This window comes from Struthio camelus, chromosome 1 (genome assembly GCF_040807025.1).
Source record: "Struthio camelus isolate bStrCam1 chromosome 1, bStrCam1.hap1, whole genome shotgun sequence".
Taxonomy (NCBI): Eukaryota; Metazoa; Chordata; class Aves; order Struthioniformes; family Struthionidae; genus Struthio; species Struthio camelus.
The window spans coordinates 171,926,332-172,070,510 of record NC_090942.1 but is presented as its reverse complement, the minus strand read 5'-3'; the positions used below and the strand labels follow the sequence as shown (position 1 = coordinate 172,070,510).

Here is a 144,179-nt window from a genome sequence, read left to right as displayed (position 1 = left end):
TGGTTCTGTTGTTACTATTTTAATTAATTTACCCCTCTTGTTTTCATTTGTTTTTCCAAGTCGATAGGCTATCCAAAAGGGTTCTATAAATGCATTTTCTTGGTATCATAACTTCATTTTGGAAAAAGAAGTCTTTCCTCAAGTCCTATTCTTTCCTATTAATATGTTCAGTGTTCAATTGTTTCTCATTTATCAGAATCCCAGTAATCCTCTTCCTGACTGTCATGCTTTTGCTTTGTTTTGTATCCTCATTCTAATTAGTCTTTTTTATTTCCTCTGTTTCTTCCAAGTTTCTCATTCTTTTTATAGGTGACATAGATTGCTCTTCCCAGTAAAACTGCCTAAGAAAACTTGCCAGTAACACCTGTCAGGTGTCTGTGTGTAACTCTACATAGCTATACTTAGAAATATGTACTCAGGTACTCTGTCTTCACTCTTGTAAGCTGTCATACTGATTTCAAACTGTATATGCGTGTAAAGCATTATGGACTCAACCCAAGGACTTAAAATACTTAGGGAAAGTTTACCTATTGTAAAGCAATGTAAGACACTCTCCCTGTAATGATAATACAGCAGGAGCTCATTGATTCTTGCTGGTACTGTGGAGACCCTTTAACAATGAGAAAAGTGTTTAAAAAAGGTAGGTGAGTAAACTCCTCAAGAAATCAGCTGTGTCTTTATTAATCCACATTTGTTAATTTACAATACATTAAGCTAAATCTTTGCAGAGAATCAGGGTGAGACTGCAAAAAAAAAAAGGGGGGGGTGTATCTGATTTTGAAGTCAAAGAAATAGATATGATTTGCTGTTCAGTGAAACAGATTTAGTAAAGTTAAAAGTGCTAAATACACTTGGTTTAGAGTAGTGTTTTTGTTAAGCATACATATAATACTATCATGAAGTGAAGTGCTTAGGCTTAAATGATAGAGAACTAGGGAGAAAAAAGGGTAAAGGAATTTATTGACGGTGCACAACTAAATCATTTGAGAGGAATTTTTGCTCCGTAGTTTTAGGGTGTTTCATCTTTCATTTAAGTATTCATAATGAAGAGAAAATATGAAAGCAGACACAGAGTGGACAAAAGGCTTACTGAGATAAAAGAATAATTTTTAGCTGCAGATTAACTTTTTAATTTTATGCAGATGAACATCAGTAAGGGAATCCTAAATTGCCCTAAATACAATAAAGGATTTATAACCCATTTTCAACCCAGAAAAACAACCACATAGCGTATTTGTAATCCTCTCTATATTTGTTGCTTTTTATCTTCTGCTTCAAACAAAAGGCAATAGAGGAAAACATTTCAAAATTAGAAAAGTTTTCATGCTGCTTTTGAAGGAAACGCGAGGTACTCAACAATTAGTACACACGGTTCTTCACTCAGGAAAAAAAAAAATGTTGCCTGCAGTGCTACAGATGCTTTTAGAGTAAATACCTAACGGCAGGCAAGAATAGCAACATTTGCCAAAGGTCCCAGCTGCTTTTTCAATTCCCAGTAAATTATATGATCTTCTCCTGAATCTACACATTTGTTATTATGAAAGTATTATCCCTCTATTAGAAACGCAGAGTGACTCCATCCTGATAACGCTATCCCATCCGTAGCAGGTGAGGCTCATACTACCCATCTGTGTTATGCCACATGGGCCAATACTGATCCGTTATGCACCTGCCAATAGTAATGGCAGAGATTAATTTGATCTCAAGTGTAGTTTAAGAGTGTTTCATGATAATGAGGGAAGAAACTGAGAAACTTGAGATTTCTTGCCTAAATTCAAAGTAGAATTTTAAAAATTGCTTTAGTATACGATTTGATAATATTTTGTCTGATGTTAGTAATTCCTCATCCTTCCAAAAACAGTAAGATGTTAATGTAAATTATTTGTCAAGCTCATGTAAAACGACTAGGAAATTTGTGAGAACAGTTTCTGGAATTCTGGTTCATTGTAAATAAATATGCAAATATGTATATTATAAAGCTATACATATGTTTATAGAATTGTAAACCAGATGAATTAAAAATATTAGTTTTAATTATTTGTAATTGCATAAGATATGAATATTAGCACAAACAGCTGTGGCTGCTTTTTCTGTAGTAGACATGCATTATATGTATATATTTTTATAGGATATACTTTTAGTAGAAAACTTTTTCTTGAAATAGTTTTAATGTTAAATTGCATGTATTATTATTGACCTGAAAGAACTCAATATTTTAGTGGATGACTGGAGATAAACTAGGCTGAAATAAAGCAGATCTTACTAATAATTTGTTTTAATATTAGTAATAACAATATATTTTATCATATATTCCCATTACATCTTGTAGATTGGTTAAAAAATCGGTATATTAGGTTGCTAATAAACAGTGGAAGGGTGAATACATACTTTATAGCCCAACTGTGAAGCTATCATTAATGATCAAACAATCATAACTGTGTTGAGGTACTTAAGGAAAGTGGAGATTCAAAGTTGAGTCACAGTAAGTAAGTTGTCATGAGTAAATATGCATGGTATAAATTTCTCCTTTTCTAGGCAAAACAAAAAATACGTATCACTAAAATTATTTCATTTGCATCAGATAAAAAGATATGCATAGGATTCTTTGTAATATTCAAAATAATTACAGATTTATCCAATAGTTTTGTGAGGGGCAAATATGACTAATTTGAGAACATAGGCATTTAAAGGACATGTTTTTTGTGTTTCCTTTAAGACTGTTTCAAAGGAATTGCAAACATCATTATACTTAAATAGAGAACTTGCATGTTTTATGGCGTCTGGTGGATGTTATTTAAGGACTTTAATAGTCTTAGAAACACTCCTAAAATATTTTTGTTTGAATTATACAGGTCAGTGAAGAAAATATCATTTAAAAATTATTACCAATGATTTTTAATTTGAAATAACAACTGATAGGACTTTTGTTCCTAGTCAAGGCCATTCAACATTTTTTATTTATTACTTTATTAGAGAAAAATATGGTTTCCATCCAGTACGGTACCAACTATCTTTTAAAAGGAGCAGTGTGATTTCAACTGAATTTCAAAATTCTGATTTCCAATTTCCTGCATCCAACTTTTGCCTTTCCTCGTTTGTTGCATAGCTGCCAACCTGTGGAGGGATCAGTAAATAAAAGGGGAAGTCTCACCCTCCTCAATTTAGCCAGGTGCTTAGAGCTCTTACATTGTAAGAGGAACTGTTGGTCCAGACCTTTTTAGACTGAGGAAGACTTCAGTCTAGACTTCTGACTTTCTAAATTAATTACCATGATAATTACCAGCACTTATGCAATGGTGGGCCTACTGCTTTTCTCTGTGCTGTAAATGAAACCTAATGTTATCTGAGTAACTTGAGCATGCTTAACTAACTAGGCTGTTCTGGAGGTTCAGGCAGGCTATCAATGCCTCGGTACTGACTTTTACCAAATAACGGCAGCCACGTTAAAGGCATTCAGGGAATCCAAAACTAGACATGCAAACAGATTTTATATACTGTCAGAATTTGCTTGTAATTAATATGGAGGTCACAGTCACTCTCTAGAGCGTGAACATCACAATCTCTATAACTTTTTGGTGGCGTTCTAAAGTCAGAATCTAGATGTCCTTGTCTACTTCCCTTATAAAAAAAAAACCTTCATTTTTCTTTTTTTCTTTTTTCTTTTTTCTTTTTGTTTTGGTGGAATGGTAATTGCAGTAAAAATCCCAGGCAACAGAGACTGTGGATAGGTCAGATACTTTCTGAGGTTAAAAACATTCTTTATTCACCAGTATTCATGTGCCTGTGAGTGCATTTCTCACTGCATTTCTAAACATAATATATTTAGTTTAATGCAGAGCTTTAGGGAAAAAAATATGAACAAAGGAAAATAAGAAAATGATATATTAAAAAGTGGTGGCTTGAAAAGTTGCGATGGGATAAAAGGTGAAAGAAAGCCTTCAAGGAAAAGCATTTATGAGTGGACTGGGTGGCAACAGGAGAGTTTAAACAAGTGCTGCTACTTATATCACTGATCAGAAATTGTACTCTTCAGGAAAATTCAGATTCCTAGAAAAGAATCAGATAATTTCTTTGGGCTAAATGTCCCCCCCTCCCCCATCTTCCTCTTCATTCTCTGTAAAGGAGACAGAATATAAACTTGAATGTGACTGCCACATCCCTCGTGTGCTTTGATCGTGGAAAAGGCATTGTCTGCCAAAGAGACTTGATGTTGAAAGTCCAGGCCCAGGCTTTCTACAGTAAGACGAGATGTATTCTCCTCTGTCAAGTGAACAACAGAAGGAGTTTTGTGTAAGGCCACATAAGCATAAAAATGGCAGATGCCTTTACTTTCAGCAGCTTTAAGTGATCAGCCTGAAAAAAGTATTCATCAGCAAACATACAATACAGACTTCTAGATGTCAAAAAGAGATGGTCAGAATGATCAGTGCGCTCTGTGTTTCTTCAAACAGCAGCACTGTCTCTTTTCGCTGTGAAATCTGTTCTGTTTCTCAGTGTAGTGAGACTTATCTCGCTGCTTTCAATTACAGAAAAATAAACCTGTTGGTTATAGCAAGTATTTTACAACTGTTGACTTAAAAATATAAAATGTAAATCAATAGCATATAAAAAAGTAATAACTAGGGAAGCAATATACTAAGACTATTTATACATTGCTGTTTGATAGTATTAGTTCAATTTATAGAACTGGAAAGAGTTAAAGACTTTAAACAAAATAGGTAAACTTTATCCCTGCTATTTTTTCCACTGGAGTTAATGGAATTTAATAGAAAAACAAGATGATCAAAAAGGATGAATATTTTTTAGTTTAACTTTTGAGCATCTGACTTAAGAAGAAAAAAAGTGGCTGAGTTTATGGCTGCCACTTTTCAGTCTTAATAAAAAAAATCATGAACAAACTACTGAAACTTTGGTCTTTGGATATACTGAATTTTACTCTGAATTCCCTGAGTCAGCCCTCTGCAGTTAAAGTGTTGTGCTTTGTTTTCCTCAAAAAACGGTTGTTAAATAGACTAGCAGCTATACTTCACAGGTTTATGCTTTTATTTTGTCATACTGACTTAAGATAAATCTCAGAGTAAATTATGGTAGCACTAGCTAAAGCAGGATAAAATGTTTTAGTTTGCTTGTTTATTTGTTTGGCCCAGTAGGTAGAAATTCAGGGCTTTACATAGATTAATTAAAATGTGACTTTTCTCATTCTTTGGCACTGAAGTCATTTGTCATGGAACAGCCCAAATTAATACTCTTAAACTCTCTTGATCTCCAGAAGAGGTAGTCAGGTCAAAACTGTCAATTTGACATGGTCCAAAACTGTGCTAGGGACTGCTTTATCAATTTAAAAGCATAGTTAATTGAGTTCCACTAGGCAGGAACCTCCTTGTCACTCTTTTGATTTATTGCCTACAGAAGTAGTCCTACAGTACAAGCCAGCCTGATTTTTAGATGTAGAGCTTAGACTTTTAAAGGTTAGCAGAAGAAGCAGCAGGCTGGAAATAAAAGCTGAACTTAAGCATAAGAAAGGAAGTTAAATACCCCAAAGATACTACTAATAAATATGCTGCAACTTCAAACTGAAAGAGGGAATGCTTTTCCTAAATATTTTGTATATTGGCAGCAAAAGTTAGGTACCTCATGTTGCATTAATTAAAATAAGTCAGGAAAAAAAAAAAAAGTAGAGAAAAGTTTAGTTTATCTTTCTTTTTCCTATTTAGTCGGGATCATTGCATCCTTCACCTACATCATTTTCAGATATATGGGAATTATATTAGAGATAGTCTATGTTGTTTTCTTTGGAAATGTTCATTTTAGTGAAAGACCAGATGTAAAATATTTGTCTAGAAAAGCTTGAAACATTTATTTGAAAATTATGCTACATACACGATGGGCACTGTGGGTCAGATGTTCTATTCTCCCACTGTCCTTTACAGAACAGTCTCTCTGTTGCATTACATTTACCATGGTGCATTACACTTCAATTTTAAAGTAGGAACATGGAAATTAAACATCCCACAAAACCTCAAGACAGCATGTTAATGGGGATTAGGTTATTTTTTCAACTAAAATTATTTCTTCTAGTCTCCTCTAGTTCAGATTTGTTACCATTTTCTTCCTGTTTGAGAAAATCTAAATTGTTCTGCTACACTAAACGCTGTACATATATATGCTGATTAAGCATAATTCACCATTGGCTTCTGTCTTTAGAAATCACTGATTTGTGTGAAACGGAAATGTAAATTTTCATCATGTTGATTTGATAGCATTTTATGTTTCCTCTGTAGCCTCTATGCATTGAACTGAATGACTGCACAGAGATCACCTGTGTATTGAATTTGTAATCAACTTTTATGACAAGGAGTTTCAGATTTAAAATAAAAGTGATCAACCTGGTTATGTCAAGAGAGTCAGTGAACCTAACTGATGAAGAGTGGTTTCTAAGAGTCTATAGTTACCCCAGAGTGTGATGATTCTATAATCAAATCAGGCGTAGAGATGAAAATAAATTTAGGAAATAAATTGTGGAGACTAGCCCTATACATTACAATTCTGTTGTTAAAATGTGTCTTGCTTTAAAGTTCTTATATTTCCAATATCTATGATATGTCAGGAAAGAATAACCAATAATTTTGTATTTTCTTTTAAGGGACATTTTGATCAGTATATTTTAAGAAAATTTGCAATGCTGAAATAATAATTAGGAAGCCATAATCTTGCACACAAATATGCACTAGATTTTCCCCAAAAAATCTGTAAGTGAAACTCGTTTAAAAAACAGTTTTGATAGATTTCTTTTAATCAAATTAAAATTAATAAGAGTTAATCAATCCAAGGAAACTGAGCCATTGCCAACGTTCTTATTGCCCTTTAAAGAAGAGACGGAAAAATTGAAATCATTAAACAATAGTGACATATAAAGGCTAGAAAGACAAAGCTGTCTTATGGTATCTTACTTTAACTAGAACTTCATATTAAAGTTAATTTAAAGATTTGCTTTAAAAGGTGATGGAAAAGCTAGCTATTCATTAGGAATCCATACACTGAGTATTAGATAAAGAAACATGTTCTGTTACTGCTTTGCTGGTGGTAGCATCATGAACAATAATAATATAGGACTTTTGCAATGGGATTGGGTAATGTACATAACTGAGATAAATTCCAATATCAAAATAAAGAACTTGTCTCAAAAACAGAGTCCTGGGTAGGAGAGAAAGATTTTTATCAAATAGTTTATTTGCCTTAAGTTACACCTTAGTTTAGCTTAGTTTACTTTTGCCTTTTATGCACTTCTCTAAAATGTTTATTAAAGACGACACTGAAAAGCAGTCTATATAATGGAACACTTAAAATATAAACAATAATCTGGTTGTAGACAAATCATAGAAATAACTTCTTTATGCTTCTACCTCTGGTACTGTGATTATACAATTATATTTCTTATTAAGTCCTTAACTATCCTTTAAGCATAGGGAATAGCATACTTCACAAGAATGTCATTTGTTTGTTTTTATTAAAGCAGTTAATATGAGTGACAGAGAAGTTACATGGCTCCCTAAAGTAGTCATAAAGAAAAAGTGTCAAATTTGGAACTAGAAGTCACAAAACTATAAAATCATACAGTAATTCAGGTCGGAAGGAACCAGATTAGAGGCCATCTGGTTTAACTCCTTGCTCAAAGCATGGCTAATTTACTTCAGGTACAGTTATAACATTATCTCCATGTCAAAAAAATGAAAGTGGAATTCATCCATCCAGCACCAGTGTCTATATCTGAGCTAGTCATCCTTAGATCCTCAGGTCTATCAGCAAAGGATAGAGATATTGTGAGAATGCTGTAATTTTGGGAATGCTAGAATTTAATCTTCATGTAGTTGTCTTAAGTGAGCTAGAAGAATCATAGTATTAAATGTCTGTTTTTTCCATTGACTATAAGGATGAACAGATCAGATGTGATCACCTACGGTGTGGACATCAGAAGCTCAGTAAGATGGACCCCCTCTGAGTGAAGGAAATTTGTTCCAGGCTGCTTGGCCCTAACTGACTGTTGAAAGTAAACCATTTACCATTCAGAGCAAATTGGTAGTTTCTGCAGAAATGCTACAAAGATTTAAGTACTTTAGTTTCGAGATAAAATACGGGAGTTCTCAGCTTGCCATCTTGATGCAGGGTAGTAGTTTCATTTTTCTGTGTTATCCTCAGTAGTTCATATTCAAAAAGGTATGTAAATAATTTGCATGCTGCCTGGCCAGAATAGTTCAGTGTGAGACTGCTATTTTCGTATTACCATGCCAATGCACCAGCAATACCTTCTGAGTACTTGAACCAAGTTGCCAAAACTACAGGTATAACCAGGCTACAGCTCCCCACTCCACCACTGTTTCTCAGTTTCAGGCTGTTTAGAGCTGCACACAGATACTTTTCTGATTGTAGTACCTTCTTCAACTTCCTATTTGAGAATTTTGGTCAGTGATGGACCTCTTCCCCCGGAAAGTCCTTTTTCAAGTCCTTTATATATATTCACCCAAAATAACCTCAACTGCTCATAGCGTTGACAAATATTTTTCTTCCCTGTGTACCACTTCAGTTGGAGCCTGTTTTCTGCTCAGCTTTGATGTTTTGCCTTCCTTCTACTTACTGTTCTGTTCCTAGCATACAGCTGCTTCCTTCTTGCAGATAGAAATTATGACTTCTTTCCAATACCCACACTGACCTTAGCCTTCTCAATCTACTATTTCTACTATGTAAAATTACCTATAGCTGTAGGTGAATGCTTTGAAATAATAAAATTCACTGGACGCTTAGTTAGTATACTTGGAGCCCTTCCCATTCACCTTTCATTCTTGCTTTTATTAGATGAATATTTTAAATTCCTAGTGAGTTTAGAGATCTTTCTCAGAAAATTGAATCTGAGAAGAATTTACAAAATATTAAAAATACGCTGTTCCTGTCAGTTTCAAAACTGTAACTAAAGTAAACACATAAGTAAAACTATTCCACATTCATCCTTTAGTCAGACTGACAGTTTTACTACTGATAGCCCTAAGTGCGATGTGGCATTTAACAACGTGCAACAGGAATTTGGTGCTGCCGAGACCCCATGCTACAAGATATATAGCGTGGTGCCTCGGGCCAGCACAGCAACACTCCCACCTTACTAGGTGACACTCTTGATGGTGGCTGCAGGGACACAGTGTTGCAGATTGCTGGATGATCTTTCTCATGTTTACAGCTTTCTAGTTATCCAGAGCTCAAGCTGGCTGTAGGCAGCTTACAGCATCCCCTGTGTGCTCTTGGTGCCGGTGCCTGAGCGGGATCATGGTATTTAGAGTGCCTTTAGATTTGCTTTAGCAGTTACAGAAGGGACTGAACTCAACAAATCTCTCTGTAGTCACAGAAATGATACAAGGATAAATCCCTCCATGCCATTTATATCCAAGGGACATGTTAAAGTAGATGTGTTATGCTCGCAATCAGAATGGAATCATTTTCTATCCATTTTCCATAGTTGTAAAGTCTCATGCAAGATCAAAGGTGTTAAATGATGATGCAAAGCCAGGGCAGGGCGGTACAGACACTGATTTGTCTGCCTTCAGTCACATTAGCTCTTCAGGAATCTGGAATCTGCTGTTATCTGAGTGCAAAATAGGAATCTGTTGGTAATCAATGGCATTAACATCAAATTGGAGTAACTTCCATGCTACAGAATTAGACTGTCTTTTGACACTTCTAATGGTTAGCCTCAGTGATGAACTTTCCTACAAGAATGTGACTTTAAAGATACTTTTGAAGTAACTTTGGTTACCTATAAAATGTCAAACATTCCTAATTCTACCAATAGACTATTTCACCCCTGATGAGGTCAAAGCACTTCTTAAGTATATTACTGAAAACAATAAAATCTTAACAACATAGCTGCCTCATCAACATTCATTTAATATCAGCAGTAATTTTCAGCCCCTAGACTATAAACAGATTATTAAAGAAATATTACATAATACCCTAAATGTCCTAACTAGCACTAGGTGTTTCAAAAAACCTGCAGAGGAGTAATGTGAAAAAATAATAGCATTTGCATTTCCAGACAGTAGGTGATAACAAGGATATTTACACCCATCTGAATCTTCATTACTTTTAGATCATTGTTCCTGTTAAAAGCCCAGGGAGAGAAAAGAGATGGTTACAGTTAAGGAAGCATTGTTGTAGGAGTGGAAATAAATTGCTAACTGGAACCCGTCTGCAAATTTTACTTTGTGAACAGCTAAGCAATTTTCTCTTGCTACAGGACCATGAGCAATGAATGATGTGACAGTTAACATTGGATGCTTGCTCTGACCTCAGCTAGAAGAGCATTCTCCATTTTGAAAGGCTTGACTTCACATCCAGCAGGTGCTATTTATTACCTCTAAGGAAGATAGAAGAACTCAGATGCAATATCTAGAGGGCTAGAGAAGGTTGCTGGCTTCCTGAATGTTAACAGATTTGTAGCTTTTTCAACCAAATAAAAGTTATCAAATCTGCTGATGCAGATGTACCTATTAAAAAACCAACTTACCTGCACTGTGAAAATTAGCAGAATACTTTAGTTGATATCCTGTTTGCATTTTACTGTACATTCTGTCCTATTATATCCTCATTTTTCTTCATTATATATATACATATATATATGTACTGTGACTTTCTCTACTTTACATGCATAGTAATTTTCTTTTTCTTTTCTTTATTTGCAAAGGAGTCTTTAAAATATGCAACCTAATGTAGATTTGATCTAGCTTAGAGTTCTGGAATCCTGGGTTTCTAGGTCTTGAAAATAAACACATAGATATGCAAAAGTGGCATACCTTACTAGACATGGAAGTTAGTTTGACAATATATTAAAATGATTGCATAAGTACTATTCATAATGTGTGGTAATGAGATAGCACCCGGAAACACAGGTAGTGTATGGAAAACCTGAAGTTAATGCTTTAGTTAAGCTGTGATGACTCAGGGCTATTTCCTCATAGTATTTCCTTATCTCTCAAATATGTGAGAATATATACAACCAAAGGTTATGGACTTATGTAGTAGTATCATGTCAATTAAATAAGTAATTTTGGCAAGCAAAATTATTCCAGTTAGGATAATTTTATACATTTTTAAAACTACAAAATCTTTGCAGTTGCTTTAGTAAATAGGTAGAATTACTCCAAGATCTAACTCAATGAACTGACTAAAAGCTAAAACAATTCTCCTGCTTTCCTGCAGACAGAAGTTTAGCCGTTTTCCCTTATCCAACAGAAAGCATACATTTCTTTCCTTTCTTCCTTGATCCTTTTTTCCTTTCTGTTTCTAATATGTACAAGGTAACATCAACTCTCTGGTCCATTTTCTCTATGTTAGGATGTCTACAAGGATGTCCCTTCTCAAAAATCACAGTCACTAGCTCCACCAATCTTGCTCTCATGCAGATCACAAACCCTTCACCCATTCAGCAAGAACTTAGGGCAATGGGATGAGATGTCTTGTAAGAATTTAAGAGATTTGCTAGGATTGTTATGTTTTTGCAAGGAAGAAGGAAACTGGAGAGAATGTACTTTATGTAGCTGGTCTGATCACTATGTACAGCCGTGTAATTGTTCACAGGACTTCCGTGGAAGGATCTTCTTGTCAAAAGAACAGTATTCATTATCTACAGGTGTAGAACAGAGGTTTCTACAGAATTAGGGCTGATGAGGAAATATTTATTATTCTGCTAACAGGAATAATTTGTACATCCCAATCTTAAGAAAACTTAGCTGATCTTTGACATTTTCATTTCTAAACAGCATCAAATCTCACATTTAAAATTCTAGAATTATCGTAGAATCATATGCTAAACATTGAATTGTTATTTCCTTCTTTATCCTGTCAACCAGTTTGAAATCCGTAATCATCCTAATTTTAACTTCTAGTTAGAAAAATTGCAATGAAAACTAAACTAAATCATTGCTTATAAATTGTATATTTTTTGTATAAAATGCAAATGAAGTATTTGTTTCTATTTTATGAATTATACAGAGCTCAAACAGGCAAAATGTTGAACATTTTTATAACCTGCTTAGAGCTATTATACTTAATTTTCAGATTTATAAAAGATGAGATCTATTTTGCTGCTGAGAACAATTAGAGTTTTATGAATTTTCACATCTGTTGGTTTATCAGAACTAACCTTCAACTAAAGATTTTAAAGGTATCACTAGAAAAATTATTTTCTTCAGGTATTATAGTGAGCCTATACCTGAAGAAAATAAATAGTCATTGAGACAGTAAATAATAGATAAATATCCGCTCCCTGGACCTGATCTGAAGAATTAGGTCATGTATTGCAAACATAAAATGATGAGGACTATCCATTCTCCCCAATCACAGAAGTATCAAAAACCTTACATTCTGATTATCAACTGTTTTTTTTATCTTTATTTCTTGTCTATTTAAACACTTTTTCTTTTATAAATTATTAAAAATATATATTTAGATTGTATACTCATTTGTTTGTTTTTTTTTTTTTGTCTTTCCTGTTTGAGAGTACTTGAAATACTGAGGTTGCTACTGAAAACAAACAATGAATAATAATCCAGGTTACTTAATGAATGACGTCAATTAAGAGCACAAGATAGCAGAGTAATATCATTGGCTATTATTAAAACAAAAACCAAAAAAAAACCCAAAAACCCTCTGATGTTCAAGAAAACTGTGTATAATCCATTTGAGAAAGTGATCACATTTACTAGCGTATTTTTAATTTCAAGCGTCCTGTTAGGTGCTTATTAAAAGGGAATCATTGAATATTATTTTTTATTATATAGGTGTACTTTCTGGTACTTGATTATTTGAGCCTATTGGCTAATCCCAATTATTATCCTGCATCAGTGACTACTTTTGCTAACCTTTTAACTGCTGGGATGATCAAGGGCTAACCAGAATTATCAAGGTCTTACTTTCATATAAAATATAGGGACAGTTGGAAAATAGGTACTAGTTGTTGCTGTTCATGAGTACTGTTGCTGCTTCCTCCCACACACTTGCAACTAAGCATTTCTGCATCATTGCACACATATATGTGTATGTGAAATACACATATGTATACACATAGAGTGCATACAGATGCATATACAGACAGGTTTATTAATTAGAAAACTATTGTCAGGAGGCAGCTGGACCAGGGCTACTCAATGAGAATGAGTCAGGCTGATGATAGTGACGGACACCATTGACTGCTACAGAGTGGATGAGGTGATGAATCAGGCCCAGAGTCCATCCGGAGAGATGAGCATTAGTTGGACAGCGCAGCAGGAAACAACGCTGGGCCCCGGTATATCTACATCATAGCCTGGGCAAGGAAAGGGTGCTCAGACCTAAGCTTAAATGCAGCACCGGCGCTCACAAGCAGAAGGCATATTGCTGGAAGTCAGTGGGTGATCAAGGCATTTAAGGCCTCTGAGTACACTCAGAGCCCTGACAAGGGTTCTCTTAAATAAAGTAAATTAGTAAAGTAAATAAGCAAACTGTGTGGACAATGTTTTTTCTGCCTTCCCCTCCCCTTCCCTGCCCTGGAGTGAATGCAACAGTCGTCTGACTTGCTGGTGATTCATTGCTGCATGAGAGTAAGGAATCTTTAAGTGTATTGGAGGTTTGCACTTCTATAAGGTGCTCAGGTTGTAAGCCAATTAACAATATTCTTACACTTGAAAATAAGTAAACTATTGGCATGTGGCATGTAAGTCTTTTGCCACAGATTTGCCAGTATGAATTTTTCCTAGGTTTGACTGACAGCACAAGAAGGAAGTGAAGTTCATCACTTCATCATTTGAGAACGTCAAAGGTGCTCTCCAAAGGATTTACTGTTTATCTGTACAGATGAACATGTTCTCTCAATTTCCATTCTGTGTGTGTGTGTGTGTATTTTCCACAAGCATGTGCTGAACTAATGACTATGCCTGTCTGATTTGAGCACAGCATTCTCATTTTACCAAAGAATAGATGTTGTATGTTCTGACATGTCGGAGAGGCTTTGAGTAAAATGGAACCTTTATGTTATTCAAGGTATGGGGATTGTGCAAGTTAATCATGAAAACACCACCATCTGTTGTGCATAATTCTCTACTTTTATTGTCCAAATCAGGGAAGGAGAAAGGAAAGGAATAGTAACTTGGATACTGTAAATGATAAAACCTTACTTCCAGAGGTTTTGTAATTGGAGGAAAAAATTACTCTAAGCTTTAACTTGGAATTGCTTTTGTATTGCAGAATTAAAATCAAACAAGCTGTGCTAGGAATGCATGTACTAATGAATGCCAGAGCCTGAAGTTATTCTGTGCCCAATAATGCAGTATAAGACCTTCTACATGCACTTTTTTTTTTTCTCCTTGATGTTTAATAATATTCCATGTGCCAGCAGCTAAGTAAAATTTACAAGATTCCTGATTTCTGAGGTTCTGTCTGTTCTTTAGAGGTCAGGAATCCTGCAATTTTCACTGTGCTCATCAAACAAAAAGCAGAACACTTCTGAAAAGAACAGCAGGGGAGGGAGGCAGGAAGCAAAGATCAAAATGTAGCAGCAGGAAAGCAAGTGAAAACAGCAGGGAGAACTGGGTGACTAAAAGCACCAGTGAATAAGAGAAGAAAGCAGAGCTCATACAATCTATTTAAAGGGAGCAGCTAGTCTAATACTTGCATATTTGTCCAGAGCATTTTGTATATATTTTTCTGTTCCGAGTTCTCAGAGGCTCTGTTAGTGTCCCCAGATGTGAAAGTACGCTTTTTACAGCTTAAAAGATGTTCAGAGTAAACACTTTATCCTATTTTTTATGTCTGAATGCATTTTTGGGTACTGAAGGAAACTTGTGAAAAAACACATACACTGTGATTGTCATGGTAATACTTGCTAACACGCTTTCTGAACAACCCAGTGACACTTCAGCAGTTTAAGGCAAGCTTTCAAGAGACAAAAAACGTGGAACTACCTAATGCATTTTAGCAATCATTATCAGAGTGAAATTTCCCTTTTAAGGATCTGATTCGATATATGAACTCAGATAAGCAGGGAGATTTCTAAATAACTGACATAATGTTATAAGTCTTAGACGAAAAGGTGCAGCATTGGCATGGCAACTTACAGAAGCGACAGAATACATGAGCATACAAAATATGTACAAAGAATACATAAGTATACAAAACAGTCATGCATGAGTATCTCATTAATGATTATTCTTGATCTTGCCATTATCAGTGCTTTTTATTCATCTCATACTTTAAATTAATGTAGCTCTTGTCATACTTTTTTTCATATTTGGCCTTCTGGCCAGGAGCAAATAAAAGATGGCTTTGAACAGATAAAAAAATCAAAAGGAGAATATGTTTATGTTCACTAATTTTGAAAATAAAAATAATAACTTGAATTTTATTTTCATTCTTCTGTACAGTGTGATTATAAGTGAAATAGTTGATCTTATCTGAATCTAAATTACCTTTTAATAACATTCTAAATATACCTGAAAGAAAAACTAGTCAATGTTAAAATTATACCTTATTATATGCATGAAACTACTTTGTCAAGAAATAAAATATTTCCAATTCTTTTCCATTGTTTACTTGTTCTCATCTACCTCACCCTTTTTTTCTCTCAATTTGGCCACCTGCTTATCTAGTGTATATGCATATATTAGTATATATCTAGCTAAAAAAACAGTTCGATTGTGAAGTATCCAAAAACAGAAAAGAGAAGCATTCCAATTTAGTTGTTAGATAACCTCTTAGTTTCATGTAAGAAAAAGAATCTTCTTTGACAAAAAAGGAGAGAATATTGAGAATGGCAAGGAGTCGTCCTGAAGTGGGAAGGGAGAAAACTGTGCGTTGATTGCCAAGTCCTGGCATTTTTCTAGAAAGTGAACAGTTCAGTAGCATGCCACTCAAGAAAGGATCTATTTTTGAGAACGGAGGGATGGGTTCATAAGACCCTTCCCTGGAAGCTCCTTCAGCAGCACTGCTGCTACAGCAAAAGAACTCCCTCACCCTAGACAGAAAATTTCCAAGACTGAGACACTATCTGCTGCTGAGAAATATCCTAATGTTCTACAGTGGTGGATGAACGAATGCAAAAATTATAAAAGAGCCTCTTAGCTATGATCACCATTTTTTAGGTGTAAGAAACAAAAGGAGAGAAACTATCAAAATGCCCTTTCTCATTTCCTAATCTTTTTTTCAGTGCCAAATGCACTAACTTTCCTGCTGTTGGAGCTGAGGAGACTGAATAAAATAAATCTATTCTTGAATACCGGATGTAATGGATAATATCAAGAAAAATGTTTTGTTTCAGGGCATGTATATCTTAAAACTTGAACAAAAAAGTAAGGGAGGAAACAGAGAAGATGAAGGGCAATAGGATTCAGTTAAGTACATAATGAAAGTTAATTTACAGAAAATTACTAGCTACCTAATCAAACTCTCAAACCATAAATGTTACGGAGAATTGACATTTAATAGCCACATGTCTAACAGATATCACAGGAAAAATCTTTAGATGAGTGTTTGCCCTGAATAAGTTCTGGGCATTAGGCAGCCAAAAATTCAGGAAATTGTGTGATGGATGTGGGGACAGACAACCGGGTTTGAGGGAAGCCTGTGCTTAGAATAATCAAAATGAGATTACTAGAAAAGCAGGGAATAAGAGCATTGAGAAACTGGATCTCCAAGATTAAATACTGTGCTGAGGTACTGGAAAATTTGTTAACAGATCAAGGGGAAGAAGGCAGTTGCAACAGACATTTCTGACAGCCACAGCATACGTGAAATCTGAAAGAAATGCAAACACACACAACACTTATCCAACAGAGAAAAGGCCTGAAAAGCAGAGAAGTTATTGCTCTAGACAGTAAGATTGGATGGGAAAAGAAACTGAGAGATGAAGGACTCAGGTAAAGCTTCCTCGGGGAATTTAAAAGCTGCGCAACTGTTTCCTGTGCTGGAGATGAGAACAGAATGTGTCACTCCAAAACCTTCACAGCTTCATCAACATCAATCATTTTAACATTTGTTGAATTTTAATACAAAACCATTTCAGAGAAACTGGCATAATTTCTGGACATTTCCAAGTACTGTACCAGAAAAATAGTTCATTTCTATCTCTGTGGAACCCATAAATGAAATCTAAGGGTTTCATACAATAGTTGGGGGAATGTTGCCACAGGCATTCAGCAGAAAAATGTATCCAATGGGAATTATAGATGCAAAACCCTCGACTTCCTTTTTAGGGGTTCAGATCAGGCTTAAAAACAAGCTGTTCATTATCTTCTGAACTTGTTTATTTCACAGTAAACAATTATTATTGTCTACTGTGTAAGGAAGCTTTGTATAATTCCATAATTATGTTTTAGTTAATTATTTAAGATTGTATCTTGATGTTTTGGCACGTTTGTGTTATAGTATCATACTGTCTGGTATCCATCAACATTGGATACATAAAAATATACCTTTAAAGTAGGTCTGTTATCTGTGAATACAAAAATTATAATTTTTTTTTTCTGAGTTCTAGAAATATATATTTTTGTAAGTTTCCTACCAAAACAAATGAAAGTTTGTCCAAAGCCCAGGAGTTTAAATATCAAAATATTACATTTTTATTGATGTATAATTATTTCAGTTTTTAAAAACAATTAATTTTGTAGGCATTTTAGGTTGACGTAGCTGTCCAGGGCAGGAACCTTGGAGATACATTCCCCATAGCCCCCCACCCCGCCCGGTCAAAAAAACCCCAAAAAGGGTATGAAACATTCAGAGCAGGCAGGCAACTCTCTTAGACAACCCCCTCTGAAAGAGATCCTGAGAAAAAAGCCAGAGTCGAAATTTTCTCCTTGGTAAGCTGGTAGAGGGTGATCTCTCCGCTCTAGGTGGTAGCATAAGAGGAGAGGTTTAGTGGGAGTGGGAACGCCATCTCCTACTGCTGTGCCAAGTGTGCCCAAACTCTGCTGATGCCAAGGAAGTAGAATAGGAGTGGTCCCGCTCCTGTGGCTGACCATTGCCACCCGTTCTGGATGGCATGGTGTTTGGACTGCAGAAAATGCCTGAGTTTGCCTGAGTCTGCTCCCCAAGCAGCATCTCCTGCATCTGCTGTTATGACTCCAGAGACAGAATATTGGACTAGATGTATCACTTTTCTGACCCAGCTGGGCATTTCTTCTGAACTCAAATCAAGCAAAAGTCTGTATTCTGTCACCAGCTGGTTTACCTTATAAAAGCATTTTATGGCAGTGAAGTAACTGTGTTTGTCTGCAGGTTTTCACTTTCAGTATTCTGTCTTACTATTTCTACTATTCCTAGATAAATATTTTAACCTCTCTAGTCCAGCGAGGCATAACCAAGAGTGACAGAGTTTGGTGCATAAATCTGAGTGTAGAAAATGAATCATGATCCTAGGCATACATAGAAATCACAAACACTGTGACTTCAACCTTGACAGTACATTAATCAAGTAATAAAAAGTCTCTCGCTCCAGTTGGACAGATAGAATCAAACCACAGGAATCTAATTCACTTATATGATCCATGTATGTTCTTTTTTTTTTTTTTAACAGCAAGAAGAAGGAATATAAGGAGTCAGTATTTTCAAACTAATATAGTAGGTGGAGAGCCCTGAAGGAACATAAATGGACATTTCAACAGTGTTCAGGTCATTTGGATAATTTCGTAACATCACCATACAGAAATATCCCCCAAATGTTTTCTAAAATTATATATTCTATATATATTCTTAAAATATATGTTAAAAGGTATGCATATGTCTACAATAGATACTCAGACCTAGTTGGGTTCCATCTTTGCCAAATTTTGAACAGAGTGCATTGTGAAATTTATTGCAGAGCCACTTTTGTCAGGCACAGTGAGCCAGCTGAAGGTGTAGGTAATAAAGATATGTTAATATGCTATTGTATTGACCCAGTAAACTGCACTGAGCTCAGTGTAGTTATTACACTTCCAAACCTGAAATGAAAAATCAATACATCTTTGCTTTAAATGATGGGGATTCACTGATATATGAGCCATCTTCCAACTTGGATATTTCTGCCTAGTGAATTCTTTTGAGACATAACCAAGCCCTTTTTAACCTGGATATTTCTAAATTGTCATTAATAATGAAGAGTTGCAGCACTGGTTCTATGCCATTTATCGAAGGCTATTACAGTGCTTCTTTTCATTGATTCAGATTACTAGAGAAGATACATTCAAGAGACTTCATACATTACTTGACAGGGAAAGGAAAAAGAAATCCTATCAGTGGACAGAGTTGCAGTTGAATTTAATGAAACCACATTTAATTCCCTTCCAATTATTTGCAAGATCACATTATGCAGAAATCTGGCTATAAGTCGCTTGTGAGGAAAAAATATTTTGCCCCAAATCAGACAATACAATAAACTACATAGAAGCCAGCTTTAGCATGCTTCTACCTAGTGTGATAAAACCTATGAATAAAGACAGTGATGTTTGCTATACCTCCACCTCGGCTCAGTTTCTGCCTAACTTGGTATTTGTCCATATACTGATTTTTTTTAACTTTTACTCATTATTAGTCTGAATGGCTTAGTTATAGAGAGCCTAGATAATTATGTTACTACAGGAAAAAGTGCTTGGATAGTAATTCCATATGAACTTCAATAGAAAAAAAACATGCCCTACCATTTGAGATTCATATTACAGAGCACCTTCTGTTTTAATTTGGTACATTTTTAAAGAAATGGATTTGTCAAGATATAGTCCAGTTTTAGGAAGCAAATTGGATCACCTGCGTTGCCACTGGCAGCATTGGTTCTGTAGCCTAAACTTTAGTGACTGGCTGTTTCTGCAACATTATTCCCTTTTTCAGGCATTTACACCTTTTACTTTGAGTTCAAACCCAAAGAAGTAAAGGTAATGGAATATTTCTGTTATCTTTAGTATATATTGTATCAAAACCAGTGCTTGCTCTTCATAGTCTACTCTTTCTTCTTACACAGTATTAGTCTTGTATCTATGTTCTATTTTACTTCCTTTGGAAAAACTCAACTTCATGAGGGTATTTTTTACAACATTTTGTCTTTTTCACATATATTTCCACACCATTTTCACCTGTATTTCCACATCAATGACTCATTTCAGTATTGACCTTTGAAAAATACTACATTACTTCACAATCCTATTGTCACTTCCTTTTGTTGTTGTTGTTGTTGTTGTTGTTTTTATTTTTGAAGTATTGCAGTTTCTGTGTTCAGATGAATAACCATAATACGTTTATTTCACAAGAACTCTGTTAAATAACAAAATAACACTAAATTGCAATTGATGGGGATAATATTTTCTAGCTGATTCTTTGGGGGAGGGAAGAGATTTTTTTAAAGTAGAAAATATTTAATTTTTTTTTTTTATAAGTGTTAAAAGCTAGTGCTCACTTCATATATATTTATGCATTTTTTTCAAATATTCATAATTTTAGTCATCTGTTTGAAAAGTACAAATTGATTTTTTTTTTTTAAATGTAGGAAAATGAAACAGTGAAAAGTCTTAGGTTACCGATATTGGCATGCTTAGATCTTACCCAGAAAGCATTGCTTTCATATATTCTGAAAGCTAGGGAAAATTAGCCTGAATATGTAATATAGAAATTAAAACAAAACAAAACCTTAATTCTTTTAGTTGGTGCTGGCATGGACGCTGTAGACAATGATTCAGTCTTTATTTGGCCACAAGATAAATACAGCATTTTCCTATCTATCTCCTGCATATTCACACCGTAAAGTTATATTAGTAAACATTTCCAACTCTGTCTAGGATTCAATCTATATTTTTAAATAAGATGAGTTGCCTATGTAAGGAACATTATTATTCATTCCTAAAATATCTTTTTTTATTGTTCATTCATAAATTATTATATTCATATTGAAATATTCTGAGGATGGCAAAAGATAGGATTTTCAGAAGAAATGTATTCCTACAGTTCTGGAATCATAGCTGGCCAGCAGAATTTGCCTGTCATCTGTCAAGCAAGGAGATAGATAGAAGAAGAAGAAAGTAGGTAGACAGGAAAATAAGAAAAGATACAAAGAATTTACATATCATTTGCGGCAGAGGTGAAAGACTGGAAAACATCCAGCTCTTGCTTATGTCAAAGTTTGCTAATAATTATTAAGTTACAGTATGTACATCTGATACTTAGAAAACTTTGGCAATGAATGAAAATATTCACTAGAGACAAAATCATATTTGAGCAGTTTAAAAACAATCCAAAGCTATGTTTATTTCAGTAGAATTAGAACTTTAAAGTATATTGGAAAAAAATTTGAGGAGAATTTTATGATTTAACATTTTTATGATACTGGAAAAAGACAAATCTATTTCATACAGGCGTTTCAAATAATTTTTCATATTTTACAAGAGTAGCAGTCGTAGTAACACCACAAAAATCATAAAAAGGTCTGAAAAGGACCCCAGGAATTCATTTACTGTCTTCCTCTGTATGGAGGCAAAACCATGTACACCTACGTCATCCAGTACAGATGCTTGTCTAGCCTGTTTTTAAAGACTGCCAGTGACAGAGATTTGACAGTTTCTGAAGTAACGTAATTCAATGCTTCGTTATCTTTCCTGCAGGAAAAATTCATTTATGTCTTACAATATTTTAAATTATTGTTCTTTATCCTGTCTACTATAGGCATGGAGAGCAGATTACTCCCTTCCTCTGTGCAGCAGGCTTTTACATAGTCATCTTTTCTACATCCCTCTAGAGTTTTCATTTCTCTAAGCCAAATATCCACAATTCCTTAAGCTTTCTTGTAGATCATGTTTTCTAGACCTCTGACCATTTTCTTTGCTCTCCCTGAGTTCTTTCCAATTGGCCTATATCCTTCTTCAATTCTGTGTCCCAAAATGAAACATATAACTGCAGCTGATGACTTACCAGTTGCCAAGTGAAATGGAAAAATTAGTTCATTTTGTTTCAAACAATACATCTATTATACACCCCAGTATATTTTCTTTTTTCACTACAGTGTGAAAAACATTCAGCTTATGATTCATTGTAACTCTTCATTCCCTTTCTCAGTTCTTCTGCTTACCCAGTAATTCTACATCTTGTATTTCTTCAGCCAACTATCACTAGGCATAAAAAATTTGTATTTTGCCTCAGCGAATTTAATCTTTTTAGAATATTTTTTGGGGTAGTCAATATCTATCTGACTTAACCCTCTCATCCAAAGTGCTTGCAAATCTCCAGCGGACATTAGCACCAAAATCAATGAGATTATTATCTTCTCATACAAATTATTACTATTGAATGCTATGAGGGGTGCAACTTTCCACATATATCCAGTTCCACATTTTTGTTGCCTGCTTATGGTACTTTCATGTGAAAGAGCAATGAAAGCCATCTGGGAGGGGATTCATTTGGCCAAGTAGACACTTCTAAAATGTAGACTTCTAGAGTGAATTCATCTTATTTAGATACAAGATCTTGATTCAGTCGACTGAACACGAACACCTAGTGCCATGTGAGATGCCAGAAAAATCTTCATCACTCTGACAGAATTTAAGATTAAGAGCTACACATTTCTGGGGTGCCAGTCCCACGGTGGGTACTCCACAATACTCAGAATGACAATAGATACAAATTGTTAAGCAACCGTATTAAATGTAGAGTAGCTACATCTGAGCTAGTTGCATAGACTTTGTTGGTAGTCAATAAAAAAGAAATATACAGTTTTAGGGTGTAATTAAGATGACCAGGATTGATAATTAACATAGTAGACACAGTAGATTATTTGAAACATCCACATAAGTCTGATAGCTATTGCGAAATATAAGCAAAAAGCACATTCTCTTCTGGAATGATAGTTGAACACCAAGCAAGATACCTTAGAGTATTGTCAAGGCACTAGACATCCAATTTAATCAAAAATCTGCATATTTGACATCTTAGGGTGGAGGATATCAGTTTTAAATTTAAACTGCTAGAATCAAGTGTCTAAAATGTAGCTGATATTTAAGCTCCCGTTATTATAAATGAAGTCTAGAGAGTTATTCATGTTGCCTTTAAATAGAAACCTAACTTTAGTCAGCTGAATGATTTCATTCAGACTCCATTGATTGCATTAACTAGATCACCATTAACCAAAATCAGAATTTAGGCACCTGACCCTGAATGTAACCTTATGTATAGGTGTCCTGAAGCAGATAGGTCTGGTGCACTCATTGAAGAGGAGATACCTGTTGAACTCACTTAATTATAACTGGAAATACGTATTTAAAAAGGTCGGATGACTAGTATCCTAAAAGTGCTATGTTTAGTGACTTAAGGGGAGTATAGGGTGCCTAGTTTAGATATAGATGTGTACATTGTAGATTTCTGAGTTCAGGCGTGATGAGTCCTATTCCTCTAACGGAAAGAAAGTGTGCCCTTACTAGTCTGACTGTAAACTAGACTTTAGGAGATGTAGTTTTAAATCTGACTCAGCTACAGAGTTTCTCTGTTGACAAATACTCATAACATTTTGAGTATGTTACAGTGCTGTAGGCTCAAGTCCTAAAAACAGTATAGTAATATTGCTATGGCACTGTCTCTAGGCTGATTAATCATATCCTGAGGCTTTTTTAAGCCTTTCTATGATCTCTGTCATTATGTCCATTATGTCATTAGACATCCTGTCTGTATGCGAAGGGGATGGCAAAGCTTCCTCTGCTTTTTATTTCATATTTTTGATTCTTTCAGATAAAGGGCTATCACTTCTTGTGCATCTGTAAAATTTATACTAGTATATCTTCAGTTTCAGTATAGTCTTCTATAGCAAGATAAAAATAGAGGATGTTTGTTTGTTTTTTTTGTTTTGTTTTTTTTGGTTTTTTTTGCATTTTCAAATCCCATACTGACATTTGAATAGCAAGGTAATATTGATATAAAGGGAGCAAAGCTTTCATAAAGCTAAGAACTAAACCTAAAGGATAATGCATCACCAGTGTTAATGCAGAAGTCCTAAACAATGTTTTGTTCAAAATATTTTGAACATATTCAATGATCATACTTGATCATTGAAGCAAAGACTTCATGTTGAGAAAACTGAAGAGAAGAACTTTACAGAAAAAAATTCGTCCCCTGTTCATGCAGATCTAAGGAGAAATGAAGGTTCTCTGAAGTTTTCATTTCACCAAATTTAATGTTTCACATTTGACTCATTGGCAATGCTCTGTCAACCTCTTCTCAGAGAACTGCCTTAATTATCTAAAACAGTAAAGCCTAAAGAACCTTGATATTCCATAGGGACAATATACCAACTGAGTTTTCCTCAGCAAATACCAATTTCCACACCTCTTACTGAACAATTTATAAGGAGTCAATGAAAACAGATTACACATCCTGTCTTAATGGATGGACATACTTTATCCTGTTTAACAGTTTTATCACGGGGACAAGGAAAAGGATAGCTTTGGGAAGCAGTCCTGCCTTAGGTACAAAACTTTAGGCACTACCTTAGCATAGCACAAAAGCACAAATTGATTGATTCCCTGATTATCACTTGTAGCTATGCCCCTGAAGAATTAAATTCTGAGGATAAATCTGCAATAATGTGAATCCTAACCTAAAGGCTTGACTTATCATCATCAAAAGGTAAGTCCCGGGTCTAGAACTGCTAACTTATTTCTGATTCTCTCCAGTTCCTCAAAGATCAGCCCACATTACTGGGGCGTTAATGTAGCGTGACTACAGAAAAAGAGGGCTGACATTTTTTTCAGATCCAGTCAATTTATAGAATGAGCGAGTAAGGTCAGTGCTTATTCAAAATGGGCATTTCGCTGCAGCAAGCTGTTATAATGGATCTGAACCTATAAGTGAGAGAGAAAGAGAGAGAGAGACGAAAGGAAGGAGGGAAGGAAAGAAAAAGAATGAAACATGCACAAAAGAGAACAAGAAAGAAGGAAAGAAAGAAGGAAAGAAAGAAGAAGGAAGAAAGAAGGAAAGAAAAATAAAGTCAGACAAAAGATCAGTAGCACTAGATCTAAAGGATTTATTTGGGAATTTCTTTTTCAGTATCCTTTTTACTGCAACATTAACTTCCCAATAATATTATAAAAATGTCTACCTCTTTTCACTTTGAGCTTTGCTACCACCTTTCCATATTTTGTAAAAGAAAAAAGAAGTAAATGTATAAAGGTTTTGTTGACATGGAGTTGGGATGATGTTTCGGAGTCAGTGGTGCAGGTCGTTCCAAGTGAATGCTCTATATCATTCTATCATGTACGTACTAAAAATTGTAAGGAGAATGGTTTAAGTATTTATTCTTTACTCTTTGTGTGTTTTAAAAGTAATTATACTTTATCCACAAGTTACCTACAAAATATTCTTTGAGTCTGAGTAGGAGCAAAGCAAAGGGCAAACTGGCAATCTGAGGGAAAAAGAAAAGCAAAAAAAAAAGTTGTTCAAAAGTCTCTTTAAATCAGTACAGGCTGGATCCAATACAACTATATAACTTCAATATAATTGAAGCAGAATTCAGCTGAAATTTAGATGCCTTAGTCTGAACTGTGATCCAAATGTCCCTGTGGCCTTAAACTCTGAGGCATCTTAACTCTTCAAGGTGAGATACGGGCTTATTTAACTTGGAAGCTTTGTAGGCTTTTAAAATGTCATTATTTATTTTAACTTCAGATCGCTGAGTATAGTCAAAAGAAAGAATTGTGGATATTTAGGGTAATACTTAACTATTTTAGATAGACACCTTATCATAGGATGAGTTATGGAATATAAAGTGACATTTTTCTCTTCCTTAGCTCTAAAGGGAGACTAAGAGGAGTATCTCCAATGTAGATATTTGTATCTAAAGTTAGCTCAAAGGAATTGCTAGGCCACTCTCAATTGTCTTTGAAAGGACATGGTGACCAGGAGGACTGGAAGATATCAAATATCACTCCAGTCTTCAAAAAGGACAAGGAGGACCTACAGAAACTACAGGCCTGTCAGCCTCACCTCCATCCCAGGAAAGGTGATGGAACAGCTCATCCTGAAGGTCATCACTAAGCATCTGGAGGACAAGAAGGTGATCAGGAGTAGTCAGCATGGATTCACCACAGGGAAATCATGCTTGACCAACCTGATAGCCTTCTATGATAGGATGACTGGCTGGGTAGATGAGGGCAGAGCAGTGGATGTTGTCTACCTGGACTTCAGCAAGGCTTTTGATATTGTCTCCCATCACATCCTCATAGCTAAGTTCAGGAGGTGCAGGATGGATGAGAGAACAGTGAGGTGGACAGAAAACTGACTGACTCGCAGAGCTCAACGTGTTGTGATCAGTGGCACAGAGTCTAGTTGGAGACGTGTAGCTATCTGTGTCCCCCAGGGGTCAATATTAGGTCCAGTCTTGTTCAACGTATTCATCCCTGACCTGGATGAAGGGACAGAGTGCCTCCTCAGCAAGTTTGCTGCTGATATAGAACTGAGAGGGGTGGCTGATAACACCAGAGGGCTGTGCTGCCATTCAGAAGGACCTCAACAGGTTGGAGAGATGGGCAGAGAGGAACCTCAGGAAGTTCCACAAAGGCAAGTGCAAGAGCCCTGCACCTCGGGAGGAATAACCCCATGCACCAGGACGGGCTGGGGGGCTGACCTGCTGGAAAGCAGCTCTGCGGAGAAGGACCTGGGAGCACTGGTGGACAACAAGTTAACCGTGAGCCAGCAATGTGCCCTTATGGCCAAGAAGGCCAAGGGTGTCCTGAGTTGTGCTGGGAAGAGTGTTGCCAGCAGGTGGAGGGAGGTCTTTTTCCTCTCCCTCTACTCAGCTCTGTTGGAGCCACACCTGGAGTACTGTGTCCAGTTCCGGGCTCCCCAGTACAAGGGAGACATGGCACTACTGGAGAAAGTCCAGCAGAAGGCTACGAAAATGATGAAGGGATTGGAGCATCTCTCCTAGGAGGAAAGGCTGAGAGAGCTGGGATTTTTTAATCTAGAAAAAGAGAAGGTTCAAGGTGATCTCATCACTGTGTATAAATTTCTGAAGGGAGGATGTAAAGAATCAGAGCCAGACTCTTCTCATCGAGGAATGCTGCCAGTGAGGCAACATCTGGATACAGTCCTGTTAAGCCCGCTCTACATTAACCTGCTTAAGCAGGGGGGTTGGGCTAGAGATCTCTTCCCACCTCAACCATTTTGTGATTCTGTGCATGTTAAAAACTTCCCCAGCCCGAGCAAATTCACATACAGCTCACCTTTTACCTTACATTCTTGACGATCTCAATTCAAAATGCCTTAGCCTTAAGTACAGCAAGTTCTATCTTCCTTTTAAGACAGTTTTGATGCACAGTTTATAGAATAGTTTGGCAGTGATACAATTTACCAAAAATATGTTAGAAGCAGGTTCAAGTCCCTCTTCATCTACAAACTCATTTCCTTAAATTTTCTTTTGAACACACTGTAAGCAAGGAAAAGTAGGAGAAATTTAGTTCTCTACCTCTCCTGTTGTGCCACACAGCAACAAAAATTCAAGATTTTGTTGTTCCAGGAGGGGCTGGAAAGTGACTGTGGCAAAGAGGATGATTCTAGGGAAAGAAAGAGCTATAGATTCCACCTCAAATTCAGGAGCAAATTTAGAATTTTAATTCTAAATGAAAAATGTGTTTTTCTGATATTTTTCAACCTAACATGAATAAGATAAAGTGCTATATAAGTAATATTAGCAGTCTATCTGCAGTCTTAACTCATACCTTCCCCTGATTTTTGCTTCCTTTTATTCTGAGCACTTTTTCTTCTTTTTCTATATTTAATGCCCAGTACAGCTCACATTCCCCTTTTCCCTTCTCTTATCTATTGTTTTCTTTCTATTTATCTTTCCCACTTCAGTATTTTTTCTTCTTTTGTCTTTTTATGTTTCCTTTTCAGCACTCTATATTCAAGCTCTTTTCTTCCCTTGTGCTATTTCTTTCATTCTCATTTCACGTCTCTAGTTTTTTTTTTTGTTCTTTTTTGTGAGCTTAGTTTTGTGAGTAACTTGGCTTATGAGAACACTGTACTTTTTTGACTGTTTATCTACCTCACATTGATAACTTTTGAATCTATTGGCTCATTAATCAAAGCTGACAGAAGGGTACATCTCTTACAGATATGATGTTCTCCATAGATTTGAAAAAGGCGGCAGCTGGCTGGAGGGCAGAGATCCAAATTAATGTCCCTACTGAATGAAAGGCAGGCATAAGCGAGCTCAGTTTTGAGAAGAAACAGCTATCAGGCCCATCAGCTCCTGTGTTGCTGCCAGCCAGGGCCACACATGTTGCCACTTGCCCAGCCAAACAGGTAAGACATGCAGGCGGGAGGCAGCCGGGGACTCCAGGGAGGGGAGGACATTTCTAAAGGAAACTGGCCTTCTTCAGTTTCAATGCTCAACTTTTATTTTCTCCTTTTCCTCCCACACCATTAAAGTTAAGCTAAGTCAAATGCTTAGACTCTGCAAGAAGCTGTTGCAGTGCTCAAGTCCTTGGACTCACCCCGGTATACATAATAACTCTGACGCACATGAACAGTTCGGGAGACAGACCTCCGTTCCCCTTTGTAGAAAACGGACTTTGCACTGATACTGATTAAGCAAAGCAGATAGTTAGAGCTGCGGCTGCCAAATTAATCTTTTCGGGGGGAATAATGGTTCTAGTTTATTGCGTTAAAGAAGCCGAGAAACTAGGCAAGTTTCTAAAATCAGAAACCTTTGAATTTCTGTATTTTTACTGTACCAGAAACAAGAATTAATCCTGATTAAGATCTCAGTATCTTACTCCAATTTAAGGAGTAATTAATAATCTTATTTGTTCCAACCAGTGGAACAAACAAATAAACCACCTAACTGATTCCAGTTAGAAACCTGGGATTCTGAAGTCCTCTGTTGCAGCAGCTGAAGTACAGCAGGAGAGAATCTATGCACAAGGCACGCTGCACAGTGTACAGGGGAAGATAAATGTTTCTAAGAGACTATTCAGATAAAACACATGCTGTACAGGGAGCCACCAAGAACTAGCCAGTAAGAACCCCACAACACTGTTTATAAATTAAAAAATTTATGAATTCAGTAAAAGTAATTAAAAAAAAAAATAACACTGCAAGAAGGGACTTGCACTCCATTCTCTGCAGAAAACAGCAGAAACACATACAGCCTGCTCTCTCTCACACTTTCTCTTTCCCTCACTGACTTTGTGAAACTTATGATTCTTTTTCCCTAAGAGTATTTCTTTAAAAAGAAAGATGGAGAGTTCCCCACATTTCTTTGTTACAGCTTAATCAATAGCTTAGAGGTTATAGACTCTTGCAGAAAGTTAAGAATTTGATGTTTAATCCATGCATACTGGAGAAAGCCTAGAATTCAGATCCCTTCTTCTAGGCCGAATGCCATAGCTATAAACTGAATGCTAGAAGTGGATATAAATTGCTTTTCTTCAAGTTACTGCATTTTAAAAGGGCTGCATATTTTTGAGACCCCCATGTCAGTTTAGTCAGTACATGATCCCATCGGTATACACAAGGTGTACAGAGTGGGATCTCTCATTAGGTTTTACAACAGGTTTATGCAATATTTCATTTACTTTCTGGGTCATTTCAGGGCTCAGCTGACACCCAGACAACTTTATCTGGATAAACATGAGAGAAGAACCAGAGAACAACAGATTAGCAGGGGAAGACCTAGTAAGTTTATAACATTTCAAGGGTAACTGACTGCTGGATGTCAGTGTTTTTCTCTTTTTCTTGGAGAGGTGACAAATAGACTAAAAAGGGCTTACAGTTCTGAATTTGAGAAGAGAATATAATGAAAATTGCCTGTGTTTTGGAGGCATCTAGAGCCTTTAGTGGCCTTACTCTTTCTTATCAAGTTTCTCCGAAAAAATATGACTGTATTTGCAAACTCTTTATCATCTAAGCAAGGACTTCTAGATCTAGAAAGACAGATAAGAATCCAGTTGTCAAATGGAAAGGAGAACAGATTCTAAAATGGAAGAGAATGGAAGAGATTAGGAAGAGAAGGAAATATGTAACACATCAATCAGTGAACTACAGAAATGGTTTCTCAGTTGGATATCTGTTCATGCTTGCCTTTATAATTCTGAGTCCTTTCTCCTAATTTACTGCTGGTCCTATTCTCCCTTCCCTATTCTGCCGTGATCAACCCTGCTCCTCATTGATTCTGTCCTGTTCTGTGCTACCCTAAACTCCACGGTACTACAACTGTCCGCAAGACTACATTAACTTAATATACTTCTCAGCCACTGTAGCCACCATAGCTATCACCTCCTACAGTTCTGAAAGAAAGATTTATGTTTTAAGTTTGTACTTATGATGTTCCATCTGATTCTAGGACAGTCACTGCCAAAAAGTTCTTATTCATAATGAGACTGCTGAGAATGTCATGAGTGAGAACTGTTTTAAATTACTTTTTATTTAACTGGGAAGCCCCAAATCCTTCCCTTAAGTATTTTCTCTACTTATGTTTCATTTATTTACTCTAAGATCTGAATAAACTCTTTTTTTTTTTTACTTGTCATAAGTTAATCTTATCTAGATCATGTCTTACATATATATACATTTTAATTTTACACAATTTTTTGCAAGCTCTAGTGGATGGAAACATTCAAGCTGGTGAAACACTTTAGATATCTGCTTTACTAGATTAGAAACAGACAGCCATCTGATGTTTGCCTAAAAAAATCATAGGAAGTAATTTGTAAATAAGACTACTTGTTCAAATTCTAAGGTAAACAGATATATGTAATTTAACTGCAATTTTGTTACAAACTCAGAAAATTCATTGAATATAGATTCTATATTTAAACCTTAATCTGAGTAAAAAGGAATACTTCAGTATAGCTTATTGCTTTTTTTCCTCCAGCTAAACAAAGTTCTCATTTTTCCTCCAGCAACAGACAGCTCTTCCCCCAGTAATTTACATGCTTACAGTTCATAGCTGTAAAATGTGCATTCCTGGATTCTTTCAAAACTTTTTTTTTTTTTTGAGAAGATCATTTTCCTCTTTTTAGATCAAAAGAACAGGAAACAATTTATTCAATTTCAAAAAAAAAATCTTTCTGCTGGAGCATAAGTAAAGATTGAATTAGAAGCCATGAAGTAACAGCATTATTCAATTGCTGTTATTGTAATCACCCTGTTTACACACTGAACTGAGTTACCTTTTCTGCAGTATCTTTGCATAACTCCATCAAAACAGCCACAGCTGAAATTAGTTTCACCAAAGAGTCAGATACCAGCCAAAATGCCTTTAAATGCTCTTTGCTACTGTTGTTGAGCTGGTGGTAACAGTAATAGGAAAAAATTACACCACAGTTTAGCTAGAAGTGCACATGCCACTGCAGCAAGTGCAGGAGACATTGAGAGCTGAGACATTCCTCTTCTCAGTACTGAGACAACAGGGGAATTGAGAGCAAAGATCATTGTGTGATGATCTCACTATGACCATAATTTAGTTTTTTTGTTTTGCGTGTGCCTGAAAGAGAATACTTATGCCTGAGAAACAACATCATGTAGAGGGCGATGGAATGATTTTTGAATACAATATCCCATTCAAGTACTGTCTTTTTTTCTTAAAACTGTAATCTCAAAATCAAAAAGTTAAATGTAGGCTAATTGACATTACCATTAAGTGAATTCCTACAGAAATGGCATTCTATCATTTGACAGAGAATATAAGAAACTTATTTATACTTTTTCTAAGCTTAGGAATTTGTCATATACCTTTTCACTTGCTTAATAGATATGTTTTATATTAAAATATCCAGACTATAAAAGTGATTTTCTTTTAACTAAGTCACACCAGGAAATAAACTACCAAAAGCACCCTTTCTCCAATTGCATACATATTTTTGCAGAAACCTATTGCAATCCAGCCTTTGGTTTGCAGTGATGTGGCAACTTTACTTGCTTTAATCTCTCATCTTCTCGTTCTCTCTCATGACTTATTCTTTTCTGAATTGTGAGGTTTTATAATATTATTATATAAATCTTGCCTTATCCTCCAAAGCAGCAGCAGTTCTCAACAGAGAAGTCAGGTGATACTGTTGAGTTCTGACACAGATTTGAGACCTGATTTTGAGGAGAATACCTTTTAACCAAGAAATCTGATTGCCATGAACAGGGTCATCAAAAAGTCTCTTGACTTCTTGCATCTCTCATGCTTGATTTTAAAAAGTATAGAACAGCTCTGCATAAAGATTGTGTTAGTAGTGCCTATCTTGGGGGAAAAAAAAAACCTGCTCTGAGCTCTTTAGTGTGTTGTGTAACGCCAGCTTTTTCAGTCGTCACACGTAGCCAGCAGGGAAATGAGTAATAAAGCTCAAAGAGCCTGTTGAGTAGTTCCTCCCATATGGCTGACTAACTCTCTGTTGATTTTGGCTCAGTCCAACTATACACTTGCTTAGGCGAAACATAGTCCTCCACTCCTGAAGCGCAAAGGCTAGCAAATGCATCTTACTACACTGAAACTGTTCTTGAGACCAAAAGCCATGTTTCAGGCAATGCTCAGACATTTACCACACCTAAAATGAAGGAGAGAATGGTTATCATGTGAAAGTAGTTCTTCCGTCTTGCTCAGCTGTTTGTCTTTCATCATTTGACTCATCCTTAAGCAGCTGAACAGTTTGAGATAAAGCTAAATAATTCTTGCCATTTGATTTAGGATGATTCCTCCTCTATTCCTTATTAGAGCTGTTGCTTGACAGGGCAACAAGCAACTTAAATACTCCCTTAATTCATTCCGAAGCACGTTAGCCTCAGAGGCATTTATCTGAATTGGGTGAGGTGGGCTAAAGTTTCTTTCCCCTTTACAAATCAGAGAAAAGCTATGATGTTTTTTCCAGGGTAGTCTATCCACTTAAGAGATTTTTTAAAAAGATGAATATGCCAAATTCACCTGGGGGCTTCAGCCAAAACAGGTAATTACTATCTCATAAAAATCTGCTTTTAGGGTCTTAATTTTAATTTACCTTTAACAATTATTAAACAATCCATTAAAAACAGTACTGTGGAAAAAGAACAAAAGTCTAATGAAACTCTTCTTGGTTTTCTTTAAGTTACCACTGGAGTTGTAATGATATCCTCAGAGAACATAATTATTTAGGATTTTTATGTTAAAGGATGTTCTGAACAGGCAGGATTGTTAAGAATTTGCATTAATTAACATCAGTCTTTTAATATTTTTAATATATGACTTTGGAGAAGAGTGGAAGGTCAATTTAAGGCCAGGACTTGGTAGCTACACTAACTCATTTCTTTTGACAACTGGGACGTGAGTGGCTTTCCAAAAGACAAAAGTGTCTGTAAACAGGTCATCAGAAGCTTTTCAAGCTGGAATTTTCAAGCTTAAAATTTACATCATGTCAAACTGTAACAACACTGTGGTATAATGCGAGATAATGACTATCACAGAGTTGTTACAAGCAAGGTTAGCTCTATTTAATTGTTATAAAGGTCAATAATAAAGCCAGTAGAGCTACTGCTCCCGTATCATGAAATGTATGTATTTGAATATGAAGCTTTCAAATAATTTTCCAATATTTTTTCTTAGAGGATTCCAGTAATTCTTAATAGAACTGAAATTTAATACAGTAATGACAAGAAATGGGTAGGGCTTTGAATCAGGTACTTGACTCAGGAGGAAAAAGAGGGAGATAATCAGAGATGAATGTTGTAGAAAGCAGAAAAGAAAATGAAATTGTGCAACTAAAAGAAGATACATTTCTCATCTACTGGGAAAGAATAAACAGCATTATTGATAGAATAGCATTTTCCTTTTTCTTGGCAAAACCTCTTAAGACAACTCTGCAGTTAGGATTTTACAATTCAAATGCTGCCTCTGCTATCAAATATTACACTTTGACTTTCTAATTCTCTAAGGACTTATTTCATTTTACTATTTAAAAAAAAAGAAAAAAAAAGAAAAAAAAAAGAAAGAAAGGCTGCATCTTTCTTCACCTTAACAGTGGTGGTAAACACTTTCCTGTCACAGACTGATGCTGCTAAGGGCTGAGGCTGCAAATCACAAATTCCTGTGGTTCATCTCACTTCTCTTGGACACTCATTTTTAAGTGGAATGGGATATTCCTTCTAGGTGTTTTTTTTTTTTTTTAACTGTCTACTGAGGGAGCCCAGACACCTATATCAAAATAATTTCTGAATTGCAATGGAAAGATGTGGTGAATCTTTTTTGTAATGCCCTGTAATGTTTTTCAGAACTGTAACAGAGAGATACCCCTTCATTCTCATTTTCTTTAATAAATATTACTTTGGAAATTAACAAGGATGGCTAGCTTTTTTATTCCTTTTTTCCCCCCTTTTCAGTAAAGCACTGAAACTGCATACAGGAAAAAAAAAAATTCTTATCCCTTCTAACACTAAAAGCAAACAAAAAATTATTAGAAAATATGATTACCAAAAATATGAATCTAAGAGTTCATACATTTGAATAAATAACAATAAACGTGGTTTAAATCGGTACCCTTTACATAAGATAACCCATCAAGCAGTAGAGATGCAAAAAGGAGAACAGTTTGTAGTTATGGTGGGGGATACAAAAAAAAAAAAAAAAGACTTCTAGTGGAGTGAAACTTTGCATGAGACCATGAACACCATCGAAGAAACAGGTTCCAGTGAGAAAATATATAGAATCTGACCAATTATGTTTAACATATTCTACATATCACTATCATTTACTCATAAACAATTATTTTCCATCTTGTATTTCATATTCCTATGAGTTTTGCTCAATAAAAGAAATTGTTTTATTTTCCTAAAAGATTAAGTGCCAGAAAAATGTAAAGATATTATATAATAGTTACTTCAAAAAATGCAATTACTACTTTGACTACTTTATGAAAGAAACTTAACATCCCGTTCCTCTCAGCCCTTCCCCTCTCCCCAAAAGCTGCAACACAGCTTATCCTTTAGAAAGTGCATCTTGAAATACCAGGCGCTAAGTAGAGATACCCTGAAATATATTTCTGAAATGTGAGAATTCCTTCACATTTCAGAAATTTGTGACAGGCAGCTTAGATAAAAGCAATCATATCATACTTTAACCTTTGATCTTTCTTTGGTAATGGAATGTTTTTTCTTTATGGCTTATCTATAAATGAGACTTGTACTGACCACAGTACATCATGTCTGTCTTATTAGTGTGAGTTAATAGTAGCCGGAGGACTCCTTTTGTTCTCAGCTCTGCTGTTTATTCATTTTACCCAGAGGTCAGTAGCTGCTCAAACCATCACAAACTGAGGAAAACATGTTCACATTTTCTTTTGAACCAGCTGCTGATTCTGAGACAAACGGCCCTACATGAAACTCCTTATAACAGAAGAGCTGTAAAAATACAATTTGCAAGGATATGTTAGAGGAATAAGGCAGGGGACAGTTTGACAGAATTATTTTGTAAGATTTATATTATAAATGGATATTGTTCAAAAAAGAAAAGGTATTTTATCTAGAAATGGAATAACAATAATATGAAGCAAGGCTTGTCTGATTGATTTAGTTCCAGGCAGAGTGAAATTATTGAATGAGTTCTCTGATTTTTCGAAAGGACCAAGTTTAAGCTAATTTATTTTTATTGCAAATGGAAGAATAGGTGAAAGTATTATTTTTTATTGTTTTGGCTTAGAGTTCTGGGAAAATTCTGAACTGATAAACTTGTCTTTAGAAATGTAAATATTGATGGAGAATAATTGAATAGGTTACTTTTCTATTGAAGCAAAATAATTGAAAATTCTATCCCTTTCTTCAGTTACACGCAGACTGAATTTAAATAGTAGGAAAAAATATCTTTGCAAAAAGAAACTGCATGACAAGGTTATATGAATAGGTAAATCTCTTTTTTTTCACCATAAAACAAAAGGAGGAAATTTTAAAACTAATCCTTTACTGTAAAATTCACACCATGACTCTAGGTCACATACATAGCAATGAATGCACTACTTTCTGCTCGCTTAAGGGTCAGGCTCTGTAGCAGTGGGGCAAAACTCCCAAGTTTTGGAATATCACCTGTACCAGGACTTCAGCTTTTGGTTTTCAAATGGGGATAAAGGTCAGAGATGGATCCACAAAAGGATCTATGCCTCTGAGGTGGGACTCAGGTGAAAATTAGGTCTAAAACACCGTACTCTGATGGCACTTCTGCTAACCAGGTCCTGAAGACAGGCATGATCCTCCCTGTGCGTGCTTCTTCACACCTCACAGCTAAGCAGCCAGTAGAAGGGCACCTCCTTTCTAAATGCCTGAGCCCTGGTGGTGTCTGACTATCATTAGCCCTCCCTGTAAGACCCTAGAGGAGCTTGCTTAAAATATGCTAGTACAGCAGTTTGATCAGGACTGCTGTAGGAGGATGTCCTGTCAGCAGCAATCATTACTTTCCAGGGCTCTGATACAGTCAAATTATGCAACAGCATGATAACTGTTTTCCATTCCCCTGAAGTCTCTTGTCTCAAACAATTTGCCTGTATTTAAGAGATGGATTTATAAAATAGCCAGAAGAGAATAATTCTTTTCCTAAAGCTCATCATTGATCGTCTCTTTTTGCCCTGAAACGTGATTCTACACTTTTTTATGAGATTACTTTGATTGATTGATAATGTATCCCATTGGTGAAAAGAAAATTGACACTCCATGGATTCTAAACATCTTTCTATTCAAAAATATTGTTTTATTGAACTCTGAACAGTTAGTGGAAACAGTTAGTGGAAGCTCCATTTTTAGTAGAATAACACTTAAAGAATTTCAGTGATGTGTGTATATAAGTATATATGCATACTATATATTAACTCTCTCTATATAAGGTATATATACACATATTATTATGTATGTACATATATATTCATTATATGTGTGTGTGTGAATAGTAAAAATCCATGAAGAAGACTGAAGCCTACTGTTTCTATGGGTTATGTAGACATTCATTCTGTCTACTACTCCAGGAGTAGCAGGACTGGTGAAAATGATAACAGATTTAGCCATGGTGTTTTCAGTACTGTGTTATGTAATTTCATTCAGAATCTCAAACTAACTTAACATGATCATAAAGTAGCTGAGATCTGCCCCTCCCATTCTGCCCCTAGCGGAGATGCTTGACAGAATCATAAACCACATGAAGACATGTTGTAGGAGCCATGAGAGATGGAAGGGAATTGATTTGCCAGAGCCTCCCAAGCAAGTAATTAAAGATTACAAATGGGATCTGATCAGACTTTATTTATTTTCTACTTTTTATCCCAAATGCTCTGAACTAGAATTCCACATTGTATTGAGACAAAAGGAACCTTCCTTTCTGGACAGCTAAATGCCCTCAGCCTGTCACCATCTCCTGAATGATAAAGAAACTCTCCTCAAGAATCAAAACTGAATGATAAGATAAATAGAGGAAATGCATCTATCTTTAGTGCTGTTTTTTAGCATATATAGTTGCAAACTGAGAAAGACAAGTTTGTTTCAGTTTGCATTAAGCATCCTATCATCAGTCCCAATGTACTAAAGATTTACTGTTTGGTGGAATGGTATGGAACATTTGAAATTATAGTAAATTCCATTCTAAATAAAGACAAAAAAGCAGTAAGAGTATTTCGTCCTGGCAACTATATTTCTATTTACATAAGCTCTTTTCTCTAGGGATTATTATTCAGTACCTGTGGACCTTGGATCTACGTAAGATAGTCTCAGCTGCTATTAAAACTGCCAGCAATTTTTAATATCACCACACAATAACAAATGATGGAGTCTTTGCGTGTATATTAATTCTAAAATAAAACTTGAAGTTGGTCTTCGATTAGGAACCCTCAGATGGGACCTAGCAATGTCGGATTTCGTCTTCAAACTAGTCTAGCGGTGGTGTCTAAACAAGCAGCAGCTAGCAGCGAACATGAGGTAGGGGTCAGGATAAGTAAGTTTGTTTCATTTATTACAAAATGAAAATTGTAATTTCCTAGTGATACTCATTCTTTATGCAATGTCTCTCTGAAAACAGTAGCTCTGGGATTCTAATTCTTCCTTGTGTAGGAGTTTCTATTTTTAAACATACTCAAACATTATTTCTGACTTTCAGACATGGATAACTGCTGAAGAAGTGTGCATACATAATAAGTATGTATAAATATGTTTACATATATATGAAGTACCAAAATATTTAAATGAAAAACAGACAAACGAATAGCTATTAATCTAAAATTAAAAAATGACAAGAAGGCAAAACTATGTTAAACTGGAATTAAAATTTAAAGTACATAATTTTAATGTGATGGTTAAAAAAACCCATAATCCAAAATACAAATCCAAATATAATCCTAAAATACAAATCCAGAAAACTGAGTGGTGATTTAAACCTAAAAATTCATATATATTCATGTGTGGAGATGTTTCGTTACACTTTTCAACAGTCTTAATTCTAGCATGCAAAATAGTTTGACTTCCTTTGATGTCACAAAACAACCATTAAGAATTATGACTTAACTGTAACTTTGTGTTTAATAATAACACGTAGCTATGTTTTCTGACTCAGGACAGTTTCCACGGAAGTTTAGTTTCTACTAGCAGAAATATGAAGAATATAAACTAAAAATAGTTTTTTTTTTTAAATGATATACTATTTTCAAGTATCGTCTGCCTCAGAAAGTGTAATCCAACTCTTTTACCCTAATGAAGTTACAGATACCAGTTATACGAACACCTCAGAACGCGAAAATGGAAAACTCATGGAGCAGGATGTGGCCTCGGATAAGTGCGACAAAACAGCAAACAGGGAGACACATCTGAATGCAGCCACACTGTCCAAAGGTAAGGATCTTTAATCAATGCTGAGGGCACCTCTTTCTCCTTGGAATTTAAAACTCGAGAAATTTTGCTAAGTTGATACTCGCCACAAGGGAAGTAGAGGAGGAAAGTAGAAAAAAAAATTGTTTAAAGGAAAAGTTTTTGAAAACCTAAGTCCCATATGCCTATGAACTCCTGGTATTTGGGTCCCGTGTGAAGCTTTAGCAGAAATGTTGCTCTTTAGTTTTCTGTCCGTCAGGCTTGAGCAGATGTTAAAGTACTGACCGGCTTAGGACCGCTTGCGGATCTTCTGAATTCCAGGTGAGAAGGAAGATGTAAGAACCTGCGGATTCCACTGCTTGGTCAGCATGATCGTCCTGTGTTTGAGACTGTCCACAGGTTCTTTCAACAGGGGAAAAATTATGTATCTTCCTGGACAAAACTGAGCTGTAATACTAAAGCATAAGTTTGTTAATAGTATAGCCTTCAAATAAGCAGCTCACTAGTTTATCATTTTAGCAACTTTTGGACTACAGTATTCCACTGGGGCATTGAATGTATCCACATAGAAAAATAGGAAGAACTGGACAATCCTTTTGTCTTTTTATTTCCCCCCAGACAGGCTAATACCATAAGAGGTGTTAGCCCCAGAAAGGAAGATACCATGCTTTGAGGAACCTAAAAGAATGATTCCTGCAGCATATGTGGCTTGCAGAAGAGGTTGGTCTTAAAAAATGCTAATTTAAAAAATGCTGATTTACAAAATATTTTGCTAAACATCTTTGTGATCTAGATGCATAGCATGAACAAAAAAACTCAGCCCCGAGGTAATACTGCAATGCATTTAAGCTAAACAAAGGAAAATGTTTCTTTATGCAAGTTGCAGTTTCAGAGCTGAAATCTTACTTTTCCTTTCCCAAATCAGCATTGCAAGGTACCCAAATTAATCTTTTTTGTCATTTCACTGGAAGAATTTTAATTGCATCAAAGGGCTTTGGAAATTCACATTTCCATTTTTGTGCATGTGTATTTTACCTAGAAGTTTTTAAATTAATATGTTAATTACTTGGAGTCCCTTTTTTCACTCACAGTAAAAAAAAAAAAAAAAAAGATGAAAGATACTCCTAGGACACATTAATGCAAAGGAGATTGCATAGAGCCTAACCTGGAGAGAATGCGCGTCTTGAACAGGAATAATATTGAATTAATAAGGCAAGGCTGAAATAGTTTTTTTCTATGAGTTCCTGGAACAAAGATATATCACTTACTTGTTGATCCTGACTGGCTGCGAAGAGAGACAAATATCTTCACTTCAGAGAGAGCAAATCTTCAAAATACAGTGTGTTACCCGGACTTTCAAATTTTTAAATCAAGCCCTCAGGCTTGACTTAAAAACCTTCAGGCCTCAAAGGCCTTTAAAAAGCCTTTTAAAGACAAAAACCTTATGGTTCTGTTTGCCAGAACTTGTGCTCACAGTTTACATGAATGCCAGCGGTGGAAAATTCAGATTTTCTGCTGAAACTGGACTGATGACATTCTTCAGCTTGATATTGTCCATGAATTTCATCCGGAGATTTACATTTCTGCTAGCGAGTTTTGTCAACTTCAGAGGATGTACTTCTCATTATTCATGTAAAGTGTGTTGCTGGTTTTTGTTAGCACTCACATCCAGTTTCCTGAATCTGAAAAGAAATTTCTGGGGTGTCTTGGTCAAACATAGAGGATTTGCAGGAGCACAGATCAGAAGATTTTGAAAATAAGCCTCTGTTATATGTGCTGCAGGGCCAGTGAGGTGAGTTTTTAGCAGCTGAATTAAAATTAGGCTTCATGGAAGCTGAGCCATTGAAGCCTGCAAAGCATCCCTGGAGAGCACTTGCAGGAAACTTATTTTCCTCAAATTGTATGTTTTTTTTTTTTTTATGGTTGAATATTGAGAGTTTGATTTTATTTCCTATGGAAATCAGGGTCAACGGGAATGTTTCTTTCTTTAGTGTTTTCAGAATATGACAGGCCCTGGAAGCTAGTTCCTTAATGTCCACTAAATCACTGCAGGGTATGGAAGCCAAAGGAAAGACAAAATCATTCAAATAAAAATGATTTTGCTTTTTCTGCGTATTTTTCTACTTCTTAAAAATAAATCAGTCTTTTTTTTTTAATATATATAGTAATATGAGAGATATACAGCATATATTATATTCCTTTCTGACTTTATTCCTTTTAAACAAATTGCACTTTGCTTTCGAATGATTTAAACCTGATTATTTTTATGCATTTTCACCTAATCTACAAATCGGAGTCTAAAATGATAATTCTGCACTAATATTAAGAATTTCTCAGATGTGATTGGGATCTTGTGGATGAAGTTAGTTTCCAGCCTCAGGTTCCTAGATGTGCCACTGTATGCTTCTGTGACTTTGGACAGTGACTCTACTTTCTAGTTCTTTGCCAAGAATAAGGATTTCACCATAATATCCTTGTCCTTTCAACAACAAGAAAGATCGTTAAACTATCAGGCAAGAAGGAGAGATGAAGAGCGAGTAAGAAAGCAATTTCTCCAACTGTCAAAATAAGGACATAAATATATCAAAATTTTGCAAGGAAACAAAAATAGTTGGCTTTTGATCCTTCGTAAGAAACATTTCTTACAGGACTTGAACGATATATGATTAAGATTAGATCTTTGTATTGCAAAATCTGAACCACCCAAAATAGTGCATAAAAGCACGCATTTGTTATTAGAACAAGAACTTTATTTACATACAAGATGGGCAAATATGACCTTAAGGAAAATAGGTATGATATAGTGAAAGCTGAAATGGAGGAAAGGGGGAAAATAGTCTGGCAAATAGATGTAGAAAATAAAAGCATTCAAGGCTCTCTTAAAACATCTCTTTCCATAGTTTTATCACAATAACAACTTTAAGGTAATTTCTATTAATAATATGATAACCATATATGTAACTGATTAACTGCAAAGCTTAAAAAAAGAGCTCTAGTTTTGGGAATGGTTCAGATTGGGCCATAATCCCTGTGTCAAAAACATTTACATTTACTTGCTTCAAAATTAATCAGAAAAACTTTGGTACAGCTTGAAAGCTGAAACTCAGGTCTTCAACAGTCTATTTGATGTAATGGTCTTAGCATCTCATTATTGTGAATTTAACCATCAGAACATTATTACTACAAGCACAGAGTATTGATCTCTCAGTCAGTTGCGCATAATATGTTTGAAAGATTCCTTTCACTGGAATCCCTAGCTCTGATTTATGAAATCTCCCCAAATAAGGGGAAAGTAAAATGTGATACTTTAGCTGTGCAAATTTGGTGAAATGGTCTCCACTTCCTCTATTATGCAAATATTGAAAAATTCCTCAATTAGCATTACAAAGGTTCATATTTAATTATATTCAATTTTTATGTATGCAGTTGACTGTGTGAGAGGGAGACACTGGAGAATTCAGCTTCCAAATGAGAGAAATTCAATGGGATAAACACAGATTATTATTCTGCATGGGCTCTCACACTCTTATTTTACACAGGAATTTCCCTGAAGTAACTTTTAGAGACATAATGTTTTTCTTTAGCATATGTAGAATTTTAAACAGACTTCTTAGTAAAAGCTCTGGTATAACGTGCCATTTTTCCCTCTATGACCAAAATCTGAGACATAAGTGTTACAAAACATGCTTATAAAGTAGTTCTTGGCAGTTAACAATCTATAAATATTGTATTTGTTTATTTTCAGTTTATGTAGAGATTTATAAGTAATGCATTTTAACATAGATTTCATATCCCAGCTGTGTTTATGTCTAGTTTATTTGTTTACCACACTTAGACCTTTTCTGTGATTTTGTTGTTAAAATGTAATTAATGTACTAATGATGTGTGAAAATGTTTTAGATGTACTGCTAGCACTATTCAGTAGCATTTTAGGCTAGAATATTGATCTTTGAGCAAAGTCCAAGCAAACTGATTTTGTAACCATTAAGAGTCAAAGTAGCATCATTGCTCCTGTGTAGAACCTACCAGTGCAGGTGTGTTGCTGATCTTATTCTGCCAATCCTCTAAAGATACAAAATACTTTAACCTCCACCCCTAAAAGTGCTATTCCAGGCAGGTTTTAGTCCAGGTGTGGACAGGTCAGTAGTTCCCTGTGTGTTCCTGATGCTTAGGAACGCTTTCCATTGGTTAGATTTACCATTAGGAAAATAGGAGGAATCTCTTTTTCTTCAATGGATTTTTTTTTCCATTACATTAGTTGAAATTCTAGCTCAAACTATGGAGTTAGAAGAGTTGATCAAGTAACAGACATACTTGCTTATTTTTTCCGAATGAATAACCGGCTGAATTTCCAGTGCGTTATTCAAGTACACTGAAGGTAAATGTGCCAGATAAGAGCATTTTAATTGGTAGTGCATGGTACCAAAGTGTTGCCTAGAAAACAAGCTGTGATGTAGATTCTAAAATAACACTTTTGCAGTGTAAAAGAAAACCATGAAAAGGTCTATTCTTTTCACAGCTACAGTTCAGAGAGCTCCCTCCAGGCCTAAAATGGTAACCGTTCCTCCCACATTTACACTATTGTCAGAATTAAAATCTTTCCCCATTTTAATTTGAAAAGGAAAAATAGTTAAAATACCACATCAGAAGGCATGCTGTGCACAGCAATACAATAAACTGTACTTTCTGTCCCAAGTATATTAGAGACAACTAAAAAAAGAATGATAGTGATCAAGAAAAGGGGTATGAGTTCCTTCCTGTGTGGGAAAGGACTTGAAAGGATGGTCTTTGAAACTAAAATAAAAACTATGACACATATCTCATAAATTATTTTGGGGTGTGTCTGAGAAAGTAAGGTTTTTGTTCTGAACTGACACTAAAATAAAACAAGTCTCTGCTGATTTGTATTTGATTGTTAGCTGGGTAGTTCACAGAGGCTTAACACCGACCTCATAACTCAGTGATGCTAAAGATCCATTGTGGCAAATATTGAATGAGTGCTGGTGTGTGCTTACTTTTCAGACAACTAAATATTGATACTCGCCTTAGCTATAGGCTCTATATAGGCCATATAAGCATTCCCTGTATTGCCTGTTTTATTTCATATGGGGATATGTGTAGGTGTGCAAATAAGTTCCTTACTTTTCTTAAAATGGGACGGGACAGTAAATATGCATTATATTCTGCCTATGTTATATTTATTTGATTGTTTAGATGATTTTTGATGTAAAGAGTTTTGTGAACATTACCTGATCAAATAAAATATGTAGCCCAAAATGGAAACAGTCTCATCTTAATCAGAAGGTCAAATATTTGGGACTGTGACTACAAAATGAGCATATAGTTGGGATGCTGCAGTTTGCAGGTATCCAATAAGTGATGTGTAGGCCTATCGCATCTTCACCTTCTACCCACCTTGCTAGAATTAGTGATTCTAACAGTTATGCAGAATATATTCTGTTTATGTTGATAATAATTCTTGATAACTTAAAAAAACTTTCTTTCTGATAGCATAGCTTATTACATGTAGTCCTTATGATGATGTAAGTATATATGTGTCATATATGAGTTTATTTAATTCATTCTGCACTGCAAAGCTCATTATATTATGTAATCTATTAAATCTGTAGAAGTTGGTATCTTTATTGATACAGTTAAATTTCTAGCATCATGGTCCTGTAGGTATCTACATATGGATAATCACAAGCACTCACCTGGAACACAAGGGAAAATAAACAGGACTATGTACAGAAACCAGCTTAAAAATATTTAATTGTAGGACTTGCCCCAGACCACCAAGCCATTACTGGCAATGCGAAACTAAGTTAGCTTGATTATTAAAAACATAATCCCTAGTGTTTCAGCCAGGATCCTGTGACAATACAGCTTTGGAGATCCTAAAAACGGATCCAGGCTCCTCCTGTGGGAATAAGTAGATATCAGGCATGAGTTCATGCCAAGTTAGACATTTCAGGAATAAAAAAGTAAAAGAAATTCCAAAAAGAAAGGCATATTTTTTCAGTACATGATTTTCTGAAGTGAGCTTACGTAGTTAAAGAATTGCCAGCTGTGCTACACTTTGCCAAATTAGAGAACAATATCATTTTACTCTAAAAATAGCCAAAATCTGTGCTATAAAACAGTAAATTCAGTAGATTTTCCATTGATTACTGCCTAAATCTAGTTCTGATATCATGCTTAAGTGTGACTTTAAGATAGTTTTTTTCCTAAACAGATTCTGCTTTGCAGATAAAGAGAAATCTTACCTATATGTAATGAAAGTTTAAAATGTATTAATAAAAAAAAGATTTTTGTTCTAAATCAGTCTTTCTGATCCTAAATATAGTGTAAAAGGTCCATTATTCTGAAAAGTATTCAGTCAAAGAAAAAGAAATAAAATAGTTCAAATACACATGCCTGGAAGTGACTTCAGAGAGGCTTAGCTAATAGGAATAAAAATTTCCATGGCATAAGCATGCCTTTGCTATCTGAATGAAGGCATCGTCAGGAAATAAAAAACACATGTTGGAGCAGCCTGTGGTACAGTAGTTTATCATAAGGCATTTGATTATGCCAACCACGTAATCATACCTTAATCACTCCCAAAACACTTAAAATGTGTTTGTTGAACAGACATTCATATAGTTCCGCTCACTGACTGCAACAGAGCAGCTCAAAGTGAAAAAAATAATCCCATGAATGTGTTTTTTCAAGACTAGGACTATTATAGGGTTTCAGATAGATAGAAAACATTCAGATAGATATAAAACATTTGATAAGCCAACTTCAAAATTAGCAAGGAAAATTCTGAACACAAAATATAAACAGAGCATTCAGGAGTCATCCTTTAAGTGACAGAAAACATGAATTAAAGGGGGTATGTGAAGTTTGATGAAAAGATTCCCTGAAATTGACTATGCACTCTCCAAATACATTTTATCATATATAAGAAAATAGATGACGATATAGTAATAGTTTTCAGTCAACACATTTATCTCACTGTAAGATATATTTCAAAGGTGTGAAAAATAGCAGTGAAAAATTTGGTCAGTGGTTTTTAGCAATGAGAAAAGGAAAAGATGGTATCGGTATCTGTTTTTGATCTTAAAAGCAGGAGTAGAGTAAGAAGAAAATTCTTGCTAATGTGCATATGGTAGCAGGAATTATGATTTCTGTGCTACAGGGAAGAATGCTAATTGCCCATACAAAACTGGGACTTCTATAAGTCATAAAAAATGTCATCAGGTTATCTGGAGGCCAGGATCATTTCTCAGAAATCAGATAAATCAGAAAAGAAACAAATCTGATCAATTCTGTAAAAAGTGGAAGGAGACAGTAAAGAACGGGTATCCAAAAATCAATGCAAAAATAATTTAAAACATGATGCTCTTTTCCCCATGTAGGTTCAATTTAAACTAGCACCAGGTGTAGGAAATGAAGTAGAAATATGACATGGATGACTGAAATAGATAAGTACAGAGGCAGTGCTGTGTATTAAATATGATTTACTATTCAGATTTAAGACCATATGAAATATGTTGCATGGAAGCACTGTTTAATCTATAAAGGTAATTTAAGAATGAGTAAAACAAAAAATCATAGTTTGAACTTTCCAAAAAGGTGGTGATTTTAACTATTTCTAAGTCTTGCAGCCCCAGGCAGAGTATTTTAAAACTTTACTCTAGGTTCAGATCACATCACTGTACTGTGTTTCAATTTCTGTTAAACGGAAGCGTAATTGTTTAGAACTCATTATTACCACAATACCAAGGTGGGTATCCTGTTTTCAGAGTTCTATATTTCTTCTGCCTTTATTGTCTGCATCACTGAGCATGTTAAAGAGCTGTTACCTGTCGTTCTGATAGCAAAGGTGTTTTATGTTGTCAGAAAATAAACCAAAAATAGGTATTGGCACAAAAGAGTTGCTTATTTCACCTTTAAAATGCATTTAATTTTGTTTTTCAAGCACATATGAATGTTCTGTTAGGATTTAAAACTCAAACACTTTTTTTTCTGTTTTTAATTTGCTTTAAAGTGCATTCCAGTTAATCTTTGAATGATGCTTGAAATCCTACCTTAGTAAATAACTTTTTAAAGTCAAAATTTAAAAGACTCATTTTATCTCTAAAAAAGCTTTAATTGTACATGGAAACCATTTGTGTTTTGACATGGATACCAAAGTACACTTTCTTGTACTGATTATTCAATCATCTGTGAGCAATTCTTTTGCTTTGAACTGCTTTGGATAATGGAATGGTGTACCATTAAAGCTTACAAGAAGAAAATGTTTTATCTATTTCAACAGAACCAGTTAGCAATGTGGCTTTTATTATAAATAAAAGCTTAATAATAATGATAATAGCAATAATCATCATATACAAAAGTATAGTTAATAGGTTACTAGTGTATCTAAAGCATTTTAAAAGTGCCTTGAAATTTTAGTGTTCAAAACTGATTATGGGGTATAGAAATTATTTAGTTAGGCAGTGAACATAGGCAGGCATGCTTGCGCAGATTGGTTACTATTAGTGCCTATTTATTTTTAACATTTCTTTTGTTTTAGTTTGTTACTTTCTAACATGTATGATTGAAGTAAGGTAATTCAGAAGCAAATGAGAGACTTTAGATTTTTTGTAAAGCATTCATCTACCTTTGATGCATATTTCCCTCCCTCCCTCCAATCCTTCGCTTCTTTCCTTCCTTCCTTCCCTTTCTTTTCTTCATTCTTTCCTTCTCCCTCTTCTTCTCCCTACTCCTCTCGCTCTCTTCCTTTCTTTCTCTTTGGTGACTCTTTACGCTTCCTTGTCCCTTTGTCAGATTTTATTTCTTCACCTTTCTTGCTTCTCTTGCTTCTTTTATGTTTCTGTCTTCATTCATCATTTAAGCCCATCCATAGGTGCCAGACATCACATATTCGCATGCTAAGTCTGCCAAGCCCATTCTGCTTGGCTACTACAAAATAGTGATCAGATAGATGGAAGGCAATGAAATAATTTGTTCTCCATGTGTATTTTGACACATAATCATGGTATAATAAACCTTCATGAGTTTATCAGTGGGAAGATAGAAGCAAATTAATGTTCTGGGGGACTAGTATAAATTTATATAGTATATTCCAGCCAGTAGGAAAATGTTCACTAATTTCACTGAGCTCTGGATTGTATCTGCTGAGACAACAAATCTCAAACTTAAAATACCCCTAACCTCTTCATTTTCACACCACTCCTTTACAAATGCACCTTTCTCTTACCTTACATATTCACTTATATCTCCTCGGAACACTTCTAGGGAGAGGCCTAGCTTCTTTGTGCTTGCAAATCGCGCAATACTACCTTATATTACAATTAACTACAGAGAAATAATAAAAATAATAATAATGAAAAGGGAAGTTACTTCTCTTTTTGGGTTCTTTGGACACACCTTGCAAAAAGTATTCAAAAATTAAGATGATTGTGCACACTTACTTTCATGCTTAATAATGGCAATCTTTGTACTATAATTCTTATTGCCTAGAATATTAACTGATGAGAAAAATCATAATCAAATTAATTAGTTTAATTTTCAATTTTTATTGAATGAAAGTAAGAAATGATAGAAAATGCCAAATGGGAGAAGTTCAACAGCAGTAAAGCTCTCATATATATACATACATACGTACATATATACACACAAATAAAATCTTCACAGATACATAAAATAACACACATACACACACACACACACACATATATATATATATCTTTCTCACTTTTCAAATTTCTTCTTATCATTTTCCGTGCCTTTCAATATGCTAATATTCTCTATATCTAGTACAATTTGCTTCTGTCCACTTCCCAGGCAATCAAATTAAGTATACTTTCAGCCATTTTCCCCCATTTAATTGCACTTCTCCATTGGTTTCATCACCTTTTCTACTATAAAATCTGTAATTCCTTACTGTTGTTCATTCCATAGTTCTCCAAGCTTTTCTTTCACATTTGATTGCCTTTCACTTCCTCTATCCCAGCTGCTGCATTTTTTCTTTTTTTCACTTCATACAAAATATAACTGCTAAAATATATATTATCAATACTTTAAATATTTTTTTTGTTTAGCATATATATACACTCATGGCGAAATAAATAGGATGCAGAAACAAACTAGATCATCTAAGTGCACTGAAATAAAGTACTTCTGTCATGTCATTTTACCTATGCATTCCCACTGCTTTAATGTTAGTACTGTTTACCCTTTCTACCGTGAGAAATTTCAGTCAGAACTTATTTGATAGTGCTAAGCAATGCATAAATCTAGTGTTTAATATACTCTTTGTTGCACTTAGGCTATTATGGGTCTTTTTTTTTTTTTTTTAACCCAAATCAAGGATGTTTATGTGTAGTTGTGTTAGATTGCATTATCCTCAAGATAGGCTTTTCTTCTTTTTTTCTTGCTTTGCTATGTGGAGTTCTGCACTCATGTCACACAGAATAAAACAATAAATCTGTATAGAAACGTAAGACCTGTTTCTCCGAAAATGAGGAAAAGAATAGGAAAGAAGGAGCCTTCCACTGCTTTCCCTGGGATTAGGGAAAGATTAGGGAAACTTTGCAATTCACTGCCAGTAACATAATGAAACCTTTAGATAATCCTTTACATACAGAAACAGTTTCTGTTTTCCTAAATCTAAAATTTTCCCATCAGGATTAATAAGAATAATGTATTCTTCAGGATTTATAAGAGTGACAGAATCTGGAAAAGAGTGGAGGGTTTTTTTTGTAGATTTTTTTTTAATAGGATAATGACTGCTAAAGGGCTCTCTTTTCATTTTAAAGTAAAAATTAATCTAAGTGACATCTGTGGGAACTAATGTGCTGCATCACTGGAAGCAAACTGTGCAGGCATATTAAAAATGCTCTGCTTTTCTGGGCTTTTGATCTATCAGGTCTGGGGGGGTTATATATTCTTTTAATTTATTTTAATAATTACTAAAGAATTTATGGCATTTTGTTATGATATTTGCTGGAAAATAAGAGAGTTGAGAAACAAATAGATACAACTTGTGTATGAAATCCTCTTGCAGAGTTGATGGTTCTCTCTTTTCAGCTTCTTTCAGTTGCTACAGAACAACTGAGGGAGAAACAAAGTGAAATACAAAGAGTAAGACTCTAAGCAATCAGAGAAAATTAAATCCTACAAAACACAGTCAGCATTTAAACTCAGATTAGCTATCGTTTTCAGGAGAGGGTACTCTTCACAATATATTGCTTCAGTTAAACAAGATCCTAATGGAACATAGAATAGCACCACAGTCTATATCTTTTTAATATGGAACACAGCGTTCAGGAGTGCTCCTGGGCACCGGAATATTTGGTTGTTAGAAGGGCCTCAGACATGTTTTGGCTTATGCGTACTACAATTATCCCACATAATTTCTGGACGCTATGTGGAATTTAGAACTTTCCACAACTATTTACCATAGGCAGTTTCATGCAGTAATAATATTTAGAAAGCTAAAAGAGCTTACCAAACTAGACACAAGCCATTCTGTTTAACTAGCTTCAATCCTCATGAGCATTCTTAGGCATATTTAATTTACTAGTATAGATATAATCTTTTTTTTTTTTTTTCTTTTTTCCCACCACAGACTTCCAGGAAAATATCGGTGGTGCTTATTAAGGTATCTCTGAGTGAAAATAACGATGGTTTATTTTAGGAACAATTTAACGTTTGCAGCAGCCAAGTAATTACAAGTGCCGAGGATTTAGTCAAGCTTCGTATTCCAAGCTTCCTCTTTCAGGAAGATTAGTTCACATAGACTTTGCACGACATACAATCCAATAGTAATGTGCATTACCTGTGAGCTGAGAGCAAATGAGCAGCAGAATGGCTATCAGCTATGACTACCAAGCAAGATGTATTAGTGCTGCCTCTAGCTACTTCTTGTATGATCCCTGACAGCTGTTTTTTTCTCCCCTCCTTGAAGCTGTAACAGTGTTCATTCACTTAGACTTCCATCAGACAAACCTCATTATACTTAGATCTCAATATATTGTGAAAATATCACATAAACTAGTGTTGCTCTGTCTGTCATAAAGTGCTGGTTCAAAGATGAACTCTCCCTCTCTGTGATCAAGTATTTTGTTCCTGTCTGTCTGAAAAATTGAAGCTCTCTAATCTAGGTACCTTGGTATTAAACTTTCACCTCTGCTGTTACCTTGAAATTCTAAGTTAATTCCGTAAGAATTAAAAGGTGTAATACCTTTTAAGAATAGGTATTTTAAGATAAGCATGCCTTTATTTCATAGTTAAGGAGAAAAAGCTGAATACCAGAAGGTGGTGTAAGGGAAGCAAAATAAGTCAGGGAAGGAGTAAATACAATTAAATAAAAAGTAAATAAAGCTTTGACAGAGTGCACGGTTTCATAAATAAAGCTATTTTTGTGTGCTCAATTTATATGTATGCACACCTTCTTTTTCTCTTTTTCCTTTTGTTTTTGGAACAAAGGCTTGAATCTCCCCTATTTGCTTTTTAATTAAATAATTGGTCGGTTTGTCATCTGGCTAGAAAGTCATAGGACTTTCTTTCCCAAAACTAGCCCAAAACTTATATTTTAATTACTTTACAGTAATACAGCACTTGAAAGAATGTCGTTTGCTATGTTTACAAAGAATTAAATTTACAAGAAATAAAAGAATAGCGAGCTAGACATCTGTTTACACAAATGACATGAGCTGTTCCAAATACCCAAAAAACCTTCTTCTGGCCATTTTTAACATTTTCACTCCTTTGCTCTTCTGAATTGTCTGATAGTTTATGTACAGAAAGAGCTGAGCAGTTCTTCTTCTTCTTGTTGTTATTATTATTGTTGTTGTCGTTATTATTGTTGTTGTTTTTGTCATTATTTCAATGTATTTCTGGCCTGTGCAGAACCATGATAGGATGAGATATGATAAGAATAGTGTATCTTTGGAAAAATTTTCATATGTGAATAACAAAGAAGATGGTTGCCTTTGGATGAGGCTCTTTATTTTTGGAGAAATGCCCAAACTAAACTCAACTTAAACTTTCTTCTATTACAGATAAATATTGATATCAATACTTTTAGAAAACCATAGTTTTCAAGGAATGTTGCTTGAGCTACTGCTAGTTTATTCTGTGTTACTGAGCTATGCATTTTGCATTTATTGATTTTTTGATTATTTTTGTTTTGCTTATGAGAACATTTGATATTGTAAACATTTACGAATGTTCTTGCTTTCTGAGGCCCTTGGAAGCAATAAAGACCAACCTCTTCATTATAAAATTAATACCTAACATTTCTATTACTTTTTACTTTGGTGTTTATATTACTTTATTAAAAATGATGTGTTATTGATCTATATTTCAGTTACACATGGAACATGAATGCAGTGCTATGGAAAGAAAATCAAAATCTAGTCACTGGGGCAAGCAATAATTGTATAAATACTGATTTTGAGGAGTGTAGTTAAACGAATTCTTGCTGGCATATAATGAGAACTTCATCTGAGTATTTACTGCTGGATTGGGGTCACTGCCAGAAACTCCTCACTCGTCTTGTTAATGGTAGCGTAAAAAATCTCAACAGTACTAAGATTCAGTTCCAAAGCTTATTTTAACCTTATTAGAAATAGACAAGACTTTGTGCTCAATTCTATTTGAAATTTCATAGATTAGGTTTTCTTGTGATATATCTCATCTTTACCATTTCTATTGAAATTATAAATACCACAATAATTTATTTATTTATTTAGTTGTATGGTCAGAACCAAAGTCTTGCCTTCTGTTTACACTAACATTGTCAGAATAGCATCTTACTCTCTGTAACTTGGCCACCCTGTGGAAAAGAAGAGAAGGCTAACTCTTCTTTTTACTATGAGTGATCTTTCCTTGTCCCAGACGCCCTTGCTGTTGAACTAGCAGGAGGACAACAGTACGAGCAAGCTTGTCTACATTTTCAGAGGAAAGAACAGTGTAAGTAAAATTTCTTATATTTTCGGAGGAAAAATATCCACTTTTCTGAGCCTGCTCTACCAATAGAATGCAGATTACGAAATGTAGAGCAAAAATTACTTGCTAGCCCCACATAATATGATGAAGTAAGTCATGCTGTGATTTCTATTTTCCACCTACTTCAGGTCTTCAATATTGTATGGAAAATGTGGAAGAATATCGAGGAGATAGGCGATGGAAGCCAGCCAGATCGTTCCATGGGAAAGGGGGCATCAACAGGGCATTTAGACCCATGGTCAAGCGGCTGAGCCTGTGCCAGTGTGGCGCTGCACTTGGGCTTTGAATCGGAAGCAGCGATGAGCTCAATATGCTTACTGCACATGTATGTAGTCCATAAAAACTTCATATAGTGCCCCTCAGCCCCGGCGTTCCTCACCCTGGACTGACTCTCAGTGGTACCAAGGACTCTCCTGCTCTATTATTACATCGATTGGGAAATCTCCGGGAAACCCCCTCTCAGACATAGAGGTTTTAAACAGCCTTGTGTCTGTGCATCCGTCCTTGCCGGGAGTCCAGGCGGTGCCCCAACCTCACCCTTAGAAATATTCATTACAATTCAGATCTTTTTAAGTCATAGTCCAAAAAGCTAGGTAAGCATCTCCAGGAGACAGTGAAGATCTTCACAGTTAGATAACTAAAAAATATGTGCATTGGCTATATATGAATTTCAGAGTAATCTTTACTATTGTAGAGAAAAAGATATGCAAGTGATATTAATTGTTGCTCTCTAAAATGGCTTCTAGTACTATCTGTTACCTTACATACAACATTTTATTTTACTGGATGTTTACATTTGCATTTATGAAAAAGGACACAATCTGTTCCCAGACATTCAGCAGAATATAATGAAGAGATTATGCTTTTCTTTTTTCTTCATATTGTATGAACTAAAAATATCCAAGTAAATGGATCTAATTAACTTTAGTTTTACTTGCACCATGGTTTGCACATTTGCTGGTTGTGCTTAACAATTCTAGTCACACATAATATTATCATTACATTATGATCATGGAGTTCTCATCATTTTTTCTTGTTGTTCCAGCTCCACAAAGTAAAATCTTTGTTCCTTCTTAGTTACTTTTCACTGAAAATTGGAATACATTTTTAACAAAACTAAGAAGATGTTCAAGTACTTTTTAACATAAGGGCACATTGAGCTGATCAGTATGTTGAAGAACGTAAGATTACATTTGTGACTATTTTACTGACCTTTTGATTGACCATTGTTAGATTTGTTTGTCTATAAAGTAAAATTGTAAATGCTGGTTTACAGATAAACTTCATACAGCATTTTCAGGAATATGGAGACCCTGGCAATGGTAACTCCTGGATAAAAAAGTGAATGAGCCATCTGGAAGTGATCACCATCTTCCTGAAGAAAAACATGAACCAGTAAATCTTTCTCAAAATTTGAATATCTTTTAATACTACTTGCCTTAAAAACTGAGAAAAAGTAGGCACACCGAGGCTGAGGTTCCTGACACGTGATTTTGACATCTATGCCTGAGCTGGTTACATAGTCTTCCTTTATACCAAATGAAGATAACTATTGGACCTTTGGAAATGATGAACCTCATCTTAATGTTGACTTCTAAACTTAATCAGAGATCTTATTATAAGTGTCTATTTTTCTTCATTTTCTGTACAGGAAACCTAGGGGTAACTAGCTCACATGTAGCTAATACAGACACCAATATTCTGACAGACATAGATATAAATCCTTATGAGGCACATTAGGATTTCATATTAATCACAAGGTCTCAGAGAAATCTTTGGACAAAAGATACAGTATTTTGATCAGTTTAGTCAAAAAGTGATGTGCTGTGGAAGAGATTCTAAGAGATCTAAGATCTGAGAGATTCCAAGGCCCGAAACTTAGAAAATGTTTTTGGATAGACTTAAACGGAGGTCATATTCACTTCTATGCTAACATATCTAATTTAAAATTGTTGGTGTGTTTCATGTTTTCAGATGTATTGGGACAGGGAAAGTCGTATTACATCACATAATGAAAATGCAGGAAAAATGAACAGATTTAGCCAGTAAAATGTTAATTGCACAGGCGAGCCCGTTGTCACACTGTTTTTTTTTTTTTTATTATTATTCATGAGCAACACAGAAAAAAATTAGCATTCATCACTATTAATGGAGTAAATTAGAGGGAAAAAGTAGATGAAATTGGAAAATTGACTAATACAAAAGAAAGAAGATAAGTAGGCACTTCAGAAGTTGTTATCTAAAAGCTGAATATGACTATCTATTAACCTATTTGAAGAGAGGAAGTGAGAGTGACAAATAGTAAGAATGCATAGATACTTAAAGTACAGAATGGATTTAAACAAGTAAACCAGTTGTGTGAACTGGAACAATTACATGCTTCAGTAATAAATGAAAGCAAGTGTGTTGGCTCTGAAGTCATTATGTCAGACTCTCTTTAATCTTCCAAGTCAATGTGACACTACAATGAACAAGTGCTATTTGAAGGGACATAGAATTTAATTATATTAGGTTTTAAACCGTGAAATAGGTATCCAGTACGATCACAGAGCAAAGCTATCTAAAAGATAAATGACCAAAAGCAATTATTTAAATGAAATGTTTTAATTAACAAATTGCCACCCGTAAATTAATTTCAATTCATTCATAAAAAAATAGACATTGCTCTACATTTATATTCTAATCCAGTCACAGGATTTGCCACCAATTTTCAGAGGATTGGAAAGATAGTTTTATTGACTGCTAAATTACATAAATACTGTCTCATTAACATATATTTAGCAAACAATATATACCTTATTAAAACAGCTACAATGTAAAGAATCAAGTTCTTTATGCATATTAGGAAGCTGAATCGCACATCATGGGCATATAGACTTAAAGATATTTAATGAAACTGTCACTATTCATGTATTTAATAAAGAATATTTAGTTGTAAATCAACATATAAATTGAAGGCAAAGATATGATCTTTTTCTTTCCTGTCTGTTTTTATCAGCAGTGTCTTTGCTCAAGTTACCAATAGAAAATTACAGCAGATAACTTTTACTATAATTTTTGTCAATTCTATTCAGTAATTCTAAACTGGGAACATTAAAACTTTAGTGGCAAGCTTTCTTTAGCATCATGTTAACTACTGGGTGAAGCCAATAAGAAAGAAATATACTTGAGAACTACAGAGATATTGTTTTCTTTCTTAATTCTTAAAACATAGTTGAAAGAAATGCATTTGCTAATATAAAATTTATTAATGTATGTACTTACATTTTTTAAGAAAGTGGATGAAGATGTATTTTTCTTACATCTCCACAATTTCTTGTAATCAGTGCCTTTTTACAATATATACATAGCTGAGAAATTTAATTAGCCTGAATGTATTTTCAGTCTTGAGTTTAAGAAATCCTGCTTCCCTAATCTATACAAATTCAAGTCTTAGGTCTGGTGTTGGTTAACTTCATTACTGTTCAGATCATTTATCCATAATGCACCTAATCAAGCTGATATTCAGGAATTATTATAAAGAGATGCAGACTAACCTGAAATGATTAAGTTCTTTTCTCAGTTATTTCGATAGCTGACGGGCTGAGACGCAGAAGAGGTGATTGTTCGATTAATATATAATATTGTATATGCGCATGTTTTTACATGCATGAGATAATGGATGAACATAACTGATAGTTTTGAAAAAACAGAAACACTAGACTGTGTTCTCGGCTGCTACATAGCCAATTTGTTTGTTCGTTTGTTTGTTTGTTTTCAGAACAGCTAATCCTGATTAATTTTTTTCCTGGAATAAAAGAACTTTAGTCTAAGGGTGAAGCTACATTTTATGTCTTTATCGGATCCGTGGTTTGTTGTTGCTAGCAGAAAGAGGTTTTATTCTCCTCCCCACTGCAGCCTTTTGTTTCTGGTGCTTATCTGAGTTCACACTTTGCCAATTCATTTCACTAAAACTGTAGAAAACTCTTTGCCGCCTTTGTGTTTCTACCAGCTTGGCAAGCTGAATTAATTCAGTTAATGGCCTTAAGTACTAAGTCAATACAGGAGGGAGAAAAGCATCAGGAGGTCAGGAACAGACAGGTAGGGAGGAATGCAGAAGAGTGATGGAGAAGTTGGCAAAGGCTGAGGGAGATCCTTCTCCTTCTTTTGGAACGATGAGCTATGAGACTGGCTGAGCCATAACATGCGATTTCACCTGGAGTTTGCTCCATACAAATATACTTACTATGTGTTGCTCACACATAAAACTATTTCACACAGTCTGGAAAAAAGTATTTGTTCCAGGAGGCAATGAGGAATAGTTAATCAAGAATAAGTGTCTATGCAGGTAAGATTTAAGCGTATCTGCACAGCAAATCTGGATCCCTATTTAGTTACTGTGTAATCTATGTAAAGGCACTGAGAACTTGGATGAATTTTCCGGTACAGAAATTAAAATAACTTCAGTACACTATTACTATTAGAATGCTTACAGATTTACCAAAAGGAGATGTTAGATTTTGTAAATTGCATTTAGAAAAATGTTATGGGAAAAAAAAGCCTTCTTCTTTTTTTCATAAATATACTTCTGCCTTTATTTTAACATATTCTTTGCTTTCTATACACTTCTTTATTCTGGACACAGTAAATCTGGTCATTTAGGAAACAAGATAGTACCCACCCAAAGGACATGTACTGCAGATGGTTTGTCTTTGGCAACCATACGGCATACATATTTTGGCAAAAAAGTATGTGGCTTTTTATTTGCCAGCTACTATGCAGTAGCCAGATATTTCTGAAGCGGGTCTATAAATAATACATTTCTCCACCTCTTTCTTTCTCTCTCTTGTTCCCTGTTTCTGTATTTTAAATCTAGTAATATCTTTCAAATAATCAGTGCTGTAAAATTGTAGAAGATAGAGCTTATGTATATGAATTCAAAAGAAAGGAAATACAAAAAAACTTGTTAATTTTTTGCTTTATTTTTTCACTAAAAATCTTTTTTCACAGAAATAGACACATTGAACAGAAACGTCTCAAATCTGATGATATTTAATTTCATGTAAGTAAATAGGAAATGTTTAAATAAAGTCGAAACAGGGCTTGGGGGGTTGTTTTGGTTTTGTTTTTGTTGTTTTTTACAAGATACCTCATATTTTAGCTGGATTTATGCACATCCATGTACCTGGATCTAGTAACTCTTCTGAGTTCCCATCTCCCAGCTCAGATGCATGTGCAGCCACCTCATGACTCTGTATGGGGACATCAGCTGGATATTGTCATCATAGCTCTTCACACACTTTTCCATGAGAAAGAACCCGCATGTGGTTGTAGCACTCCACAATAGATGTTTTGACAAATAGCAGAGTATCGGAAACCCAGTGTATGAAACATCACTCCATGACACGAGCGTAGCTGCAGTATAACTTTTCTTTTACCTGCAGCAGAACTCTTAACCTCTAAATCACTGCAGCAGTACTATGCTTGTGCCTACAATTGCTTGAGGCAGACATGGGCGGTGATCCCATTTGTCTTTTCCTTTCCCCTTGGAAATAATAATTCATGGAATAATTCATCTCTCTCTCCAGTGTCAGCTGTGAATGAAGCCTTTAGCAAAAAAGTGTGCTCATTTGACCAAATGTAAATATTTGCAGTCTCTATCTGAGCTAGTTAGCCAAGCCTGTCTTTGTTGCTGATAGAGGGAAATAAACTCTTTAAGGTGCTATGCATTTCCTAAAGAAGATAGCTAAAATAGGTCAAGTGAATCATGCCCTAACATTGCTATTTTCCTATACTGACATATTGACATTCAGAAATAAACGACATTATTGACGCATAAAGTTAAGTGTTTTGAACCCAACTGAGGTGATCTATTTGATATTTCTTAATCAATTTCATTGAAGTATCTAATTTTAATATCAGTCAATAATCAAATAGTTTTGAGCAAGTACATTTCATACCATGTTTTTTCAGGGTTTATAAAAATATAAGAAACAAAGAAACATTCCTCTCTAGGGAGAGTGAAAAGAAGAAGGGACACACTTCTAGTTATACAAAGGGAATAGCTGGGTGAGAAAATAAATATTTTGTTTAAAGGTCTTTCTTGAAGGACAAAATGTTAAAGTTGAATTTGATTGTTACTTGCAGACAGGACTGTTTTCCACATAGGTCTCTGGAGCAATTTAATACACAAAACAGAAATAATTATTTAAAATAAAAACAGTATAAAATGGTAAGCTTTCTGGGAATATGTATTTTAAGAGGGTTTCTTTTATCTTTCATTCTTGTTTATCTTTTTTTCTGCATATTATGAGTTTACCAAGTTTCTCTTCCTTACCACGTTTCTTTCATGGTCTTCAGGATTTTCTGGTTGTGCTGATTTTATCCAGTATAATAGTAACACACTGTATTAGTACAGAACACTTTTACTTAGGCACCATAAGCAGGGCTTTTGGCTTTCTGAATTTCTCATCTTCAGATACCTGTCTTTAGGGAGTATGATTTCCTCTCCTTTTAGGTTATCTGCATGAAGGAAAATGCATTTAAAGCAGGCAAAGCATGGAATTAAAAATATAAGAAATAGTTTGCATATCATGCATCAGGCAAAGCATGGAATTAAAATATAGGAAACAGTTTGCATATCATGCATCAGTTTATGCTTCTCTTGTGCCAAAGTTAAAAAGACAATCTTAGCTTATACACATATCAGTGAATAACAGTCCCTCTATCTGACACTTATGGCAACTGTCAGCTTCATTGCTGATACTAACTCACAGTTTCCAAAGTTATATTGTCTTAAATCACTCCAGCGTCTACCTCAGCTTCCATGTTCAGAAACATGTCCTCTGATCTAAGGCAGTCACCTTCGCTCTCCAGCTCAGTTACCGTAGTAAGTGGCACACGCTGCTCAGTGTCCCACTTAGGGTTTTCTTTGCCTGATGTTCTGCTGAAGCCTTTCAAAGTTATCCTGGGTCCTGATATAAGAAACTTCTAACATTTATGAATGAGATGATGTCTTTATCATTTATCGGATCAGCTCCTTGCGTAACCGTAGTTCTTCACAAATTGAAAGTAATAATTCTGCAGAGGCAAGACATTAAAAAAAAAGGATATTAAGATTAAAAGCTTAGAAGGACTGTTCAGATAAGGTTTCGGAAAAAGTAACAGGGCAAAGCTGATTGGTGTAGCAGTGCTTCATCATAACCACAGGCAAAAGTTCAAAGTAATTAAATGGTTATTTTTATACAAGCAACTATTGTGAAGAGTGGAACTGACAAAGTCTGATTTTCTATGACTTTTTGTCATGTGGTTGGATTCACTGGTATCTATCTCGTCCAATTCCAGTTAAAAACCAGCTTCTCGGGAGTCCAATGAGGGATGCACATTCACTGAAGTCTTACTGTGTGAGGACAGTACAAAGGTTCTCCTTCTCATTTGGCAGACTGTTTTCAGAAACCTGATGCACCTTATTATGACATCCTAATCCTTCTGCTAATTTTCGTTGAGATTGGCTAATGAGTTCAAGTTACTGAGATGAAGCAAGGCAGAGAAAGTTGGTTACACCCAAGCAGAAAGAGGATAATGGCATAAGCCTAATTTCCTTAGGCTAAAGGAAATCAGGCTAAAAAGAGATTTTTACATCATTCACATTTTCAGATATTCCACCGTTATTAATTAATTTATAGAAGTAGAAAAGTATGAAATCTAAATATTATATTTGTAGTGAAATGAGATCAGCTTCATACTGTGACAGATAAGCAGTTATATGCTGTAGCAAGATTTCTGTTGCTCAGCAAAATACTAGTGAAAGTATATGCTTTCTGAAAGACTTAAGTGGCATTTTGAGGAGAAGGATGTATAAACTCATAAATGTCTATGCATGGCTTTTAAAGACATACATCATGAATTGAGCACAAATAAACCAGTGACTGAAACTTGTGTGCATACCTAGTTTAAGGATAAAGAAGAAATTAGAAATAGAAATCACATGATGAAATCATATTAAGGACAGTAACCAAATTCCTGGAGAGCTGAACCTACCATGTAATACTGGTACTCAGTGATACACCTGCAATTTATCATGCTACCGTGAATAAAGAAATCTCAGAATCACAGAATCACAGAATGGTTTAGGTTGGAAGGGACCTCTGGAGATCACCTAATCCAACCTCCCTGCTCAAGCAGGGACCTCTAGAGCATATTGCCCAGGATCACATCCAGACGGGTTTTGAATATCTCCAGGGAAGGAGACTCCACTACCTCTCTGGGCAACCTGGGCAAATCTGCATGGGGGAAAAAAAACCAGGGTGCAATAAAATGTGTGCTGTTGGGCAAATCTGAGGAAGACAGGTGTCTGGGAATATTCTGTGACAGCCAGTTGTGATCAGTGAAATGCTCCATCCTGAGGTGCCAAAAATGGTTTGGAGTCAAATGGCTAGAACGTAGGTGGTTACTGACATTATTAGTTGGTGTGTCAATAGCAGTTAGTAGCCAGCAGGAGAGACACACCTTGGAAGAAGCTATCAACACTATCCATTCTCCATTTTGTAAGATTTCATGGTAAACTTGGTATTACTGAGTAGTTATAACTATATGATTACGTGCTATCTGTGGATTTTTTGATTCCTGCCTAAGCTACTAAATATAGCTAAACAATGATGCCATTCATCTGAATACAGAAACCTTAAATAGGTAATGGAAGTATATATTTTTTGCTGTTCAGTTGAAGTACAACTGTTACACAGTATTCATCGAAGCACTGATTGTGATCTGTTTGTGCCAAAGGTAATTTCCATGAAAAATAACTAATTCACATTTTCTGCCTTTTTCACTTACTATACTACAGTATACACCCACACATACTACACCCACACATACAGATACACTAAAGTTGCATGGCTGCAACACAGCAATGATTTTCATCATGGCAGGGAATGAAGGAAATGGAGAACAGGGCCTTGTAGGAGGGACCCAGTATGCTCTTGGGTGTCTTCTTAAACTGAATCTGAAGAGAAAGAGAAAAAGTAAAAGAAAGAGAAAGTAAATGAAAGTGAGATTGTCAAGGACAACATCACTGTTTCTTCAGTGAGAAAATGAGCCCTGAACCTGTTCTCAAAAGCTCTTTCTTTATTTCCTGTTTTTCCTCACTTACTTTTTATGATCTCTTCTTTATCTGCAGCCCCTTATTCAGCCTGAGGTAGAAAAGCCACTCAGAAGTGAGAAATGCAGTAGACAGCTAATGCTGTAAGGAAAACAGCACAATGGAGTAAAGCTGTCAACTTTATGCTACAAAGTCTTTTCAAGCACTGCGCTTATTAACCCTAGGAGGCTACCTGTGCTGGTACTTCCAGATGATCAGAGGTGATCAGCTCTTTTCCTGCATGCCAGCCTCTGAGGAAGATATCTCAGTGAATGCACATTTTAGACTCTTTCAGTGGAAAAATTCATGAACTCATCTGGTTGGAATGATTGAAAGAACATAGAGTTTTATCAGGCAAGACCAGAGTATTTTCCAGATTTGATACGTAGTTACAGTCATCTTTGTGAAAGATCTAAAATAATCTGCTGAATGATGAATACAAGAAGATAATTGCAACAGGAAATGTAGTTCATATGAACTAATGATTTCCCACAATAAAAATTCTCACATATTAACTTCTTTGCAATGTTTCAGTATGTGCTATGTGAGGAAAATTAAGAAACATGAAAAAAAGCTATCTATGGTTTTTGAAATTTTCAAGATAAAGCTCTGGTATAGTGAGAAGGTAAGTAAAAATTCTATATTTTTTCTTTCATGAAATCAGGAAATATCTCAGGCTTGGCTAAGCTGATTATCTGAATGATTAGTTATTAAAACAAATACATGAAGATAAAGGTTGTTCCTTTACTCATTTGTACAATTTACTCATTTGTAAAATTGTATCTTTAGCTGAAAAAGCATAACTATAATATTAGATACTTATTATAAATACAACCAAAAATGTCTAAATTCAATAAATGCTGCATTTAGATATAGCTGCAGATATGGCTAGATCTAGCCCCGAAAGGCTATAAAATTCTCTCTTGAACAAACTGAAGTAGTATCACCACTCCATGTTAAGAGGTTTTAAATAACAAATCATTTTACCCAAAGGGTATGGATAATTTCCACATAAAATTGGCCCTTTAAAAATGTCAGAACCATTTACAGTGATTAATGAAAAAAGCACTTTTAGTACTCATAATATTTTACAATGCCAATTGCTCCAGCATGTTTCAGTAAATCAGTTATGCAAATGATGGTCTTCTGGAATACAAAATGTTACTATTTTCATTATCCATCCGAATGAAAAGGTAACTTAGAGAGAATAGGTTGTTAAAAAAAGAAAAAAGAAAGAGAAAGAAAAATTAAATACAGGAATTTATTTGACTGTAGGATATTATGAGGGAGAAGTTAAGCATCGAGGGAAAGAATAACAGATATTTTAACAGAGAAAAGGTGAACACTTTTCCATATGATCCAGATACAACACAGGATAAAGTTTCCAATGCTACTATTTAATTTAAATACACAAATAATTATTTTTTGAGGGATGGAATCAAGACTATTTTCTAACAGTGTTTCTGAAAACAGAAGAAAAAATGTTGGAAAAAATATATTCTTTATCTATTTACCTGAGAATTCACTATAAAATATCTTGTGCAAAGCTGCGATGTTATTGTCACTCCTGCAAAACAGCGATTATGCAAGTTTGTACATTTACATCTGGAGTACTAACGCTTTGTAAAAGAGGTGTATTTACTTCTTTATTTTCAATAGATACAGAATTTCCTCACCCATTGCCTTGAAGCATCTGATTCCGGTCACCCTCAGGGTCACCCTATCTTACTAGGTGGGGCAGAGGTTTAAGCTAATATAATGAGCCCATGTTTCTGTAATGGTAGGTCTCACAAGTCTTTGTCCCAGATTATCTGCTGTTTCCTGCGCATATTATCTTCTTCATTACAGGAAATCATAGGATGAATTTTCTTTTGTGACCATCCGCCAGCTGCAGAAAGGCTTGCCTTCCCCTTGCTACTTTCCTACAGGTTACATGTGCAGATTCAGCCACCCAGGCAAGGGCAAATAACCCACTGAAATCTCATTTGCATACGGTAAAACAGCTCAAATTCCTGAGGATTTGACCAGTCGATCCCACAAGACTTAATGCACAGTACAGCAGTGCATGGTCTTTCAGTCTTATTCCAGTATACTCAATGACACCATTACGTAATGTCTACTGGTGGCCTCAAAGGGTGTCTGTATGGGGATGTAACGGTCCCAGATGAGCATACTCACCACTGCTGGTTTTCACACCGACGCATGCCCAGGCGTTTGCCACAGATGGGATCCATAAGGCTCTCTGTGTAGATCTTAATATGAATAAAACAGGCCTAGGACCCTGAAGCACATCACAGTGCACATGAAAAGTTATGTGACTTACCATGAGCTGTAAGTCTTTGACCATAACAGCAGATGAGTCTCAAACACAGCTACCCCTTTTCGCCCAGGAAGGTAATAACATTTCTCCATAACCTAAAGTTCACTGGGTGTAGCAGTGTAATTCTTCATGACCTTCTCAGATGATAAGCTTGCTGAAGCATAATACTTTTATAACTCTTATTATCCAGGATCTCATAGCTAACGGTCAGCAGTTTGTTGTTGTTGTTCATTTATTTTTAGTTCCACAGTATTTGGCATGTTGCTGAGCTTCTGTGCCTGTGAACCCCACAGATGGTTCTCGGCTGTTCTATTTCTGGTAGTAAATAAAAAAAGCCTCATGAATTTGAAGCAATCCTCTTGTCCATCATATTATAGGAGGAAAAAGTAGGGAGAATGGTCATTTTTCATTGCGCTCTGTGATTATCATCAATTTCTCACTATCTTTTTTGCCCTGTCTTTATTAATAATATTTTTCACAATGCTTTTCCTCAGTCAGATTCTGTTGCCCTTAATAGCTACATCAGATCTGCATGAATTAAATTAAGTTATATGGATTTACAATAATTTCTCCATGTGTTTAAAGTATGCTAAGCAGTAGTCTCAATAAAATAAATATGCACACACAGCGTATACACCCCTCCCACACACATTTGTGTTACTCTGTGTGTGTATGCATGACTTTAAAAAGTTAAATATGTCCTCACAGCAATCAGAAGACCATCCCGTATGTGAAAGCACATTCCATCCAAGTAATATTAATTTGGCGTATTTGAAAATGATGGCAGGCTCCTCAAAATCAAGAAACAGCTTAAAGGCAATATTAGCTCTGGGAAATACATTTTCTTCTTAATTTTTAGGATGCAATGAAACATGTTCTCAAGCTTTTCTCTGCTGCAGTGAAAGCTAGATACTTAATTTTATTCAACAAATGCAGGAATTCTCATTAATTATTTCCTTTTGGGTAAGGAGGCATTAAGCAAAAAAATATATATGTATTGAGCAAAATTCATGCAATGCTACGGCTTCTCCTGCCTGCAAGAGAGAATAAATATTGTGGTATGCTTGGATCCAACTTCAGGCATAAAACAAAGAGATTAATATCAGAATAAAATTTACTTGCAAGCAATCTACCCATTCTTTAAATAAGTTCTCACTCAGATATTTTTGAATGATGCCTGGCATGAGTTTCTCAGAGTCCAAGATAATAAAAAACATAGTGGGTGTCGAGATGAGTCTGCAGGCTTATGCCCACTAAGCTTCTTCACTTAAGAAGCTTCAAGTTCTTTTAGTTTCAGTGAGGTAAAGAAAAATGTCTTGAAGGCAATTTCAACCCACCAAAGATCTGGAAACAAGGGCAATCCCCATCCTCCATCCATTACCATGCCCTAGAAAACAACCACACAGTGTAGTTTCCCAGAAAATGATGTTGCGGTATGCTAAAAAACTACTCCTTTTATGAGCTCTTTAACGTCTTAAATGAATTAACTTTAGGGAGAACGAGCGCAGTAGGGAAATATTTCAGTTATGTCTGCTCCTCTGCCTCCACATACAGGGGAAATCCTATGCTCTTTTTGTAACTATCTCTCTCAGACATATTCCTATTAAGATGCTTATTTGCAAATGTTTGCATCTTTCTGCTTCTATTTTTCAATAAAATAATAAAACCTTTGCTGCAAAAATACAGCAAAATCATTTAACAGTAAGAAGCCATATAATATGGAATATTTATATTTTGAGTCATTAAGTGTTGTGAAACAGTTTCTTACTGGGTTTGGAAAAGTAAAAAGAGCCTCTACAAAGCTTGTTATGAAGAAGAGCTGATGTCTTCAATAAATATTTCACTGAGAACATCTGAAGTATTCAGGGCTGGAAGGAATATTTTGAGAATTAAAAGGCCTCTTTGGATGATATTAGAGTTTAGAGAGCCTTCTGAGGCAGGAATTCAACTCTTTCTTGTGGAACTGAAGGAATTTCTTAATATATGATATGGATGAAATAAACAAAAATAAGGAAAATTTTACAAATGTTCTGAGAATTCGTGCTACAAGAACTATGATAATTAGACTGCATATACACATGAATTATCAGACTGCACATCCATGTCCTGAATTTATATCCAAAATATCTTACAAAGCACTGAGCAAGTGAAATATTCATAGTAGCTAATATTTAATTTCACTAAGTCTTTGAAAAGGTGTTGCACCTTCCTTCAGTAAAATGATAAAAGAGAGAAATGTAGAAAATCAAGATTGTGAAAGGAAAGCAACATCCTGCAACAAGTTCATGTGATCTCAAACCTTCAAACCCTCACCTTTTAGGCCTACAGCAAGCAAAGAATAGCTCTTAAGGAAGACAACCACAGAACAACTCCAGTGGAATCAGCCTTTCCCACTTAACACTTCAGTAAAACATTTTGATAAAAGATTTGCAAAGTTATGGCCAACAAATAAGATTCTGTACTTTTTTCCTATTGCAATTTATTGGAACATAGTGCCATTGTAAATTTCATACTGAATGTATCTCCAGATGAGAACTACTTTTTAAACTATTCATTCACTGACAGTAATCAGTTAATCTTGTCAGTTATCTGTTATTTACTGTCAGTAAATATCAGTTAATCTTGTCAAACAAACAAACAAAGGATTGAATTTGAATGTAAGAATTATTTGTTAATAGCTTGGTTTGGATCATTTCTTCTAAGTGAATCACAGTGCTTTACTTTCACAGGACTTCTTGTCTACTTTCATGTTTTTCAAATTATCCATGATAAACAAAATGTTTTACAGTTCCAATTGTAAACTGATTTATCTATTATACATCCCTGATCTGAAATGATAATATAGAAATTCCTGCATAAATAAGATCAAGCTATGAGATGCATGGGACCCCTCACAATTATAAACCTTCCACAGGCACTCAGAAAAGACAGAAAATGGAATAGCAAACTTATTATTTGCCCTTTTTAAGAAGAATAAAATCTGTATGTGCTCTAAATAGAATGATTATAAGGAGCATTCCACCTAATTTTTGATGCATTAAACTGGTGTACCAGGTGCACTAGATGCACTAATCTAGTTGCCTAAGTTTGGTCTCCAAGGCTTCTGTAATCAGAGGAGAAGAGAAGTTTTGAATAGGCTAGAGTACCTATTAGTTATCTGTCAAGGGGTGCTTGCAGTGAGAAGGCTTAGAATTAGATTGACTATTTATACACTTAAATTCAGGTGAAAAGTAGACAAACCTGTTTGCTTTATGTTTTTCATCATGAACTAATGTATACAAAATATGAACATGTGCCAACTCGACTAAAAGCCTAAATAAATCAAGATTAGAGCCTACATAAAGCAAGATTTTGCCTTCAGAGGACACTGTGTAATCAGGTTTCATATCTGTGCTGCTTTTTGATATTTGTTTTCACTATGAAAGTTGCATGAAATTCTGGAATATCCACTAGTGTGACAATGAATAAAAATATGGAAGGGAATACATAAGCCTTTCCTTTTACTTCTTTTTGCCATTCTCTTTGGGACTTGCTTATCACTGTGGGTAGCATTTCTTTGTGAGTTTTTATAATTTGAATAGAGTTTTCTCCCAGATCCTTGTAGTTCAGTTGGTGGTTGAGGTGTGATCAGAAAAGATGATGTCTGCACCCTGCCCTGGGGCCTTGCAATATTCTAACTGGAAAGGAATCCAGTCATTTGCAAAAGTCATCACTTGTGCTTTGGATTAAATAATTTTGAACATTTTCTACTCTACTTCCCCTACAAATTAATCTTTCTCTTTACAAGAGGAAATTGATACTACATCAAGCAAAACCTTTCCATAAGCTGGTTAGAACATTTGATGATTTTTCAGAAGTGCATAAAGATTAATGATAAAGGTGCCTGCCAAGCTGAACTCCCCTTTAAAGTAAGTTTATTATATTTTAAGATTTAAAGAAATATAAAAGTATTTTTTTTAAATCTTCAACTTGTAAAATTATATAGATCTATTTCTTCTGAATCTCCTAGGAATTTTGATTCCTCATAAACAATGCTTCACAGAATTAACAAATAGGCCGCATTGAAGTCTAACACTAATCACAGGGAAAAAGCGTTCACATGCCTCTTGCTATGACTGGGCCAAACTTTTAATGGGAATAAAGTAACTTACTTTTGGCAGACAAAAGAATGGAATTTTAATGAAGCAAGGCTGGGGTCACAGCAATGAAGCTTTCAAAAACCTTTCTTTAAGCTTTTACACTGGAATGCAGAATAATCCTCACTGTTAACTTCCTACATAGTACAAGAATAAGGGATTTATGAGTACTTAAGTACATAAGTACTTAAATAATAGTACTTAGTACTTATATAACGGACAAAAGCAAATTGAATAGCAAACCTATTAAGGATTTCTGTGCTTTTCCCACATGCTTTTCCTACATGCTACAATAAGTTCCTAAACAGTTATTTTATGATTTTGTATTTCGCTGCAGAGACCAGCTGCCTATAACTCAAGGCTTCATTCCTTATTGAATACAATCTTTCCATATTTTAATTTTTCATATGTCGGACCAGGAACTATAACTGGAGGTGAGATGAGGAGAAACACATATTTTTCATCAAGCACTGATATTAACACAGAGGGACAAGAGAATTGTCTAACTTTGCTGAATTTTGATTTCCACTGGCCTTTAATGTTAGAGTACAAACAATAAGTTAAAATGGACAATGAACTCATGTAATTTTTTTCTACATGAAAAGATGTCTTAATATGTAGATTTCATTTTCTATGTAAGCAAATGGAAGTCTGTTTCCATTTGACAAGCTACCTGTCTTAGTCATCTTCTGCAAAATCAGCCTCCTATGGTGAGTTTAAGCTTTTGGCACTTTTGTAGCACAGGTTTAAACAAAGCATGCATGTGGCGTCAGGATTAGAGAAGGGAAGAATGAATATAAAAGAGGTGGTCCTAGAACTACCCCAAAGCTTTATGCTGTACAGTATTGCTGCTTTTGTTCAGAAAAAACTCATCTAATTGAGTTAATTGCAGAGAGCTGCAACAGTTTCCTATTCACAAGGAATAAGAGTTCAAAGGAACATTTTATAGTATTTAAACGAAGAATACTCTGCATGTTACTGTAGGTGATTTAACTAGCAAACACTCTTTCGGTAATGTTTATGAATGATCAATAAAGGAATGTCTATTGTTTTAAATTTTTATTGTTTGCTCCAGTCTCATAAGTTAATATGAATAACTTCTGAGACAGACATGCTGGGAAAAAGCAGAATGCTACGTTTATAACACTGTTCTTTTTTCTCTCATCTGCCCTTCCAGAGGTCCTTCTGAGGACTTTGTCTCTGTTCTCTCCAGAGTCATGATTTCCATGTAAATGGAAGGACACCAAGATCATTCATCTTCTGTCACAGACCCTAATCCTTCATAACCTGATAGTTCTCTCAGTAGCTTGCCTGGATTTTATATCTTGTCTTGTGAAACCATTTGTAGGGTTTCCAGTGAGTAATGATGCATGCAGAAGTACTGAGGGAACGAATGCAGTTATCCCATGACTATTTTAGCTAAGTCTGTGTTCCCAAGTTCTTAATTTAACATCAGTCTGATTTCATCCTGGGGTATGGTACCTTTTGTGCACGTATAGGAAAACTACAATGACTTATGTTAGGCCTTACCATTTAAGTGCCTATCAATACAGTTCTGCATTTATTAGTCTAGTCTTTGGGATTTTGTGGGCAGAACATTTCTTATCCGTAAGTCAGTTCTTCAGTATATAAACATTTTAGAGTATATATAGGACTCTTGTATTGCATCTGTCACAATACTTCAGATCTGATTTTACGGACCAAGCTTGGTGGTATTTATTCAGGACTTTTGGAAATAATACACACTATCAGTATCTTCCATTGTATAGCTAGCATTCTTTTCTGCTGATACTCTTACGTTACTAGGAAATTACTGTGGGGTCTGCAGTGCGATCTGGTTTACATGTAAAAGATACGATTTTCAACATTAATACTAACAAAATGGATGAAAAATGAGCCAACTGTAGTAATATTACATTAATATTCATAATGTTTTGAAGTGGGGTGAATGGATAGAAGAATTAACTCAGGATTCCATGCTCAAAACTTTGTAGGCATAAATCCTTATACTATCTACACTGGTTTTATAAGCTGCATATGCTTTCTATTGATTGCATAAGGAGTTTGCCATATTACTTACATGTATAAAAGATCAGTATTTAAATATATGTCCTAGTTTCTGGTACTATAATGTCCTACTTTCTTAGTGACTATGATTTTTCATGCATGGTCAGTTCAGGTCCTTGAATACATTAGCATGGAAAAATATATCTATGCTTGGTTCTAAACCTTATGCTCTCTTTTCTAAATCATCCTTGTATAAAAAGCAAAGAGAAATAAGTACATGACTAGACTACTGAACTTAAAAGAAAAAAGAGAGAGAGTTAAAGGAGAAGCAGGTTGAAGTCCATGAATGGGAATTGAATTCTACATACAAGAACATTACTACTCCTAACTTTTCCGCATCTTTTAAGTTTAAGCAATTCATAGCCTTGAATTAGATAGATAGAAAATCAGCTATAGACAGATGCATTGAATTAAAAGAATCAGCATGCTGACCAAGGAGACATATAATTTTGATAAGTGGAAAAGTAAGTGTATTTCAATAGTCTGAGGCTAGGGAGCTTCACTTACTCCCCTTTAGGTAGCCCCTAGCAGAGAGAGAAATCTGAGTCCTTTTATCTGCTCCTTTTGCTATTTAGTCTGAAATATTAATTTGAGTAGGACCTCCATTTCCACAGATAGGACTATGCAGATATACAACGTAGTCAAGTCTGCAGACTTTCCCATCCAATTGGCAAAGTAACAGGATCAAGGCAGTATTAAAAATATTACATCCTCATTCTTGCTCTAATCAATAATTTACTGATTACACTATTTTAAGAGCTACAGACTTTCCAGAAGTGGAAGTATGCACAGTCTGGATTAAATTTAATCTTTTAATCAGATGAAATTTGCATGCTACTTGCAAACAGGGGAGCAACCACTATTTTCTCTTCCTTCCTTATGCATTCAGTATGCACTGGCAGTATTCAGTAAATAATTCCTTACATATATTTGAAAGAAATTAAATATATCAGCCATATTCCTTGTTCATGAACTCCATAGAGCTTAACCATGAAAGAATACCCAGTATTGCTATGATTAAGGGAGTTCTGTTTCTGTCCAGAAGCAAGAATACTGACTAGATTGGTTAATTAGGATGCAGGGAGACATGATGTTTATTCTTTGTTTTCTGAAGTATTTTTGTTTATTTATTTCATGTCTGGCAGAAGATAAGAAATAGGTGGCAATACCTCTGGGCATATGGTGTAGCAAAACTCCAAACACCAAAGTATATATCCTGGAGAAAGTAGGTGGCCTCTTGGTTATCCAAATAGTTACGTGTTTGTTTTTCATCACTCTCAGTCTCATGTGCCTATGCAGTATTTTGACTTTCAGACCCTCATTCTGTTTTCTCAACTGCTAACCTGTAAAATATAAAGTGATATTCTATTCTGATCCCTCAGGAGTTTAGTGAAGATATATATATTTTTTTCTTCTCAGTAGTTAGCACTACTGCGATAACAGTACCTCAGTAACAACACCTCAGTAAATGTAAATTATATTCAGTTTTGAATTTTGTGAAGACCATGGGGATCTGAAATTATTGATAATTTATTAATATATTTGGCTGGCAGTAAGAAAAAGATTCAACAGAAATTTGCTTTTTATTATTATTTTTTTAAATTCCTGCTCATTGGTTTGTACATGCAGACAGACTTCAGATATAAGGTAAGATTCTTTATCTGATATATTCCAGGTAAAAATACTTTAAATATTGAAATTAGGTTATAGTCAGAAAGTTAGGCAAATAGAAAGAAATTTGATTAAAATTCAGCTAGTGCGGACCATTTGTATATATTTTTCTAGCAAAACACTCTTGCTTTTGCTAGGCCAGTATTATGTATTTAGGGCTGAACATATTGGATAGTTGTAGGTTACAAATAAACAGAATTTTCAGCTACATTCTTACTGCAAAAGGGGTAGTGATACATAAAATTGAGAGAGCCTACTTTGGTTCACAGACAGCGTGGTGAGTTTGCAGGCTGATGCTTAGGGATAAAAGAAAGTAGCTCTGCAGAGAAGGCCCTGGAAGTCCTGGTGGATAAGTTGACCATGAGCCAGCAGTGTGCCCTTGTGGCCAAGAAGGTCAAGGTATCCTGGGGCGCATTAGGAAGAGTGTTGCCAGCAGGTCGAGGGAGGTGATCCTGCCCCTCTCCTCAGCCCTAGTAAAGCCACGTCTGGAGTCCTGTGTCCAGTGCTGGGCTCCCCAGTGCAAGAGAGACATGGCACTCCTGGAGAGAGTCCAGCGGAGGGCTACCAAGATGATTAGAGGGCTGGAGTACCTCTCCTATGAAGAAAGACTGAGAGAGCTGGGCCTGTTCAGCCTGGAGAAGAGAAGACTGAGAGGTGATCTGATCAATGTGTAGAAGTATCTGAAGGGAGGGTGTCGAGAGTATGGGGCCAGACTCTTCTCCGTGGTGCCCAGTGACAGGACGAGAGGCAATGGGCACAAACTGAACCACAGGAAGTTCCGTCTGAACATGAGGAAAAACTTCTTTGTTGTGAGGGTGACTGGGCACTGGACCAGGTTACCCAGAGAGGTAGTGGAGTCTCCTTCCCTGGAGATAATCAAAACCCACCTGGATGTGATCTTGTGCAATGTGCTCTAGTGGACCCTGCTTGAGCAGGGAGGTTGGACTAGGTGATCTCCAGAGATGCCTTCCAACCTCAAGCATCCCGTGATTTTTATTTTTTTTTTTAAACTGAGAAAACATTAGGAATGCAGTATATAGAACTCTAAGATGACATTTTTAACCACTTTCAAAGAATATTACAATTGAAACCTAATTAATTCCTTTGAGAACTCACTCTTCATTCTTAGCATGTGCAACCTCCAAGATTTTGTTTTTTATAAAACGTCCTGTCACAGCTACTGTTGTTTTCATAGTCATTATAGGTAGTTCTCTCCACACTTTCATTGGTGATAATTTGCTTCTCTAAATCTATTCTGTTTTCTGATTAAGCCTGATTTTGCAGAACACTCTGTAATTATTTTGTCTTTACTTCATTTTCGTTCAAGCTATACAAGCTATTTTTCCTGCCTGTCATTCTTAGGTAGCACATTGATCTTGGCTGAAACTATTTCAAGCTGTTTTCCACTGGGATCATATAATTAGTCATTTCTAGAAAGTAAATTTTTACTCAGATTCTTTTGAAGAATAAATTCTAGCCTTCATGAGAGCTGATATTTCTCAATGGATCTGCAGTGCAAGGAAGAAAGGGCTACAATCAAACTAATAGGCTGAAATGATGCCCCCCTCTTTTTCTAAGCAAAAAACAAAGTATTGTCCTATTGGCATCAATAATGTCATTAATCATTAATGTCCCTTAATGTCTGACCTAATGTCACATTTTCTTGTGGAGTGTTCTCTCAGGGTGAGGTAGCAACATTTTCCTCTAAAAAATAGATAGGGATCTCTTAAATGTTGATATTCCTTCAGGAATTATTTTATATAAGAGTCAGTAACACTGATGTTCTCTCTTTTCAGACTATTCCAGTTTTTTTGTGCCTTATCAGACAATTTGCTGTACTTGGAGCAGGACCCTTTGCATTTTTCAGTTCTGGGAGAGCACAGGCACTCTCCCCGCTGGCCTGCGGAACCAGGCTGCCTCTCATTTCCTTTTTCTAATGCTCTCCATCTTGCATCCCTTGCACAACAGCCCAGTTTCAGTGAGAGGAACCATGAACGTGTGCTCCCTCTCCTTTTTCTGCTCTACAATCTAGCCTTGTCTATAGCGTGTCAACAAGGGCAAAGCCTGGGAAGTGGGGGCAGAAGGATGCAACACCCTGAGGCTCAGGAAGACTTTACATAAAGGGCTAGCTCACTAAGTGCTCAAATCACTAATGCCATTCAGCGAGGAGGAAAAAAAAGGAAAAAAAAAAGTTTAGATCATCATGCAGTAGGGATTGTCAGGCTGCAATTCTCTATTACAGGGTTTGAAGTTGATACTTAAGTCCTAATCAAGTTAGATTTTAGACACTGTGTCTGCCAGTGGCCCAGCAATGCCTTGTGTGCTAAGTTAATTCTTCTAAAACTCTCCTGAGATACTCTCAACCTCAAAACTCTCCTTCAAGGCTCAGTTGTGTTCACTCCCAGAACCAGTTGCTTAGCTTTTGGCTATTGCAATATTTGGAGTGATAATGCCTAAGACCATTCTGTAAGTCCGGGCTCTAGTGTTTTACCTACAATGATTTAACCCAATTCCTGTTTCAGATCACAAAGGAAAACAAATTCTACTCATTTCCTGTCTGTCTACTGCATAACCGTCCATATGCTTTTGTGCTTTTTAAAATAGGCCGATATCAGAAGCAGCTGATGTCATACACAAAATTTCTTTTCAGAAATAAATTTATGTGGAAAATTTAGTGACATTTAGTATTGAGCTAGAAAAGTGTTCTCATACGATGTATTTAGTATGTGATCAGTTACTAGGAGCCACTACATCATGCGTAGAGAGTGTTACTGAATTTTTTGAGGCTATGGTTCCAGTTATTTACATCAGGGACTGATGACTGATCTCCTCTGCCTAGAAAGGTAACGCTAACAATTGTCACCTGCATACCCTGCTTCTGCTTTTTTGAATGCAAGCAAAAAGGTGAAGATGGAAAACAGGCAATAAAAACTGAACTGATGCTAGTTTCAGAAAGGCAGTTCATATATGAAAATAATTTTTCACAGCAGTAAAAACATAGAGTATTAACAGGGTATGTCTACAGTGTTGAGGTTAAAGAGGGCATTTCCATGTCTTTTCAAAGTGTGTGTTTTGCTGGAGGGAGAGGATTTCGCTCATAAGAATTGATATTTGAGCAGGCAAGGTAGGAAAAAAAAATCCTAATATAAAGATTTGCATTTCTGATCAATTTCATGTTGCCATCTCTGTGTGTCTTGGATCAATTCCATCTTGCTGCCTGTCACTGCTTCTGACCAGTTCTGCTGAGCCATACTCTTATTAATATCTATTAAGTCCTCAGCAGGTGCAGATAAATATTTGTTTGCTAATCTTAATTTTAAGTATTGTTGTACCCTTTGGCATTCTACTTACCCTCTGATGGTCATTTCAGGTCCATTGCCTGAAGTGAAGGAATTCTCAGCTTGGAAATAGTGGTATAAGTTTATGGGGCAGTGACTAAAGTCAGTAAGGGAATGGAACCAGCTGGCCAATTGTCGGGGAACCCTAGCAAAAAAGGAACCAGGCCCAGACAGGGTCTCTGAGCCAGGGGAGAACAAGGGTGTTGCAGAGGTGCAGTGCTGCGTATGTCCTGTACTATAAGAAGACTTGAAAAGGGAAAGATTTCCTTTTAATGTGGGCTTTCCGAGCAGCCCTTCTCCCTAAAAGAATGCATTCTTGAATATAACATCACTGAGTGTATCGCTGTCTTTGAAAATATGATCACGCAACAGTGCTTGGGAAGTGAATGGCTTTGTGGAACCTCAAATATTAGTTTTAACATTACTTATTGCTAATTTATTTCACACATAAGTGATATAAAAATGATCAGAAACCAGTTTCTCTTTTCTAAATTTGCCCTTCCTAGGTATGATTTAAAAGAAAAAATCTTTTTTTACATAGGTTCATATAGCTACAAGTGATTAAAATGTTTTGTTTGTGTGTTGGAATCAAAGTTGCTGTTAACTGCTCTGTGGGGAATAGTTCTCCATGTGAAGTCTGGATAGCTGATGCTGAAATATCAGTATAACAAATTGTTACAGAGTCATGCAAAGCAGAGAAATAATTACTGCAGACAGATTGATTTTTGAACTATTTTTGATGGGGATTTTCAGATAATATAAAGCAAAGTTTTGTTTATAACAAAAAAAAATGCTTTTGAATTTTCTGATTGTCATTGCTCTAGTTTTAGGACAGGAATCAAAGTATACCCAGAATAATGATCAATGTTTGGAAATCACAACTTAACTGCTGAAGAACAGTAAAGCTTAATATAGCTTGTGAATTGGATGAGCAGACTGATAGAAATGTGATTTAAATTTGTGTGTATTTCTGCATGTGCCATGATGAGTAAGGGGCATTCATGATATGGTATGAAAAGTACTAATAGAACTTGTGGTAGAACTATTTGCTAGATTAAAGCAAAAGTGTTCTCTAAAATAATTTAAAAAGTGATGAAGTGGAGTGGCAATGCTGTTTATACCCTTCTGACTTTGAACATTAAACTGTGCTCTTTGTGCATGATATCCATGCTCTGTATTATGCTTCTCTTTATCCCTTTCCTATGCTAAATGATAAAGATAATTATAAGAGTAGATTCTCAGCTGGTGTAAATCAGTAGAGACTCTTAGGCCCATAGATCTTTTTCAATGGCTAAAGAGAACAGAGAAGGACAATTTTTTTTGTCAAAGATCAATTATTTCTTTATTGTATGTAGTAACATAAGTCTATTAACGACACTTCCTATGGGAGATGAATTAAGTTTAACAGAGATTGAGGCTAGGATGCCTTATCAGTTCATGCCTATACAGCTAACTTTTTTCCACTTGACCTTCCCTCAGGTAGTCTTAAAAATTCTTGCTTCTAACCACTTAAATACTGCAGTATTTCTGGATTGTTATGTACTCTTGCACTTCAATTATCATAATTGTCCCTTAGCACAACTATACGTACGTGACTTATTTTAATCTTCCCTGCAATTTTAAACCAACTTTTCCATCTCTATAGTTTCCTAGCTCTTCCCAAATCTTTTCTGAATTAGCCTTCAGATGTTGTAGTTTTCTGATTAAGAGTTAACAAAAATCCAGTATTCCAAATATGATCGCACTAGAGATTTGTAGGGAAGGATCATTTCTTTCTAATGTTATAATAAACTTCTGCTGAGGATATAACCAACACTTCTTCATACTTTACTATCACAAATTTACTACTAATATTTTATCTCTCTGTGTAAAAGACATCTGATAGATCCTAGGGGGATCTATCACTGAAAGAGCACGGATGCAGGAAAAAAATAGCACTCTAATTGCAGAAAGACTTCAGATTAACCACAGACACTTTGATGTCACTCTACTAAACAAATGAGGACATGAAAGGTAAAACATAATAATAGTCTACTTATTCAGTATGAATTTCTTTTTTTTAAAAAAATATATTATTTTCACTAATATTTCAAAGTGATACAGCTGTTCCATATAATATATTGTAAACAGTATGCATCCTGTGAGTACTTTTTGTTATCTTATACATATTATAGTAGAATTGTTGTGTGGTTAATATAGCATAAATAAACAACATTTCCAATTCCTTTTCTACTTTGCATTATATTTTGACTGCTCCTGCCTTTTCCACTTCATTGCTTTTTCCTAGAAACTGGCACGACAAAATCACACAGCAGAGATCATCAGCTGTGGCATTTGTCCCACACTTCAGTTTTCTACCTTCTGTATTTCCTCCTATTCCATAGGCAGTAAATAGTTTAAACTAAGAGAGCCTCTGGAGAGAAGTGTTCTGCCAATGCCCTGCGCAGGGCTGGAAAGCTCCTGACAGTTTTTGGTTATGAGCTTGTAAGAAATACTCAGGTACTGCTTTCTGCTTTAGCAGAATCCATTTAAGTTAAATCTAAAAAAAAAAGAAAAAAAAAAAACTAAGATAACTGAATCTTGGGTAAGGTTAATTTCACAAAGTCAGAGGCCACTTTAGTTATTGATTATATTCTATTTGCAGGGCACATTATTAAAACCAAGGTCTAAGTGCTGGCTCAGATCCCTGGTACTGAACAGTAAATCAGAAAATGAACGCTAGTTTAATGAAAACATTAGTACCTCACTCGTGTATGAGAGATTCTGGCCCACAATGATGTGACCTTTTAATATGAAAAGAGAGACACAATCTGGAATAAGGAGCAGTCTACATTTGTAAGTGAGGCTGCAGTAGGAAGATGTAGTGTACTGCCCTTCTTCTAACCCTGCTGGCATGTTTCCTAAAAATATAATAAAAGTAGATACAGCTGGAAGCAACCTAAAGATTACTCCAAATGGTACTAGGGACTGAGCTGTCCTTCCAAACACAGCTGAAATGTAGTAATAGATGAAAGCTACATTGTCCCTTTCTTATCTGTGGGGTAAAAGAGTCCTCAGAATCTAGGAAACAATCTATGAAATAAAATTTTCAGACAACTATATAACAGCCTCCGGTTCAAATCATTTCCGTTCTTTTCTTCCCTGTCATCTCTTTCCAGTTGAAAATCCATAAATTACTAAATTTTGCTTCTGTTTCTCCAGTACAAAGCATCAAAATTACATACTCTTTCTTTACTGTAAACTCATTGCTGAGAAACATTTCAATGTCTTTTCAACAATATTTCTTTAAGTTTCATCCAGAGATGTCTGGATCAGACCATATACTTGACAGCTCCATCTTATTTTGTGTCTCTGGTTTACTGTCTGGGTAAGTTGCCCATACCACACACAGCACAGGCAATAATGGTTCTTGCTCTTTAACTTTTGTCACCTGGATTATCTCCCTGGTCAACATTTGCTCTGAGTTAATTCTTAAAATTCATCTGGCTGTGGGACTACTCTTGTGATAGCTTTTTGGTTTTGTTTATTCACTGTCTTGAAAGTTACTATATCAAGTATGTGGCCCAGAGACCTTATTTGACCTTCATGAGTATCCCAGATAGCTGTGGTCCTTTCTTAATTTTCTAGTTTCAGCAGTTTTCTTAGGTTAATTACTCAATGCAGAAGCAAATCTAAAGACCTGTCACCTAAGAAAAGTGAGTGACTGTGATCATTTTTTAACAGTGTATTCTTTTATCAGTTTAAGATGATGCAGATTTTTCCACGTCTAAGTCCAGAGGATGGATAGCGCCCTTTGGATTGTGAGCTATTCAATATTTTTATTTGTGTTGGTATTACTTTCCAAGATATGCTTTTTCCATCCTGCATTATCAGAAGTCTTCCCTCTGAGATGTATAACTTTACCTTATGACACTGTAAAATTGAACTTTATCTGACTGTGCATGACTGTGCATGTAAAAGAGACTTGTTTATCTCCCTAACCTCTCCCTTTACCATAACCTTTGCCATAGTCATATGCAAACTTCATCAGTGATGAATTTTCTTCTGAATCATTAATAAAAATGTTAAACATCATAGAAGGATTAAGAACTGTAGACTGTGTGATATCACTTAAGGAAAGATAGTATGTTAACAATTTGCATAGATAAAAAGACCAGGCCGTAACCCATAACACATAATATGTGCTATGATAAACTTATTAATCTAGTGTTAGATCACCAATCTAAATCATTCCATGGTACTTAAACTTCTACTTGTAAATATTTGAATGAATAGATTATTCAACTGCTTATATGAAACAAAGTTAAGCCTTGTTTAAAAAAAAGAAAAATTGAAGATAGAGAAAACCAAGTCTTGCATCAGCTTTATCATTATTTTGGGATCAATGCTAGAACTGTAATGGCCTAAATAACCCCTTTTATGAGTTTTTAATGACCTAAGTCACCCTGTTCATGTTTTTTAAATATTGGCACCATACTAGGTTTCTCTCAGACAACTGCAATTTCATCAGGTCCACATACTTAGTGAAAATTGACCTTCATTTTCCAAATCTTTCAGCAGTTAGCTCTTTTAAAATTCTCTAAAACCCATTATCTAATAAAATTCTAACATTGATGCTCTTTATTGTCCTCTAAATTATGATGAAATGGAAAATTTTTATTGCATATGAATGTCACCTGGCTTTTTCCCCCATCCAACTAATAGTCTATTTAAATTTATTTATTTATATTTCACTGTATCATGGATATGTAAGTATAATATATACCACAATCAAATGTACATACTGACATTTTAGCAATCCTTTTGTTACTTCTTAATTCTTCCCTGCTTCTTCCCTACTTTTTCACTTCACTTTCTCATTTTCTGATATTATTACTAGCACTGAATCAAAATGACCAATTTCCTTTTTTCCATTTGCTATACGCATTTGTCTGTGTGTGTGTGAGTCTATGTGTATTTATACATCTATATGTATGATTTGCTTATATATGCATATTTATTAGAGAGAGGATATACCATGACAGTGCTTAATGTTACCACAGACGACAAGCCTACCTACCGGTTCCTCAAAATGTTAATCAGGACAGCTAAGATGTGCATAAACAGACAGTCCCCCTTAATATCCTTTCAGTTGAGTATCTTATGAACTTTATCTTCTTTTCTGTGATCAGTTCTTCCTTTCTCAAGGTGTTCCTCAAGATATAAACTTTTCTGGTTTTCAACGCACTATTTTAATTTAAAGGTGTTTTGTTTTTATTATGTCTAATCTCTTTAAGTATTAGTAGCATAAGATTGAAAGTTCTCTAAAATAAATATTTTATTACATATTATGAAGAATCAAAGAAACTAGTCTTCTGGTTCTCTTGCATGACTGAATGGCCTGTGAGGTACATTTTGTGCTCTTTCTTAGGATGTTAACCATATGGATGTTTAAATCCATAAACAATAAAGTTAATTTGTTTTTCAGTTGTCAATGACTCAAAAAAAGGTCATATGTTTTTCATATAAATTACCATTTTTCCTTCTCCATTTCACCTTTTGTAATAGCTTACAACCTTTTTTTTTCTTAGTACTGCAGCCACATAATTCTTTCTACAGAATTTGAATAATACTACTAGCATATATTTATGCTCACAAACTTCAGAATCCTAGCTTATGGGTGATTTTTTTTTTTTTCCTTCTCACTTGCTTTTGTGCCTTGATTTCTTTAACTTTAAATAATTGTTCATTTTTTTCCCTCCTAATATTCCTCCCCCTTTTTTGGGGAATTCCTCTCTCCGAATGCATGTTTGACAGACACGTTTCAGGTGCCACAGGATGAAATATGATCATTGCAGAAGTCGTCTTTGGTTAACTTAGCAATCATGTTCTAGAAACTATGTGAGCTTAAACATCACATGAACAGCAAAATGCTGCCTTATGAAGCGAGAACTACTCTCCCTGCAACATTTCTTGCTAAGTTTGGTGGTATTAGAAAAAAGCTTATCTACCTCTGCTGCCTCATCCCCAGCAATATCGAGTAAGTCACACATTGCAGCTAACATCAAACCATTGCTCATAGGCTGAGGCTCCTGGTGTGAACAAGGGGGAATGAGTGAGCCTCGATCAAGTTTGGGGTAAATCAGTGAAGAGGAGAAGAGGGACTTAAATACACCAAAATGGACAGTCTGGGCTTGACTGGGTTGCTCTGGGGTGCTGGGTGGGAGCAATTCTCCTTCTGTTCCATCTCACTACCGAAAGCAGTGAAAAGAAATCTCAAGTTAACTTGCTACTTACATACTAATTTGAAGAACTACATTTTATGTCTTTTATCAAAATTGGATGCCTAAAAGTATTTACTTTGTAAAGCACTGAACACAAGAACAGAGTGTCCTGCACCACTACTACCACCATCACAATGGTACCAGGGGGTTAAATCTTAACTCATAATGCAAAGTTCAAAGGTCCATCCAGCCAACATTCCTACGATTCCTATCATAATTACTGCCAGAAATAGTCTTACCTAGATGCTATCAAGCACAGACATTAGGCTACACATAGAATAAAGGCCAGATGAATCAAGGCTAAAATGTAACACTCCCTTATTTCAGTTAAAGCTGCAGCATTATTTTAGATTATGGACCCAGGAGAGTCTGGATCCCCATAGATATCATAGCACACTTTAATATTAGAGCTTTTATTCAAATCAGAGCATGCTTTTGAAGCAGAGTCACAATTGTTCCCACTCACTTTTTGTTATGGAGGGCCACAGAATATATGAACTGAACTTCTTTTGGATTAAAGTGAGCTGGAAGATTTTCTTCAAGAGTGCATTTCATGCGTACAGGTTGCAAATGAGCATTTGTTCCATGGGTCAAGACTAGCAAGTCTAAATTTTAAAGAAAGAGAAGGAAAAAAGCTGTGAGTTATCTGTTTTCAGCTTCAGCACTGTCTCTCTACATATCGATTGGTACTCATCCACACAATATATTAACATAGACAAAGCTGTAAGTACCTTATCTCTCACATGGTCAATGCAGATTTCTGAATTGTTATGTACTCTTGCACTTCAATTATCATAATTGTCCCTTAGCTAAATTATACGTACCTGACTTATTTTAATCTTCCCTGTAATTTTAAACCAACTTTTCCACCTCTGTAGTTTCCTAGCTCTTCCCAAATCTTTTCTGAATTAGCCTTCAGATGTTATAGTTTTCTGATTAAGAGTTAACAAAAATCCAGTATTCCAAATATGATCACACACACAAGGCCTGTCTCCACCTGTTGTGCATAAAGCATAATGTTGCTGATGACTACTAAACCAGCATATATGTCCCAAGCCCATTGAAAAAAGGCCTGAGGTGCACTTTTATAAAGGCCTGTGATGACGATGTCCCCTTCAATTTAACCTCAGCTATTGAGAGACTTCAGGAGTTATTTTATTTGGATTAGAAGAAAACTGACAGATACCGCTAGGAGCGCCATCATTTAGATGTTTATCTGGTAATATGGGAAAAATGCATTAGGGCATATACATAACTCCTGACACTTTAATAAAAGCTGCATGTATCAGTTATGTGTATTTGATTTGTTTCTTCCTCCTAATTACAATATCTTAAGCAAGAGTTACTGAGGGTTAAGTAACTGTTTTTTGTGTTTTTTTTTTTTTTCATAAATTCAATAGACGACCTCGTAGAAGGGTAACTGCTTGCTTGACCACAAATTGCCTGTTTACTCTTCTTCACGGTCTGTCTGGCAAGGTTAATTACATGAAATCAGAGAAAAGTTTTTTGGCTTTTACTACTAAATACTACTAAATGTATACATGGTCCTCATATTACAGCCATTGGACACACGTGACCCCTTGCCTGGGTGGTTCACTATATCATCAAACAATCAGGCAAGGGCAGCAAAAGCATGATCTTTACTGGAGTCTACCAGAGGAATTGACACTTCTCTGATCCACTAAATTAAAAACACAGGTCTGCTTATTAAGGTTTGCCTCAGACTTCTTAATTCTTCCTCTTTGGCCCGCAGTTGATCCCTAGGACATGACGAAGGCTACTTGTTTCATGTACTCCCTGGGGCAGTGTGTCATAGTAGGACCCTTAATAGATTGAAAGTTATGTTTTAAACCTGCTAAAATTAAAAGGCTTTATTTGTAATCTGCACATTCTGTCAATCATACTGTCCTTTGTGTGACTCTTAGTCAGTTAACCCTTGCGTCCCACCCTTATGTTATAAAATCATTGGTGGGGAGTGACGGTCAATCACGGGGAACGTTCTAGAAAGGGAACAGGCCTAGGCGCTAGTCAGCAAGCAGGTCCACGTGCTAATGGAGGATCCAAAACGCACCAATAGGAACGTGGATCCAAACAAAGTGTGGCCAGTGGAGGCATCTTGGAGGCGGTCACAACGTGGTCCACCCGTAAAAGAGCGACGTGCCCTTTCATTGAGGGGGGATTTTCCTTGTCAGTGACCCAGGAGAAAGAAGAAGAGCTGAAATTGCAAAGACCGACGTCGAGGAGGAAGAAACATTGGCAGTCTTTCTCAAGACCTGAAGAAGCCAAGGGCATATTCCCCGACTGAAGATGGCTCTGCCAGAGGCTGCGGGTCAGCCAGCAGAGGAGGTGCACCACCAATGCCAGGCTTCAGGGACTCGCCACACTGCCCCCCACCCCCACCCCCCGACCTGGGACACAAGGTCAGGGCTTCAGGATCCTGACTTACCCATGGACACGTGAGTTAACTCCAAAAGGCACGAAGCAGCACAGCCTCTCTGGTGCAGCCTGCTTAACCTTTCCCTCCCCACTTTGTCACCTTGTACATATTCATTGGTCATCTTCTGAACTCAAATCTATGTGTGTGTATGTGTATATATAAATATATGATCTGTTTATTTTTACATTGAAGCCTCAGGTGTACCATTGTAAATAAGTTAATACATTGAGGTTATTGTATATTGTTATCAATCACAGAATCACAGAATCACAGAATGGTTGAGGTTGGAAGGCACCTCTGGAGATCATCTAGTCCAACCTCCCTGCTCAAGCAGGGTCCTCTAGAGCATATTGCCCAGGATCACATCCAGACGGGTTTTGAATATCTCCAGGGAAGGAGACTCCACAACCTCTCTGGGCAACCTGTTCCAATGCTCTGTCACCCTCACAGTGAAGCAAGTTTTTGAAAAAAATGCAAATTGCTATCACTATTTCTATTTTTAAATCTAAACAAAATGCCTCAATGATAAATGCCATGTAAGCAGGCAGAAAGGGAATTACAGAAGAACAACGCAGCATATCCTAATGCAGCTACGATTCCAGATAATTCAAAAAAATGACCTGCTTATCTGTTTAGATGCTTACTTTGTGGAGATCACTAAGGTGTCTGAATGCTATTTCGAATCCAGCAACCCCAGTACCTCCACTGTAATAAGTCTAATCACCAGCAAGACGCTTTCACACAAGGGCTGCCATCCCTAGGACAGCTAAGGTACTTTTTAAAGCGCTTTCTAGATCAGAATTTGAATGCCGTCTCTGTGAACATACTTGTGAAGTGAAAATATGGTTGCTGTTGGGATTAAAAGATTTACAATATTTTTATGCGTTATGGCTCAAATACCATAAAACTTCATTTGGCTATTCCTACATTTAAGAAAGATACCTCTCCCAAGCTTCTGACATTAACTATTTCTTTAGGTAAAATCTTGTATATTAACTTGTTTTCCCTTTCTGCCAACAGGTGCTTGTAGACTGTTCCAAACTTGTTGCTTTACTACTGTTTATCTTAGTATTATAGTTGTTATTGTTACCGTTACTCAATTCATTAAACTTTGTAACTTACCTGTTAACGAATACTATTGTGAACTCATTCATAAGGAATAGGGACACGTACATGACCACACGAACCTGTTTAGTGTATGGAGCCAGCTGAATTACCTTTACCAGGGCAAAAATGCCTATTAATTGTTCTGGTCATTCTCCAGAGGCCTCCCAGCACACAACATTAAGCAATTCATATCCATCCTGGTAGATCTTACTTTTAGCAACATCTGTTACTATTATTACTTTAATTTTAAAGTTCATGCACTGATATTACTTGCTAAGGCAAATGCTTACATTAATAATTTAAAAAATTGATGCTTTATTGCTACCTTTCTCATAAAACATTTGAAGCACTGCTCTTCCAGATGAAAATACTTATTGCTAAGATTCAGATATAATAATGTTAGAAGAAAAGACATAAAAGGAGTGTGATTTAAACCTCATAAATAGGAGGAGTATGGCACAGATTCTTTTAAACCGTCTGCAATTTTCCAAAAAGGAATAGAATTGCGTCAAATGTGACTTTGCTGACAGTCTTCAAAAAGGGCAAGAAGGAGGAGCCAGGAAACTACAGGCCTGTCAGCCTCACCTCCATCCCGGGAAAGGTGATGGAACAGCTCATCCTGGAGGCCATCACCAAGCATGTGAAGGACAAGCAGGTGATCAGGAGTAGTCAGCATGGATTCACCAAGGGGAAATCATGCTTAACTAACCTGATTGCCTTCTATGATGGAATGACTGGCTGGGTAGATGAGGGCAGAGCAGTGGATGTTTTGTGTCTTGACTGTCTCCTATACCATCCTCATAAGTAAGCTCAGGAAGTGTGGATTAGATGAGTGGACGGTGAGGTGGATTGAGAGTTGGCTGGATGGCAGAGCTCAGAAGGTTGTGATCAGCAGCACAGAGTCTAGTTGGAGGCATGTAGCTAGCGGTGTCCCCCAGGGGTCAGTACTGGGTCCAGTCTTGTTCAATGTATTCATCGATAACCTGGATGAGGGGACAGAGTGCACTCTCAGCAAGTTTGCTGATGATACTAAACTGGGAGGAGTGGCTAATACACCAGAGGGCTGTGCTGCCAGTCAGAGGTACCTGGACAGGCCGGAGAGTTGGGCGGAGAGGAACCTCATGAAATTCAACAAAGGCAAGTGCAGGGTCCTGCACCTAGGGAGAAATAATCCCATGCACCAGTACAGGCTGGGGGTTGACTTGCTGGAAAGTAGCTCTGCAGAGAAGGACCTGGGAGTGCTGGTGGACAACAAGTTAAACATGAGGCAGCAGTGTGCCCTTGTGGCCAAGAAGGCCAATGGTCTCCTGGGCTGCATTAGGCAGAGTGTTGCCAGCAGGTCGAGGGAGGTGATCCTGCCCCTCTCCTCAGCCCTAGTAAAGCCACGTCTGGAGTCCTGTGTCCAGTTCTGGGCTCCCCAGTGCAAGAGAGACATGGCACTCCTGGAGAGAGTCCAGCGGAGGGCTACCAAGATGATTAGAGGGCTGGAGTACCTCTCCTATGAAGAAAGACTGAGAGAGCTGGGCCTGTTCAGCCTGGAGAAGAGAAGACTGAGAGGTGATCTGATCAATGTGTAGAAGTATCTGAAGGAAAGGTGTCAAGAGTATGGGGCCAGACTCTTCTCCGTGGTGCCCAGTGACAGGACAAGAGGCAACGGGCACGAACTGAAGCACAAGAAGTTCCATCTGAACATGAGGAAAACTTCTTCACTGTGAGGGTGACTGGGCACTGGACCAGGTTACCCAGAGAGGTAGTGGAGTCTCCTTCCCTGGAGATATTCAAAACCCGTCTGGATGTGATCCTGGGCAATATGCTCTAGAGGACCCTGCTTGAGCAGGGAGGTTGGACTAGATGATCTCCAGAGGTCCCTTCCAACCTAAACCATTCCGTGATTCTGTGATTTTTTTATGAGAGTTCTGAATTTCTGAAAACACTTCTGTGCTGTAAACTTTTGAAGATAAAGTTAAAAATTCATATTTTGAAGAGAAATCACAGAAATACTCTAATTCAGTATCCCTAATTTTCTGTCATAGCCTTAATTTTCTGCTATTATTTTTTATCACTAGTATTTTAAGGTGCCTATCTGCTCTTTCTACTTCTAAAAAGTATAAGGTTTATTATACTTCTGTTCTCAACAAGTCTGAATATGTGAAACTCCAATAAGATCTGATCCCCAGTGTAAACTGCTTCTTATGTAAGTAGACTTTTTTAAGAACAAGATTTTAAAACTTTTTTCATTTAGATATATTTTCAGTTAAATATTTTATATACTTATATTTCTGCTATAAGATGAACAGAGAAGAGGCTTACAAATATTTTTATGTATCATACAAAATACTAGAATTACTAGCTGTGTCTGACTCCTAATTTAAGATTTTCTCTTTAGTTAATTCAATGCAAACTTTGCAGTCAGTATCAGAGATCTTGGCATTTCACTGATGAGAAACATCATCTCTAGCTGGCCTGTGATGGCCATGGCTATTGGATCCATGCTGATGAGGTCTTAATTTGGTTAAACGAGACAGCTGGGCTTGAAGCAGATATGCAGCCTTTGTATATCTAACTTACATGGTAGGTCAATAATCATTTTTGTGCATCATAATTGTATAACTATGGACTGAACAAGGAAGTTAGCTGATGCAAAAGATAGATATTCATCTGCTCAAACATAGGCATCTGTCTCTGAGACAATCCCCCAACCTCCCTCTATTGTCAGAGGAAGAAAGTGTTCTTGTTTCTCTGTACTGACTGTAAAGGAATGGATAGATTTTACTGTGCCCAAAGAAAAGAGCAAATCATTTCACTATTACATTTATATCTCTTTTCTACAGCAGAGCATAACTTTAATCCATGTACTTAATGGATGGAAGTACTTGTATATTTTAAGGTCCAGAGGAGCTGAAATAATCTGATCTGGTGGCCTGCATATCTTGGACTATTGAATTTCTTTCATTACTTTTCAACTCAGTGACTTGCTTTATTACTGCAAATCTACCAGAAAGAAAAATAGCCTTGATATGAAGGTGTCAAAGGATAGAGAATCTGTTTTGTGGAACATCAGAAGAATCAACAATGAGAAATAGAAGGCAAACTAACTCAGATTACAAATGATACACCCTTTAAATAATGGACAGCAACTATTGTCACAAAAGAACAAAGGAAATTATACTTTAATACTTGTTCTGCTTTCTTTGGAAGATTGCAATAACAGTTGAGTACTAAAACGCTAAGCAAAACATGAATCATAAGAGGCAGGGGTTCCTAAAGCATTATGCATAACTCTAATGGAATGCAAGCCACAGGCCGGCACAGAGTTGCTTCTGCTGCGGTCTTCACATACAACATAGGACTCAGAGCTGTTGCTGCTGCTTCATTCCATTTCTGAGACCTTCATTAGTCTCCAGCTTCTAAGAGATGCCTGGGAGAGCAGAATACTTGGAAATGAATAAGGCATACTCACCCATTTCTCATGATAGAGACAGTCTTCTTTGTATTCAGTTCGGTTCTCTGCTTAGAGATTGGAAGTCTTAGGGATAAGAGTTATTTTCACAAAAGGTGCTGCTTGAATGGAAAAGACATTCAGTGTCCAAGATGTAGAGAAGCCAAAGTGAAATCAAAATAGGGTGAGCATAGAAGAAAATAAACTTATTTTGCCCTCTAAAAATTACAGCATTAACTCTATAAATTTTGTCAGTAATTTAGTAATGGCAAACTTTGCTAAATTTTGTTTCATGTTTTAGCTGTTGCTGATAACTTTAACTGCTTGAAAACCTGTATGCAAATAGAGAACAAGATGGAGAGCATGTCAGAGCTGCTTTCTGTGGAAGCATTTCTGTGAAGCAGCTTGCCTGTTTGTATGCAAGGTTCTAGTGGCTGCTTGCCCAGGAATTTAGAAAATAGAAGCATAAATGGAGCAGCTGTGGGAGCATTGTGCAACCTTCAATCAGTATTAATTAGAACTGAGCCCGGAAGATTTTAACTCTGTCTTTCTATCAGTAGCAGTTTTAGAAGAAGAAAAGGTGCTGAATTTGAGATCTGTTGTCAATAGTTTTGCCATATCAGATCTCTTAAGAAAGGCCATCTTTTTCATATCTGGAGATAGAAGATGAGCTTTCACTCCCCTTACCCTTCACTATGGGAATCTATCTCCTGGCTATAAATTAGTCATTGCCTCCAGGAATAGAAAGTGCAGAATTTCATGGGAACAGTCAGAATTCTGAAGTTTAAAGACTGAGATTGCAAAATGTAAAGAGTTTGACAGCCTGAACCTAGCCATTACAGAGAAGCTAGGAAGCTTGATCTAGAACTCAGAGCGGAGCTCCAGGCCTGCTTAGCTTTGGCAGAACTGAACTCACATCTTCCAGTCATTGGGCAAACAGCTTAACTACAGGCTTTAAGAAGCACTAACCATGCAGTTAGGAATGGAAAACTAGTGGTTCCTAAGTCAAAAAAAAAAAAAAAAAAAAAAAAGGTAAGTCTGATGATTACCTGATTCTGATTAGATGAGGATGCTGTGCTGTGCCTCCCCTTTCTGCTATGCTTGTAATTTAATGGGCATTAAATGAAAGCTAAAATATAATCCATGGACTCTTGACCCCAGCTGTTTCAGTTAAGAGATTTGTCTTGTTTTAGTGACCTAAATAACAACAATAAGACATTTCAAGTCCTCCATATTTTCTATTTTGTAAGACATTCACATCTCTTTACAAGTAGTGAAGTTATGGCAGATGATTAACACAAATAATGCACCCTAATAATGCCGTCACAACTCCCCAAAGAGGAAAGTCCTATTCCCCAAACTGCTAAAGCTGAAACAGTTACACTATTTATGAGCAAACCACTGACTTAAACATTGCATTGTCAAAGTCATTAGGAATCTTGACATGATTTTGAGAGGAGACTGTTTCCCTCTCTTTCACCTTTATTTCCCCCCACAGTGATTTCATGAGTTTTGCTTTATTTTGTTCTTCTAAGTACTCATTCACATGTTTTTTGGTTGTGTCTCACTTGTTTATACAAGTGCACAAATTCTCCACGGATAGTGTACACACAGTTAGAACAATAAAGATAAACCATAACTGACTTGATGGCTTTATGTCAACCAATCCAAATAAGAAGAAACTAGAAATAAATTAGTAAAAGGCAGAATTGAGTACTGTACAGCATAAATCAGGATTAAAGATTCAATTTTTTAATCTTTATTTATAGTGAGTAATATTTTATGGTCAGTCTTAATTTTAAATTGTATGAGTAAGTACTGTTTAGCACTGGTTAAGATTGTCAAATGGAAGTCCTACATACTGGATAGCATTTTATCAACAAGCACAGTGCTGCCCAGATACCAAGTAGAATTGATACATAAGTAAATATTCAAGAGCTGAAGTGATGCAAAGCAAAACTCACAAAATTCAATAAATGGAAAAGAAAAAAAGCTAAAATATAAAAGGCACTGGAAGCTAGCTTCAGAGGTGAAATAAAAATTTAAAGATGTAGTCTTAGTTAATTGAATATGTGCAAATCAATATCTGGAACAGAATTTGAAAAAAGTCTATAAAAGGTTGAAAGTGTCCCAGAAAGGATCACTATATAATGTCATTCAGCATAATGTGCACTGAGACTATACCTACACATAAAATTAATTCATTGGATTTTCTACTGCCTTTAAAGAGAAGACTGATTTACATGTTTCATTATATACATTTCAGTCCTCCCCAAACCCAGGGCCACAGTATGAAAAAAGAGCTAGTTCTCAAAATATATATTTTTTAATAGAAAGCATTGTTTGCTGCTATTTTTTCAGTATCTTTTCAGTTTTTGTGTTCTCTGTTTATGCAAAGTCTGGATATTACTTTTTGCTAGAAGAGAAGGAAATTGCTTGTTTTGTAGTTTATTCCTTTTAATGAAGTTTGCATAATGTCCAGCTGTCTAGCAATAAATAAGTAGATAAATAAAAGTCAAATGCAAATCCACATAATCTCAAAAGATTATGGTATGTGCAAAGGCAAATATTTGTTTATGGGCAGTACATCACGTCATTGAAACTTTTGCATGGCATTTGTATGTCACCTGCGGAAATGACATGGTTAATATTCAGTAGTCTTACACCGCTATGATTAATGCTAGGAAATGTGATACCCATTACTTCAAGACTCATAAGCCAATAACTGTGACTTGCCATCAAGCTAACAGCGGCCGTGCTGTGTACCAGAAGCTTCTCCCATGAAAGTCCTAAAAACTCTCCAGCAACTTTCTGTGCTGCAAAGTCTGCTGCCTCTTCCTGGTGAGTCCTTTCACATGCATCATGAGTTTACCTTTTAGAAGCTACCAAGTGCCTAACAGAGGAAATTACAAATTACTGCTGATGTCTCTGGCAGGAATTCTGTACTGTGCTGAATAATTCTGAGCAATGCTAATGAGCTAACAGGGACTGCAGGCCTGCAGCTGAACTGAACAAAATTAGATTTGCAGCACGTGTGTGACTGACACCTGTATATATTCTACCTATATTAAAAGGCCGTGGAAAGCTAGAATATCCCCAAACAAGAGCAAGAACGCATGCAACACCCACAAAAACAGCGTACATGTAAAATGAACAGCATCTATGAAAAATAGTGTATATGTCAAATGAATAAACATATTTTGTAACTAATCAGCAACTTTGTAATGCTATACATGAGAACATATGTTTTTCACAGGTAAACACATTAAACCAGCTTTAGCTCATGGCCACTAATTTCCATTTTTTATTGTTTGGTCAGTTGGTTGATACTATTTTGTTATTTGCTAGATTACTAAATAAAGGCCATCAGAATTCTAGTCTTAAATCAAGTATGGGGACTAGGGAGGATAATAGTCCTGGGATAATGGAAGAGACAGTCTTTAGAAATACAGCTTGTAGTAAAAGCCCTAGAGAAGATGTTACTGTCTAAATTGTATTTTGAGTTTATAGAAAATATGCATGCCATCTAGCTTTTTTGGAGAAGGAAGGGGATGAGAGGGTAACAACACTGTAAAGAGTGCTCTGTTGCTTTCATAAACGAATGCTGTGTATTTTGAATCTGTGAGATACAATTGGAGATGAAGAAGGATTTATCTGTCTTTATTTTTTCCTTTTCTTTCCTTTTGTGGCTGTAGTTCACTTGTTTTGGATGAAGTCTGTTGGAAACTATATTAGTGATTACCCTGAGAAGAAAAGGCTAATCTTCTTAATTGCTGTAGAACTGGGTAGGCAGTTAACAACACTAAAACAGCAATAAAAACTGCAGAATTGGGGTTATTTGGGAGGCTTGCAATACTATATGGGCTGTGGAGTAGACTGGTAGGACTCCATGTGAAATAGGCAGAACATTCTTTGATTTTGAATGAATTTGCAAAACTTGCCTTATGGCTTTATTCAGAGGAGTAGAAATAAAATAGCTGATATCTCTGAAATGAAAGTGTTGTTTTTGAATAAGATAGACCCCTTCACATCTGTTTTGGAGCAATCGTACAGAGCACCAATAGCTGAACTCAGGGGTGAGGGAACATGGACTCTACTCTGACAAAAGGACTGTTCAGCTGGTAAGGTAAAATGAAGAGATCTTGAACTATCTGAAAGCTTGCTTATACGTATTCCTTGCTTATACCTTCCAGATACCTTATTTCTTCATTTTCCCAGTGTTAGGTAATAAGAATTCAGAAAGGTCCTCATAGCCTATAATGGGCAAAATTAACTTAGTTTTACATTTCTGTGCCAGATTAGATCAGAAGTTCTGAAAAGCAAGTATTTTTGAACTTGTAATCCAGGCAAATCTAGCACAGACATTTCAAAAGTTAGATGATCTTTATGTCAAAAAATTTATTCTATTTTTTTTGTGTTTGGTTATGAAAAATATCTCACTGATGCCATGCTCAAATAGCTAATAGTGACAAATTCTACTTTCTTCCCAGGCAAAACAAAATCTATGGAGGTACTAGCATACAAATAAGAAAGATTAAGCTACTGTGGGTCTTGACATCTTATCATTCATGCTTAGTCTGCTACTTGATGGAGGTAGCTTAGACTAATATATTTCACTTATAATTGAGGCTGACTACATATTTCTCCACTGTCAACTACAGCTTTAAAGTAGATGTGTTAATACATGGTGCCACAACTGCTCTCTATCATATACCCTTATTTTGAAGCAAACTGCAGAAGCCTGAGACAGAGAAGAATCTGCATCTCCAGCCACGAGTCCCTCTGTGTGGGAAATTCACTCAATGGGATGATAGCAGCATGGAAAGCAAACAATTCCTAAAATATTAATGATATAAAGCCCACAAATTGTGATGCAAGCTGGAGAAACCGTAAGGAGAATCTAGTTACTCAGGAGCAAACAAGAATGAACATATCTTGGTTATACTGCTTTGACTATTAGTCGATTGTAAGTTAAAATCTTCCAGTTTGACACAGAAAGTCTGCTATATCTGAGCTTAATGTGGATATTTATTTTGTCCTTTTGCAATTGAATAATGTTTAGTTCTAAGAGAACTTTTCATTCTAATTTAAACATTGCATTCTTCATGAATAAATATTTATTCATTGCATATAGTCTTTTCATTACCCACAGACTGTTTAGTTTTCAGACTGAAAAAGGTCAATTCATCAAAGAATGCAGGTACCAGAACGAAACAAAAAACATCCATTTGTATAATTGCAATGGCGGCAAGCAGTCCAGGCTAACAGCAAGAATAATGACTGATTTAATTTCTTCTAAAATCTGCAATAAGGAAAATTTGAAAGCGTAAAACATTTCTAGTAAGAATATATTAGATCTAGGTATCTTTTAGCCCCTGGAGGACAGGTTGAGGCCTTATTCAGCTGTACTACATTTATTCACAAAACTGGGCAAAACCCTTGAGGCTACATGTGTATTTGTATACTTAATAGTGCTTTGGAACATTCCTGGGCACTGGAATGACACTTGATGCAGTGTTAAAGTGTTAGAGCAGTCCCTGACATGCCTTTAGGCTACATTGACTATGATTACAACAGCTTTCCTTCAGTCTGATACTGCCACGAACGCAATGATATCACCTGCATATCTTGGATTGCAAATCATACTAACTGCTAGAGTCATAATGAAATTAACAGAAGTATTATTTTTCTATAATGAAAAAAAATCATATTCTTTTGTTAAAGGCTGATATGCATGTGATATCACATTTACATTTTTATTACTTGTACTGATTTCAATGACTGGTGATTAATAAGGTGAACTGTAACTCATACTAAAGCATTTTTTTTCCCTCAAATGGTTCTCAAAAGTTTGCAAGATTTTGCAAAGAATTTTGCAAATGAATAAATCTGCAGATGCCATTTTTGACATTTTTGCAGTATTATTCAATTTAAAAAATAGATCTTAAAATGCCCCTTCCCTTCCCTTCCCTTCCCTTCCCTTCCCTTCCCTTCCCTTCCCTTCTCTCTCTATTTGTTGAACTGCCGTTGCTTTTTTTTTATCTTTCTATACATTTTTCTATAACGCTTTATGCCATATTTTACTCCTGGTCTATAAAAGGATTTTAAATTAAATACTAGAATAGGAGCTAATGTTCTCCAGTTTACAGTTTCCTCAGTCCATTTGTACTTATCCATTTTGTACCAAATATTTATGTTTCAAAAGAGAATAAAGGATTTTGATGGGGGCTATAGAAGGTAGATTATGGTGAAGCTGTACAATTGTGTCTAAATTCATAAAATGAAATCAATTTTCTTTAACAATTATTCCACAATGCTTATAAACTACTGATTAGGCTAACCCTGTGATATGTAAGTTCACGTTCTTTTTGACAGTGGGTCTGTTGCATCCAAGTAAAAACTTTAGCCGGTAGGATGTGCATCCTACATCCCACACACCTTTGATTTTATGAGTATAGCTTTTAAAAGGTTGCACGTTTGAGGGCTTTCTGCGTTTTTTTGGTTTTGTTTTTATTTTTTGGTTGTGACCACTTGACATATTCAAAATATTTTTTGCAAATCTTTTTACCTTTATTAAAATAGCATTTTTTACTAATATATATATTTTTAAAGCTTTTCTTCCTTATTGCTGTACATGTTGTCTACATAAGGAAATGTGGCTAACAGCTTGAGTGTATTTATGATTAGGATTTGTTCCAAGGAGTTAGTGAAAGAACCTGTTTCAAACCAAGGGTAACATGATGACTAATGCTTTGCAGGGACTGTATTTGATTCTTGGATTTCCTGGCTAGAACTAAGGTTAGAATTAGCATTAGGATTAGTATAAGGTTTAGCTAGAGGCTGACAAACTTTATTAAGGTACAGCATAAGGAGGGGTTATTTGACAAACTTGACAACAAGTTCCAGCATTGACTAGTCTACATACTACTGATGTAATGTTAAAATATTTATTATTTTGAATAAAATAAGACATTATCTGTTAGAACCCATGTAAGTATACACATCCACATATATACGTGTATATATAACTCCTAGACACTCAGGTTTTCAGCTGTGAAATCATGGAAGACGTGCACTGACATTGTTAGGATGTGAACCTATGATTTAAAGTAGTCTAGACTACTAAATCTTCTAAATCACTTTTTTAGCCACTGATTAGTAAAGGAAAACTTTGTACTGGCTCTAGTTTAAGTACTGGCATTAAGATTAAAAAAGAAATTTTTGCATATATTCATTGTTTAGTGGACCTTTTGATTCCATTTAACTAATAGATTTTTCCATTCCTGTTTCATAGTTCTACTTTTCCTTGCTTCTGGAAAAGGGCTTAAAAAAAATGCTTAGCTTATGCTAGTTTCATTAAGATTTTGCCACATATTTTTAATTTATTTTTAACTAAAAATAGAACATTTCTTATTTATTTAAAAATATACCTAGTCAGTTAGCAAAGGTATGTGATTGGTATACTTAAAATAGATTAATGAAATTTCATATGTTTAAATCAGGTGTTTTTATATGCCAATCTTCTTACTTTTTAATCTAATGAAAATATCTCAAACAGTTTAAGGAAGATCAGACATAAAAATCCAAATATATTGCATATTTCTCAAAACAATTCTTTAAAGTTGGTATAGTCCTAGACTGCATTTTTGCAACTCATTAAAGTAAAAGTTAATGTAGCATTTTGTTATTCCACTGTATGTCATGAAATACATTTCAGATTTAAAATTCCATTGCTCCAAAAAGAGATGGAGTAAGGTCTAGACTTAAAGGGAAGTTAGGTGACCATATTTTAACTTGGACAAAATTTAGCTGCCTTAATCCGAAGGGGAATGCCCCAAGACATTCCCATAATTCCTTAGGTTGTTAGAGATTATTGTCACTGAAGATCTTCCTGGTAAAATTTAAAGATCTGCTTGTGTGTGTTCGTGTTTTATTCATTTTATTATATCAATGCCCATTTGGTCATTTTGGATTTATGCAGGTGCAGGGAAGTAGATTACATGTAAAAGGGGGAGATGTAAAAGGATCTCTGTAGAGCTGAGTCCAAGATACTTTGTACTTCCTCATTCAAATCAGCTGGTTCGGAGGTTAGTGGTTCCTGCTTCCCGCTCTTCCTCCTCATTTACTTTTTCTTCCCCCAAATCAGAACTGTTTTCTAAGCATTTCTCTACATATTCTCTTCAACAGAAAAAAAACAAAACAAAACAAAACAAAGCCCACCAGATCACGCAGCTCAGTGACCGAGTAAGGGGTAGGGTGGCCCTCAGGTACAGACATGTACTTAAGCCCAGCACTGTCTCCCCTGCTTCAGTGACTTTCATGTGCCCTGATGCAGCACAGCACTTCAGCTCCCGTACCTGCTACAAAATTAGGGAAAGGCGGCAATGTTTCACAGCAGCCTTGCCGTGTAGGTCTCACTTCCTCTGCCAGTTTTCACCAGTCTCATTACAGCACATACTGTGATATGGCCCTTGGTATGGTTCGCAGTCAATATTTGTCTTCTCAGTTCAAATACTTTCCTGGGATTTTTTTCAGTGACCAGCTTGCAGTGTGTTTTACAAATTAGCTGCAAGTCAGAAGGTTAATATACAGTTCCAGCTATTATAACTAAAGATTTAACTTAAATGTCAAATCCTGCTCCGTGAGGAGATTGTATATTTGTTCCAACTTTAGGCATTTAAGGAAATTTAAGCAAAGGAAATTAATTCTGACATTGGATTATAGGAGTTTGCATTAGAAGTTTTGAGGGACTGAAAGGAAGCAGTTAGTTGTTAAAGATGAACGGTGGAGCACAGAAAGATTGTGCTATCAAATTTCCCATGTTTTCTCTCCAAAAAGTGAATATTGCGTAAGAATAGACATAGAAAAATAATATACGATAATGTTTTCTATAAATAGAAATGTAACTATTTTTATGATAAATCATAATTATCCAAGCTTTTTTTTTTAACTTCTACAGAAATATTGTGTTTGAAAATAAATTGTGACACCATTTAACAATTCTGCTCTTGTAGCTGCAGCAATCTAGGAAGGAGAATACTGGGATAGCTTATGTGGAAAAATAACCTCAATAATCCTCCCCCTCCACCCCCAAGACAAAACTCCAAAGCTTTCTCAGTTAGTGGATGTGTTAAAGACATTGTTCTATGGTACACTGCAAACTTTTTCCCCTCCACCTTCTGCTAATCACTCATTATTATACAAGAATCGGTTAGGGCTCTCTCTTTCTCTCTTTGTGTGCAGTTTCACAAAGACAATGGCTTTTCTTTCAAAGCCAGCTTAAATCAGCCTGGCCATTTGCTTCCTTTCATCCTAATTCACCTCTGCAGCTGCTTGAGAAGCAGCTGTAAACTGGCTCACCGAAATTATCTGCAACAGGAAAATTACACAGTTTTGACTCTTACAGCCAGCTACATCTGTGAAGGGGTGAAAAAGGAGACAGGACAGGGAATTCATAAACTAGCACTATGAAGAAACAGCATTTTAAAATTACATCTTCTACCCCACAAGCTTTATCTGTTATTTCTCTCCTTGCTAACCTGTCACTCTACTCCAAATGCTAACTACCTTTTTCTGTCAAATTGGTCAATTAATATAATGAATAGAGTTTCATGGCAATTGTTTCCAGTATTTACACAGTATCAAGTTTGGTTCTTCCTTTTCAAACCTGAAGAATACCTGAAAAGGTTTACTTACTTTATTTTTTTCCCAAGTATATCATCAAAAATATACTGTCTCCTATCAGGTTTTGGCAACATGTAATAATGTAAAATAATAATGCTGTGAAATGCACACTGAAATGTAGAAGTAGGAGAAAGAAGAAGGTTTTAGATCCAACCTTACATTGAATAAGATTTCTTAATTTCTAGATTTATGTTGCTAATGTCCAAAACTTCATTGTAGCCACTGCACTAGATTATAACTGCTACTTTGTAGGAGCATGCTTTATTTTATAATTTAGCATTATGTCTCCATTATAGTGGTATCCAGCGACTTTAATCACATTTTGACCTCACTGAGATAGGGCAAAATCATTTGATTGACTTTTAATTTAGGCTATCATACAGCTAAATTGCTGTTCAGCTCTCTGGCTTCTCTAATATTTCCTGTGTAATAAGTCACAGAATCACAGAATCACAGAATCACAGAATCGTTTAGGTTGGAAGGGACCTCTGGAGATCATCTCAATTAGCTGCATCTTGCTGCATGTCTAGGACTGAGAGCAAGGAGCTGTGCTGTTGCCACCTACCAGTGACGTGTCATTAAGGAAGTTAAGGTGAAGCCTGCATTACTCAGCTTCCACTCAGTGCTATGACCTGTTCCTCCATGTAATGCAAAATGGCAGTATCCTGCACTGAGGAAAGAAAAAAAAGTTGAGCAGTCTACTGAGACATTGTTTAGAAAAAAATGAAGTCTCTCTCTCCCTTGCTCTCCCTCTCTCTCTGTAAGAGCTGGTAAAGACTGTACATTCAGGAATTAATGACCTACTTTCAGCATGCAACCAGGTGCCAAAGTTTTCCATTTAATTCAGTTTGAAAATACTGCTGTGGATGTTTACCATACTGGAAATGATGAGGCATTAAAGCATTTGGTAAAGAATCTGCCAGATCCATTCAAATACAAACATAATTGATGAACTAAAGAAGAGATAAAAGCCCAAGAAAGGATAAGCAATATACAGAGGTTTAGTGTCACTATAAAATGGACTAACTGCTAGCTTATTCTAGCAATATTTGGATGCATTGAAGAGTATAAAAATAGAAAGTAGAATGTGAGTTCGTAAGTTAGGTGTCTGAATTTTGTTTCTAGGATTACATTATGTTACAATATGTCAGCCTTAGCCATTCCATGGGGTATCTCGTCTAGAAAACATAGATTAATTGCTCTTTTAGAAGAGTACCAGATTTTGATTTTAGTCATATGATGTATACATCATTCACAAAGGCTGTTGCCAACAGAAAAAACTGTTGCAATGTAACACTTTGTTTTTCTCTGGAAGGGCACTGTGAATCTTGGAGGTCTTTTTTTTTCTTCTTTTTCTTCTTTCTCTGATAATCATATAAACAAAGTCCCTAAAACTATTTAAGGGTAAAAGCAGATATATGAAAGTAATTATTGTTCTTCATGTTAATTTTCTCTGGTATAACATTGGCAAAAGCTAAATAAATAAAAACACCTGGCACTCAGTGGCTTACTTCATTTGAGGTTCAGAAGGGAACTGAAAAAGGCAATAATAAAGGCTGTGGTAGATAGACGAACTTTACTTCAGGAGAATATATTTGCCTACTTTTTCTCCCAGTTCTGAAAGCCCAGAGCCAGAAAAAGATGAATATATTGAGATAGATAGATTTTGTTTTTAATCAATGCTATTCATGGTGTTTTAAGCTTCGAACACTACTTACATCTTGAACAACTTGAGCAATGCTGTCTTTAGTATTTTTTTGAAAAACAACAAAACCCTTTCATCAGGCTGACAGTTTGGAAAAAAAAAAAAAAAAGACAAATAATTCCTCTACACAGAAATTTTGAAATACTGTGTTTTGATGGCTGAGATTGGATGTTTTAGATTGAGGACACCTCTTGCTTAGAGGGACAGTGTCAACCTTAAACATCTTTTTGCGTAAAACAGTATTTGTTTTGTTGTTAAAAACACCTTAGATATTCAGACTTAACTTCTCTTTGCAGCACTGCTTTTTCTCTCACCAATTTTGCAATACTTTACTTATTTTAATGTTTCTCTGCTTTGAAAGTACAAGAGGAGGTGTTGACATCTTTTCCACCTCATATTTAACTGCCTCAGCGTCATAATATAAACACATACGTTAATAACTCTCACACCGGGCACATCATCTTTAAATTCCTAAAGGGATCAGATTTGATATTCTTGAAATGTCTCCCAGAATGTTAATTGAATAAGTTCTCTCTTTTGATTTTTGATACAAGCCAGGTTTTAAACACAACAGTACCAATGCTCATTAGTACAAATTGTATGTGATGGACTACTCTAGGGCCTTCCCATTAGCTGGAAAATAGTGGCACTTTCATTTTTAAATGAACATCATTTATTTTTAAAGCATGTTATCTGTTTAGTCTCCAGTTGTACTGAAGACTCCCTTAGAAGTGTTCAGATACCCTAAAAAGAGGAAGGATGATGCTTTTAATATATTTGGAGTTACTAGAGCTAGAGTCAAGACCCTGGTTTTGCCACAAATGTCCTCTGTGATCTTCAGCAAGTTACTTAATTCCTGCAATGCACTTTCCTACTGGTGAAATAGGATTTTGCTCATTTTTTGGATTATTGTGAGGATACTGGAAGCCTAATCGCAGCCGAGCAATGCAATCACTCAGCTAGAAGGGAAAGATTGGAGAGCCTGTTCCCTTGGTTAAATCTGTTTTCATTGAACCGTTTTAACAGATTTAGTTCAAAGGGAGGGATTGCAGCCCTCCAGCCAGTCACAAGAGGAGAAGACAGAACGAGCCTCTGCCCTGCCTGTTGGGCTCAGGAAATCTTTCAGGTAATTTCCACGTTTCCTCTGCAATACCCTAGCCAGTAGACTTCTAGGCAAAAGTGCTGTCATAAACACTTGTATGCTCTTCATTTAATCCATGTTGTCCAGCTTGATTGTTTGACCTAAACACAGCCACGATTTTGAGCTTCAGCTTTAGTAGATCACAAACAATCTTAAACAAGAATAGGAGGCATATTTGGCTCAGAAATGCATGGGCATTATTGGCATCCTTCTGATGATTAAGATTTTGGTTGAGGTGCATGTGTATGTGTGTGGAGGGGGTGTTTTCCTGAAACAATTGGTGACATTGTTGATGTTGAAGCAGGTTAGGAGGGTGGTACCCACCCCTGCTTAAAATGCTTACCATAGTTTTTTGTGGTGTTCCAAAGTGATTGTGAAATTTGATGCAAGAATTTTCCTTCAGTTTCATTATTTTAGATGTCCAATTGTGAACATTACATAACATTTAATTTATTCAAACACAATTACCCATTAAAATATTTTTTTTTTCTTGTTCCCTTGGTAAAATACATATTCTGAAAGTCTCCTAAAAGTTTATTGGGGTTCCTAAACAATGACTAAGGAACTACAAAAAAAGCTGTATGTGTAAATGGGTAATGTGTTGTATATACTAAATTTAACTTTGTAGTATCTGTTTTATATTTCAGGACTAGTAAGGCAGCTTTGGATATTATTGAATTCATAGCAGTCTTGGAAAAATTGAAATGTACAAGCATTTGACTGAGAAATGGTTGAGAAAATACTTTTCTTAAGTTGATAAGGAGCTTTGATTTCACATGAGAGTTAATTAGAAGCAGAGCGTGGATTTTGAAAATAGTGATAGTTTAAAGAAATGTTTAGTTTATTGGTTGCATAATTAAATTATTTTTAAAATAATATGTGTATTTTGCAATTCCTTCTGCCACTGCTTAATATGAACGTCATAATTTGAAGCCTTTTTTCACTAAACATCAAATACACATTTGCATGTCATATGACCCTACTTTATATGAAAGAAAAAAAGGCCTGCTGTAGAGCTATTAGATACTACTTGCATTCACAGGAAGAGTCTTTATTACTGAAATTCACTACTTTTTCAGTAAATTCACTGAATGACTTTGGAAACTATTAACAGGATATTGGATATTCTTAGGATTTTCAACTATATAAATTATATACAGTTTGCCCAGTTGTCACAGACATTATTTTAAATAAACTTCAGCTTTTTTTTAAAAAGCTCTTCTGCTCATGCACACATAGAAAAGTGCATGAAGTCAATTTACTGTATCATTTGAAATATCTAGAATAGAAACAAAAGGAAGCATTTTTGTACATAAGAATTCCTACCCTCGCCCCAAAAAAAGGAGGCAAACAGTCAAACAGTAGCATATCCTATTTACCTGTGTACACTTAGATAAGCTGTGTTAGGAGTGTATATTAAGTAATTTTAAGAAATTCCAGTGATATAATTGTGTATTCTAAGTCTGATTACCAAAGAGAGAGGCTTATACCTTTTTTTTGCGTTCACGCTGAAACATTTTTGCTCACTTCTGAAATATCTTTGTAGTAACATTTCTCATTTGAAAGAGATTCTGTATGAAAAAGGAATAGCTTTCTTGCATTAATGGTAATCTGTCTTTGCTTTATTTTTCCTTCATAATTAATACTTAACTCCTTAAGGCATTCTTAACTAAATATACAGAAGTGAGTATAGGCTACATGTCATTAAATATAAACAAAGTCTCTTCTTTTAACTGTAGCACAGTGGGTGAAATCTTGGTCCCATTCAGATCGAGGGAAATGTTCTCATTAACTTCAGTACCATCAGGATTTCCCTCAATATTTTTGTGTTATGTAACAAATGTGTCTATTGCTCCTTCTCTGGCAGCAGCAATAGGAAGCAGGGGAATACAGCTCAGGGCAGAGTCCACCTTTCCCATGTGCCACGCTCTGGGGCGAAGGCCTCTGCATCTCAATGTGCTTGTTGCCTGATGCTTTCCTTGCAGACATGCCCACCAAGAAGGGGACAGTAACTTCGTCATCTGGCACTGTTGCAAGCAGAAAAGGCTTCAGCCTCTTCAGATTAAGGCCTCAGTTCAAACTACTTAGGCTACCTGTTTTTAAGGATGCATATCTAGAAATATCTGTGTCTGCAAATACCTTATAAAGTTAACTTTTTAAGCAAACATGCCCTTTCTGGCTATGAAAATGATCCTGCCTAGAATGGAGTAGCCAGAAGCACTCCTCATCCCCAGAGTCAAGATTCATAATAGTTCCATGACTTTCTATTAGAGTGAGGTCTAAGTACTCAGCAGTTCCTCTTGAGCTCTAATTTCCATTGGGTGAAAAAAAGAAAAATCCATCTGGATTGGCAGGCAGCCAGAGACTGCTTCTGTGTATCTGAATGATTAGGGGAAGGAGGACCCCAGGATGCAACAGGTGCGTTCCAGCAGGAATTGTAGAGATATAGCAAATGGGATGGATATGTGTAATAATACGTTTGCTCGAATCTTTGGAATACAGTGATGACCTATATTTGTCAGAAGTCCAATTCAGCCATGAACAATTATTTAAAAATCAAATCTATTTATATTTTAAGCAGGCAAACTGTGTTGAGCTTTGTTGTATTTTTTTTCAAGCATGATTATTTTTACATTTAAAAAAACCCATACACTTTAGGAAGAATACTGGAAACTGAAACTTCTGGATTTAGATATCAGCTCAGGAATTCTGAACAGCGCCGTAAGTACTTTTACTTACAGTTATTAAAACCATAAATCCTTATAAAAAATTGGAGGGAAAAAAAAGAATTAACTATTATTCTGCAGTTAAAGGTGATTATACTACATCCTATCAAAACTTAAAAAAAATTATAATTTGGAAATTAAGTTAGGAATGTTTCATATACTGTGCTAATATCCTTTCAGTTTGGAAAAAAAAAAGAAAAAGAAAAAGAAAAGAAAGATTACTTATAGAGCAGAGTTGCTGTCATAAGATAGCTCATTAGGAATTTTATCATAGATAGAACTTTTCACAAATTTTGAAGTTTTTTTTTATAGCAAATTGACTAAAAGGAAAGCTGTTATCACTGTTTTAAAAGAAGAACATAGCTCCTTGGTAAATTCCAAGAAGCGTAAGGTCTCTACGTCTCTGTCTTGTCCATTTATATCGTACCTAATATAGCAGATTTGTGTTGCTTATTAGCAAATGTAAACATTTTTGGAGCATAAATAAATAGCCAGCATTAATATCTTACTCTCTTTTAACATTACCTCTAGAAATTTCACAAAGTTATTTAGATAAAGCAGTATACAGATTGACATAACAGCTTCTGGAATGATTCTTCATAATAACATTACCTTTGCTTATATAGTTCCCATTAGAAAAGAAACAAATTTAAACATACATCAAAAAGTGCATGAAAATCACAGGGGCTTTCCTTTCCATTTCATTCTGATTCCTACTTCAGTTTGTGCTCATTACATTGTAAGAACTATTACAAGAGTGTACAGTCACAGCCCTTTTATTGTGTCTTGTATATAATCTCAGAAACCTTTAATTATAAATAAACTATGATGATCAATGATCTATTCATAGCATTTATTTCTAAGTATTTTAAACAGAGCTGTAATCTCATTATCTCTCTCAAAAGGTTGTTCCTTTGGAAAAGTTGTTTCTTACCTATATATTTTTTTTTATTTTCTCACACGCTCTCTCAACTTTGTAGTACAATGAAATGAAACTGTTTTTTGACATGCATTTTGAAGGAAAACAAAATAAAAAGTTCTCCTTTCTCTAAATAAAAAGGAAGTTATTTTGATTGTTGCAAGGACTTTGGATTAAAAATTGTTTTTATTCAGAAGTTAGGAAATGCCTTCTTCAGCCTGAATTCTAACAGTCTTCCAATCACTTGCAGATAATGCAATTACCACAGAAAGGAAGCTTTTCCTTCCAAGTAATTCTATATAATCAAATAAAACAGTTCATAAATTTTGCATAGGTGCTGCCACAACACTACACATCAGGGAAGGTGTAACATATTGTTGAACTGTTAAAGTATCACTCTTAAGGAAAACAACCAAAAACCCTCAAATGACAACTAGCATGATATCAAAACTTATTTAAATATTTTCAAATGACTTAGAAAATTCACTTTAGATTATTTTTTAACCTAATTTGAGATGGATATTTCCAATGGGTGATGAGCCCATTTCCTGAGAAACACTGATAAAGAGTCTTTCCCTTGTACATGGCAACATAAAAATGATAAGGCTATAAACATACTTTGCGCTAGTTCTCCACCTCTATAGTGAGCATCTGCTCCTGAAATGCAGCAACATAGAGAAAGAAAGAAAGAAAAGAGAACATGAATTTTTACTTTAACATAAAAAACAAAAGGAGAATAATGCTCATGAACAGTTTAGAAATTATATTTAAATTACATATTTGATTTAAAGAGGTTACTTTAAATCTCAAGTAAGGGGGCTTGCTTCTGTGCTTGTTTTGATACAAGTCATGTAAAGACAAGTTTAAATGTTAAACTTGTAAAAACTTTCACAAATTTGAACCTGCTTTTACCTTTCCTACGCAACCACACAGGGCAGCTTTATAACTGGAAATTGAAATGGAAAAGCGATCACATCATTCCAAGATACGGACGTTAAAATAAATGCACGTACCAAGACGTCTGATAAAATAGTAATGTTGGCAACACAGACATCACTGCAATGTCTCAGGGATGAGATGGGATTTCTTGCATCTTGGACTGCCAGGGAGACTTCTGCCATCTGTCACTGCAGCGGACCGAGAGGGGTCTTGCAGACTGGGACTCGTCAACACCACCCCCAAATCCTACCAAGGTCACTGCTGAATGGCAATGAAACGGCAGGGGATGCTGAACAGCTGCCTCAACAGCTTTCCCGGGATAGGGGGTTGGAGAAAGTGAAAATTGAAATTAGGCCTCCTATATGCCGAACTACTGGAACACTCTCCCTCTCTCTCTCTCTCTCTCTCTCTCTCTCTCTTTCTCTCTCTCTCTTTTTTTTAATAGAAGTTCCCTAAAAGTTTGAAGTGAAGTAAATATTACCAGGTCACTCAGCTGCTTGTCAAACATTGTATAGGACATAATGTATTTGCAGAGTCCTCATCTTATGGATGGATTTGCTAGATGGGGCCAAAACATTTTTGTCACATGTGACATCTGAACGAGGAGCTGCCTTCTCCAAACATCTGATGCAAATGAAAGATTGTGCTCACATGAGCAGTCCTACTGATTTCAGTGAGATTTCTTGCATGCGTTATGCTTTGCAGCATGGACACCATTCTGCAGCCAGTCAGGCTCAGCTGGAAGCTTGTCAAAGTTGATTCTAAATTTATGTAACATAGGAATCAATCTGTGCATGTTTTCTCCATCTTTGCATTTGGCTTGAGGTAATGTTTGTAGCTGATTGTTTTGAATAGGTGCAATAAGGCTCTTATTTAACGAGTTTATGGAAGAAAGACACATATAGTATTGAAAAATAATTTGGGATATCCATTTGTTTATTTTTTTAAAGATGAATAAATATTTATCATATTTATGCTTTAAGGAGTCTATGCTGAAACTCAAAATAATTACAGTTTGGTGTTTTCATACTGCAGTTTGAGAGGTTCCATTACCTATTAATCTCTGAACCAGAAAAGCACAGAGGTAGATGCAGTAACATTGGTGGATGTCATAGGCATTTTAGCACTTCTACAGCTCTGTTTCAGAAACGAACAGCATAACATGCTGAATGCTTTTTTCTTTTTTTCTTTTCCCTCTGAAACATCTTTGCAAAGGAAAGGATTTTAATTGAATGTGCATGTTGAGGACTGGAGTACTAGATGCCTGAAATTAAATTTGTCCGTAACTTTCAAGGGAAAATGCAGACTAATGAGATCGAGAAGAACTTCCCGTACATCTGTTTCTGTTTATTCCCATTTAAAAATATCGCTTATAAAAGTATTCATATTCTGGAATCCTATCTGTTGAAAATAATATAATTTGTGCGTACACATACGTACTGTGTATTTACTGCTTGAGGATAGTAACTCTGTTGGATACTTTTCTTCCTTTTTATATTAATAATAAATTAAAAGCCCAATAAGATCAAATTCTGACAGATACTCTTTTTAGCTATAGGAAAAAATAAATCTACAGTAACACTTTTCCTATACGATTTTTTTTTTTTTTTTAAGGTCAACTTACATCCATACGCAGACACACGCACATACTGCATTCCAGCATAGAGACACAATGCCGTTAGTAAGTCTTTCTGCTTGAGGCTGGAGAAATAGTATCACACTTGCTTTTGACCCCAGAATAAGTAGTAAGGAAAATAAAAAAGACAAAAAAACTTTAAAGGATAGAAATGCTGAGATTCATAACTCTAACTTGTTATGTTGTCATGTTCACAGTAACATTTTCTCCACTGTTAATGATCTTCCAGTTGGGCTGGATGCTATTAATTTAAACCCTTACAGAAGTTTGAAACTTCACAATAAATGATTTCTCTGAGACTTCCAAAGTAGTCAGACTGTTTTTTTTTTTTTATTACATTGTAATGAAAAATAAGTTTTTGTGTTGTACTATACTTTTTTTTAAATTAAAACAAGTGATTTCTAAATCAAAGAATACTATAAAATAGCTAGCCATATTTTCCTCTCATGGTGCAGTCTAAATTCCCACTGCAATAAAACTCTTTTGGGATCTGTTCATCACTTTATTACTTCAAGTTTAACATGTATCTATTTTCAAAACACTTTAAAAGAGGGAACAGTTTATATACATATATATCTATACTTTACAGATGAATGACATAGGCAAGAGTGCCCTGTGTGCACATATACCCTTATTCACAGAATCTTGGGCAGTTAAAAGTAGTTTCAAAGAAATTAAAGACTGTATAATGAATCTGAAAAATGTCTCAATTCACCATTTGGTTTGCTTCTAATGATTTATCGCACCAGATGCAAAATTTCCTCTCCATGATTTATGCTTTTTTTGTTTATTTGTTTGTTTTTTTCCAACCTGGTTGTGGTCATTCCAAAAGAGGATTCAGCCACAGGAAGTTCTGTCACAGGAAAATATAGAGACATCTGGAAATTAAATGGCTGTTAAAGGTTGCTAACAGTAAGTATAAATATTAGAGTGAGTATTATATAATACCTCTTAATATTAATATGAGTATTCCCTCTGTTAACAGACTATCTCAGCAGAGGCAATGAATGAAAATGGAATGTGGAAGTACTCCTCAGCATTTTTGTCCTGATATCATTATAAATAAGGAATTGAATTATTAGTTTCGTAAATGTGTCCAATAGCATTGAATTTAGCTGATAGAAGATGATGGCCTATATTTAGGTGATGTTTATTTTTATACATTCAAATTCCAAAATTCTTTTGATCATAAATTTACACTAGCATCAGGGCTGACTTTCTTATTAATTTTTTTTTTTTTTTTGGTAGGAGAACAAAGCAAAGAGCAAGGATTTTTCTTTTCATATGCCTTGAAAAATAGTTCTGAGACATGGTACTGTGGACAACCCTTACTGAAAATGATTAATTAGCCAAGATAGCAGCATCCAAGCATCTTTCTTAATGGCCTAGATAGCATCCTGTGCATTTGTGCAAAGACCATGCACCTCTAAGTCTACACCTGCCATGTGACCAGATATCCCTGTGCATATGCATCATGCATGAGCTCTGCATATTTAAGAAATCTGATTGGACCACAAAGGATTGTATTTACTGCATAAGCGCTGCTCCATATATATCTCCCTTTTTCTGACCATTACCCACTAGGCCCGTGTTGGAATACTTTTCAACAAAGAGCATTGATGGCATTGATTTTGGTTTAATGTTTACTTAGTTTTACGTTTTTTAACATAATGTTCCTTAATATTTACTTATTTCATAACTTTTAAAAAAATGTTTTAATACTTTTAACATAACAGTTTTAAAGGGTGAGTTTTTCAGTCTGCCCAAAGTGCATCTTTAAGTAGCCAACAACCACTCCTCATCTTATTTCATATCCTGACAGTTCTCAAACATGAACTGCAGAAATGCTATGTCAAAATGAAACTGCTTCAGGCTTCATTCCTGTCTGTCTATACAGTGAGATCACAAAAAAATATCATAGTTAGTTCAAGCAGTTAGTAATGAAAACAGGGATAGTAAACAGCAAGCAAAGACTGGTCGTATACTTTGTAACAAAATTTTATTTTAAGTGGTTTAGGCTGAATTGAAAAGATGACGGAAAGATCTACTCTTTACCACAAATTGCCAGAATCAAGTCATTTTGCTACCCCAATGGAGGGAGATTTTTGTTGTCAATGTAGTGGTGCAGTGGTATTTACACCATGATGTGTTTGGTGTTATGACATGAGTACCTAACAGGCACTTGTCAAAAACAAGTATTGAAAGCTCTGACATGGTCAGCCCACGTTGCTGCTTGAATAATGTACCGTGCCCTGTTCCTTTCAGAGAAATGTTATAGACCCCACTGCTATGTAAATTTAACCACATGTTTGTATGAGATACAGTCCATCATATCCTTTTCCTGTAACTCAATCATTTTTCCCCACAGCTACCACTGAACTTCCTCTGCTAGCACACAAAAAATGCATATATCCTAGTCAATGCTTACATCTGCAATACTTGTAAAAGGGTAAGGAGTACTTTTTTTTTTTTTTTTAATGGTAAAATCAAATGATTGCTTTTGGTTCATGTGTCTTACACTTTTTAATTGTTTATTAGCACAGCTATGTTTTCTGTGTGGACTTTACTTTTTCAAAATACCTGTGAAAAACTGTTTGGCTTCAAGTGACTTTGGGAAAGATTTTTAAATTATCAGGGAGCACAGAGCTCAAAATCCCACTGAAATCTGATAGGAAATCTATTCATGCATTCCATTATGATTGTATATATTTTATAGATATATATATGCACACACACACACACACACACACACACACACACACACATAAAATAGAGAAGAATTAACATGTGAGAATCCAACTTTTAAACAAATCGGGGTTTCTTTTTTGTGAGTTTCATTCTGAGGGGACGTCTTAATACGTTATTTTAGAAACCTTAACTGTGAGCATTTTAATTTGTGAATTTACAAGTGAAAATCAGTCTAAGCTACCTATCTTGTGTCCAACAGGCCCCAGACCTTCAGTTCATCTTTCTGTTTTTGGAAGAAGCCCCTGCAACCTTCTATGTCTGTCTTTACCACCCTGCCACTGGAGACAGCCAAGGACGAAGGACCCCAACTTTAGCTCTTTTGGTATCGTAGGCAGGTGAATCCACTAGACAGAGTACCTTTGTGGAAGGCAGGCTACAGCAGTATTGTTAAATATATACATTCAGAAGCCTATCCCTGGCCTTTAGGTCAACTGATGCAGATGGCTTTGTGTCCACATTACTAACAGTGAACCTGAAACAGGTTAGCTGATTCCTTGTTGCACAGTGCTTTTATCCAGGTTAAAGTGTCTACGACGCTATGAGAGAATGATTCTCTCATGCCCCTCCTCCCATGCCTGTGATAGGCATTTAGATGAATATGTCATTTTTGATACAAGGGCGAGGTGCTAATACAGGAATAATCTAGTCGAAGTCATGAGCCTGGAAAACATCTATGCAACAGCCTTATGAAAGGATGAAAATGGAACAAGATAACACTTGTTAGCTTTAGAAGAAGAAAGATCATAATAAGTGAAATACAGGAAGATGGACCAAAAATTAGCTCTGTGGATGGAGAAGAGAAACATGACCTTATGGATGTTACATAGACACTAAGTATTTAAAAATGATATTGATACATGTATTAAATGTTTAATTAGATGTACTTGTTTCAGATGTCTGTAGTGAAACAATTTATCCCTAGCACTTGATCCACAAACATTTGAAAATACGTAGAAAATGTAAATGTTGAGATTTTTACCAAAATACATAAAAAGAAGCAAAAAATCTCCAACTGATATGAATATTTCCTTATATCAGGAAAAGAATAGATAATTTAAAATATTGATTTTATTTTATTCTCTCTTTGTTGTGGATATCAAGTATCACATAAACTTATCCCATAGCAAAAAAGAACCACCCACAAACATTAAATATTTAGCCAATTTCTATATTTCATCACAGAATCAAAAATGTATGAAATTGTGTTTACTCAAATCTAGGAGAAATATTACTGTTTTTTTCTTGAACTTGTTTGGAAATATTAACCTTCTTTTATGATCACTGTAGCCCAACTTTAATTGTAGATCCGCGGTCAGTTACAGTTGGCACAAAGCGGGGATATCGAAACAACTGATTGTAAATAAAGACTTTTCCCCCCTCAAAGGGATAATTAGCTGTTCGTGCACATTTACACCACAGTGTAATATAACATGTATTGCTAATATCCCGAGTCTGTGAGTTAGGTAGTTTTGCTAACAAAAAGCGTGTAACTTATGAACAGAAAGGTTTTGAGTTGTTATGAAGAAAGATAAAAACATGTAATGCAGAGATCTCAAAAGCATCTGAAAAGCAGTATCATAAAGTCTCCTTCTTCCAAATTTTCACCTACATTTTGTTTACGATTATTCAAATGACACAGGTTCGTCTCTCCATTCCAAATTCTAAGGCAATCAGCATACTAAAAAAGCTTTCTTTTTTCTAAGAAAAACATATGCACTTCTGTATATATATGTCTGTTAGGAAATTAGAAAGAGCTGTGATGGGAGTGTTGAGAAGACTGATAAATCAGCCTAGCCTTAAACTTTAAAACAAAATTTTGCTAGACTGATGCTTGTTAACAGCACGCTACACTGAGTTAGTTTTTATTCATTATCACTACTTATTACTACACCTAGCGCCTATGAGAGTACCAAACCGCGGAGCTGGCGCTGTGCAGCCAGCTCTGATGGCTACGCTCCTTGGTGATCCTTAGTCACAGTGCTCAAGGTCATCAGTCTTGTGAGCTCCCTGGTGAGAGAAGCTGGAACTGAAGCAGGTTGTCCTCCTTCTTCTCTGATTTTCCCCCATTATCCTCAGTGTTTTATGCTGCTTATCACTCTCCCAAAATGGGAATCTCATTAGCTCCCAATGCTGTTTATCTTGGTTTTTGTTTTGCCAGTTGTCCTTCCCTTATGCTTGGCAGGAGGTCATAACTATTTGCAGTCTCTTATGCTTATCTTGTTCTTTGCTCTTTATTTGGAAAATTCTGCTACTTGGGTCACTGTTCACATGTTTTCTCATGCCTCCTAAACGCAACTACATACCTCTTTGTTTGCCCTTTTAGTGGTCTCACATACTTAAACAAAATGCTTATACATTTAATCTGACTATGTCCTCACAGTTAGAGACAAATTCTGATGCTGCACAGGGAGAAAAGAAATTGTCCTTTCTTACTGGATAATTTATGATTTCATCCAATTATTATTTCACATAAAATGAAAATTTTAAGGGAAGTTTTAACCTTGTGCTATAGCCTTTCTGTAACCTTCTATTAGTTAATATTCATCTAATATTTTCCTAATAATAAGGCAGATCACATACTTGAGCATACATTTCTCCCTTGACTGACCTTGATAAAGCTTTGTGTGTGGAACTACACACAAATATATTACTTACATTCTGGATCACCAATAAATATGAAGGAATCAATAAATATGAAGGAGCAAACAGGACTACTCACTAACTGCAGCTTTCTGTAACAAAAAGGCCTAAAATGTTATACGGGGCATATGAAGTCTTTAAACTATAGCCTAATTCAATCTTTGACAAAGAAGGAAGGATTTTTCTGGTTTTTTTTTCTTTTTTTTTACCATTGAATATAAGATGAAAATAAGTATATGATAGTCTGTTTACATTTGCATCTACTCATATCATAGCAAACACTGCTATTTGGCTTCCTTTGGCAGTAGCTTTATAAAGATATATCCTTTTACTTCAGTGATACAACGGCCAAGATTTTACAGAGGTCTACCTTTACCCAAGTGTTGATAATGACACCTCACTAAAATATTATCACCTGATTACGTTCACAGAAAACCACTAGATGAGTATGTTTTCTGATTCCCAACCATCTCCTGCTTCGCTGGAGTTACTATCTGAAGGAAAATGTAGTAGTGACTGCTCCAGTGCCTGTTAAAGTAAATGGTCATGTCCTCCACGGTATACAGTAAGATATTAATTTGCAAAGCTTAAGCCTGCACCTCAGAAAGAGAAGCCTCTTGCTGTTCTGAGGGAGCCTGTGGTATATGCAGCCTACCACCTTCTCTGAAAGGAGAGGAAGTCTTTTAAATGGAACAATACAGGGTGAATCTCTGAGGAACAACAAAACAGGAAGTTATATGTGTCTGATGGTGTTATGCCTACACTGCTTGATGGGTCTCCCTTGTAAGGCGTGGTGTCAGATTGCTAAGTTTTAGCAGCCTTGTTGTATTGGATGTTGGAAATGACTTATAAATGTTACCTATAGCAAGACCACAGTTCATTATCCTGTTTTCCACTAAAATGTAACAATACTGATTAATTTATTCTTTTAACTCAGTTGTATATTTTGGCAGGGTTAGTATAGTTGTCCTTTCAATGCAATCTTCTTATTTCCTAACGTCACCAGAGAAGGTGCTTCCTTCTCCTTTCTTTCTTCTCCCCCCCCCCCCCCCAATAGATTACTTCTCCTTATTCTGATGTTAATGATGGTTGTAAGTCTCCTGTGAAAGATACTAAGATGCTCTAGGATACAGCAAGTACAGAGCTTTCGAAAAGATGTTTTCTACACGATGCTCATCACATATCTTGTCACATATTTACAAAGATGTAACACGTTTCCTAAACAGGGAGAAAGGAGTGATCATAGATCTGACAATGTTGGATGGCATCTATAAAGTTTTTTTTGTAATTCAGGAAACAGATCAAAATCTAGATTGTACATATGTGAAACAACAAGCAGTTCTGAAAGCCAAATTCTTACATTATTTGAAGAAAATAATGTAGGAAGGTAGACTCACTAATTGAGAAGACACCATGTATTTAAAAAGACAGGGAGAACAGAGAAACTCTATGTCCTTTCACCTTATTGCATCATCTCTCTTTTGCTTTGCTGTGAATAATTTCACATGACAGTGAAAAGGACAACAAGCATAAAAAGCTTTCAGGTTATTATTCAGAAAACAAAGCAAACACTGCTGGTACAAATACGCATTGTGGTGATTACTCACTGCATTTTACAAATATCAACTGAGTTTAAAAATAAACTGGAACAAGTTTTTCAAGATTTTATTTTTGTAAAGTTTTGAAGATAAAAAGCCTTTGGAAACTTGCAATTGCTTTGACAAGTAAGTATTGTATCCTGAAGGAGAGGAAGAGAAAAGAATAATTTTGTCTTCATATACTTATCATGGCCATAGTGACTTGTTTTGGGTGCTTGATTTTCACTTGTTTATAAGTTTTTAATTTTTCCTTGTTAAAAAATAGTCTTTTAGTATTTCTTGAATTGAAAATCCAAATCTAAATTTTAGTTTGCATTCCTACAGCTTATATGCTACCAAGTAGCAGAGTCCAGTCTTTAATTCCAGATAATTAAATTATTACATTGATTTTACCCCTGCTGATAATTTCTTATTATAGTTTTTAATTTAAAAAAAAAAAAAAACAAAAACAAACAGATAAGCAGAAGAGCATGTTGAGTAGCTAAGGTTATCTGTTTTATCTGTTGGGAAAAAGTATCAATGAAATGATGTTTGATTATTAGCAGTTCATACATATTAGAATATTCTAAGAATTATTTTATGAATTATTGTTTAAAAGAATTTTGAAATAGTTTTGAATTGATAAACTGTTTAAGACTCTATTTACTTTTCTTCTTTCTCTCTCACACACGCACACACATATGGTCTAATGAAGTTAGATGAAAGCTGAAGTTGAAATTAGCTGTAGCCTAAGGCCATTACATGTAATTACTAGGTCATTTAAAATGTATCAGTATCATGTCTAATAGAACAAAAGTAGTCATTGCTGTAGCACAATTAAGAACAAGAGACTGTGCAAAATGTTGTCAGATTCTGTTAGTGGAAATCAGAGCTAAAATATATCCATTGTCTGTGCGATTATGGCCACTGCTTATTACTGGAAAATCAGTTGCAAACAGAGGATGTTCTGATAGTTCTTTCTGACTCTAATAAAATTTTATTTTTCCTGGAGAGGTGAATTTACTGAAATATGGCAGTGTAATCGCCTCTTTAAAACAACATATTGAATAACAGGGAAGAAAGGAAAAAAAAAATATGTTAGGTTATACAAAAATAAAAACTTTAATCATTAGACTGCATTATAGAAACGGCATAATGATTCATTATGCCATTATTCTCTTAATAAGAGTTTTTAAAGAAAAGGAGAGGATTTTTTTTCTCTCTCTTTTTCTGCATTAATAAGAGTATTGATAACAAAAGTTAGACAAATTTAAAATAAAATGAGTAATGACTGAGTGCATCAAGGTTTTGCCACTTGTGGTCCTTTGAGATTATGAATTAATTTGTAAGCATGTAGGTCTTTCAGAGAAGTAACTGGGCAGCCTGGCACTGTGGGGGGATAAAATGTCCTGTTAGGGACAGGATGCAAGAGCTCAAGATAAGTCAATAATGAGTCCCACCAGGTGGGACCTGGGATGATGCACAAAAACCAAGGCAAAATGCCAATCTGAAGGATCCAGGCTTTCTGTAGTCAGAAAGAGAGGGCAGGATACATAAAAGCTGCTAAGTGGAGCAGCATACTGAATAGCCAAAGCAACAAGGAGATTTTCATCATGCTTAGATAATGGTATAAACTGTTATTTAATCTTACAGTCCATTCCTCCATAGTCTGAAGAGCTGATTATAGCCAGGTGGCTATTTCCAGGCTTTGACTGCTTCACACTGTGTGGTAGCATTGACAAGTCCCTTTTAAGTTAGACCTATTTTAGTCTTCTCAGATCGAAACACCCTAAACCACAGTATATTTTAAGCTCTTATCTAGATATTTTTATAGCTTGGAATTGTTGGGGTTTTTTAAATGGAAAAAAAATGTGGCTAAATAAATCTGTTTCCGCAACAAGCGTGTAAATAGCCCTGAAAGGTATCAACATAAAACGAAAACATTTTCTTCCACTCAACTATTGCACAAGGGACACATTTAGTTCAAAATGTTCAACCACTCCAAAGAGAAAAGACATCTGGGTTTAATTCACAGAAGCCTAGGGCAACTAAAAGAACCCTTCTAAAATCACATTGAATCAGGAGGAAGACGCGATTGTTTCTACGACAACAAAGGAAACTAATCTATTGTGAAGAGACTTAAGAAAAAGATACAATTATTTAAAAAGTTGAAGCAATTAATGAATATTCGAGGAAGGGGAGGGGAATGAAGAGAAGACTGCTAGGCTGCTTTTGTGAGAGTGGCATGCATGTCTGCAGTCCTCCTTTTCATATTCATAGAAAAACAGATGTATTATAGTAAAGATTAGCCTTATGGAAATGCCTGGAAATCAGAAAATGTTTTAATTACATGATATTATTGTATCTTATCAATGATGCAGCTATCCATTCAAGGATTTCTGGGATTCCAGAAATGCTTGAATGTCCAACTCATCCTTTAATCTAGTATTCTCTTTCTGCTATTGACTTATGTGAAAATACCCTTCATGCTCCCAATTATTCAATGACATGTTGTAGGAAAATATATCTTTATGAGCGGTCCACATTTCTGTGGCATCAGCAAAAAAATTTCTTTCACTGTGTCTTAATTCATATAACTGCAGCTTGCTTTCTCATTTGATGTAAACCCTACCACTTTTTTCAAAAAGAGTATTCAGAGCCATTTAGCTAAGTAGTATCCTTGGCGTAGTATCAGTAGGTTAATATTATTTCATAGCAGTTATTTGCTTTTACCTGTGAAAGCTTTTTAATATTACACATTTTTAAAATGACAAAGATTTTAAAAGAACACAAAACAGAACTTCTGTATGGTATAAATTACTATTTTTCCCTATTTTATTTCTTCAGTCTTCTAGTTTTCACTAATATACTACCTTTTTAATTTTTTGTTTTTGTTCCTCCCAAACCATCTTAATTCAGAAAAGTTTCATATTCTAGAAAACTGTTGCCTGCTATTTCTCTCTTTAGACTTAGATACAACTGTTAAATACATCCACAAAATGAAACGTACAAAAACTAATTTCTACAATTTAGTAATGCAATAAATGAGAATATTTACAAAAAGAAAAAAGAAAAAAAGAAGAACAAAATAAAGCTGGACATAATCCACTCCTCCTTTTCCTGCATAACATGTCCCATGTGTTCAAACAATGAAGGACACTAGGGTGAATTTCAGAAATATGTCACAGATAAAGCACGAACAGCTTGATGAAAATATGCAGGAAGTAGTAGAAGAAGTACAAATTTTCGGTTCTCCAAAGGAATGAGTCAGAGCTTGCTCCTAGTGTTTTTATTTTTATGCCAGACTAAAACACTTAAAGACTAGGAAATGGTAATTTGCTGTTACTCCTGTCCTTGATCTACTGCGCCCAAGCAGAGTGAAGAACATGCCCATATACCATTCCTAAGCCATGCTGCTGAGGTTGTCAGGCACTAAAATTGGTTTATCTAGCACAAAACAGTTGTTTAGTAAAAATGGCAGATAAAAAAAAAAAATCTTAATCCTAAAATAAGAGGACGAAAGAGAAAGACAAAAGCATTCAGAAAAGATGTTATCAGAAAAACTGAGTAAAATGGAAAGAGATTCATTAAAAGGCCCAATTTAAAAAAAAAAAAATGTTCATTAATTTTTAACAAAGTACAGTATCTTTTTGCTATTTATTTTAATATTTATAAGACATTTAAGACTGCAAAGCACATACGAATACATATGTCATGAGGAATTCAAAATGCAGAAGGCTTATGAGGTTATGGACAAACCCAAAAGACCTAAAGGATAGAAAGTCATAGTTTTAGATCCAGATTCCCTGAACACCTCTAAATTACGTTTCTTAACTGATTATACATTGCATAAAGACTTCTAAATTGGGCTTCCTGGTTGATTACGCACAGTATGAAGAAATCTAGGCTTTGAAGAATGAATTCTCAGAACATTTGCAGCATAGAAAGCTGCCTAGGTTCAGGATTGATGTCTGCTGAATGGCTGTATGGAAGCTGTAGCCCAAAAGCTTCTTTTCACTCATGCACAGTGAGCAAATCTCAGTTGTCTTTAGTAGAGACTGCTAAGGATAGCTGGATCTGGTGGACTGAAGAACCCAGCCTCCCTCCTGGCTCACCACCACTTTTCACTGTCTCAGGTCAAGCTAGTAGTGCAGCTGAGCGTGTATTTCCTATAGCACATACAAACTACAAACACGGTCAGCCACAGAGATTAACACAGACAGAACTGTGCTATTTCAGGCACCCACACAAACACAAACAAACAGCAACAATATTTACGGCTGGACCCTGTCCTTCGTGTCTGGTTAATTAGGCTTCAGTTTTGCTAGCATCTATATGTCCATGAGTGACTGATGCACACGTTTACTCACTCTTGCAGGTTCCTTGGACTCTGGTCCGGGCTTCAAGCCTATTCAGTAGCCGTGTCCAGACCCTGGGACCCTTTAACAGGTCTTCAGCTCTTGAAGGACCTTGAGTCCTTCTAGTCTCTGGTCGTCCTCTAGTCATTGGCTTGTCCAACCTTAAGTTAAATAAGAGATATCCTTCTCCCTCTCCCTCTCTCTCTCTCACACACACACATACATACACACACACACATACACAGGACACATTCACATAGCTAGCAAAGGAGTTCATTAAGAAGACAGGACAGACTGCAGCACTCAGGTGCATGGCCTGGACAGACAAGTGTACTTACAAGCAGTCAGCTTACATTCAACCCAAACCCTTTTAACTCCCTTCTCTCCATTTTCCCATGAGTATTCAGCCCCCATCCACCCTGATCTCTCACTTTCTCTGTCCTTGTCCTCTACCAAATAAGCTACAGTCCCCACTGGTCTCAGTTTTGCAGTATCTGTACCCAGATTTGGCGTTTCTGATACCATTTGCTAGGTCATCTCAGCCTTACATGGTATCACTGGTGGGGTTACTGAGGTGCTGCTGGCCTTGTGAGGTTTCCCTCCTGAAAAGGTCCACAGGTCTCCCCTCCAGGCTCAGCTATCTCTTACATACCTTCCAATGAACCATCTTCACAGCCCTATCTCTAACTTCTGGCAGCTTCTTGCTCTGTCATTTGTTAGGTGTGGCCACGTTCCGTGTCACGTACAGCAGTTTCTTATGGTGTCATGGTCTGATCAATCAGCTAAACCTCAGGTCAGCACCCACCTGCAGCCTGAACAGCAATAATGTTGAAATTCTGTAGTTAAAACACTACCTACTTTCCTCTATACAAGTCAATGACTAGCTTCACTCCTGACAATCCAGAAAGTTATAGACTTGAGCTGACCTCTCAGTCAAGATGTCAGAGGACAGAAACTTAATTCTACTCTCTTTCAGGAAAGCACCTTACCTGCAAGGCTATCCTGGGTGCAAGACAGAGGAAAAACTATTTGTTGTTCCTCTTCTGCAGTTTTTATGCTATCTAGCAAATCATTTCAAGTCTGCTGATTCAGATGGGGAACAAGGAAGGACATGACACACTAACTTCTGGGCTTGAGGAATCTCAGTCTTTGTTTCAGAATTATCTTAATAATTAATTGAGTAAAATATGAAATTATAAAGCAAAAAAAAAAACAAAAACAAAAAAAACAAACAACAAACAATACCACCCCTCCCCATGCTGGTATATATGAAAACCAAAGGCTCTCTTTCCCAGACAGTTTGCTCATCACTGGAATCATGTCCCTCTGGTATTGTTTCTAACATTCTAAAACCTTGAGCTCTTTATTGCACTGGGAAGAACTTTTTATAACACAGCGAAGCAACTGCAGAAGAGTAGGAAGTCCCCTTTATTACACTGATTCTCAAGCTTAACTTTGATTTAGTGACCAAAGCATTTTTTGGAAACTGGAGCTTAGCAAGGTTTGACTCCTCTCAGTCATGAGAAGCAATTGAACGTTGGCTAAAATAAATATTTCATCCTTTAGGTAGTAATAAAAAGGGATGCCAAATCCAGCTATATGTGAAGGAAATCTGCCACACTATTTTAGTGGAACCCAATTCTTTACGTAAATATCAGTGAGGATCTGACAACTCTTTTGACATGGAATTTCTTGGATAGGACAAAAAGTTTACAGAGCTCACTTAGGTTTATGCAGGATGTTGATGGTGATACAGTCAGTGCCATCAATACTAGGGTAGCTCTGAGGAACTGAAGGAAAGCCTGAAAAGTGCTAACTTAAAAAAAAAAAATTCGGACAAGAGAGAAGCTGAATCAGAGATTTATGTCACAATGTTAGACATAATTACTTTCATTTCACCTAACTCTTACTTCAGATTTAGGACCTTATTTGGTTGGTTGTGACTAGACAGTCATAAGGCTTATTGTAAATGCTTCACACTTTCTAATCTGCAGGTATTCCTCTTTAATATGATGCTCTGAATTTACCGAGATATATACTCTCCTACATATTAATCAAGACTGTTATGGACACCCTTGCTTCCTACAGAGTTCTGAGACAAATATTTTTTTTGGCACAGTCAATAAAATTCACCACTCTTCCCATGAAACTGAAGCTATAGCGTGCATTGCAGACTTCCCAGTAAAAAGTTAGCAGTTAGCCAGATCCTACTACCATCTTATTGAAATAATTTTTTCACTCTTGGTATATGATCTAAGTTATCCTATAACACATTCCTTCTCCACAGGCAAGGAGAAGGTAGCTCATGTAAATAAACTTTTAAAAATGACATAAATCTGGAAGAGGTTATTAAATTACACACATTTGTTGACAATTATCATTCATGTGGTTCCTAAATATAACTCCCTTCCACTTTAAGTATTTTTAAAACCTGGTGGTAATTGGGGAAGTCTGATACCAATCTAATGTTTAAAAGTGGCCAACATATCATCATGGACCCTATCAAAAGAAATGAGTAAGGTACTTGCAAGCTGTGTCATGTGTTATAAATAGTTCTTATAAAGTGATTACAGATACACGGAACCCTAACAAAAATATTATATATCAATAACTACCATAGGGTCATATGAACAATTCCCAGCATCTTTTCTGTGTGCACACCTTTCCCACTTAGGAAGGGAATTCATACCTGTCAGTCTTTGAGTTAAATTTAAGTAGGTAAGGTTTCAAGGGGCAAAGAATGATCTAGCTGTTCAAATGCTTTTCTCTGCCTACTGTATGCTTACATCTCTGTGAATAAGGCAGAAAATAATACTCTGCTGAATTTCTGTAGATTTTTCAGAATTTTTATTTTATTTGTGAAAAAGTAAAAGCAAGGTTTAATAGTAGTATTGTATAAAATAAACTGTTCTCTGCCTGGAGGAATAGAAATAATAACAAAGGACTTAGAAGGTTAGTGGCAAGTAAGTTTTGGCAAGCCCCTTCTAATTTTAGATTTTAAATATCAGAGCAGCAGCAATAAAACTATTTTCCCACACTTTTTGAAGAGATTTAAAAATAACAAAGTTAGGAATTCAGGAATTACTAAAAATGGAAATGAAATAAAACTATTACACTAATAACGATACTAGCTATTCAAAACTCATAAGAATATGCATTCCATTATATATATACTTGTAAATTGCATGTATGCACGTAAACTGTAAGAGAATTTCCAGAGTGATATATTAATTTTTTTTTCCTCTTGCTCCCTGAAGAAAGTGAAGAAAATTGGAATATAAATCTTATCAACTGACATTGAAAATAGTTAATTTCAATAAATATTATCCCATAGCTTTTACTGTTCATTGTTTGTGACGATAAAGTCTATTTTGCAGCTCTTTTCCTCAACTGCACTTGATCTGTGAGGGTTAGAGCTGCTTGTCCAAACTTAGGTGTCTAAAAATTGTCTTCTGTGACACTGTTTGATACATGTACATGTATGTGTACATGAAGGAAATACCATCTTAAGGATTTTGCCATTGTTCCCACCTCAACATCAATCATTTTTTTCCCTTGATTTTAAGTGAAAATCTAGTTTCAGGCTGAGAAAGAAAATTAAACTAATAAACAAATTTTAAAAAAATACTCTTCCCCCTGCAACTGAGTTTCTGAACCAGTACATGAACTACTGAGGTAGACAACTGAGTGGAAGATATGCACAGGGACAAAAGAATAGATATTATTGACACCAAATACTTCTTACAGGCAATTCACAGTATAAGGGTAAGTAAGTTAGTAGCTTAGACTTCCTTTATAATGAATGAATAGAACTAAATTTAGTCTGAAAGTTTGCTACAAAACTTTCAGAAACCAGGGCTTTCTACAGCCATTCAGTAGAGAGATGTGACCATATGTCAGGTATTTTAACTGGGCCTTTAGAACACAGAGGTTGCTCTTCTAAAAATAACTAACCCCTTAGCAACAGAAGTTAGAGGTAGAAAAGGAACATGCAGAGCTAAGAATGAAGAACTGTTCTAAAGCACAGTGACCATTTTCCTGATTACTACTTCCTTAGGATCAAGTTTATTTTAGCCATTACATTGTCCAACAGCAGCAGGAAAATACTATAGCTTAAACTTCAGAAGTCAGAAGAAAATCAGTGGCTTTAAGCTTACCCATCAAATAACATTTATTTTATCAAGAATGTATGTTTCTCTTGTTGTATTGCACTGACCTAAACATAACTTAATGGCACTCCATTAAATTGAAAGATAGAGTAGAATATCTAATGTCATATGGATCACTCCAATTTCAGTATCTAAAATAGTTGATATATAATATGTGCCACAATCTATTATCTTAATTATACAAGGAAAATTCAGGACATCTCGGTTTTCAAATTTTTCTTCTATTGTAAAATTGTGGTGAGAACAATTTTTCTTTTTTTATTGAAAGTTACTGCAAGAAACTGACTATCCTTATATTTCACCTGATATATTCTTATTAAAATACTGTCACTAACAGGCTTTTAGTCTTTAGAAGTAGTACATGCTGCAAAGCATGCTGCACTATACATGTAGATATAGTTAAATATTTTAAGTGACTGTGTATTGTCTTAGGTTTCATATTTTAGAATGCTTTCTACTTCATAGCATACTTAATTTTGACTGAGATGAAGAACTTGAGAAATATGCTTATACAATTAAGACATTTAAGATATTGTTACAATGGAGGGAGTCCAGTGGAGGACCACCAGCATGTTCGGGGCTGGAGCACTTACCCTGTGAAGAGAAGCTGAGGGACCAGGGCTGGTTCAGCCTGGAAAAGGGATGATGGGGGGGACCTCACCACAGCCCCCAATACCTACAGGGTGGTCAGCAAGGAAATGCAGACAAGCTCATCACAGCAATGCATGACAAAGGGATAAGAAGCAATGGGAATAAATTGAAATAACGGAAGTTCAGGCTGGATGTAAGAAAAACTCTCCCTCTACAACAACAGCTGGCAATGGAGCATGCTGCCCACAAAAGTTGTACTGTTTCCATCCTTGAAGTTTTTCAAGACCTGATTAGATAAAGTCCTGAGAAAACTAGTCTAACCTCAGAGATGTCCCTGCCTGAAGCCAGAGGTTGGACAAAAAATGTCCTGAGATCCCTTCCAAGATGAATTATTCTATAGTTCTATGAATTTATGATTAACTTAACAGATATGAAAAAAGTGCATTTTTACTATTTCTTCCCACCTGTGTACAAAACTACTTGAAAATAACATGAGAGCCTCCAAAGGCAAAGAAATTGCTCTTCTTGGGCAAAGAATATTTTCCTCTTAATTTATTATCAGCTTTTCTTGATTCATATGTTAGTACTTCTCCACTGAAAGTGGCAACAACGAACATTACAAAATGGCTTTAATTTTAGTTAAAATCTCTGTCTAGTTTTGTTGGATAAGTTTTTTTCCTTCTCTTGCTATTCTAATAAATGTCCAGTTGTGACAGGGTTTATACTCTTAATTTCCATGCTGTTCAAAAAATCCAGTAAAATAAGCAGAATTACATTTTTAAAAGTAATGGTTCCTACTGCTGCCTGAAGCTCTGTGGAAAATGTACTCTTGCGAAATGGATGTCCTTAGTACTCAGTGTTGCATGAATTCAAAGAAGAAGGTCACCCTTGATCCAAAGAATTCACTTTCTAAATATATCACAGCAGACAATGGGCACATACGGATAGCAAAAGGCAAATAATAGAGAAACTGCATTGTTCAGTTTGACTAGCAGTGGCCCTGTACTTTCCGGGAAAGCATTTTTTGAACTTTGAATTGTAAGCTTTTGGAGAAATCTGAATTTTAAGTCTATAAGGGAAGATGCTGGGCTATTTGGATTCCCTGAATTTTTACAGAGAACGTATTGAAGGATGAAGGGGAAATATGGGTAAAAAGTATGGTTTAATTAATAAGCAATTGAGTTTAGCAATATGGGTTGATGAGGGGTAATGTGTGAGGGGTAATGTCTTCATAATGAATAATAGAGAGCTGTGGCTGTAAATGAACTTAAAAAAATTAACTTACCTGCTATGAAAAAGAAAAAAGACACATAGCAGAGAGATACAGAGAGAGAAGGGAAATCATCAAAGTAAAGTTATAAAAGTGATATCAAGAACAACCATTTCAAGGGATGTTAATGAGAAAATTTACATCTGTCAGAGGGAAGGATGTTGCAGCAACTAAACTACAAGAAACTCACAGCGTCACAGAATGGTTGAAGTGGGAAGGGCCTTCTGGAGATCATCTTGTCCAACCCTCCTGCTCAAGCAGGGTAACCAAAAGCATGTTGCCCAGGATCCTTTTTTTTTTTTGTTTGTTTATTTTTGAATGGAATTTCCTGTGTATTAATTTGTGCCCATTGTCTCCTCTCTGGTCAGTGGATACCAAAGAGAAGAGTCCGGCTCCATCTTCTTTATACCTGCCTGTCAGTTATTTATTGACAAGATCTCTCCTGAGCCTTCTCTTCTCCAGGCTAAACCATCCCAGCCTTCTCAGATTATCCTTGTATATCAGATGCTCTAAACTGTTAATCATCGTGGTAGCTCTGCGGGACTATCTCCAATATTTCCATGTCTCTCTTATAGTGGGGAGCCCACAACTGGAGCCACCGCTCCAGGTGAGGCCTCACCAGGGCTGAGCAGAGGGGAAGGATCACCTCCCTTGAACTGCTGGCAATGCTCTTCCTAAAGCAGGGCATCGACCTTCTTTGCCACAAGGGCACGTTGCTAGTCCATGTTCAACCCGTTGCCCACCAGGACCTTCTTTTCAAAGCTGTTCCACAGTTGGTCAGGCCACAGGCTGTACTAGTCAGGGGGTTGTTCCCCCCCAGGTACAGGACTTCGCACTTCTCTTTGTTGAATTTCATGAAGTCCCTCTCTGTCCATCTCTCCATCCTGTCCAGGTCCCTCCAAACGATAGCACAGCCCTCTGGCGTATTAGTCACTCCTCCCCGTTTTGTTTGCCTTAAAATTTCCTCCTTCAAAAGCAGTAGAACAAGGCATTACTTATATATTTAATATATCCAAAATGATGAGACATGAAAAGTACTCTTTATGTATGGCAGTTCCAACACAGGAGTTTACTTCAGCAGGATTCTTTGCTATCAATGACTTGTAAAAGTAATAAAAATAGTGATCTTCATAATTCTTAAAATGAAATTTTCGTATCAAGAGTTTCTCCTTATTTAAATTCATGGCATCATATACCTTCAGTGATGTTTGCAGGGTTAAACAAAATATAAAAAATAATTACAAAGAAATTTCTGCAAATATTTGATTTAAGTTTTGACTAGTTTATCTTTTGTTCTCCATTCATGAATATTTCAGTTACATTGTTGAGAGGAACAACTATTCTCTATAAGCACATTTCTCAGTATTTGTACTAGGAATTCTTGTTTACTTATTCAGTAAGAGCTCATTCCATAGGGCTCATATTAGCAGCAACAGCTAAGCTATAACTGCCGTGGAAATGTAACTCCAATTAAAAGTCTTTTTCTTTTTTTTTAAGTAGCTCTTCATTTTACAGCTTTGAATTAATTTTTAATTGAAATTACTGTTGTTGGTTTTAGGTAGAAGTTATTTATTTGAAGTTATAGTATGTTGGAGTGTTTTAAACAACTGAAAAATATTCTCTTAATCTTTTTTTTTAAAGAACAGGGAATCCAGCTAGATGGCTTTTCATTTAGACAAGCAAGATATGTAGAGGTCAATATTTACATTCCAGTAAGCAGTAGAAATAATGGCACTGAAATCAGTTGGTATAATCATGAGCTTAAATGCTTTGATGGATGGAAGTTTAACAGTACCTACATGATATGTAACACCACTTGGCTATGAAATGATAGCTAAAGCTTAAAGTGATAAACTAGAAATTTGTATACACTCTGGTTATTTCCATTATATCGGTTGTGTGGATGAAAACTGACCCTTAGTTTTGAAGTATTGGCTTAGTTCTATTAGTTATCTTCAGTCAAACTTAACTGAAAATAATAGCTTTATTCTAAAAGATAGTGTGCATTTGATATAACCATAGTTTCAATGATTATTATAAGAGCAAGAAAAAGTATAATGATCTTTTGTAAAGACCGTGTTTCCAGAAGTCTACAGTCCAAAATAGCAGCAAAAACATTAACGATCTTCTTTTCATTTTAAAGTACAGGATAAGTTCTGTTACCATCATTTCCTGTCAACCATTCTATTTTTTCTTCAATAGGGATAAAGAAAGCATGGATGGGAGTGGACATTGTATTAGACAGGGAGCACATATGGCAAAGATATTGTGGAGCACCAGCATATAGGGACTTAGTAAACCCTTAATGAACCAAATCTGCCATCTCCAATTACTTCTCTCTGGGATAAGCTTCTTAACATGAAAAGAAATGGCAACAAATAACTTCAAATGCCTGCCCATGAGATATATTTGTGGATTTGTTTATTACACAATGTAACTAAAAAGTAACTTAAAATTTTAAAACTTGAAAAGCTTCACTGACATAAAACTGGGCTGTATTCTGCCATGGACTGTCAGGAGCTAGTCAGATCTTGTGTATGTGGGTGGATGCAATAAACTGCAGCAATAGGGCTACTTAGATCAATTGCGAGACAGCAGGATGAAGATCCTGTAGTAACCTTCCTTTCCTTGTTGTTACTTAGATGAAGAACGTTCTTATAAATATTGTATAGGAGTAGAGTTTAAAAAATATGAATTCCCTACAAGCAACCTACATGCCCCATAGATGAGTCTGAACGAGTTGTGAAGTTAAATGGAATTTAGCAGCCTTCATTCATTAGGGTTTGTCTGAACCACTCAGTGTATGAGAAAACCTAGCTACTTAGTCACAGGCAAAAATCCTCTCTAAGGGCCTAAAATCATATTACTGCTTGTGTCAAGCATGGGCTCTTTGCTGAATTGACTACAAAAAGCACAAAAGACACCAGCAAAAGAAGACAACCTTGTACCCTGACAAGTCTTGTCAATGTAAGAGCCTCCTAATAAGGAAAATGTGTCCGATAATTGAGAGATTTAAGTTCCTGTCTTTCCTCAGTCTCATTTTCCGATGCCATCCTGTCATGAGGCTGCCCTGACCACCACGCTCCAGAGTAATGAGAGCAGTACCCCATCCAGTTGCTGAAGCTGCGTCACTGCGAAGTTATTAATGAAAAAATAAGAGTTCAGAAAATGAGGAACTAAAGAAGTTCTTTACAGCTCAGTCTTCATATTCCTTGTTAAGGGGATCATTAAGCCCACCGAAGTAATGTGAGGAACAGGGAGGTAATTTGTTTCACAGTGACAACTTATCTAAAATACATAAATAATTCAGAAAGAAAGACTGGAACTGAGTAAAAAGAGAAATACTTATTTACCTAAACCTGGAAGATGTTTCAGTCTTTAAATATCAGTTTCTTGATTTTGTTGTCGAAGGCCTGATCATACATAGAGTTTCAGAGATACAAGGCCCTCATGCATTTTAGCTTTTGAGATGCTCAAGCCTCCCTTGTATTTAACACGATGACTGACTTCACCCCCATTTCTAGGTACCTAATTCTCTCCATTCTCTGCATAGGGAAATCCAGTTGAAGCTGAAGTTTTCAGGAAGTGTTTGGAATATCTATTTTTCTGCATCTATAAAAGTAGTGCTTGAATGTGTGGGGTTACATGGGGCCAAAAATATAAGAAGTGCCTTAGAATAGTAGCTAGACAAGAACTGTAACTGCAAAAAAAAAAAACCAAAACAAAAGCTAAGGTTTGCTATAAACAGTGAGGTAACTGTATTTGTTTCAGGTAAAACTAGCAAAATTGGAGAAAAAACATCACATATATCTAAAGCATCTGACAAATATGGATTATTGTGTAAGTATGTAACTAATAGTCCTATTACGCTCACTGTAAAGAATTTGACTTGCCATTGTGACAGATCTGAATATATAAAATGAGAAAAATATTATTTTCTGTTTTATTTTGTACTAGATGTGTGTTAAACTTCATTTCTTTTCTATATCTTCTCTATAAATCTAATTGTCTGCAGAACTTTCTAACACTAGCAATAATCCTGAAGCATTTGTCTTGTCATGTACAAACCAATACTGTGCTCTGATAGTTGTGATAAAATATTGTACCTCTACTCCAAAGACAGAAGGTAGAGTTTCATAAGAGCCACTGATAAAGTTTATTTTAAAAAATGCAGTCTTAAGGCACTAACTGTGCTCTGGTATATTTATGCATGTGCATATATTTGTGTAATTTGTTTGCACTATATCTATCCCATTGAGGTTCCGTGATGTCTCTGTCTGAACTAGCTGAGCAGGAACCATTTCTCCCTATGTGTTTGCATAAGGCTGAACTCACCGTTGACATTCAATAATTATAATGAGCTGTCAGGAGCTGTTTATACAGGAAGGATATGACTGATTTTCCTCCTTTGCATCTTTTTATTGCAGGCAGTTTGGGAGAAAAGGAAATCTGACTGCTTGCTTGGCTTTCCAACTGATTTGCTCTGGGGCACACTGAGAAACAGCTCAAGGCTTCTTAGTATTGCAGGCAAAATTTGGTTTTGAGGAGATGGCAAAGTGATTTCAAGGAGAAAGTGAGGCCTGAAAGCATTTTGGAAGGGACGGCCGAGGCTAGGAACGAGAGATTTGTCAGGGTCTAGAGCTGTTTTTCAGTAGATTATGAATGAGAAATGGAATCTGAAAAAGTTAGCAAAGTTTCCAGGGACGAAAGGTGAAACTGAAAAGCTGGGAATGATTAGCATGGCTTTCACAGAGCATTAGATGACAGGAGAGATCTCTGTCTCTCATCCTCTCTCTTTAGTTTTCTTCATTTCTTTCTATTCTCCAGCACTCTTTTCTCCTTCTCTGGGATACGAGACAAAGCTACAGTTTTCTCATCCCCGGTCCACCTCCTCCTTCTACAAACTATCCCCATCCACATCGCAAAATCCTTCCCCTCACAGTTCTCCCTGTCTCATTTCCCCTCACACACATATCTTATAGCCTACCTCCACTGATTACAGCTGCTTCCTCTGCAGCGGCCCCAGCCCACTCTGCTCCTTCTCTCAGGCCAAGGCCATGTGGAGGGGAAGAAGAACACAGCATGATCCCACCACAGAGGCCGCGCTGGGGAAGGATTTCTGGGGAGAAGAGCTTTCCAGATCTTCTGCAGCTGAGCGTGGGATAGATGGGAGAAATGCTATTGCTGCTATAGATAGGGCTGCAGTAACTGCTCTCAATTCTACCTTACAGTAAAAATAGAGAAAACTGTGGGAAGGAAAGAGAAAGGGATCTGCTGTTCTTACAACACATGTTGCTCAAATAGTTTGTAAATTCTGTGGCACCGGGAAAACGAGCAGTTTGCTCTCCTACGTGACTGTAGCTTTCCTGCTTTTAGAACTGACCTTTATGTGAACACTTTTAGGACATGTAACATTGAGCTTTTCTGTTAGACCTATGTTGCAATACAAGGAAGCGACTAAATCTTGTCTGAATATATTAAACTTCTGCTATTCATGTCCCTTTTTTCAATTTCTGCAATGCTTTGGAGTAGTCATAAGGAAAGACTGAATTCTGCAAGTAGTCAGTACCATTTAAATAAGATTGTATAGAAATAAGAGAAAAGAGAATTAGACAATGAAGATATTGCATTGCCTAATCTGGAAAAGAGAATTAAACAATGAAGATATTACATTGCCTAATCTGGAATCCTCCAGTTTTGTCACTTCAATGTTATATTTACTACCAAAGTAAATTACATCTCCTTCTATGTCTCTATTAAATTACAGATAAATTAACTATTTATTAAACTATTAAACTACTTTCTCCCTCCATACTTTTTTTTTTTTTTAGTGTGCGTACTGTGTCTGCGCTGAAAAGACAAACAATTTCACTGGTATTATACTTAGCTATTAAAGGGTTCTGACTGATAACAACTCTCTGTCCATACGGAGGTTAAAAAAACAATACTTATAATTAAGGATTCCTAATATTTTTCATCATTATGTCCTTCCCACTAAATACTGAAGGTGTTGGAAGCTTAAGGAAGTAGTTTATTGAAAGGTAATCCATCAAAGAGTATTCCGTACAAAGACACCACCTCTGTGAACTACAAAGCAGTGAAAAGCAAGCAAGTGTTAAAGCAAAGTACCACTGTACTCTTTACTCATTATTAGACTCTTCCTCTGTTATCTGTTCTGGCCACTGTTGGAGGCAGAATAATAGTTTAGATAGACCTTCCTCCTAACCTAGTAAGGTTGTTACTATATTGTGCCTTCATTTGGGGAATTTTTGTTTATGTGTTTACTTGTTTCTGTGGGAGGGAGGGATGGAGCCAACATCTGTTGTGTCTACAGCAAGCATCTGAAATTGTATATCCCTTAGGGTAAAGAAATATACTTTTTCTTTGACACCTAAAAGTGCAATGAATTTTAGCTAAGTAAGAAACTATTTTATTTTTTTTTTCTCATTATTGCTTATATCAGTAAATAAGGTTTTGTTTTTATTTGCATAAAATAAAGTAACACACTGACAATCTGAAATGATGAAAAGCTAGGGCATGCTAGATTCAGGATAATTTATGTAAATAGGCTCCACTGTACTCTTAATTATGATAGGCTTTAATTATATGATAACATGCAATTTCTTTCTCGTATGCCTTTTTGTCATGTAAAACAGTGACTAGCTGTCCAGTTAGTTGAAAAGGTTCCCTTTTCTAGTATCTGACTACCAAAATATCCACATGTAAAAAGAGATTTTGTGATCATTTGCACTGTTGTAAGTTACCTGCTGGCTACATGTCAGAAGCCTTACTCCGTGATCAAGAGATAGGATCCTCCAGGGTGCACTCCCATGATCAAGGGTGATATATATGCTAAAGTGAAGCTAGGAAGACTTGTTTGACTCATTCCACTTAAACATTTGACCAGGACATCTAAGTTGAATGCTGAAATTGCCTTGCTTCCTTTTTTAGTCAGTGACTATAGAGGAGGTAAATATTCTAGCCAAAGTTCCTAGAACTAATTGAGATGTGTCTGAGTTTGTGTTTGCAATTGAGCACATACTGCTAAATTAGTTAATGCAATTCTTTTTCCCATCCCTGACCTAGCTCTATACTAAAAACACAGGATATCATTCCTCATCATTTTTCTCTCTATGGAATCTGCACTGAAATTATTAGTCAAAATAATTCGTAAGGTGCATGAATGTAGATGGTAAAAAATAAGTTTCTGGTATAATGTCTCAGAAACATGAAGATAATTAAATGCAAAAATGACAAATCTAGGATAACAAGAACAACTACTTCTACCTGCAAACAGGTATCATTGCTAGATCAGCCGCTAAAGGTAGAGAAGCCTAACTACCGGTAAAAATAGTATTTCCTCAGAAATTTTGTGGGTTTGTAAATACTTACATGACGTGCATTTGTTAATACAGAGTTTTTGACCGTATCTAACCAGCAATAGTAAGATACTTTATTGTCTGGAGAACAGAAATACTCTGATTTTGTCAGTTAGTCAGAATTAAGCTTCTAATGTTTGCTGAAATACAGTGGAGATGAAAGAGCTGTCAGACACATTCATGCCCCTTAACAGGAAGGACAGATTTTGTTATAGGCATGGCACATTTCCTATCCCCCTTGCACGCTCACCAGCATTTGCAACCGTATTCACAGCATGATGCTACAATAAACAGAGAGAGGGATGATTCAAGCTCTCTTCGTGTCCCTGAGATTTTCTCTTGTCAGCTGCTCTCTTTAGCCACAGTAATCTCCTGCTTGACAAGCTGGGTCAGATGGGGTGGTGGCACTGTTCCACTAACTTTAGCTTATCACAGCTGAGGTCCTTTCTAAATGTGCTTCACTAGTTCTTGGTAGCAAACTCAGAGTTTCCATATACAATTTATCTAGATGTAAATCTTTGTAGTCTTCTTTAGCTATTAGTTTTTTTTTTTTTTTTTTTTTAATAAATAGAACTGTATGGAATTATGCTGCATGACAACATGCAAAAAATAGATAAACAAAAAAATCAGATATGCAAGCAAAGAGGTGCAGTAGCATGAATTCTCATGGGATTATTGGATTTTAATTGTTAAAAATTAATGCTTAATATGCAAAATATGCTCCATTTGGTTACGGCAATTTCTTCAATGCCTTCACATGTAAAATCCTTGTGTAGTACCTGTGATTTCAAGTTGTAATTAATATAACACAGCCACTAGAATGATAAATGTCATAGGGAAATTGATTTTTTCCCAAATTCACAACTCAACTTGTATATGAATTTCCACAGTGTTTTATCTCTCCATATATGAAGTAGTATATGGACAAAGCCAAAGTATTTTAATACCTAGTATCTGTAGATCTCAATGTGTGAAATCTTTGAGGAATCATCCTAAGACAGCAATATCAGTGGCATTTGAAATACTTAGAGTGTTTGTTGAAGTTCAACTGGGCCTCTCTTTGAAGGAAAAGCCTTTATATAGTTTAAAATTATCTACTTTATATTTTAAATCTGGAAATCATTCCTTTTTCATAGTGATCCTCTTCCTGACAATCTCTTCCCTTCCCTTCCCTTCCCTTCCCTTCTTTTCCCTTCCCTTCCCTTCCCTTCCCTTCCCTTCCCTTCCCTTCCCTTCCTCTGCCCTTCCTCTCTTTCTCTCTCTTTCTCTCTCTCTTTCTCTCTCTCTTTCTCTCTCTCTCTCTCTCTCTTTCTCTTTCTCTTTCTCTTTCTCTTTCTCTTTCTCTTTCTCTTTCTCTTTCTCTTTCTCTTTTGTCGGATCAGAATGCATTCATTGAATTTGTGAACAAGTCCTGATTAGTAAAAGCAGCATTTACTGAGTCTGGCTTTTGCAGTTTGCTCAGTGAAAGTATTTTTGTTTTGTGACTATGGAGTGTGGAATTCTAGTTTAATTATCTAGACTCCCTTTGCAGTGGAGAAATAAAGGCATGATTCATCCACTTAAATGAAAAACCCGAAGATACTTTCTGTACTGAGCAAAATGGGAACCTGGAGTGACTAGTACAGATTGAGGTGTTTAAATTGTAGATAATAAAAAGTTAGGCAGTGTGAGTTGCACTCTGAGTACCAGACCCCAAGAACTATCTATATAAATTATTTCCACAGGAAAATATGAGATTCAATCTTTAACAGCACAATCATGCCAGCAAACTGATACTGGAAATCTGTGGGACTTTATTTCACAAACATACTCTTGGAGTTTAATATTGCAATGAGTCTACACTGGTGAAAACTCAGATATCAAGAACTGAAGCTTGGCTATTCTACAACTGGCAGAAAGCTATTTAGAGAAAAGATTCTATGAAAGGGAGACCTAAGATATTAGTAGAATCATTCTGAATAACATATTGGAGGAAAAAAAGAATCCTGCATTCAAAATGATTTCTTTCATTAAAAGAGGTCACTGTAAAGAAACAGTTCACCTGCTGCAGCGGGATCAGCTTTTCTTCATCTTTTTTCTCACTCAGGTATTGTATTTTCAGATATTCTTATTAGGATCCTGATATGGCACTTGAAAGCCTCCCTCCATCCCTCTGTTCTAGGGCTGTTGCTGCTCCCACCAGCTGTGCAGCAAAGAACATAGATTAAAACACAGAGAAAGTGCTCGCAATAGCAAAGAACAGACTGTTCTTCCCTCCAGGAGCAGCTTAGTTGTAAAGATGAATATATTTTTTCTAGAAGAGAAAGAATGGTATTCTATGCCATTCTGTCCTTTCCCTTGAACAGAAGCCAGTAGCTATAGTCTTAAAAGCTTTGTGCAGAAATCATAACCATGTATCACAAGCTCTATACAGCAGTCAGTTAATGAGAATACTTTAGCCTAAGTGGGAGCCTGTGTGTCTGGACTAGGATGAGCTTGACTGCTTCACCATTATTTACATGAATGTCCACATAGCCAATAAATAACACTTTATATGAATAAAACATGCATAAGGCTGGACAGAGTTCTTTTCTCCAAGTCTCTATACTTTTTCTGCATTGCAAGGCAAAATGAAATCTCCCAAAGCAGATGGAATTCCTCACAAGAGACAAGGATGATAGGATGGTATTGAACTAGCACAGACATATAACAGTCTGATCAAGAGAAAGCCATAATATATTCTGTGTGTCCCTGAAAGAAGTTTACATGTAATGAACTCCCTGACTTGCTCAGTTGAGTTTAGTGTAAATTCAGTGTGGCTGAAAACCTGGAACCCCATCAGGGACGTTCTCCTTACTGACAGTAATATTGCCATCTGCATCAAGATAATTCTCTTTTCTATATGTAAACTAAGATATTTCAGTCTATTACAAGAATACAAATGAGTTAAAAAATGAGAAATAAAAATAGTAAAAATTTGGGAAGGACTTCCATATTACAGATTGAAGAAAAAAAAAAAAAAGGAGAAAGAAAAGAAAGTTCAGGAAAGAAACTTGAACCTTTCCAAGGAAAATACTTGGGGTCATTTCCCAACAAAAATTTTCTGCAAGATTACATTTTTATGCATCCAGGAGTAGATTCTTATACGTTCAGATTCGAACACACTCGGTCCCCAGGGGATGTTCATGTGCCAACCCAATTCTGCAGATATGTCCATGATTTTTTTTTTTTTTTCTCCTTCACTTCAGGGCTTTAGAGCCTTAGTCAGGAGTTTACCCTTTTTTATTTTTGCATTTCAAGGCTTCATGATGTTAAGTGCTGAAAAGTAATTGTTGTGAGACGTTTGCTTGCCCTTCAGCTATCTTCCTCAGCTTGCATATAGGTAATACCCAAGCAAAACCTCACCAAATATTCCAGTATTACTAAGCCCTTTAGGAAAGCAGCAGTCGGTTTAGGGTTCACAGAATTAGTGCTTCTCTCTCTGATCCCTAACATATTAGACCTTCCTGGAACAGAGCAGAGGTGTCTAGGAGCCCTCTGTAGGGGATTTCAACATACAGAAAATTACCTTCCAGGACATGGTGAAGCTGGAAAAATAGCACCATTTTCCATCAGAATGAGAATCTGCATGAGTTTTTTTTCCATGGGTACCACAGACTCCAGCTGACCTATTATAAGGCACCTATTTGTATTCAGATATTATGCTGGGAAGAAGCACTGATGCCTGGAGCCAGACCCTACTTTGTCACACAGCCAGTGTGTGGATGCAGCAACACGGTGTTAACCTTGCCTGGAGGGATGTGAGGGAAGAGAGAGGCAGAGGTTGCTGGGATTCACGAAGCATCGCCAAGACCTATAGCATGCACCAAAACACTGATACTGAAATAAATGCCTAATAATGTTGATATTGTGTGGCACAACATGCGTTAGAAATCGTGATACTGCTCTAATAACGATGTAACATTAAATGTCAGAAAGGGGCGAGAGGGGACAAAACAAAAATCCTCCAACTTTCTGGAGGTATGGAAAGATGAGGAATTTTTGCAGGAGACTGAGACATGAAACAAGAACAAATTCTCATGGAGTGCAGATTTCATTTACTAATTTTCAGACAAGATCCCTTGTACTTCTGAAGCATCAGTACCCTTTGACGTTCTAATTTTATTTGGCTCAGTGAGTATTTAAATATCCGCCACAAAAAGGCATTGAATCAAAATATATATATATATATAGAAAGCATCCCACTCCAGAATTGCCTTGCTCTTGCGGGTTAGGATAGCCCTGTTAGAAAAAGATAATGTGTCAGATTACTTTGTCAAGCAGATCAGATAATAAATTTGCAAATTCCACACTCTGAGACTGTTTTCTAATGATGTCACTGTTTAAAAAAGTGGAACTTCTAGCAGTGTCATGAATTTAAGTTTCCCTAAGTTTTCTTGCACGAAAAAGGATTGTTCACTTTAAAATGTTTATTGAAAGAAAAAAGAAAAATACCCACAACCATTTCAACATTACAAACTTTTTGTCCTTTGCTTTATCAGAAGCTGTAATCAGATATGCAAATGTTTTGAAATTGAACTTTCTTAATAAATAAATGTTATGTATGTCGTTAACAAACAAACACTCACATCTTATTTTATTCCTGTCCTACCTTAATGTCTCAGTCTAATTCTTGGCACAGAACTTGTTCCAATGTTTCTCCATCTGCCTGCTATTGTAGTTTCCTCATATTCCTATTGTCCTAGTATGAGACACTGGAAACTCATTTAAAGAAGGACAGAGCACTTATATGTTCAAAGGAAATTTGGCAAGCATCTCAAGCCACATCATAAACATTCACTTTAATTCATTTTAATGTTGGCCTCCTTTTCTCTCTCCAAAATGCTCGTAGAAAAAAATTCGAAAAAGTTTAAAAAGTCGATAAGGAGCATATATAACTGGTGAAATAGCTGGGAATTTACAACTTTAAAACTAAAGAACAAGACTGTTTTGAAGTAGTAACATTATATGAAGCAGATGGTCGATGAATCACAAATAATAGTGATGACAACAGTCATATCAGTATATTTAGATGATTACGAGACCAAGCAGTTAAGGAAGCTGTCTGGTGGCTCATTTGATAGAATTACCGGTTAGTTTGTTAGGGACATGAATTTTCTGTGTACTTAGCCTCAGGTTTGCTGCTCACTGGGCTAACATAAACAGGAGGCATTGCAGAGGTGACCTTTTCAGTCTCTTGCAGTTTGCATCATTCTTGAGCAGCTTAGTGAAGGAGCAGCATGAGTATTGGCCTCAGGAGAGACTAAGCATTTCTAGTTTTCGTCCTAGGTGAAAAGAATGTGACTCTCTTTTATGTCCAATATCAGCATGATAAGACAAACTCAGCAACGGTCTGATGTATGAAACACCATTTCCTACTTGTAGGGCTCACCTTATATTCCAAATAAGTGATCAGAACTCTTAAAAGTAACCCAGCTATGCTGCAGAGGGCGTGCTGATTTCTCCTGAAAGAGGTTATGTCAAGCTAACTCGTCCGTGATTCGTTTCCCAACAACGGCTACAGGACTCGTAAAAAGCAGAGAGAAAGTCTTCAAATGCCCATACAAGACCCTAATAGGGATTCCAATCTTACTTTAGAAAATCCTGGCAGTGAAAGAAAGTTAATGGAAATAATCCATGGACAGATTTTATAGGGAAGCGAACACACAAGTTACATGCCAGCACAGTGTAAATAGAGGAGCATAATACTGACATAAATTAATGATATGTAATGAAGTGCTAAGCACTGCCATTATCACTTCTTCCCAGCGTGTCTTAAACAGCTGCAGCTGCTGTTGAAACGTCTTGCAATAGGGCTTATTTGAAGAGCTGACTAGAAACTGCACAGCATTTTACAATAAACTGACAGTTTATAAATTCTGTATCAGCTCCCCCATTGTACAATATACACCCTTTATTTTGCTATTTGGCAGTAGATGTTCATCGAATTAAATCACACAGGATAAATTATTCACCATATCTTCATGTTGTAGCACTGTATCAAGGGGTGAATTACTGATGAATTGAGACTGTTTTGAATGAACAGAGAATATCTATCTGAAAACTATTCACAAACTAAAATAAGTCAGATCTTCCAGAGATTCTAAATTGACATAGCCCCATTTTTGTGAAAACGGAGGACGATGAATTCCTACTGATAATATTAGTGTGATGCCTTATTTTAAAAAAAAAAAAAAGAAAAGAAAAGAAAAAGAAAGAAGAAAAAGAAGGAAGTTATTGTTTTATGGTGTGGTATTAAGAAAGAGTTCATTCTTGGGGATCAGCTAATAGATCTGATTTTGGAGTATTCACCTGGAGACAGAAACAGATCCTATATGTTAATATCACTGTCCTGGGTAGGAATGACCAATTATTAACTTCTAATAAAGTGAGGCTTGAGTAGCATTAATACATATACATAATTTTCAAACAAAAAGTAAAAAAATATTCATTGTTGCTAAGCTCTGAGGGCAGTGTAGGTCATTTTGAATTCCTGTATATCAGTTAAGTGGTTGAAAAGGAAACGGTATCATCGTCCAGAAAAATTTCCAAATAAATGAACGTTTTAATTAGTTTAGCTAATGTTTAATGTAATTATTCCAAAATGCTGTGGAACAATTAAAATTTGGAGTAATACATTCTAGAATTAATACATCAGAAAGTTATGCATATACAAAGACAAAAGTCTTGTACATTACATTAGGAAGAATAGTTCACAGTATATATCTATCCACTTCTGTAGTTTACTTTCAGAATTGCAAAATTGTAACAGCACAGTGGCAAGAGGCCAACAAACCTGAATAAAGATGCTGAACTACCAAAAGTATGTTTGCTTTCTTTACATTTGAAGTGTAATGCTTCAGTGCAATCCTATAAATTATTCATTCTTAATGACTTTTAGCTGTATAGTCAAAGACGCAGAAGATAACCAGGTAGAAAGAGGTAAGTTCTCAGAAAGTGCATGACTGTTTCTAAAATGTATGATGTGACGTTCATAAAACTCACAGGAAATGTGTACATAACATAAAAAGTGTTTCATTTGGACCGCACTTCAGAGTCAAACTCTAAAGTTTATAGGTATGAATGAAAAACGAAATCTTTTTTGTTCAACTTAACAATATGAGAGTATGTTTCAGTTTTTCACTAAAAAGTTTTTAAAATGTAATTTTAATGAAAAGAAAATTAACTATTAAATGAAAAGAATTTGGTTTTGCTCACACAAAAATAACAGCATTTCCCATAAATAAGCTATTATTTTGATGAAAAATAGTATTCTCATGTAATGGAATACCCTTGCATAGCAAGTGGGTGCTTATAAATAAGGTTTTGATACTCCAGTCTCTTTGGACTGACACTTAATCGCTACCAAATAATGATATACTAAAATTTCTATTCTGATAGTACTGAGGTAGTTGATCCTCTTTATGCACAAGAATTTCCACCAGACTGTAAGTCCCGTACATTACCTCTGCTTTGGGTTTATGTAACTTCAATGAATTACAGCCATAGTGTGATAAAATATGCTTTTTAAGGACAGAGAGAATCATTGTTTACTAGCCACTGGCTGTGAAATGCTAAAATATTATTGCATCGTGATGTTTTTGAAAGCCTTACTCTTAATATGTATTGGGCCTTCAACTTTTCTAAGTAGTGTTCAAAATCTTAGGCAAAGTTTTCCGCAAAGAAATCTTCAGGTAGCATCTCTTCCTGCATAGGAAAAATCTACGCAGAGGATTTTGACACAATATTTTGTATTTCTGTGGGTTTTATAGGGTTCTTGATTAAGTATTTAATAAAAAAACAAGCCAGCAGTGCTGTTTGGATGTACCCTATGCTTTTAGACATTTTAATATGTTAGGTCCACAGACGAAAGGGCTCTAGAGATACTCAGAACATAGTCCTTTAAAATAGACACATTCCTTCCCCTAACATATATATTTTCTCCCTCATTCATACATTTTTCATCTAGAGTAAAATTTATTTTCAATAAGTCTGTGAATAGTGAAGTGATCTGGTATTTATGAGATCACATACTGCTTTTCAGCACAGGGATACAACAGTCTTTCTACGTTCTTAAATATTGTTTTGCTAGTGGTGGATGCTGATCCAATAAGAACTACTTTACCCTATAGTTTATATATAGGAGTGGTATATGTTGCCCAGAACAATCATTCTGACAACCCAGGACATGTACTACAGCCGCAAAACTGCTCTGAGACTGCCAACAATTAGGGAACTCACCTCTCCTCACCATCCTTCACTTCTCTCTTGTCATGCACTCCTTGCTTGCATCTTGAGTATGGTGCTGAAGTCCAATGAAGGGCAGGAAGTGCTTATTTACTCATAATTACATTCTCCTTACAACGGACAATCTGAAATTAAATGAAGAAGATGGGAAGAAGATGGCTGATGGCTGATAGTTGGCTGGATCCTTAGTTTAATATAGATTCTTTCAACGTGCCTATCGTTGGAGTAAACAAATGTGCTCCAGAAATGTGACTGACATCTGTCATACATTCTATGCTCTCAATCTGTGCAGTGATGGAGAAGTAAGTGAATGGAGAGCTTTGCTTCGGTACGAGTCTTTGTTGCTATTTGTTTGGAGTTTCTTTGCTCACGAGTGTTTAATATTCATATTGCTAGGTAGTTATGTGAGAAACTGCAAGACCTCAGAAGCGTGCAGTGCACTTGAAGTGGAAGGCTGTAGCGCTTAGTTTATTTAAAAGTTCTTTTCACAAGCTTAGGTCACTCTGTGAGAGGGACTGCCCCTTTTGTGCAAAGAAGCTTTCGCCCTAACAGAAGACTTCCACTATGTCAGAGGGACGAAGCTGTGGTCTGTGCTCCTGAAAGAGCAAGGAGCAAGAGAAGGAGCAAGAGAGAAAACTCATCCACCTGTGACCAAACTCTAAGCAAATGCCTGCTTCCCATCTGCAGCATTGTAACTCCATGCTTCACCAATACGGCAAGACTGAGCTTGCCTTTCAAACCAGCTCTTCCTGCCGCTCCTTCTTACTGAGGCATGGCATCAGCACTTGTTTCTGGGTCAAAGGAATCCCGCCTGATTATCCAGTCAACTTCAACTTCAGGCTAATGCAAGTAAAAAACTTCCCTCAATTATTTTCCAGCATGAAATGGAATTTCAACAAAATCAAGTGTTTGAGACTTGGCCTTGACAGACTTCCTACAATCCTACCTATAAGGCTTTCCAAGTGAGACAATTAGTCCTTTAGTCAGGGCTGGAGTGTCTGCCCTAGGGCATCAGACAGTTCCCTGCCCCCAAAATGTGTAATAAATGTACAACAAGGGGGAAAATAATCACATTTTCAACTTCTCAATATATTTCAGGATGATATTTTTATTATTATTATTTTGTACGATTTTCTTCTTTTTTACCTAGAGTCTCCTGATTTAGTTAATTTCTTGGGAAAAAAAAAATGTAGTTTTAATGTATGAATACCACTACCTAGAAAATGTTCTGAGAGAGGAAACCGAAAGGCCTGTACAGGCCTGTTACATTTAGTATATGTTAAATTTTCCTTCTTTCTTTGTGAAATAATTTTTCAAGAAGGTCTGATGGAGTTGCAAAGAGTGAAATCAGAACTTGTTTAACCACAACTAGTATGTTGAGAATAGGAAATAATGCCAAGGAATATGGAAATTAATTTTCTCTGAAACATGAGTTACATAAAAGTGCAAAAAGTAACAAAAATTTTGAACAATAAAGAACGTTTGATTGTTCTCTGAAGAGAATGGGTCAAATTGTTTCTTTTTTTTTTTTTTTGCCTATTTTGCCTGTCAGATATTTTAACTTTCTTGAGAAACTCATTTGAGATGGAAAGAACATATAAAAGAGTCATTAATCAGATTCTACTTGTGTCAATAAATTGTATCAATAAATTCAAAAAAATTTACGATTTAACTTGAACTCAAGAAAATGTAATTAGCCTGAGGACTTCTTACATGGACTCACCTACATACTCTTACACCTATTCAAGGTATAAAACTATCGTCCTGCGCAGTGTAGCATATTTATATTGTTTTGTACTCTTTTGTAGTCAACAAGAAAGGAAGGGCATTCAACTACATATGCATCAGCTAAGCACATCAGGTGACACTGTTTTACACTATTGTATTTACTGAGAAGTTGCACTAGTTCTTACTTTCCTTCAAAGCATTGTATGCATTATTACTCAAGTATACATACATTTAAATATCTGTTCACTGAAAGTTTAGCTGAATTAGGAAGTTCCAGTGTCTTGGTACTGAGACTTTCCTTGTTGTAAAGGTTTCATATATAAGTAGACAAGGCATATCATATTTAAGTAGATAAGGCAGATGTGACGTCTACGTCTTTCTTAAGTGTCTAATTTGTTTATTCTTACCGAAGATAGACAGGGTCCCTAAGCAGCATTTTGAAAGCACTCAAGATGCCGAATGCTTTCAATGGTGAAATGTCCAAGGACAGAACTATGTCTTCTACTCAAAGAGGATTACACATTCAAAAATTTAAAATAAAGATAAGCTGGGTTTTTGAGTATGGAGTTAGAGTTAACATGTTATTTGTCACAAGCATTCTGCTAGATTCCTGTAAATTATCTCCTATGAATGCAGAAAAAAAATAAATCTTTGACAAATAGGTGAATACCCTAAAATGTTTTCAGTCCCTTCCACGCCTCACAGGAAGCATATTAAGAAAGACAGTTCATTCATATTGTGGATAATGAAAGAAATAAGTGAGTCCATGCCACTCAAGTACATTTATTACAAACGTACATTTTTAGTCTGTTGTTTTTCTTGAGCTAAAATGCAGTGTAGACAAAAAATATTTATTTGTATAATAATAATCAATAACATCAATTCTTTCTTCTTCTTTGTACAATATATGAAAAGGTACTCTATATATATAAATACTATATACCCTGGCTCTAGGAGTGGCCGGTAGAAGATGCTACTGGCTAAAAGGGAAATTTCAAGGCCATCATTCATTCTACAAGGGGTTTCCTTAACTGAAAGTTTTACTTTTTATTAAGTATTTTTTTTTTCTGTCCTTGACTTTGTTTAATACTTCTAAAGCCCATGCTACAGCTGCCAGAGTGCAGGAGTTACACAGTTTATGACATGCAGTGTGAATAAAATACATGGATCTTCCCCTTTATTCCAGCCCCTGAATTCATATCTCTTCTGCTATAGATGCAGCATTTTACACGAAGGAATAGGAAAGAAAAGAGGTATTGTGAAATATCTAAAACTGCAATTTGTTTGGAAGTTCCCTCCTGTTCACAGACATTAACTTTTAAAATCATACAAGAAATAGCCATTGAAGAATTGTCTTTAAAGTCTCCAAGTGCAATAGCAACTTTTCTTGCTATAGCAGTTCTTCACCATTTCCACTGTGTGGGACACAGCAGGTATCTTTTTTTTATTCTCTGAAACATACATGAATGCCTACCTACTGACAGACAAAAGGAACTAAAAAAATAACTACTATAGACTTTCATTTTAAAGAAAATTAAATGATCAGTCCTAGGTTTTTCTGTAGAAACCTGGAGCTATAAAAGCTCAAAATGATAATTCAGAGAAAAAGCTGGGCATGTTTTAGTACAAAAAGAAATTTAGTATACCTTAACCAAATCTGTACGGAATAAGATCAGATCACATCATGAGGAACAGAAAAATTTCTGTAGCTTTCTGTGCATGGGGCAGCCAGAATTTTAGGGAGAACCTAAACATTTAACTGCTAGTGTTAATTAGACAGTATCTGGAAGTCATGAAAAATCTGACTTAGTTATATTTCCCACTAATGGCTGTAAATGGCTTTACAACACACCAACTACTAGAAGGCTCAGTCTAGGTAAAATTACAGATGTTTTTACCTTGCTTGCATTTCTCCATAATACTCTTTTCTGATTACTCTTTTCTCTGTTGTGGCGTAGGGATATCAGTGTATTGCTACTCAAGGGTTCATAAAAACTATGGCTAT

General features: G+C 35.8%; 1 long non-coding RNA gene across 3 annotated transcripts; it reads right to left on the bottom strand.

Annotated features, from left to right (window-relative positions):
- Positions 1-57,839: 57,839 nt before the first annotated feature.
- On the bottom strand, positions 57,840-129,928 carry LOC104149188 (uncharacterized). 3 transcript variants are annotated; one of them, XR_011138207.1, is made up of 5 exons: positions 129,790-129,928; positions 64,245-64,556; positions 63,436-63,488; positions 61,660-61,786; positions 57,840-59,862 (listed from the first exon to the last, which is right to left on the bottom strand). It is a non-coding gene; the product is annotated as an uncharacterized lncRNA (long non-coding RNA). The 3 variants fall into 3 exon arrangements; XR_695296.2 differs by lacking the exon at positions 63,436-63,488; XR_011138208.1 differs by lacking the exons at positions 61,660-61,786; positions 63,436-63,488.
- Between the last annotated feature and the right edge of the window lie 14,251 nt (positions 129,929-144,179).